This window comes from Chroicocephalus ridibundus, chromosome 1 (genome assembly GCF_963924245.1).
Source record: "Chroicocephalus ridibundus chromosome 1, bChrRid1.1, whole genome shotgun sequence".
In the NCBI taxonomy this organism is placed as follows: Eukaryota; Metazoa; Chordata; class Aves; order Charadriiformes; family Laridae; genus Chroicocephalus; species Chroicocephalus ridibundus.
In genome coordinates this window covers 43,013,885-43,158,063 of record NC_086284.1, presented here as the reverse complement: position 1 = coordinate 43,158,063, position 144,179 = coordinate 43,013,885, and positions in this window count along the sequence as shown.

Sequence of the window (144,179 nt, the reverse complement as noted above, 5' to 3'; positions counted from 1 at the left end):
ACCTGTCAAATGCGACACAAGAACTACAGGAGACTTGCAGACTTCTGGACCAGCAGATGGATGTCAATGGGGTTACCTACATCGTGGAAAATAGCACTAGATGTCTGTGCTTCAGCAGCTGATTCCTGTCCCTAATTGTTAAAGTCAGTGGAGTCTAGAAAGCTACTTATCTTAATCAACACTGGATCACCACATGCACCTTACATACATATAACTTCTTTGTGAAGACCTAAATACAGGCAAACTGGATTCCACTCCTATTACCCTGTCATTTGGTCCTCAAATTGAGTACAGAATGACAAAGGTCATCTGGTTCAACTCCCCTGACCAAGCAAAGCCACCTAAAGCCAGTTGCCTAGGACCATGTCCAGACAGCTTTTAAGTATCTCCAAGGAGGGAGATTCCACAACATACCTGGGCAACTTGTGCCAGTGCTTGGTCACCCTCAGAGTAAAAACATATTTCCTGATGTTCAGATGAAACCTCCCTTTTTTCAGGTTGTACCCATTATGTCTTATTCTGTCACTGGGCACCACTGGAAAGAGCCTGGCCCCATCCTCTTTACACCCTCCCTTCAGGTATTTCTCTATATTAATAAGATCCTCGATGAGCCTTCTCTTCTCCAGGCTGAACAGTCACAGGTCTCGCAGCCTTTCTTTGTAGAAGAGATCTTCCAGTCCCTTCATCACCCTTGTGGCCCTTTGCTGGACTCTCCAGTATACCCATGTTTCTCTTGTGCTGAGTAGCCCAGAACTGGACACAGTACTCCAGGTCTGACCACACCAAGGCTGAGTAGAGAGGAAGGATCACCTCCTTTGACCTGCTGGCAATGCGTTGCCTAATGCTGCCCAGGACATCATTAACCTCCTTTGCAGCAAGGGCTCATGGCTGGTCCCTGTTCAAATTGGTGTCCACCACAACCCCCAGGTCTTTCTCTGCCAAGCTGTTTTCCAGCTTGGTGGCCCTCAGCATATACTGGTGCCTGGAGTTGTTCCTCTTATGGTGCAGGACTTTGCATTGCTCCCTGTTGAATTTCATGAGGTTTCCATCAACCCATTTTTCCAGACTGTTGGGATCACTCTGGATGGTTGCATGACCCCCTGGTGTATCAGTGGATCCTCCCAGTTTGGTGGCCTTAGCAAAATTGCTGAGGGTGAACTCTGCCCCGTCATCCAGATCATTAAAGATGTTAAAAAGGACTGGACCCAGTATTTACCCCTGGGGGCACACCACTAATCGCTGGCACTAGTCACTGCCTGGTTGGCCTTGCAACTAAGCTTTTATTTGATATGAAGTTGAGAGTTTGAAGTCCATCAGTATTTCTCTGGAATTGCCAAATTGTTTGGCATAAATCCTTCCAGAGCCAGCAGATGATATAACACATTTTGGACATTATTAATCTGAGCTAGACTTGAAACAATGACCTAGAGGTAAAAGTGCCTGTATGCTATTTCCAGTCCCCTGCTTGAAATAGCTCCTGTAGGGTTCATACTTAGCAATAACAACAGTCATACTGCACAGACAAACTGTAGAAGCTTTTCATTTGCTTCTGTCTCTTCAGTAGTTCTGTTGCAGCCTGCTTTCATATTCCCATCTTACAGGCCTTTGGGTATTAGAGCTTGTGTCAGAAAAGCCATATTGAGCAAAACTAAGAATTTCATTTTTTTTTTACTTCATAATGAAGGGGCTTTTGATGATAAAAACAGGCATAACACCAAGGCTAAAAAGGTGTGTATGTCCACAATTATGAAGTAATTGTGAACAAAATGGGATGCTAACAGTTGAAAAACTGCAAAACTTGAAACTTTTATACTGTAAATCTCAATATGTTTTCCTTCCATAACAATTCACTCTAGAGGTCATTCTTCTATCCCATTAACATTTTATTTTAATCTAAAAGTGGGCAAAGCAGCTGTAAACAGCTGCAAACAATCTCTGTAGTGACTCTATTACTTAATAATATCTGCTTATGAATGGATGATGTTAAGCGAAGCGATGTTACCATGTGTTCTTTTAGACTACCTATGGGTGAATATTAAGAGAAACAAAGAATGGCATCCTTTGTAGTCAGAGCTGCTTGAATTCTGCAGAACAGTGACAATTTACATCAATGATGTGACCACCAAGCCTACACATAGATAAATACTTCGTAGACCATAAAAGCTTATGGTGTTTAAATACTTGAGAGTATACTCCAGTTGTTTAACACCATACAGGGGCACTCATACTATGAACCAAGGTGCCTGGGCTTTTATGTTTGAGCTCAGACGTCATAAAGGTTTACTAATGAAGATTAAATCCAACAGATATTCTTCAACAAAGGACTAGGTTGGCATGTGCCAGCGGGGAATGCAAGTGTAAGAAAACTCATAAGTATCACACACATCAGGGGCACTGAGACCTGAGTACCAAATTGGATATCCCCACATCTAGCAATATGCAGCAGTATACACTTGGCCTGCTTCTTCTGTTAGTTTTAATACATGTAGAAAAAACATACTAGTTAAGCCAATGAATTTCAATATTCATTTTATATTTATGTATATTTTTCAATTTTATTTTATCTCTTTCTTTCCTGTACTTCTTTAAGTACCTAGGTGGATATTTATTGATAGCACAGGACATATTTGCATGCATATGTTTTAATAGATAATATTAATTTCATGGTTTTTCTATATATTTCTGACTAAGTGTCCTGGGGATATAATGCTTTAGAACAAACGTAGTGGAAAAAACAATTTTGTAAGACTGCAGATGAAAAAAAAAAGAGCAAAAACCTCAGCTATATTAAAGCTGATCATTAAAGGACGTTAACAGTCATTCTAAACTGGTATCTAGAAACTGCAGATGCTTTTACTGATATTACACAAATTTCATGGGCACATATAACTGCAAGGTTGTACTTAAGGTTCTCCTGTACAGTTTCTATTAGTCAGGGTTTTTTTTTCATTAATAGTCTGAGAAGAGATTAAAATAGGCAATTCAGCACTGCAGGTACAAATCAGAATACAGAAATTAAGGACATGATTGCCTAAACATAGGTTTGGTACTATTTGCTATGCTTAGGGTATTTCAGACATTTACTTGGGACAAACTTGAGACAGTATTTATGTAAATTCGTGCTTGCCTTTATGCTGCTAGAGAGGCTGACAGAAGACAGGTGAGAACCTCAGATCATCTAAAATGGTGCTAGTAACTAACTAGTTTAAGTGACTTAATTAGCCACTAATAAACATCAGAATTTATCTGCATGCAATTTTAACCAATAATGTTTAATCTTTCTTTTGAGTCTGGTATAAGTATGCAGAAATTAAGCATCTTTCTAGTTTGTGTGAGAAGTTTGTTTATACTTCACTGACATCTTCTTGCTGCAAAGCAAATATCCTGACTTTGGGATTTTTCCATATTTTGTCATTAACCAGTTTGACTATTTCTAATTATGTTTTCCTTGCTGTTTGTGTATGTCATTTTACAAACAAACACAAAGAAACCCCATGTAGTTTTGCATTCAGCTCACAGAGGTATAATCTGTTTCCTTTGCTGGGGGAAATCCTCAGTGATGTGCTGCCAATATTTTAACAAGAGACTCTCACAAATCATTCTTCCCTTAAGCCTATGTTAAATCTGTGCATCAGGAGTATGTGTGCTCCAGAGAGGAATGGCAACAGACTCATTTGTTTCCAATTTAATGTGAAGATGTGTTCTCATAAACATAACCAAGAAAGATGGGATCTTATTTGGCAAACAAACTGATATTAAGCTCCTGGAAATATCTAGACTACGTTCCTTAGCAAAAACAAACTGATGCAAAAAAAAAATGCACATGGATAAGTTTACTAGGATAGCACTGTGCTTTGAAACAGCATGTGAGCAATACTGTTACTAGTTATCTATTGAGATGTAATACATTGTGAGATGTTTGTTTTCCTCACTACAATATCTACCATTTGTTAAACTCCTAAGAGCTCCCAGATGCAAAATGTTGCAGATATTGTACACAAAACCAAAAGCCCCACTAAACAATAGTGATTATTCTGAAAATGCTTCTTCCATTTCAAATTACATTATTACACCCTTATAATACTCTGTATGTGTGAATGTTTCAGTATTTCCCAGGGCAATTACAAGGGCTTAGGAACGTGCCGTTGTATGAGGAATATCCGTAAGGGTTTTCAGAGAATGGGGCTAGCATAGTGTTATATTCCTGAGGATCTTAACACAAATAAATGGTTTGGAGAGAATGAGAACACTCTGTCCAGGCCTTGCTCTGACAACGGGTGAGGCCTTCTCAACAGTGCCATAACCTTTAGGCTTCAGTAAATTTTTGGAATTCTTTGCTGTTAGAGTTGTTTCACATTAGATAGATAAATAAAATATTTATTGTCTGAAAAAAGAGGGAAGCAACAGAAGCAAATATGACATACCCTATTCTAATACGTCCACTCACAACAGTATTGTGTGATTTAAAATTGGAGCACACAGGATTTTTGTTTTGGTTTGGTTTTTTAAGCCCTGAAGTGTATTATCTCTTCAATTTTAGTCTTCATCTAGTATTTTCACGAAATATTATACTAATTCTGCTTAATTCAGAATAAAAAGGTACTTAATAAAGTTACCCATATTCTAGTTCACAGAATAGTTCACAGCAATTTGACTTCAGCATTATGACCACTCTTTCTGTTCAATAGGTACATAAAGCATTTCATGCAGAGGGAATCACCTGTCAGGAGGAAGAAATGTAGGCGATTCATTTATTTATTTATTCCAAGATACTTGAAAGGTTGATTGTGAGTCTATCTCCTAGAAGATATCATTTCCTTAAGCAGAGTAGAAAATGAAATTTTTTTTCTTTTTCCTTTTTCTTTTTTCCCCCATTCACAACCTGAGAGGCTCTACTAGATGAATTAATAGTTCTCGACTGGCTAAAATGGTTCTTTACTGTCTTGCTGAGCAGGGCTTCATGGCTAAATTAGCTCCTTGAAGGACAACTGGCTGCAGCAATGAATGCCAGGTTTCTGTATCCGCATAGAGGTAGCCTCTATACTATCCGTTTCCCCTGAAAGTAGACCAAATTTTGGCCTACTTTGACATGGAAGTCAATGAAATCAGCATTTAATTGGTCTCCTATCCTCTCTCAGGATAGGACATTTGCTGTTCAGATTCTATATTAATCACATTGTTACATAAGATGTATCCTTCTTTCTTTAACTTTCATTCTTTCCTACCCATGGACTACCATGTGCGGTGGTGCGTATTTGGTTTCACTTAACTATAAGCAAATTGATTAGGATGCAAAGAAGGATAACAAAGTTGATTAAAGTTTTTCCAAAATTCACTTTTGGAGAAAAGCTTTAAAAACTAAATAAGTCTAGCTTGGTTAAGATATGATGGAAAGGTGATCTGATAATGTGCAGAAATATCTGATGCCTGTCAAAATTTCAGATGAAAAAGTAACAGAATGTTACAGGAAGAATTAGAAGGAATGGTATGAAAATACCCACGTGAAAACAACATTTTGAACATCATGGAATAAAATTCAGGCAGTGGATCTGATTAAAAACAGACTGAAAATGACAGAAAGCCTCAAATATTATGCCTCACTTCATCTTTTCATAACACTGTTAGAAGAAATAACAAGATGGCATTGTTTAGAGTGTAGAGCTCAGAATGGTGAATTCTAATTTGAGCTTTGTTACTGACTCATAAGAGAAAGTGAAGGGATTATTTCCTTCAAGGCAAGAATTTCCTAAGTGTAACATGGTGATGATAAAAGACAACTTACTTTTAGGAATATGAGGAAGAGAAAGTGGCTTTAACATGTGAAGTAAATTTATAAAAGTAAAATGGCATGTGCACCCTGTTTTTCTGACTGTTGCCTGAAGTAGTAATTTGATTTCTTAAAGGCATCATAGAATATAGATATTGCAGCACAACACTAAGGCTAAAAGGAAAGTTTTGAGTTTTTCTTTGGAGCTGATCAGAGTTCCAATGTCACTTTAAAAAAAATAATAGAATGAATATAAGGAAATTTTGACATTGAGATGTCTCAAAAGCGATCTATATGTAACATAAATTCTTTTGATATATGGTCAGAAATGTAAAAACAAGGGAGTGGAATTCTCTCTCTAGGGCTGTACAAAAGGTCCTCAGGTGATACATGCTTTGGCCTAGGTAAACATAAAAGTATGCAAAGACAATCTCAGAAAGTAAATCATTCAAAAACACTGAAGGTGCCTTCATATCTGAAAAGCTTGTAAAAAAATTACTCTGATCAATATATTTGGTACCATCAATCATGCAGATCAGATTGTGTTCATTTTGCCAGGTTACTTGCTCAGCAGCCCCAAAAGGGAAGTAGAATTGAAAAGGGGTGTTTAATATTTCAGAAAATTGTCTAACGTAGATTTGGTTTAATTAAATTAAATTAGAATCTCTTAGGTTGTTCCTTTCCATTTCTGAATTCTGAAAAAAATCAAATTATAAATAATAAAGCCTTCAAGGCCCTATGAATATGGCAAACCTTTAAAATTGATATAAACAATATCTATTGATTACAAGTAATAAAATAGGAGCTACCATTATCCATTTACATGAGAGAAAATGATTATTAAAATGCGTGTTGGTCAAATTATGTTTCAAATTACTTGTTATTGTGACTTCCTTAGAGTTTTAAAGGATTAATTACTACTAAGAAACTTAGTGTCTGTAGGTCTCTAAATAATTGTCTGCTTTAATTCAGATAACCATTTCAGAAGAGGACACAAGCTGATTTCTCCCAGTGGTCATCAAGAGTTTGGCTCAGTAAATCTGTGTGCGTGTATCCTCGCAATAGTGTTCCAAATTGTACAGCATCAGTGAAGCAGAAACAACGTTAACTAAGGTGAAAACAAGGATAGTAGTGAGTTTAATCTCATAAACCTGACTCTTAAACTGACTATCGAGTATATTTTCTTAAGTTCTCACATGTCCTAATCTATTCTATTGGCAAACGTAGTGCAGGGAAGCTTGTATGGCCAGCGTCTGTTTTCTTCTTCCCTTCTGGATGAACTGAAGATCACTGTCTGAAAAGATGTAGTTCTGTAAACATCAGAGAATCTAAATTAATTTAAAGAAGGTATGTACTTATGAAATGAAAGCTGTAAACAATGACATATTAAAGATGGAATATGGTGCAAAATATGTTGACTGTCCTGATGCTAAAACCAAGGAAAGCAATTTAAGCTATTTAAAATCAAAATCATTACAAAATTTATATCAGCTGAATTATAAATCCCTCCTGAGTGGGGAAATAGATTTTGTAAAGAAGCAACTAACAATTATCAAGGATTTTTTCCACAAGTGTTATTGTGAACTCCTTCTGAATATATTTCCATGAAGCCTACCAGAGAGAGTTTTAAGATCTAAACAGAATAAAAACAAAGTAAAATGGACCAAAAACATTCTGTGCTTCTGTTACAAAGTTTTTCATTTTAGCAGTGGATAATGGTCAGATAAAATCAGTTATCAGGTGAGATTACTGAAAGATGAAATCATTACATAAAAGGTTAACTAGGGCCATCTGATCAGCTTCTCTTTCCTGCTGTGTATAGATCACATTTCTGCATTTTATGCAGTCATCCCAAAATCAAGATTTCATCGAAGTCAATAACTGTGTCTGACTAAAAATGTATTGTATTTAACTGGACTGAAATAATCTTTTTCCAGTGGTTAATTACCCTCACTCCTTGATATTTGTGCCTTATGCCCAAATTGAATTTGCCTGGCTTCAGCTTCCATTGATTTTCGCTTAATTTTCCTTTCTCTGTTAAACTAAAGAGACCTTTATTAATTACTATTTTTCTTCTAAGGAATACATAAGCAGTAGTCCAGTAATTTCTCAGTCTTCTTTTCATATGCTGGGTAGGCCTACTTTTTAGCTATACTTCTCTGAAAAAGCTACTTCTCAGGTTGTAAAGAGCAAGGTATGCTTTTTTCCTTGCCCAGATCTATTCCACAAGATATGCACAATCATGCAATGTCTGATGTGCCAAATTTGGAGCACAGTGCTTGGCTGCACTTCTGGAGTTGCTTTCTGTAAGGAGCCTGGAGAAGAGAAGGCTCCGAGGAGACCTTATAGCAGCCTTCCAGTACTTAAAGGGGGCCTACAGGAACGATGGGGAGAGACTTTTCATCAGGAAGTGTAATGATAGGACATGGGGTAATGGCCTCAAACTGAAAGAGGGTAGATTTAGATTGGATATCAGAAAGAAATTGTTTACTGTGAGGGTGGTGAGGCACTGGAACAGGTTGCCCAGGGAAGTTGCCGATGCTCCATCCGTGGAAGTGTTCAAGGCCAGGCTGGATGAGGCTTTGAGCAGCCTGGTCTAGTGGGAGGTGTCCCTGCCCATGGCAGGGGGGTTGAAACTAGATGATCTTTAAGGTTCCTTCCAACCCGAACCTTTCTGTATTTCTGTGTAACAGTAAGCAGGATACCTTGAAAACGCAGTGCATATACTCACAGTATATTAGCAGTCCATATATGCATGGTATATGGCAAAAAAGTAAAAGCCCTTTCATAGAATCATAGAATCATAGAATTGTTGAGGTTGGAAGGGACCTTTAAGATCATCGAGTCCAACCTTTAGCCTACCCTGACAAGAGCCACTTCTAAACCATGTCCCTCAGTGCCCCATCTACCCTTTTTTTAAACACCTCCAGAGATGGTGAATCCACCACCTCCCTGGGCAGCCTATTCCAATGTTTAATAACCCTTTCAGTGAAAAAATGTCTCCTAATATCTAATCTAAACCTCCCCTGACGTAACTTGAACCCGTTTCCCCTCGTCCTATCACTTGTCACCAGGGAGAAGAGGTCAGCCCCCATCTCTCTACAACCTCCTTTCAGGTAGTTGTAGAGGGTGATAAGGTCTCCCCTCAGCCTCCTCTTCTCCAGGCTAAACAACCCCAGCTCCCTCAGTCGTTCCTCATAAGGTTTGTCCTCCAGGCCCCTCACCAGCTTTGTAGCCCTTCTCTGGACACGCTCCAACACCTCAATGTCCCTCCTGTAGCGAGGGGCCCAAAACTGAACGCAGTACTCGAGGTGGGGCCTCACCAGTGCCGAGTACAGGGGGATGATCACTTCCCTAGTCCGGCTCACCACACTATTCCTGATACAGGCTAGGATGCTGTTGGCCTTCTTGGCCACCTGGGCACACTGCTGGCTCATATTCAGCCGGCTGTCAACCAACACTCCCAAGTCCTTTTCTGTCGAGCTGCTTTCAAGCCATTCTGCCCCAATCCTGTAGCACTGCATGGGGTTGTTGTGACCCAAGTGCAGGACCCGGCACTTGGCCTTGTTGAACCTCATACCATTGGTCACAGCCCATCGGTCCAGCCTGTCCAGATCCCTCTGCAGAGCTAACCTACCCTCAAGCAGATCAACACGCCCGCCCAGTTTAGTGTCATCTGCGAACTTACTGAGGGTGCATTCAATCCCTTCATCCAGATCATTGATAAAGATATTAAAGAGAACCGGCCCCAGCACCGAACCCTGGGGGACACCACTTGTGACCGGACACCAACTGGATTTAACTCCATTTACCACCACTCTCTGGGCACGGCCATCCAGCCAGTTTTTTACCCAGCGAAGAGTACACCTGTCCAGGCCATGAGCAGCCAGTTTCTCCAGGAGAATGCTGTGGGAAACGGTGTCAAAAGCTTTGCAAAAATCCAGGTAGATAACATCCACAGCTTTTCCCTCATCCACTAAGTGGGTCACCTTATCATAGAAGGATATTAGGTTTGATAGGCATGACCTGCCCTTCACAAACCCATGCCGACTGGGCCTGATCACCCTGTTCTCCTGCATGTGCCGTGTAATGGCACTGAGGAGGATCTGTTCCATGACCTTCCCAGGCACCGAGGTCAGACTGACTGGCCTGTAGTTCCCCGGATCCTCCTTCCTCCTTCCTTCCTTTCCCCATTCCCAGATTCCTACTCCGTAGTCACTCATTTGATAATGCCAAGGTTTACAGCATATTTTTTTAACTACAGCATAGTTGCAGAATATTATACAGAGATGTACAGGTCTTTGGCCACTATGATCCTTAACACTTTCTCAGAGATACTGAGAAACAGGGTACTTTCTCCTGTTCTGTCAAGTTATGAAGTGTATAATTATGAGCTAGCAATACTGTTTCTACAGTGTGTTATTTAACAGCACACGGGTAAATTTGGCATCCAGATCCTTAGTAGAACTAACACATTGCGATCACTTTTTACTGACATTTGTGACATTTGAAAATGTTACTGACAGAGATTTTGTTTTTATATTCAGGCTACAGATTAAAATTTTAATCACAGTATATATTTATATGTATAGAACTTATTAAATATACTATATAAACATTAAATATTAATATATAAAATGTTAACCTAACATATATGACATGTATTATATTATATATTTCATTAGGTATATTAGTATATAATATTAATCACGGTATTAGTCTCAGAGGAATGCTATTAGAAACATTACCACATGAGAGTGATTTACATCGGTACTCACTTCTGATAACTCACTTATCCGTTTCCCAACTATTTTAATGTAGATGTTATCTGTATTCTATGATTTTATTTTTTGAAAGGGAATACTGTTTAGCATTTCTCAAATAAAAGAATGAAGTACCTTTATCATCCAATGTTCCGATCTACTTGAAGAATGAATTCAAGTCTTTTGGCAAGATCTAATTTCTGTTAAATCAAGTTGGCAGGGACTAATTATATTCTTTTAATTCCTTATCAGTTGAGTCATGTATTAGTCTTCCCCTAATGTGCCAATAATAGATGTCAGACTGTCCTAAAGTCGTCTGCCATTTTGTTAAAGAATACTTACTGTGCAATGCTAGTTTCCAAATGCCAAAGATTTAAGGTATTACCTATTTAATCAATAATTACAATTTAAGGATAGAGAAACGGAGTAAAAAGTATACATATATGTTATGGCAAATGTGCTGTTTACCCCTACAGAGCAGTGTACAGCAATAGAAGGCATCAAATAAAGGAAGAGCCTATGTTATCTAATAAAACATTCTTTATCATTAAATAAAGCTATGTTCCTCCAGATCTGAGTAATAATGTTTTGTAAGTAGTAAATAGAGTAAAATAGTCTCATCTCAAAATATTCCTCTATATATTTTCATGTAAAATTTCAGCAGAGAATGGGAAATTCTCGTCAAATTCTTTCCTTACGTATTTCCTCTTTCTAAGATAGACAACTTCAGGGAGACTTCACAAATCTGGCACCACCTCTGATCTTCACTCCCCTTGAATGAAGGTGAAGCAATCGTACATTAAGCTGAAAGAAAAATGAAGAAAGGATGTGCCAGTTCTTTCAGCTATGAATCCTTGTTACTCTAGAAGAGCTTTCGTTGTGCATATCACAAAGTAGCTGCAGAGTTTTTTTCTGGAATGATCATACTTTCAACCTCAGTAATAATTTAACAACGCTTTACAGCCTGTGTGCCCACATCCAGAAATAAACTGCAGACTGTGAATTTGTGAGCCTGTCTTTAAGACAATGCAGGGAGGAAGGGTATCTAGTTTCTACCTGGCAAGTGAACTCAAAAGGGAAATTTACCAATATTTCAGTTTCCAAACCCCTTACCTATTGTTAGTATAATCTTGAATCTTCTCCTCTGTTAGCAATGGGGAAATGGACAGAGAAACCATTTTATTCTCCTGGTGAAGAAGCGCACTTGTTTTTGCCATCAACAACAGAAAACAGCGTTTGGGAAGCAGCTCTGTTGTTGCCACTGAGCCTCTTTTGATTGAGCAGAAAGCCAAAGACACTGCTGGGACCCCTTTCTCTTCGACTCATGACTACAATTTTGCTGGCTTATCTGTCTGCCATACTCAATATTTTCCTGTTTTGGCTATTCAAAAGGTGGCCTTGTTGTCCTCTTTTTCCAGTGCAGCTGAGAAGCAGATTTGTTAAGAAATGAGAAGGATTGGGAAAGAATTTTCAGCTACGGTTCAAGTATATGTGTCAAGACTGCATAACTTTTGCCAAAGTAAGTAACTTGAATCCTTAACTATAGCAAAAAGACTCATCATTCTTTTGTATTTACTAGAGAGCAATTAGAATGGTACTGTATATAACATTGGGCTAATTCTTACATGCTATTCACCTGTAGTACATTCATCCACTTTGATATACCTAGAATGCATGGATGATTTCCTATCTGAGCCTTTGGGATTAGAAGATGTTTATTCATTAACTAGGAATAAATCATTCAACATCAGCAACTGAGATAATGGACCAAACAGGGGAATGTTAACCTCTATTAACTTCTATTTTACACTTCCTATACCTTGTCCAAATTGCTTTGATCTTTTGCTAATGTTTTATGACAGCCCTTTTGACAATAGGATTTTTCATATTAGGAAAAGGATAGTCATTTTTTTCCTTGTTTCATTTTCCTATGTAATGAAGTATAGATTGTATTTCACAAGCCAGAACCCAGAAGATATTGCTTGCAAATTCTGTAAGTATGTAATTACCATAAAGTAGTGAACTTTTTACAAGTTAAGCATTGTTATTATACAGTAACTGTAAGGAAAACAAAACTGAAATAGTTTTTAATAATTGTCCATCTGACTTATAATGAAGTATCACAGAATCAATCAGGCAAAAGTAAAATGGAAAGACTTTGTATTCTAAATTTCAGGCTTCAAAAAATCATAACCTATGATTCTGTGTAATTTTAGCCAGATGGCTGTCAATATGATTTAATAGTAAAATGTTGCATACAACTTCATATACATGCTCAAAAATTATTTTCATTTTTAGCAGCATGTTTAACATGATTGCCAATTATAATAATAGACAGCACTTACTGAGTCTACAAATAAATCCTCTAGTAAAGACAGACGGTGTGTCAGCCCTTCACTTTTCCCTTTATTTCTTTGTGTCCTACATTTGCTGCTTCTAATACACTCAGTAACAAGTAACTTATTTGTCTAGATGATAGAGCTTAGTGTACAAGGACAACCTCTTACATGATGTTCAACAAGCGGTCTGAATATCTGGGGGAAAAAAATTGTCATGATACTACTTTATCTCTGCCATTACAGTGATGAAAGGGATTTATATACTCCAGAGCTGAAAAAGTTAGTGAAAAAATGACATAGGAGATGTCAATACTGCTGAATGAGGACCCCATTCTGCAGTATTTCTAATTCCTATCTGGAGATGCCTGACCAAGCCACGTTCTGACTCTGTACAGGACTAAACCTGCATCTGAATCATCACTTTATCCCATTTCATAGTTTCAGAATAAAGGAGCTTTGGTGTTCATCTCTGTTGTAAGTTAACACCAGTAGGCAGCTAAGTCCCACATATCTTGCCCTCTTCCCTCAGTGGGATGAGGGAGAGAACTGGAAGAGCAGAAGTGAGAAAACTCATGGGTTGAGATAAAGGCAGTTTAATAAATAAAAGAAAACCAAAACAAAATAGAAAAGCAACAACAACAAAGAAACCCCAGGAAAATAAAGCAAAGAAAAACAAGTGCTGCAAACCCAATCTTTCTTCAGTCAACCCAATGACCAGCCAGTCCTCAAGCAAGGACAACCCCTAGCCAACCCCCCCAGTTTTATTTCTGAACATGACATTATAGTGTGGAATATCCTTTTGGTCAATTTGGGTCAACTGTTCCAGCTGCGTTCCCTCCTAGCCTCTTGTCCTCCCCGAGTGTACTCACTGGGCCCAGAGTGAGAAATGGAGAAAACACTGACGCTATCTAAACACTGCTCAAAAATAGCAAAAATATAGGTGTGTTATCAACACTGTTTTGGTCAGAAATGCAAAACACAGCAACATAAGGACTGCTGTGAAGAAAATTAACTCCATCCCATAAAAAAACAGTATGATTTCATACAGAAGCCACATGTGACTCAGTGAGGTATTAGATTTCATTCTTAGGAGACCAGGACCTAAAAACAAATCCATAGTTCACTTCAAAATTGAGTCTAGACACAGTTATCATTCCAGCCTCTCTTCCTGGATGTTAATCAGAGCAGCTACCCTGCCGGATGAAACTGCATGTGCTATTACATCTTGTTTGGGTGTTCTGTAGAGTGGAAGGGAGTGTTGCTCTCTGTGGATGTCTAAGCTGATTTCTTCAGGGTTTAAGATCTATCAGAATTTTCACTGGAAGGCATTTTACTTTCCTTTCAAAGTTCAGCATCTGTCTAAACACGTGTGCTCTTGAAAACAAGTGAAGTCTCTATTACTCTGCCTTCCTAGGGCAATTAATGAGCATAGAGGGAATATGCAAAGAGGGAAAATAAATTAAAGAAATATTTGTGTAATCCCAACAGTACATTGTAAGTCAACAAAATCATGCTGTTGGGATCTTGTTGAAGAGAGTCCCAAACTACTTTTTTGATGCACTTAGCAGATGTTTTTCCAAAAATACCTTGTCCCTCCAGTAAATATTGTCGGCACATTCCCTAACCTATCTCTTTCTTTGCCAAGTTGAGCTTTAACACGTTTGCTTTTGTGGTTTTCTTAATGTAAAAAAAAAAAGTAGTGTGTATTCATGTATCCAGATTGTATTCAAATATTTGCATTTGTTACAAAGCTCCTATTCATTTTAGAAACAGAAATAAAAAGCAAGCCAACAAACAAAAAACCTGAAGTTAACTGTTGTCATGTGTACTATATGGCATACTTTTTCAATAATTTCTGCATGAATCAATCTGCATAGCTGCAGGCCAATTAATTTTTAGTTTCATATTATTTTAATGTTTGATTTCATCTCTCTTTTCAGTTAATATTTTATCAATATTTTACTTAGGTCAGTATTTGTCACTTTACTAGCTTTTTTCCTAAAAATTTCTGTATTTATTAGATCTGTCTCACCAGTTCTGAAAAGACTAAATGGGTTGAATTCTGGGTCTGATAGCCAATATCTTTGTAAATCTGTGTGGTAAATTCACCCCAGTTAGCAGCCAAGAACCCACACAGCCACCTGTCATTGCCCCAGTGGGACAGAGGGAGAAAATAGGAAACAAAAAGAGTGAGAAAAATTGTGGGTTTAAATAAAGAAAGGGATATGACTTGACAAGCACTGTTGTGGGCAAAACAGATTCAGCTTGGGGAATTTAACTTCGTTTATTGTCAATTAGCAAAAGTATTTAATTACTGATTCAGATATTGGAAAATTGACACCCTTCCCCATAACCAACATCTACAGCATAGGCAGGATGCTGCCCAGATTATCCATCTATGGTGTGAGTGTCTGAAATCACACTACCACTGGTGAAGCTAAGGGGCGGCATGACTCTTACCCACATTCTAAAATCACTTACACCATTGCCTGTTGCTGCTAGATGACATGAACACCAAACGTCCCCAGCAGGCCAATGGAGCCGCGGCATCACTTATGATCCTGTGTTCGCTATCAGTGATTAGGTCAGTTGTCGTACGGGAACACTGTTACTTATCTTTATTACTGCCTCAATAAAACTTTGTTAATAAGTTGTTGTCAGACTCCATTACTTTCAGACCACAGAAAGAAAGACGGCAAACCTTAAAACACCTTTTCTCCCCATTTCCCAAGCCTAATTTCACTCCAAATTCCTCTCCTTCTCCCTCCTTTTTTTTTTTTTGTTTTTCTACTTCAGTATTTAATTTTGGATATTTGTTGTCCTGTCTTGTTATCACCGCAGGTTACACTCAGTCTCTTCAGGGTCAGTACATTATGGTTTATCTCTGCTACTCCTTGTTTCTCACCCTTTTCATATGCTCCAGCACATGTCCTCTAGGGCCGTAGTCCCTTCAGAAGTGTAGTTACTCTGCCATGGAGTATCTCCTCTGGCCTTGTTATTTCCTCATTTCCTCTGCTGTTCCCTCTGTGTGCCCTCTTCTTCTCTCTTTCCAATGTTTTTTGCCCTTTCTTAAATACGTTTTCACAGAGGCACCATCATCTTTTGCTTACGTGCTCAGCTGTGTTCTGTGGTGGGTCTGTTGGAGCCAGCTGGAACTGGTTGTGTCCAGCACAGGGCAGACCCTTATCTCTTCTCACAGAGGCCGCTCTGCAGTTCACTGTTACCAAAAATTGCCATTTACATGCAACGCAACTTTTCAAATTACAGGAGTAAACTACAATGATTATATTTAAAAACAGAATGAAAAATCAAACTGGACAACTACGGAACCACCAGTCTGACCTCAATGTGAGGCCACAGTCAGCGGAACAATTTATGAAGGAAGAGCTAATTAAATAAATTTAGGTGAATGGCAAATGGATAAATCGAAGCAGGGGATTAGCAAAGATGGATTGTGTCAGACTGTTATAATATTTTCTTTAATAAAATGACTACTTTTATAGACAAGAGGGTTGTGATAGATCTAATCTATCTTGACTTCTTTACAACGCTTGATATGGTACCCCATGGGAAATTTTTGCTTAAGATGGTGGTTAGTACAAGAATTGTAAGTTGAATAAAGAATTATTGTGTGATAAGAGATTACTAGTGGAGTATTCAGTGAATTCATTTTGTGTCTGATCTTTAATACCTTGCTTAATGACAGTGATATAGTTGATGCTAATGGATTTTTATGATGACAGAAAGTCTTGAAATGTACAAAGCCATAGGAGTACCCAAATGTCTCCTGGGAAGAATGATATGACCTTGAAAAAAGAAACAATAAAAACGATAGCATGAAGTGCAATCCACCTGAGGAATTAAAACCATACCTCTGCTAATAGGGAAAGAACCACCAGCTGGATGACAAAGCGGATGAAGGATTTTGTTACATTAATTGATGACAGGGCAATTGTAAGTCACCGATGTGAAATGAAAAAGCATTATCTTGAGGAGTATCAGGCAAAATATTTTGGGTAAAACCAATATCAAAACTACTGTAAAAGCATTCATAAAATCATCTCAGGAATTCTGTGTAGTCTTCTGGTGACATACATAGAATGTACAGAAGCAGTAATTCAAAGGTAAAGAATATGACTAATAAGAAAACTGAAGACAGAACCCACCTTATATAGACCCACATTATGCAAACACACATAAAACAAAGAAGTTGCTTATCTAGACAAAAAAGCTCATAGAATTATTATTTTTTTAATCTATAGAGACATTTAGAGTAAACACCAAAGACAATGACAATGGTTATGTAGGTTATAGCACCTTACCAACTGCAGAGAAAACATCAACATCTATAATTTGGTGAACTATTTATCCAGAAATGTATTTATAAGCTAGTGGGAATGATAAACACAGACAGACTGGAAAGAGAGTATCCAATTCATCATCTGATTAGACTGAGCTTCATTGTTCACATTCTTTGTTTAAAGCAACTTCCAAAAAAGATTTATATTATGAGAAAGACATAACTTGAATACTTTCATAACTGGGGTAAATAAGGTATACGGACTGAGGTCAATGAAGGTCGCTTATTACAGTTGCCCAGGATTCTTGGAGGCAGCTCTGTGGTTAAGAATAACTTCCTCAAACTGGATCTTGAAAAGTAAAAGGCACAAGTAGGAAAAGAAAATGCATTTATAATATCATATACTTTTGTTTTCTTACTCTTAAAATCATTATTACTAGAACTGTGTTGTGTGACAAGAAGGGGAACAGCTTACTGAGAAGTTGTAGATACTGATAAGCGTCTTGATAATACTACAAACAATAACAAATGCTTAGTTTGACAAAAAGCTTGAGATTCTATATTACTTCAGAACATGGAGACAATAGACTCAGTAGTTATGGAGTCAGTATCTTAACTACCTAGTTACTCTTTTGACAAGTTTACTTCTTCCTAGCAGGAACAATTCTCTACTACTATCCTTTTTATGTAGGATAATTATCTTATTTCTGTCTCTGTTAAAATCATCCTTATAATCCATCAGATTCCTAGTAGGCAGTCTGAGTTTAGACAATCAGTAGTCATTTTTCAAATTTTTTTACAAGTATAAATGTTGGAGAACTATAAGCAAGATAACCAAAAAGTTCACTTCTCATTCCTTTAAAAGCAGAGTCGGATGGAGGTATGGAACATGTCAATCACTTAGTCAAAGATCAGTTTCTGTCGATTAAGGCACGTGTGAAACTGAGAATATGTGTACTTACTATGAAGAAAGGAGGAGGAAGGAACTTGGTCACTTTCCTGAAAGAAACTGAATATGAACAGGTCGCTTTATGATGTAATAATGCCACATAAGAATGAAACATGGTTTCATCAATTAAAACAAAAGCTGTTGTAAAAACTTTGGACTCTGAAATAAGTGGATGGAAGCTGTGCGTGAATAGAACTTAGAGTGTGGGAAAAAGAGAGAAATGCAAAGGAAAACAGGCCAGTCTTAGAAAAGAAACTATATAATAACAGTGGTAACGTGAGCTTCCCTAAGAAACTTCATGGTTAAATCCTGACTCCAAAATAAAATACAGGAAATGGGAAAGAGAAACTATATGGTTTGATTACTTTTTGTTGAGGTAAAAGAAAACCATGTATACCTTGTAGGGAAAATTCCCGAAAGAGACCTCACTGCTTTATCAATTTCTCTCATTTAGAGGGACAAACAAGGCCATGAATTTTGATTGATCAGAGAGGTAAGAATATACCTGCAAATTAGATGGCTGTTGATAGGGGAAAAGACTAGAATGGTCATTAGGAATATTTTTTTTCTAATTATTTTGTGTAATGTTAATAGAAATATTGTAATAGTGTACAGGTATTCCGTGTATGGGCAATGATTCCTGTTAAACACAGTAGATGACAAATAAAAAGGACTCATATCTTAGGAGTTTTGAATCTAAGATTATTATTTCATGCTGGAAAACAATAAAAGCTAGGTGACTACATAACATCTAACTCAGCAAATAAACCGTGGTTTTGAGATTGACTAGTTCAGAGTGGCCCTTTTGCACAGATTTTTTTTTCTTTTTTCTCAGAACACTGAATCAGACTTCTCATCTGAAAACGTAGAAAGACAAGTTGATGACAGGAGATTGTTTACTTATCTCTATCTCTAAACATAAAGACATGTACAAACAGCAGAAGCACTCCTCAGTTTATTCTTCAGTTTTCTGTGAGCTGTTGTGCAATCTCATGAAAGAGCTGCACTGCTCCCTGCCTGCTCTTAAAACATGGTGAGAACAGGACATATCATCATACTCTTCGCAAAGTAGATGAGAGTGACGAGAACTGGAAGCAAGGCAGTTATGGGTGACACTGCTGCACACAAACTGAGGGCCACTGGTACTCACCAACTGGGACAGCAGATTAAGGAAACTTTTGATCCATCCTCCAAATGGTTCTTAAAAGACGTGTGCAAGGAAATTCCTTTGATGAAAGCAAGGAGGTATTTTGACTTAGTACATTACTTTACAGGATGTATAGATTTACACACTATGCCACCAGTCACACAGTGTGTGGCCTAAAGGATATGTCAAATTAACTTAGCATCTACAACAAATAAGCAGAACCATGGTTCAGTGAGATTTGATCAGACCTTAGGAGGCACCATAGGGCAGTGTGGGCTCTTGTTTTGCATCTCACTTTATGGTGTTGTTACTTCATATTATATTTTACCTTTATTTTGTTAGATATGGAATTTTCTTCTGCTTTTTTCTTCTCCTTTCTTCTTTCATTTTATAGGCATCCAGGTGCTGTAGAAAATTAGTTTCTTCCATTCCTAGTCTTTGTTATGCCTTCCCTAATCAGTAACCCTTCAGTTCACATTTCTTCTCAATTGCTATAATCTTCAAACCAACTGCATACAGTTTATGTTATCACTGAGTTAGGTTGTAGGCAAGCATTGAATTCTCTGTTACAAGTTCATCTTTTTCACAATACCTTCCAAGGCAAATGTCAAGCCAGGTAATTTTGGGATCTACAGTGTTACATGAATAATAATTCTTCACTGATTATTAAATAAAAACACTTCCAATGTGTAGAATACTGCAAAAACTTTTAGGACTCCTCATTTATAATTAAGTTCCATAGTCACATGGGTTTTTTTGACTGTCAGATATGTGAAGAAAAACTACAGTAGCCTCTTAAAGTTTACTATTTACTAACAGCTTTTTTTTTATTTACAGTTACCCTTACTTATTTCTGTTTTGCTGTTGTTGTTCTAATTTACATTTTTAAAAGTCATAGAGGCCTAGACACTGTGCACTGTGCAATTCTTTTGTATGAAGCTGTTAATTTTTCTCACTTCTTTTTTCTTTAGAGCAGGGTTAATGTAATGTATACCTCATTTATAAAGTTGTTACAAAAAACGTGATGTAAGTGCCAAATAATGTAATCTATAAATATGCCAGTATGTAATTTATCATAAACTACAAATCTGGTTAAACTGTTTTTTATATAGAAAAAGAAACAGATTTTGTCCAAGATTCATGCCTCCTAGTTTTAAACAATCAACAGTTTCTCTCAATTTTATTAAACGTTGTGGAGCAATAGTATGAAGTTTGAAGATAGAACAAGTTATACAAAGGACCTGATATCTATGTTACACAGGTTTCTTGGGTTTTACTTGTGTAGGTCTTGTCTTGTCTGAAGAGCTAAATGCCTGTTTCTGGTTGAGAATCATTAGGTAAACTTTTGTAGCATGTACTGCTTCTGAAAGGATTCCAGGCCATGGCTTTTCAAGAAAGATCTACAATAGAAACTGAAGCATCTCAAATAGAGACAATCATATTTGTTTCAGAACTGTTTTCCTGATCCAAACTGAAAAAGTAATTTAAGTGCCCCTTTATGTGTAAAAATGAGAAATTGTTTGCCTTACATGTTTTCTAGTGTCAAAAGAAAGAAAACTCCAGAGATAATTTTAGCCTTGGTAATCACTCTTTAGAGGTGACATTTTATCTACATGGCTACAGTGAGACCTTAATGTAGTTTTGATCATAGACACTTCAGTTAGCTATTGAATTTGGAAACAACTAAGATACTATCATAGAATTCTTTCAAAGTAAAAAGATTATATACTGTCTTCATGTGTGCTCATCATAGGTCATGTAATTGAGTCTTATTGTTCTGGAAGATGCTCAGAAAAGTGTCTACTTCAAGGAGGCACAGAACTTTATTCTTGGAGGCAAGAGCATAAACTCTTCCACACATTAAAGAAACATCCTGAGAAAAGCAATGAAGGAGTTGAAGACAGGAAAATGAAGTAATTCCCTAACAGAATATATTAGAGAGCTTAGGTACACCGACACATACGATTTTTTTGTACTTAAAAAGAAAGGATTGGTAGAAATCTTCCAACTTGTGCCAAATATATCAAGTTGATCATATGAAAGCCAGTGGGCTTTAAATTCCTAATGATTTGTCCCATAGGAGACATTAGGTTTCTCAGTATTCACTACTGGAAAGTCTGAGTTCTAGATACCATCAAAGTTGAGAGCGGAGCTCCTCCAGCTGAAAGTATTTTAATTTAATTGACAAGAAGAGGAAGACCTTTTTAACCATATGCTTACTCTGAACATTTACCTTAGGATGAGACAAATTTCTTTCTAGGAATGTCTGATTTTGTTAATGCTGAGAAAGAAATAGCCCAGATCTTCCTTGAACATAAATATGAACCTTGATTATATCTACATTTTTTTTCAGTTATATTCTACTCTTGTTTCTAGTTGAATCCATAGCTGCAGTTAGACACTCATGTTGACATGAAAATGAGGCATATCTTTTGCGGAAGGGTACAAGAAAGAAATAAATAAAAAGACGCATCATTCCCTACCTACTGACATTGAAGGAAACATCTGCTACACTCCTAGAAGAACAGTTTAGTTTTATTTCAGAACTCTCAAAAAGACTTAGTCAAAGGGTATATTTTATACTTTTCCTCTTGAACAGACCTTCTCAACTACATCTTACTTTAACTCGCAGGACAGTGATTTGAACACTTGCATGTTTACTGGAACAGTGCATTTAGCAAAAGGTCTTAAATTCAAAATATCCTGCTTAGGTTTGGATAGATTCAACTCCTTATTGTGTCATTTGATATTAGTGGTTTCATGATCTGAATAAGCTTAGCTGTTTCTGGAATGTGAAGGCCTTAATACCACATAGTTTCATTATGCCTGGGGGTTTTAGGTCAAACCAGCTTTTGAGCGGAAAATGAGAAACTGAGCTGTAAGGTTATTAGAACTGATTCTGAGGATGATTTTTCAGTTTAGCATATTTCTTCTATTATATGTAGAAGAATTTATATTTGTGTGTATATATAATAGAATAAATTTATTATCAAGTTTCTAAAATTATGCTACAAATAGGATGCTCTATAAGTTAATATGGTGAAATTACAGTCTTAAATTAGTAGTAATATTCTCATAGAAATAAATAATTACATGCAAGCATACATACATCTTCAGAAAGAGATCCACTTCAGACAGGATGTTTGCATATCAAGTGTAAAACATTTAACTGAAGAAATCTCAAAGTGAAAGGCTAGCCAACTCATCCCACAGCCTGTCATTGTCATAATGAGCAAATAAGTTCCAGTTGATTTGAAATAAAGAACAGGACCAAGAACATTTTTCTAAAATTAAAATCAATTGCCCAGAGAATATTTTCAATATTTGAATTAGACAGTGGTGAAGATAGTGATTTATGATATATCATGTATATTTTTCATTTGAGAAACAGATGATAATTCACAATTTAGATAGATGATCTCAAAAAGTTTTGAAGGACTTAGAAATCACCTTGATATATTAAGTGTCCTAACATTGCAGGCCTTCAAATTTCAGATAAACATTCAATACTCACATCTTAATTTCAGTCTGCATTGTGAATCTTTTTAAAATTCAATAATGAGGAGGAGAATGAAAGGTGAGTTATGAAAGAAAAATTGAAAGGTGAAGAAGCATTGTGAGGAGATGAGGGTGAAATGGCTGTAATTAAGAGTCTGGCATTGGTAGGAAATGCAGGTGAAATGTCTATAATTAAGAGTCCAACTGTCAGGCCTTCCCTGCTGTATCAGTTAAGCACTAGTAAAATATTAATACAGTCAAGTGAACTACCTGTATGGTGTACCTATGAAATTCTATAAAAAGCTAAGAAAAGACCAAAAATTTAAAAATATATGTGAAAGAAATGAAACTTAAAGGGACAAGCAAAGACATAAACCATGTTTGAATAGGGGGTGTGAAACATAATGGTGTGTGAAATAAATTAAGAAATGTGAAAGTGTTATCTCATTTGTTTCATCTATTTTTCTTTTAGTGAATGAGCTATAAAACAAGTATAAATGAGCCCATGTAAGCTCTCTTCTTTTCGAATGAATAAATCAAATTATTTTAACATCTTTAACTTGTACTAAATTAAATCAGATGACAAACAATGAGTTTGTAATCAGTATCTCATGTGAAAATGTATTTATGATACATTATTTGAAGAGCTGTTTTATAGCTGATGACAGAGAATGAAACAGGAAGAATTTTATTGAAAATTATCTAATTAGCCAATAAGAAGTCTCTACAATCAATTAGTCACACTGTGACTAAATAATTTTGTAGCACTCAGAAAGGTAACCATCCAATTATTCATTTTGTTTATAATTGGTGGAAAAAAAACATATTTTGCTTACCTTCTGTAGCGGTATCATGAATTATGTTTAAACAGGTAGTTTGACTTAAACATTAACTCCAGAATGTGTTTATACAGACATAGTTATTAAATCTTTTTGCAACGGAAGCTTTTTTCCCCTCTTTTTCTTCTTTTCACATCTTCATCCTTAAAACTCTTAGAAAAGACAAAGTCACTTTCTTAAGGGAAATTAGAATGTACTATCTTTGTATAGCAGAGTTTAAACTTTTTTATCAATGAAATGGCATTCTAGAAATAACTTGTTCAAGTAGTACATCTACCGCATAAACAGAAGGAGGCCTCTCAGGTAAATGTATAATAATTTGCTACAATAACATCTGTTCTTGCACGTAAAGCTTGCTTTTAAACCACCATTCGAGAATGAAAGAGTTAAATTAAAACTTCAATTTTAGTCTAGCTTTGCATTGACACTTTGTGATGAAGCCATGACAGGAAGTTTCATAAGTAATTATGCTTGGTTTGAAGTGCTGTTATAGCTTTGTATGTAATATTTTAACTGGGAGTGATGTGACTGCTTTTTACGTGTCTGAACAATGTCTAATGACATTAAATTCCCCAGCATATTTGGCCCAGCCTCCAGCTGGCTTTCCAGGAGATTGTAGGATTTGTGCCATGTCATCCAGCCCCTTGCAGATGTCTCACATACCTTATGACATCTCAATTGAGAACAGGTCTTTATTATTTAGACAAGTGAATGCTATCCATGATGTCTTTCAAGGCTTTTGGCTTAGTCTTACATCTGTTCTGAGAGCAACCACAGATCAAGGTATAGAGCAAGGGTACATTGTAGGGAGTTTAAATGAAATATAACTGGGTTGAATACAGTAAGAATCAGTCTTTTTGTGCAAACACTCTGTGTGAGCAGCAAGTCTGAATATTTTGACTTATGAAAGTGTACATTGCATATGAATACCTGTTGTGTAGTCCCTTTCAAGCTGCAGGCCCTAGACATGTATTATAGCGGCTTATGCCTCAGATGATTGCCTTGCTCTTTCTGAAGAAACCTCTTTAATTGTAGAGTAAACACTTCAGATGTCAACGTCCTACTGTTAAAAATCCTACAACGCTGAAATAGGAAATTACAAATTCTTTTTGGGTGATCATGATTAATTCTGTGTGGTTATTCTTTTCAGATCTATGCATGTGACTGAGGTGGAAATATTGCAAGTGAAATTCACAGTAAGGACCTTTGTTTGTTTTTCCTATATGAAATTACATGTTCTTTGTTCAAATATATTTTAGGTTTTCCAGAAAGGATGAGGTTTTTATCTTCCATCTTGCTTGGAGATGATAATCAAAATCAAACCATCTGATTAAAATGTTACAATATTTGTTTTATCAGTATGGCACTTTTGTATGCAGCCAATTATATTATATGGACTTCGTCCTGTTCACGACGTTTCCCTTTTCAATCTGGATTTTTTATTTTGTAACTCCTCTACATTCACAGGATGTCTGTGTGTGGATGCAAATCTTTAACGCAGAGCTTCAATAGCTTTTTGATGTGATTTTTTTTTCTGTTTGGCAGTCCATTTGGCCCAGGAGGATCTCATAAAACAGCTTGATTTATGGCATCTTTAAAAAATGTTGGGCCTGTATTCATGTGTTAGAAAGCAAAGAACTAATTATAAAAATATGTTTCCCTAAAAAAGGACAGTGAATGAAAGTACCAAATCCTGTAATGATAAGCAGAGACATGAAACAATAGTAAACAAGAATTTACTCCAAATATGCAGCAACAACAATTTAAAAGAAGGTAGTTCTACAGTGGAATATTAATGGTTATTCATTGACAGTTAAAATTTTTATTCAAACATAAGTTTGATTAGAATAATCAATAATATTTGCCAGAATAATTATAATTTTGTTCCAAGAGAAAAAACATTGAGCAGAGTGCCAACCAACAGTTTGTCTGAGCTTACAAAGCACAAACCCTGCCTTTGACTCATGTATCCTTTATATTACAGAGGAATGATTCTTTTGGTCTGTTTGTGATATGTAGAAAGTGAAAAATATTGTTATGATAAGTCAAAAACTAAATGAAAATAGTTTCATTTTTTCTTCAATTTTTTTGCCATTTGAAAATCCTCTATTCTATAATATAGTAATGTGGAATGATCAAACATCACCAAGAAAAATATACTTGTATTTTGGATTTTTTTTCCTTACAGCCTATGTCCTTGAACAAAGAAAAATAAAGCAGAAATGTCATAGGAACACTTCTGTAAGTGGATGCCTTGTGACAGAACACTATTGGGAAATGTCTGATCAACATAAGAAGATGGCAAGGCTGTCTTAGAATTTCCTATGCAGGTAACAAAAAAAAGAGAGCTTTTGATTAGATGGGTGTATGGAGTGAGAAACTAATTTGACCTTTGATTAAATGATCTCACTTTCCTGGCACCATCACCTATATCTCAATTATATTCTGCTAAGAGAAAAAATAAATTTAGCCATTATTTTAACTGACATGAAAGGGCAGAATAGAAGGGTTTCAGCTTTCACTAGTTCCCGCAGACAACGAAATGGGAAAATGAGTGGCCCCTAGAATTTACAGCCTCTTACTTATTACAGGCTGTGACTGCTGCAAGCACAGAGGGGATAATCAGCTTGTCAAGAGCTTGCCACTGAGAATGCCAGCATATAATCACTTGTATTGCTTCAGAAGACTTCTTAGGAAACGGTGGCACTGCATTTGCATTTAAAAAGCCATGTTGTACAATTGTAAAGAGAGTTTATTTCAAAAAATACTGTAAAATAGTCCTTAAAATGATTAATTCATTCTTTCACATGAATACTGTATAAAGAGACATAAAAGCTGATATTGTTGTATTGAAACATTAGGTCAAAATCATTAGACTGGTAGATATTTGCAGGAGATAAAAATCCATTCATTGGTGAGTGTTGTTTCTTGCACAGAGGATGGTCAGTGCTATATTTACAGAATAATAAAACACAAATGAATCAAAACTTGTGTATGTCAAATTTTCAGAACTTCAGAACGTATAGCACTGTAGCAATTTTTAGTAGCTCAAAATTGTACTTAGGCTTTCTGGTACCAACGAAAGCCCTTATCTCCTAGCGAGCTCTGTTTCACAGAGCCGTGTGCTAAATAGCAGTTGCCTACAAAGTAGAAACCTTGTAAGCCACTGAAAAGAAAAATAAAGGCAAAAGGAATGTTAGCAGATCCTAAGGTCTACAAAGAGATAGATGAAAGGTTTTAGTAAAAAGGTCCAATAGCAACAAATTGTAAGGAAATAAGAGGCAGCTTTGCAAGTCACTGAAGCTCCACAGAATTGAACCCAGGACAATATTGTAATTCAATACAAGTATGAAGTTAGTTAAAATACTGTGGACAAGTGAAAAATAGTGTTAGAGCTCAATTAAGTAGGAGCCATATACAAACTACAGAAATCTTCTGGAGCCATCTGGAAAGGGTACACATAGGCAAAGAAGACCATTTAGGGGTTAAAAGATATATGAAGGGAATTAGATTTCTGAAATAGAATGCTAATCTGTTTTAGATTCAGCTGCTACGTCAAGATTAGAAAAGGGGATAAAAAGCCTTAAGAAGGACAAATATTGTCAAAACTAAAGGGTGCGATCAAATATTAAACCATGCACCATTAACATGCCTGACCTAAACCATTCAAATATGAAAGGTAGGAGTAAGGGAATTATAAAGAAATTATCAAAGGAAAGGCCAGATGTTATATTTCTTGAAGAAATCTATTATACCAGAATATAAACTGGCAAGCAATTAGTTTGTGCAGGTATTATATTTCAGTGATTAAATTAAAGAAAAAAAAAAAAGAAAGAGAAGGGGTAATTTAATATCAAAGAAACTGACACTTATTAAAAGAAGAGATTAAATCAGATGCAGAGGAAAGCTTTATAGTAATAAGGAATAAAATAACTGGGTCAACCTAGTCCCCTCATTTCAGGTAGGGATTTTTTTAGATTAATTTTAATTTAACATTACAAATTTTGCAATAGGGAAAAATCCTACATGGAAGAGATATCAACAAAAAATGACAATCCCTACAGGGGATGGATTTAGAAATACATATATTTAGAATTAGGCTGAAAAGGATACCATAATTTCATAGACTTAAAGTTCCTGGCAAAAATAAATTAGGTTTAAGAATATCTGAAGTCACTGTGATCTAGTCAAAGATATTACTCTTCTTTTCTAGCCATATAAATGTATGTATCAAGTTCTGTTACATCTTGATTTTCTTAACTTCAGAACTATTTTAAACTTAGGGTAAATTTCAGAGTATCTAAATAGGTATCCTAAAGATGATGTTGTAGTGCAGAGAAATAAGTAACTGCTTATCTTCTGAGGAGACTGAGAAGTTTCTGACAGACCCAGTTCACCATGCTTAGATTCACTCAGGAATAGAAAAGCAATCAAGGCTAGAAATCAAAGAACATTACAATGGAAGTAAATACTGGAAGTAGAAAAGGTATCTGAAGTAAAGGCAAAACATATTGGCTTAAGCACTATGTGATGCCGCACAACTATGTGGCTTTCAGATACAACTACCTTGTGTGTGTCTACAGCCATTTGTGGGCATGGCTGTAGAGCATCGGAGGCAAATAGGTTTTCTATAATAGTTGGAACTGTATAACTCCAAAAGCAATACAAGCCAGTGCCCTTAAAAGGGAATTTCTGAAGCTAGGCAACACCTGGTATAGCAGAATGGCTCATTTTCCACTACCATAAGGACCTCCAGCACTTGAACAAAGGCTTAAGTGTGTTCGTCCTCTCAGGATCCAGGGCAGAGTCCCCTGTGAGGTTAAGGGTTTGGTTGAGTAGCCTTGAGGATCTTTCAGATAAGCCTAAAGATAATTTTTGTGACAGTCTATTGCTGAAACAGATCCTGCATAGAGAGACACGCACAAGCATTATTTTTCTCCTTTAAATGGTTCCAAACTTACACTTCACTCAAGACTTTCTTAACAATCAGTAGAATTATCTTAGGATCTATCTGATTTCTTCTGTTTAATCTGAGCTATTATGAATTCAGGAATGAAAGGGCAGAGAAAGGATAAGAAACAAGAACTCTGTTCACGCTAGCCAATTAGAAGCATCGATTGTTCTGATTTCAGCTTCTAGGACTGTTTTGAATTACACGTTGAATAAGAAACAGGGATCAGGGACTCAAACCCAGGCCTCTGTCTTCTCAGATGAAGGTACTAGCCATTGCTCAATATAAGCTCTTTACTACTAGCTCACTGTTGCTTTAATCCTTTGGTACAAATAACTCAGTACTCATTGTGTTTGCATTCCTACACACATGATTTCATTGTCTTGGTTGGAAGGAAAGTCTTGGTAGGAAGGAATGCTGCACCTTTCTCCACTGTAGATGAGATAGAACTAAGACTTCTAAATATTTAAGCAAGGTGTGAGGAAAAAAGAACAAAATGGAGTAAAATTCATAGTCTCCTAGCCTCTACATTAAGAAGAGGGAAAAAAACAAAAACAAAAACAAAAAAACACAGGAAATAAGACAATAAAATGCTATGAAGGAAATAAAATGTAATAAAAAAATAGTTTCTGTTATTAAAATTATTCAGGCACAATTATGTAATGAGTCTCACATGCCCACGTTAATACAAGAATGGCTTATGGGATGTGAGAGGCAGATATTTTGACACAGGCATCTGTCATGAATGGAAATATTTGACACGGTTATGATTTAGCAGTGATTCAAAATTTATTAATGATGTTAGGTACATCAAGCAGTTGAAATTTTAGCAGCACTTAATCATTAACCAGTTTAGAGGTCTACAAAGTGAGCAAACAAAATAAATAGATTTAAAGATGGTAAGATTCAGACTAACTTCTTATAAGGTATTCCAAATCAATACCTATACGTGTGGTCAAAAGCACAGATCTCAAACAAATACATATACACATGAGCAAAACATATAAGTGTGTGTGCACACACACTCATAGGTCTCTGATTGCAAGAATCGGGAATTTATTAACAGCGGGTGACTCTAAAGAGCCGACAGGTACCGCTTTAGAGTCCTACACGTGCACAGACAGATGGAAGAACATCCACATCCATAAAGCTAATGTCTATATCACAAACGTATAAGTGGAAAGGTGGATGGAAGAGAGACTAGCCTACAGTCAAAATTTCCCTTTCTTGTATTTGGGATAAATAAGATGCATCGTCATTCCTCAGTGGGCAGTAGTTGGGGCTTGGGAAGGATTCTCTTGCCCTGGCCTTGAGGTGTCAGCCTGAGTAGCATCTCAACTCAGGGGAGATACTGGCCACAGCCCGCTGTGATCCAGAAGAGCTGAAAGGGTCTTTACTAGAATCACCAGTATAGAATCCAAGATAATTGACTTTTGGCTCAGATTGGACAATGGAATATTCCAGTACTTTCCACTGGTTATACAACCCCAGAACTTGCTAGATCCTGGGGTCCTGGTATCCCCCCTGCCCTCTGTGGCCACAATCCATAAGCTGTCTGGAGTGATCATTTATAGTTATTATCTTCAAACGGTAGGAGCCATGAGGACTAGGCACACTACTGTATTCTGGTCTGTTTCTCTCCACTTTTTCTTTCTTTCATGTTAGACCATTATGTTATGTTCTGGTCCATTGTATCATTATGTGGCCCAGGTTGGGAGGAAATCACACCAAGTACTGAGTGGCATGAAAGTAGTGGTGGGGGTTGTGGCACCACCACAGCATCTTGTGCATTTATTGGCTCCTTTAGGGTATCCAAGCTATCCCCATGAGGCTGGCTGCTATGACACAGAACCTACATGATACTTTGAACGTTCTAACATTTAGTTATTTAAAAGCAGTTCTTTAAAAAGAAGGAAAACAGAACGGGAACAAAATTTCATTTCTGTCAGGGAGAGAGAAATCACCAGTAGAATTCCCACAGGAATCCATACTCTGTGTTATTCAATGTGCCTATAAGTGGTCTGAAAAAGGTATGAAGAATAATGTAATAAAGCTTGTTGACCTTACTAAGTTATTAAAAGTAGTAAAGACAAAAAATGACTGAAAAGAGCTGCAAAACCACAATATTTTGCTGAATGTCTGAGGGAATAGATTTGGAGATGAAACAATGAAAATAGACATAGTGATTTATATGGGACAAAACCACTAAATCTTATTTTCGAACACCATGGTGTTTCAAACACCCTATTGGTTTCTGGGCTAATAGAATCATAGAGTCAGAATAGAATCAAAGAATGGTTCAGGTTGGAAGGGACCTTAAAGATCACCTAGTTCCAACTCTGCTGCCATGGGCAGGGACACCTCCCACTAGACCAGGTTGCTCAAAGCCTCATCCAGCCTGGCCTTGAACACCTCCAGGGATGGGGCATCCACAGCCTCCCTGGGCAACCTGTTCCATTCACCACTGTCGTGGTTTAGCCTCAGATGGCAACAAAGAACCACGTGCCGCTCGCACGTGCCTTCCTAATAGAGGAAGGATCGTAAGAAAAGGCAAGACTCTTGGGTTGGGACAAAGGCAGTTTAACAGAACAGCAAAGGGAACAGGCAAACAACAACAACAACACGGGTAGGGGAATATACAAACGCGATTACGGAACCGCCGCTCCCCGCCGCTCGCCGACCGGCCGGCCCCGGGACGCCCCAGCCCGCTTTTAAGCAGCAACTTCCTGTCCCCTCCCCCGGCAGCTCAGGGTGGGCGTGGCTCACATGGCATGGAATACCAGGGAAAATTAACCCTATCCCCACCGGAACCAGGACATTATCCACCCCTTATTCCATACCATCTATGCCATGCCCAGCAGGTTCCAATGAATTGCCACCACTTTCCCCTGTTATATATATATATATATATATATATATATATATATATATATATATATATACACATATAATGCCCTTAGTTTATGGGTCATCCCTCCAAAGTGTCCGTTGAGTTCTTTTAATCCACGGCTTTGGGCTCCATCTGTTAGAACAGTCTCTCAGGGCAGGTGAGATGCTGGGTGGTGCTGGTCTGTTGCATGCTGTATTTTTTCGGAGCTTGTGACTGGTGCACCTGGTGTGGCTCATGCACGCGGTCCGTGGGCTGAAGATGTAGATCTTGAGGAAACTGCTGGGCGCCAGCTGTTGAGATCAGTTCTTGTCCCATCATCCCTGTGCCTTACTTGTAGTACAACTGATAGTAATTATAGCAATGAGGACATACAATGACAATGTTACTTAGCAATTAACAGCACACAATCTGATTCATTGGCTATTCTCGCCCAAAATCAGATCCCCATAAGGTACACATCGGACTTCCCCATTCTGCCGCATCACCCACCAAGTGCACCCAGGTCCTTGGGCAAAAGCAATCCCACGGATGGGTTTGCCTTTGCCTGAGGCAGGACTAACCCAGACTGTCTTCCCTAGCATATTCTTCATGTGCACTACGGGGACTTTATCCCCTTCTACAGGACGTGGAAGTTTTGATTGGGCAGGGCCAGCCCGATTGTTAGATCCCCTGGTGTTAACTAGCCAGGTAGCTTTTGCTAAATGTGTATCCCAGTGTTTGAAAGTCCCACCACCCATTGCTCTCAGTGTAGTTTTTAACAATCCATTGTATCGTTCTATCTTCCCAGAGGCTGGTGCGTGATAGGGGATGTGATACACCCACTCGATACCATGCTCTTTGGCCCAGGTGTCTATGAGGCTGTTTCAGAAATGAGTCCCGTTGTCCGACTCAATTCTCTCTGGGGTACCATGTCGCCACAGGACTTGCTTTTCAAGGCCCAAGATAGTGTTCCGGGCAGTGGCATGGGGCACAGGGTATGTTTCCAGCCATCCAGTGGTTGCTTCCACCATTGTGAGCACATAGCGCTTGCCTTGACGGGTTTGTGGCAGTGTGATATAATCAATCTGCCAGGCCTCCCCATATTTGTATTTCAGCCATCGCCCTCCATACCAAAGAGGCTTCAAACGCTTGGCTTGTTTGATCGCAGCGCATGTCTCACATTCATGGATGACCTGTGCAATAGTGTCCATGGTCAAGTCCACCCCTCGGTCACGAGCCCATCTATATGTCGCATCTCTCCCTTGATGGCCTGAGGAGTCATGGGCCCACCGAGCTATGAATAGTTCACCCTTACGTTGCCAGTCCAGATCCACCTGAGCCACTTCAATCCTGGCGGCCCGATCCACCTGCTGGTTGTTCTGATGTTCCTCCGTGGCCCGATTCTTCGGTACATGGCGTACTTTCACAACTAGATTCTCTATCCGGGCAGCAATATCTTGCCATAGGTCAGCAGCCCAGATGGGTTTGCCTCTGCGCTGCCAGTTGCCCTGCTTCCACTGCTGTAACCACCCCCACAGAGCATTTGCCACCATCCATGAGTCAGTGTAGAGATACAGTACTGGCCATTTTTCTCGCTCAGCAATGTCCAAAGCCAGCTGAATAGCCTTCACCTCTGCAAACTGGCTCGATTCACCCTGTCCCTCACTGGCTTCTGCAACCCGTCGTGTAGGACTCCACACAGCAGCCTTCCACTTTCGATGCTTTCCCACAATCCGGCAGGACCCATCAGTGAACAGGGCATATTTCTTCTCATTTTCTGGCAGTTTATTATATGGTGGGGCCTCTTCTGCACGCGTCACCTCCTCCTCTGGTGACATTCCGAAATCCTTGCCTTCTGGCCAGTCCATGATCACTTCCAGAATTCCTGGGCGACTGGGGTTTCCCATTCGAGTTCGCTGCGTGATCAGTGCAATCCACTTACTCCATGTAGCATCGGTTGCATGATGTGTGGTGGGGACCCTTTCTTTGAACATCCAACCCAGCACCGGCAGTCGAGGTGCTAAGAGGAGCTGTGCTTCTGTGCCAACCACTTCCGAAGCAGCTCGAACCCCTTCATATGCTGCCAATATCTCTTTTTCTGTTGGAGTGTAGCGGGCTTCGGATCCTCTATATCCACGACTCCAAAACCCTAGGGGTCGACCTCGAGTCTCCCCTGGTGCTTTCTGCCAGAGGCTCCAGGTAGGGCCGTTCTCCCCGGCTGCGGTATAGAGCACATTTTTAACATCTTGTCCTGCCCGGACTGGCCCCAGGGCCACTGCATGGACTATTTCCTGTTTGATTTGTTCAAAAGCTTGTCGTTGCTCAGGACCCCATTTAAAATCATTCTTCTTCCGGGTTACTTGATACAGAGGGCTTACAATTTGACTGTAATCTGGGATATGCATTCTCCAAAAACCCACAATACCTAAGAAAGCCTGTGTTTCCTTTTTACTAGTTGGTGGAGACATAGCTGCTATTTTGTTGATCACATCCATTGGAATCTGACGGCGTCCATCTTGCCATTTTATTCCTAAAAACTGGATCTCCTGCGCAGGTCCCTTGACCTTACTTCGCTTTATAGCAAAACCAGCGTTCAGAAGGATTTGGACTATTTTACTCCCTTTCTCAAAAACTTCTTCTGCTGTGTTTCCCCATACAATGATGTCATCAATGTACTGCAGATGTTCTGGAGCTTCACCCTGTTCCAGTGCAGTCTGGATCAGTCCATGGCAAATGGTGGGACTGTGTTTCCACCCCTGGGGCAGTCGATTCCAGGTGTATTGGACGCCCCTCCAAGTGAAAGCAAACTGTGGCCTGCACTCTGCTGCCAAAGGGATTGAGAAGAATGCATTCGCTATATCAATCGTGGCATACCATTTGGCTGCCTTGGACTCCAGTTCGTACTGCAGTTCTAGCATGTCCGGCACGGCAGCACTCAGCGGTGGCGTGACTTCATTCAGACCACGATAGTCTACAGTTAGCCTCCACTCTCCATTAGATTTTCGCACCGGCCATATGGGACTGTTAAAGGGGGAGCGAGTCTTGCTGATCACTCCTTGAACCTCTAGTTGACGAATCAGCTCATGGATGGGAATCAGAGAGTCTTGGTTAGTGCGATACTGTCGCCGATGCACCGTTGTGGTAGCAATCGGCACCTGTTGTTCTTTGACCCTCAATAACCCCACAACAGAAGAATCCTCCGAGAGACCAGGCAAGGCAGACAACTGTTTAACTTCCTCTGTCTCCAAAGCAGCTATGCCAAAGGCCCAGCGGTACCCTTTTGGGTCCTTAAAATACCCTCTCCTGAGGTAATCTATACCAAGGATGCATGGAGCCTCTGGGCCAGTCACAATGGGATGCTTTTGCCACTCATTCCCAGTTAGGCTCACTTCTGCCTCCAGTACAGTCAACTCTTGGGATCCCCCTGTCACCCCAGAAATACAAATGGGTTCTGCCCCTCTATAGCTTGATGGTATTAAAGTACACTGCGCACCCGTGTCCACTAGAGCCTTATACTCCTGTGGGTCTGATGTGCCAGGCCATCGAATCCACACCGTCCAATAAACCCGGTTGTCCCTTTCCTCCACCTGGCTGGAGGCAGGGCCCCCCTAATACTCGTCATAGTATCCATTACTCACTTCTTGCATAAATGACTTGGAAGTTCCTTCAAGAGGATCAGAAGCAAGATCAGGCCTTCTGCTTTGTCTGGGGAACGGCCCACTGGAAACTGGGGCGGCACTTTTCCTGGAGGGATCCCCTTTTGTGGTTGTCCTTCCTTGCAACTCCTGTACCCGTGTCCGCAGGATCGAAGTAGGTCGTCCATCCCACTTCCTCATGTCCTCTCCGTGGTCCTGCAGGTAGAACCACAGGGTGCCTCGTGGTGTGTACCCTCTGTACTCTCTCTCTTGAGTGGGGAAATGCCTGCTTCTAATAGCTGAGATGCTGGCCCGTGCAGGTGGGGAATAGAACATATTCTCTTCAAGTTGCTGGACCTTCCGCGACAATTTCTCCACAGCTGAGACAAGGGGGGAAGAGAGACTTTCTTCATATCGCCGGAGCCGGCCAGCTACCTCATCCACTGTTGGTCCCTCTTCACCTTTCCATTCCATTACTGCCAGGGAGTTGGCATATGACGATGGTGCGCTCCGTACAAACTTCCGCCACATGGGCCTTGTGCATCGCACCTCATCAGGGTCTGTGGGTAAGTCGGCATTGTCCAAGTCATAATAAATCATCTCCCGCACGGCTAATTCTCTCAGGTACTGGATACCTCTTTCCATGGTAGTCCACTTGCTTGGCTGACATACAACATCCTCACTGAAGGGGTACCTCTTCCTCACGCCTGACAGGAGTCGTTTCCAGAGGCTGAGGGCTTGGGTCTTTTTCCCAATCGCCTTGTCAATGCCGCCTTCCCTAGACAGGGATCCCAGCTGCCTGGCCTCCCTACCCTCTAATTCCAGGCTACTGGCCCCATTATCCCAGCACCGGAGCAGCCAGGTGACAATGTGCTCGCCTGAAAGTCGGCTGAAATCTTTTCGCATATCCCGCAGCTCACTCAAGGATAGGGATCGAGTAATTATCTCTGGTTCTGCCTCTTCCTCCTGCTCTCGTGATGGCCCTGGTTCATCATCGTCTCTTACTAAGCGAACTGATTTCTTTGTGTACTTCTTCTTCTGTATGGGGGCAACTGATACCGGCACGGGTTGGTTTCCTGGTTCAGTGGCAGTGGCTACCACGGGGGTTGCAGTAGCCGCAGTGTCCGCCGCAGGGGTTGCAGTAGCCGCAGTGTCCGCCGCAGGGGTTGCAGTAGCCGCAGTGTCCGCCGCAGGGGCTGCAGTAGCCGCAGTGTCCGCCGCAGGGGCTGCAGTAGCCGCAGTGTCCGCCGCAGCCGCAGGGGCTGCCAGTCTGGTTTCCATCTCTTCCCCTTGAGGGTGCTGCATAATTCTGAGCAGTGCCTGGTAGATACTGGCCAGGGCCCAGCACAGCGCGGTGAGTTGTGCCTCTCTAGAATAGCCACAGCATTTTCCCTTCAAATATTCTACCACTTTATCAGGGTCCTGTAATTGTTCAGGGGTGAAGTCCCAGACCATTGGAGGTGAGTAGTTCTCTAGGTACCTGCCCATGCTCTCCCACATGCCATGCCACCCCTGACTATCCAGCCTCGGAGCAGATCTCCGGGTGGTAGTCTTAAATAGTTGCTTAACCCTAAACAAGACCTGGAACGTATTCAGGAGACATAACACTAGGAACACGCTGGTTTGAGTATCCCAAGGATATTCAAGATTCTCAAAAGCTGTCATACCTGACCCGAAGGAGAAAAGGGAGGCAAAAGGGCTGGGGAAACTATTAACAAATTCTGAGAGACAGTGTCCAATGTATGGACAGGACAACAAAACCACATAAACACCCCAAAATAGCCGTCTGAACAGTGATGTTATCATATCATAAACAGATATCGCACAGGACAGCAGAATGATAATCCTCATCCCTCTTCCAGACATGGTAAACAGCATCGCAGGGAGTACATAAGCCATATAGGAATTTATGTAACACAGCCATGAGAACAAACCAAGCAACATGATGACCAGTGACTATTTACCTAATAAAATAAATGCATACAAGAAGGAAAAAAAACCCAAAACCATTTTTTCCACGTTCTAGTTGGATTCTGTCGTTATCTCAACCCTTCGTGCCCCACGTTGGGCGCCAAAAAGGACTGTCGTGGTTTAGCCTCAGATGGCAACAAAGAACCACGTGCCGCTCGCACGTGCCTTCCTAATAGAGGAAGGATCGTAAGAAAAGGCAAGACTCTTGGGTTGGGACAAAGGCAGTTTAACAGAACAGCAAAGGGAACAGGCAAACAACAACAACAACACGGATAGGGGAATATACAAACGCGATTACGGAACCACCGCTCCCCGCCGCTCGCCGACCGGCCGGCCCCGGGACGCCCCAGCCCGCTTTTAAGCAGCAACTTCCTGTCCCCTCCCCCGGCAGCTCAGGGTGGGCGTGGCTCACATGGCATGGAATACCAGGGAAAATTAACCCTATCCCCACCGGAACCAGGACAACCACCCTCACAGTAAAGAATTTCTTCCAATACTGCAAAGAAAGAACATTCAGTTGTAGTAGTTTATTCCTTATGTGAAATCATCTGTTCAATGCTTTTGAATGGTCAAGAAAGCCCCAAATCAGACTATTAAGAATTATTAGGAAAAATAAAAAGAGAAAAACTAAACAAACAAAAATAAAAAGCCCCCCCAACAACCAGAAAGAGAATATACTGCTGAATAAGCCCATGGTACACTCACAACTTTAATATTATGTGAAGTTCTTATCCTACTATCTATAAAAGTATTTGTGAAGAAAGTGTATAGACAGTACATTTCAGTAAATATGACTTTACCTTTACTAGTGGAAGGACAAAGGTTTTGTACTGACACAACCCTTCAGGATCTCAAGATTTGTTTCCATTTGGCTTGAGCTTAGCTGGTTCTAGCTTTCTGTAACAGTTGCATGCTGGTCAACGTGCCGTGCAACTTTCAAGCTCCAGTTTGGCTTACATAAAAAGGAACAAGACTGTGATAAGAACACATACTGTGGTGGGTTGACCTTGGCTGGATGCCAGGTGTCCACCAAGCTGCTCTATTACTCCCTCTCCTCAGCTGGACAGGGAAAGGAAATTATAACTGAAGGCTCATAGATTGAACTAAGGACAGGGAGATATCATTCACCAGTTACCATCATGGGCAAAACGGACTTGACTAGGGGAAATTAGTGTAATTTTTTACCAATCAAATCAGAGTAGGGTAATAAAACCAAATCTTAAAATACCTTCCCTCCACTCCTCTTTTCTTTCTGGGCTCAACTGCACTCTTGATTTCTCTACCTCCTCCCAAGTAGTGAAGGTCCCACTGGATGGCATCCTTTCCCTACAACACGTCAATCACACCACACAGCTTGCTGAGGGCGCACTCAATCCCACTGTCCATGTTGCTAACAAAGATGTTAAACAGCACTGGTCCCAGTACTGACCCCTGGGGAATGCCAGTTGTCACTGGAGCGACACAGTTCATCACACATTGTCTCTACTGCTTCTTCCTCCTCGCACTCTTCCCCTGCTCCAGCATGGGGTCCCTCCCATGGGAGACAGTCCTCCATGAGCTTCCACAACCAGAGTCCTTCCCACGGGCTGCAGTTCTTTATGATCTGCTCGAGCGTGGGTCCTTTCCACAGGGTGCAGTCCTTCAAGAACAGACTGCTCCAGGGTGGGTCCTCTATGGGGTCACAAGTCCTGCCAGCAAACTTGCTGCAGTGCTCCTCTCTCCACAGGTTCTTATGGAATTCTCATGTAATAAGAATGAGTGAGTGAGAATATCGTGGAAATGTACAGAGAAAAGAGTCGTACTGGAAGCAAAGACACATTATGTCTTCCCTTTCCTAATACTGGGAAGAGAAGTAATCAGATAAAAAACGTAGGTGCCAGTTTAAAAAGAAACAGTCACGTACTTATTTAGTGAGACATATTGCCACATGATGCTCTGGATTCTCAAAGTTTACATAGTTTCATGGAACAGACAAACTTAGGGAAGAAAAACTCTCTAGGACTTTAAATTTTGTTTGAATTTAAATGCTATTTATTCTACAGGAATTCCAGAGCTACAAAATGTTGGAGACTGAAAGTATATTCTGGGGAATTCTAATGCTGCATTTTCTGTTTGAGTACTCCTCCTGGTGAAAAGCTGATACTCTTTGACACTTTTGATATGACAGTTATCAATAAATCTATAAAATGATATAACTCGGCATAAACATACCGCTTGGGTATTTTGTGTTTCTATATATTTGAGAGTAAGGAAATACTGCATACACTGAAAATGGTTGTAATATTGTAATACTGAGTACAAAAGAATGGCTTATTTTGTTTGTATAAACTAATCTCACCTCTAAATTTAGATCTGAACACTTTTAAATGTTACTTATCAGAAGAACAGAATCAGTTTTTCCTTAGACAATATGTATTAATTAAAAGCTTTCATATATGAAATGAATGCATATGTAATTCACCGCTCTCTTTACTGCTTGTAAATATACATGTGTAATCTGGAAGACATGAGAAGGCTTAACAATATATCAGCTTTTAAGCTTACTTTCACTAAAGTTGCAGTATTTCTACAAAGTACTGAGCGCAGAATTGGCACTACCACATTTACTAAAATAGTTCTCAATAACTGAGGACGCTTTTGGGATAGTACCATGATCACCCTAATGTTGCACAGAAATTACATTAAGTTTAAATATAAATTTGATGTTGTTATTTTTTTACTCAGAAGATTTTAATCAATAGAAGAATATTCAGGTCTTATAATGTTTCAGATCTGAAATTTAATAAAAAGAAGGAATATTTTCTTCCCTTATTCCCAACACCCATCAGAAATGATTCAGAATTTCATCTGGGGTTATCTAATCCAATATGCCATGTGTGGGAAGGGAGAAGGTATGTGATCACCAGATAGCTTTTATAAAATTATGAGAATTAGTACTATCAGAGAACATATGGGACTATTAATATACCAGTTTGGGTTTAATTGCAAGGAAAGCATTGTAACAAATCTACGTAGGAAGTGTAAGTTTCACGAGCGTTAACTCTAATTATGAGAAAGACTGTCTCAAAGGGCCTGCTGTTTATGTAATATAACCAACTTTAACTGTTACATCTAGAAGATAAGGTTGCCTTTACAGAAATGTTATGGACCATCTTATGGAGCAGTTTGTTTGGGCATCTTCAGCTGAGTGCAAAGGTACTCTATAAGTAGGACGCACATAATTTAAAGGTACAAAGTGATTGTTTATTAGTTAGTACCCCCCAAAAAAAAAAAAAAAGATATCTGGGATTTAATGAGTTATTAGGCTAAGCATTAGCGTGGTCATCACTCCTTATAATGCAGCTGAAGTGTCTCTGCTGTCCAGAAAAGTATCAGTCAGGAGGGGCAGGGACCGCATGGGTCCTGAGTGCTGCTGATTTGCCAGGTACCACCAGCTTTATCAGTGGTGACACTGATGGCTTGACTATAAGAGCCTACAGTTACTGTTTATGCTGAGTAGCTCGTTTTCCTTTAGGGTTTTATATCTTTAGCTGTTGGCAATTCCTCTCGTGAATCATTGATGCACTAGGAGTCCTGCTTCTCTCTGCAGTTTTTACCTTCCTAATGTTTTTTTTTAACTGACTTACTGGCAGTTTTTCTGAGCAGTCCAAACCAGACCTATGGCAGTCATCCTTGTAGACAGTTACACAGTTTAACTGTCTGCACTTACATTGGTGAACGGCTTACAGCAAAGGTTAGAGAGAAGGGGTTACAAAGAAAATAACTGAAAGAAATGCTCTGTTGGAGCAATGGGGAAGATATTCTGAGAAAGCTTGCTGCCTTTTTTTTTTTTTTAATTAAAGGAAATATTGGTATAAAACTCTTCACATTTATACATATAGAGAGACAATCTCCAGGGTAATAGTACTAAGAAAAAAGATTTTAAGAAGTGATTGTTCTAGAACAATTCACTTCCTCAACTTAACTAATGCTTTTAAACTAAAGGTTTAACTGTCATATGATCACTATAGATTTTCTATAAAGCAAAAAATAGCTGCCATTAATAGGTATATTTCCCACCTAAATAATCCTATGAACAGAACCATCTGCCCTAGCCTACACATTTAAGTCAGACATGCTGAAGGACCAATCATATGACATTTCAATTATACCCAACAAGAGAACCAAGTACCTGCATTACATAGTTATCTGAGCTCTCGGATACCTAAAGATAAGAAAAATAATTCTCTTATAACAAATTATATCTCCCTTGACACTAGAGAGATGTGTGGGTGAATAACTCAGAGGTAAAGGTTTAAATTTTTATCTCTACTTCAGATGAATTAAATCCAAATCTATTTCCTCCTGGCTATAACTAAATTATGTAGTAAATTCTTGTCCAAATTCAGACTGAAAAAGACCACAGCTTTCTTTTGCCCAGTGAATTCATGTTTTCTTCCCATGAAAAGGAAGAAGGCCAAAGCAGAAGATGCATGAAACTGGGTTTTAGCCCAACCTGGATTCAGGCCATGGTCAGAGAATTTATCAGGAGTGTGGCAAGTGCTCATGGGTCTTAAAAGTTCCATAGAGCCTCTGTTGACTGGACAGACAGAGACTTAGATACCTTGGTTGGAAGCTAAAATAGGTCGGAATGACACTGAGCTTTATTTGCTTCGCTTAGGAAACAGTGTAAACTAAACATTTTCAATAAGGGTAAAATGCTCACATCCAATGTGTAATGCTCTTTAACTAATCCATTGTATAAGGTCGTTCAGAAAATTTTCCGAAGATCCTGTGTAGAGAAAGCCAGATCACATGGCAGATCTAGGTTTGAAAACAAACTTATCTTGCTGATACTGCACAGAAAAGAAATAAATTCACCACACTTCTCATCTATGTTGGCTATGCTGTGTCCATCAGAAAGCAAAATAATTTAATAAATAAAATTTACAACGTTTATTTTAGTTTCTTTCATGTAAAACATTATTTAAAACTGGTAGTAATAGAAATAGTTCTTCATATTCTTTTTGCAGATTCTTTCAAGTCATTTTTTATCTCGGAATACTATCTTTTTAGGCTTTTGCAGGTAAATACATTTTAAATATTATTTTAGGCACTGCAGCACAGAGTTAGAAATATTCTAACATTGATGTTATTTTTTATATCTGACTAGTACATGTCAAAAGTAGGTCCACTGAAACAAATGCATATAAATAATTGAAAAATGAAAGAGATCTCTACTCCCTGTCTGAATTCTCCAAATACATTGGAAGAGAAAAATGTTATCTGTCATTCCATTACAATTTTGTTGCAGTAATTTTATGATATTATTACTTTTTAAAGCTATTACTAAAACATAATGAAAGAACACTTTATTTTATATTTTATTTTATTTTATTTTATTTTATTTTATTTTATTTTATTTTATTTTATTTTATTTTATTTTATTTTATTTTATTTTATTTTATTTTAAAATAAATTGAGGGCCACACAGATGATCAGAGGGCTGGAGCACCTCTCCTATGAGGACAGGCTGAGAGAGTTGGGGTTGTTCATCCTGGAGAACAGAAGGCTCTCAGGAGACCTTATAGCAGTGTTCCAGTACCTAAAGGGGGCCTACAGAAAAAATGGGGAGGGACTCTTTACCAGGGAGCGTAATGATAGGACACAGGGTAATGGTTTCAAACTGAAAGAGGGTAGATTTAGATTGGATATTAGGAAGAAATTCTTTACTGTGAGGGTGGTGAGGCACTGGAACAGGTTTCCCAGAGAAGCTGTCGATGCCCCATCCCTGGAAGTGTTCAAGGCCAGGCTGGATGAGGCTTTGAGCAGCCTGGTCTAGTGGGAGGTGTTCCTGCCCATGGCAGCGGGGTTGGAACTAGATGATCTTTAAGGTCCCTTCCAACCCGAACCATTCTGTGATTCTATGATTCTGTAAATCGTTCTTATTCAGGAACTTAAATGTATACCTGTCACAGTGAGAGGAATATCAAGTCAGAGAGTTCCACTCTACTTTGTCACTAAATAATATAGCAAAATTTCAAACCAAATGTAATACATTTCAATGCAAAAGTAATTGGTTATATTTTATTAGTTTCTTTCCTGAGTTTAAAATAATTGGACTACATTAATCCTTGCTATAACTTCACTGATCTTTTGTGTTTCAAAACACATGAATTTAGTTGTGTCTTGATGTGTGACATGGAGGTATCAGCACAGAAAAGGGAGATGTAATCTCCCAAATAGTACTGCCTGTGTCCTCTGATGTCTGCATCTTTTCTCCCTAATTATCGGGACTACTTTGGCATTACATAAGCACTCTTAAAAGTAATTGCTGGCTTGTAGTATTGAACTGTTCATTTTTTCTAATTTGGGGTATCAAATAGATTAAGCAAATTACTAAAATATCTATAATATTTTACATCTTTTTTACTATCTAGTTATCAAAAAATCTCATGTGCAGTATTTTGAATGGACAAAGGTGAGGGTATAGTTAGAGGAGATTGGTTAAATTCTTCTGACAACATTTTCTCATCCTGAATTGCTGAATGAAAAAGAATGAGCTGATTAATTCTCAATTTTTCTTTCAGATGCATGATCGCTCATCTCCGTGCACTTCTTTCCCCTGTATTTCTCCATCTCCTGCATTTGGTGAACTTCCTCCTCGTGCAAACAGGCTACGTCTGTTTTCGTTCTCCTGTAACCCCTTCACAAACCTTGTTACATAGATTTCTTTGGTATTGTAAGCCAAATAAAGCAGACAACCTGATGGACATTTAATTTTAAAAATACTTAAAAAATAGATAGAAAAAGCAATTTTTTTTTTCTGTCTGTCTGCCTGCCTGTCTATCTATCTATCTATCTAACGATTGGTTGATTTTGGTTTGTTTTTTTTTTACTTCTTTCCAAAATATGAGAATTATTTCATGGGAAGAAAATTTAAATTTTCACCCTACTTCATGCTATAAAATTAATTTTGCAGTAAAGAAGATTCTGTGTGAGGAGGTTTTTTAGGAAGAAGGAAGAGGGAATTTTCCAATTCAAGAAGACTACTAAAAGGAAGAAAAAAGTAGGGATCTTTTTAAAGGGTTTCATTTGGAATGAAGAATGTATTGAACTGCTACAGCTTGATTTATAATTCACAAATGTTTCATGAGAAAAATAGACCCAGAGGAGAAAGAAGCTGATTAAGATGTTTGTAAATAAATATATAACCATATTTAAAATACTGATTTTCAAAGAAAAAATAAGGCTTTAAGAAACTTTTCTGAAGGGATGTTTCTATGAGTCTATAGTCTAGTCTCTATATATGTCTTCATTTCTTTTAAAATGACCTGAGGCAAAAATTTGAGATTTTAAAAAATTATATCAGAAAATATACAAAAATATTGATTTTAAAGTGCTTAATCTTTTTGGCATTATAGAAACTGCAGAGTTAGGTTGATGATTGGACTAGATGATCTGAAAGGTCCCTTCCAACTTAGGCGATTCTATGATTGTATGAAATTTCAATTTATCCAAATGATCCAAAATGATATTGGGGGGAGACAGTGTGTGATTTTTCTTTTAAGCATTTGGCTACAATTTTCATATTTAGTACCTTGCCTCTTAGGAACTGTAACTTAGAAGCCTCATGTTCAGTGCTGATTAAATTGAAATTGATGGGCACTGGAGAAAGTGAAATTGCCTAGGGAACTGTGCCCACAGACCATGAAAGCCCTAGCCATTAAACAATATGGAAAAGGAAAATTCTATGTGAAGATTATTAAATGACTGCAACAAAAGGCAATATTAAAATCTGAATATCCATAAATATTTCTTTTTAATTTGCTTTTGTTAAAAAGGTTTCTAAGGAACAACGATATTGACATTTTTCTAAGACATCATTCCTATGAAAAAACACAATAAATTATGTGTATAAAAATGTGAAACTTACTTTTAAAATAACTTAATTAAACATAAAAGGAAAAAAAAATCATTTTTTTTTAGGTTTTACTAAGGTTTTCTCCTTTAAATGTTGGACCTATCATAAATAAATAAATAAATAAATGGAGAACAGTAATTGCCTAGTAAAAACATATAACTATAATAAATGATACTGAACAAAAATTGCATCATTTAATATAATTTTTCTGGGCTTCAGCTATATAGTAGTATTGAAATTAGCTCAGTAGGATATTTCAATCTAAAACCTATCAAATGTGTTTGCTCTTGGACGCACATTTGGGCTAATTTTACTTTTTCTTTAAATCAATAACATTCTGTTATAAAACAGTTATTTTGAGGTAATAGTTAGGCATAGGGTATGGTTCTTGAAAGTGATGGATCATTGAACCTTTACAGTTCGATAACACCTCAGCTGCAGGTTCATAGAACTTTGTGAACTTATGCAAGTCCTTGGTCTATCTCGCTGATTTGCATCTCTCAGGAGATTATGGTTATTACTAGACCTTGTAACATACTTTTCCTCTGCAAACAGCAAGTGGGGGTGAAAGAGGAGCCTGAAGCTGCTTGAGACTGTTTTAATGAGTGAAGCCTCCTTGAAATGACTTTCAGAAAAGACATTAATTGCAGAAAGGTCTCATAATAATTATAGTGTCTTGAAACATGTAAGTTATCTTGGCTATAAAATGGGGCCTACACAATCAAATTATTACAGGCACAATATTAAACTGCCTCCTTTTTGTGGTTTGCTCCTACTATTAGCATGTTCTCATTAGCCAAGTTAAAGTATTTCATTTCTGCAGATTTTATAGTAGATGGGTTTTATATTGTACTTCAGGGGCTACAGGACTAATAATACATCTCTTCAAAACGTGCAGTGAAGCAGCAGTGCTTTAAGTACCCCATGCATTCATTCCTGCATTTTGAGAATACCCTAAAATCAACAGACCTCTAAAGATTTAATAAAGTTTCAGGGCTTCCCATCACACAAAGAAAAACTTCTGTAGTATTAGATGTATCCTTTGTTCTTTCTTTTTTTGTTGTTTTTCATTTTTCCTTTTTTTTTGTTTTTTTGTTTTTGTCCTCAAGAGAAAGGGAGAAAATTGTATCTTAACTGATAGACTGGCATAAGTGGATAATATGAATACTCTGTAATAGCATAGAACTATCATGAGCTTCTTGAGCAAAATCTCATGTTGAGGTGAAGACTTAGCATAATAATGTCTAGGATAACATACAGGAGATTTATGGCCAGGTCAGACCAGTACTGTAAATTTATCCTGGTTATTTCCACGTGGGAACCAGACAAAGGTATTTTTTGGTGAAAAGACATTTTTTTGTTGAAAAGACATTTTTTCCCAAAATACCTGCCATACATAAAAAGCACTTTAAACTATTTTTTTCTCCCCAGAAGGTAGTAGTGAAAGCAGAACAAGATTTTAGCTAAGTGAAAATGTGAAACAATTCAGCCAATTTTACCATCAACTGCAATTTCTTCCATTGTTCCTTTGTGCTTTTTCTCCCAGGATAGCTGCTTATGTTACACTGAGTTCTACTCTTTCCCAGCTCTACATCACTTATGCTTACTCATTCTGCCTCTATCAGAACATTTAAATGTCCAGAAGATATTGAAAATAGCTTTTTCCTTCAAGTTGAGTCTCAAAAATCACGTTCTTTTCTGTAACCACAAATAAATTTTGCCTGTAAAACCCCTTCTGCTGTGGCAAAGAGTTGCAAAACTACAGTAATAAGAAATTTTTATACATTCTTTGGTGCTGTCATTATTTCTTTAAAGGCCTATTTAATGCAAAATTTCAGAGAAAAGCCATTACCTTTTAAATAAGCTCTAAATTACAATGTAAGAATGTTTGAAATATCTCTCTGTAAAGGTAACTGTCATTTGTTCAATCTCCTATCAATTCTGAGTGAAATATTTTGATTTACAGACTTGTAAAAAAAGTTAATATACTAAAAATGGTCAATATTATGCCTAATGTAATCTACTATTAATTACCATTTCTGCTTAACCAAATTTATTTCTTTAGAGTTCTTCTCTTACAAACTACTGAATAAAATGGCCATCTGTTTTTACTACTAAAAAAAATATAATACATACCTTTAAGGACATTATTTCTGTTGAGTTCAGTTTTGATATGACAGAACTAAGAACAAAACATTTAAATTCAATTGTAGGTATAGTATTTAGATGACATTCTTTCCAAACTGAGAAACCCATTACTACTATTAGAGTTCCTGTCACTTCTTTTCAACTACAGGTTCTAACAACAGCTGTTCACGTATGAAGCTCAAGTATATCTATAACTCCAGTGGTATCAGGAATTTTTGTATCAATATTTGACATACATAACTTTGACTTAATCACATTCCTATTTCAAGGAATAAGCTGCTTTTTCTACAGATTACTCTCTGAAACTATCATAAAAACCAAATGTATAAGGTGCAATTTATCAGTCTCTTGTTATCAGCTGATTTGTTTTTTCTCAAGCTGAGAATTTATGGGTGAAGATCATGGGAGAGACTGACATGTATAACATCATGGTGGGCATATTCTCTTATTATGTAGTCAAGAAAGGAAGGTAAGAGTAAGCCATCGTCAGACAACTGTAAGGAATCTCATGATCACAGTTCCCGGTTACCATGGGCAACTTTCCATTGGAAGGGTGGTACAGCTGGCTGCAAGTACTCCAGGAGAATTTTGGAATGTGTTTAGGAGAATTTCTTAATGTAGGTGACCAATAACTAGAAGCAGTCTGCTGGACCCGATGCTTAATATTAAGGAAGAATTGGACAAAGATATGAAGCTTTTTCGTATTATTTTCTTCCCCCATCCTGTTGAGAAGGAACAGTAAGGGAGTGGCTGGGTGGGGTCTGGCAGCCAGCCAAAGTGAGCCTATCACACAAACATCTAAAGATGCTGAGGGAGCTAGTTGATATCATTTTGAGGTCAGCCTTTATCAATTTTGACATGGTGATCATGGTGATCAGGGAAAATTTCTACTAACCTGAAAGTCAAACGTAGCATCCATTTTCAAGGAAGAGAAAATGGTTTGGAGAATAACAGCCTGTTTCACATAACCCCAGCTTCAAGGAAGGTTATGAAGAAAAAAATTCCTAAAAATCATTTTCAAGCACATGACGAACAAGAAGGTGGATAACAGTGTGGATTTACCAAGCATAAAGTATGCCTGACTAACTGGCTAGCTTTCTGTGGTGAAATTATTTGCTTGGTAGATGAGGTGAGATCAGTGATGTTGTTTGCCTTGACTTTAACAAGGCCTTTGACACTGTCTTCCATGGTATCCTTATAGATAAACTGATGAGGTATGGTTTGGACAGGTGAGTTATAAGATGAGAGAATTGGATGTTAGGCTCAAAGTGTGGTAATCAGAGTACAAAATTCAGATGGAGGCAAATAATGATTGATATTCCTCAAAGGTATCCATAATCCTTCTTGACACTGGGAATAGTAAGTTTAGAGTCTTCATCTAGATAATGTGAAGGAAAACTCCCTTGGGGGAATTCGTGGATAGTATCAAAAGGGAGGAAGAGTAATTGATGCACTAGAAGGAAGGGCTGTTGTTCCGATAGTCCTTGACAGAATAGAGAAACGGCCTATCAGGAACTTCATGAAGTCCAACGAAGTAAAATGCAGCTGAGACAGAAACACTCCACACAACAATATAAACGGAATACTTCCTAAACAAGCAGCGTCAGTGTTGAGGTTAGAGCAAGTTACTCAGGGTCTAATCCTGCCAGGAACAGAACCTGACAGGAATGGAGACTACGTAACCTCACTCTGCAACCTGCTCTACTACTTGACTGTCCTCGCAGTGAGAAAGTTTTTTTTTTATATCCACTCTGACATTGTCTTGTTTCAACTTATGCCCCCCATCTCTTTTCCTCTCACTATACACTCTTGTGAAAAGCCTCATTCCTTCTTCTTGGTAACCTCCAGATAAGTGTGGGGAGCTGCCGTTAGATGCTCACAAAACCATCTCTTTTCTAGACTCACTAAGCACCATTCCTTTGTTCTCATAGCACAAGTACTCCAAACACTAACTATCTCAGTGGCCTACCGCTGACCTCGCTCCAGCTTGTGGAGAACTTTTTTGTACTGGGGCTGTGTGAAGCATTCCGGAAGTAGTAAGTGTGAGGTGATAATCACTTCTTTCAGTCTACTGGCTCTGCTTATGTTGATGTCACACGTAAAATTATTGTCTATGTCTTTGCAAGGGCTTATTCCTTCCCAGATGTAGAACTTTACATTTGTCCTTGTTGGATTTCATAAAGTTCCTATTGGCCCATTCCTCCATAAAGACTAGGCCTTTCTGAATGACAGATGGACCAACTTCAATATCCACTTCCACAGTTTAGTGCCATCTGCAAACTTGACGATATGGCAGTGTGTCTTTTTTCATTGATGGAGATAGTAAGCAGAACATGTCCCAAGATATGCCTATATACTACTCCATTTGTTACTGTCCTCTAAATATGGAATGTAAGTTATTAAACGCTACTACCACCTGAGCCCTGACTATTATGTCCTACTTTGGATACAAGAATACTGTGGGGAGACAGTTTCAAAGGTCTAGCTAAAGTCCAAGTAAATATCATCCACTCTTCTCCAGCTCTCCACAGATCCAATCTTTTTATCACATGAGGCAATCAAGTTGGTCAGGTATGACTCACTTTTAGTAAATCCATGCTGTTTTCAATCACCTCCTTCTTTTTCATGTGCCCAGAAATGGATTCTAAGAGATCTCAGTCAGCAATTTACCCACGGAACACAGTGAGACTGATTAGCATGTAGTTCCCTAGGTTGACCTTTTTGTCTTTTATGATGATGGGTGCAACATTTGCTTTCGTGCAGTTGTTAGGGACTTTACCCAGTCTCCACAACTTGTCAAAGATGCCCTTACAAGGACATTAGACAGTTTTCCCAGCATGCTTGGACGTAAACTGTCAGGTCCCATGGACTTGGGAGAGATGAGTTCTCTCAAGTAATCCTTGATGTGATCACTATCCACTGCTGTTGTTTCTCTTCCCTGAACACTTTCACTAAGCACAGAGGCCTGGGAAACCTTGCTTGTGAAAGCTGATGCAATTCAAAAAGCACTAAAATAACAGATAGACTGTTACTGAGTGTGCACAGTAAAAGGGCAAGCAGTAGTGAGTATGTGTTAACACAAGTTCCAGGTAGATCCTAGGAAATATTGTGTACCGTGAAGGTGGTCTAGTAGAGAGACAGCGGATGGGCTATTCTTGGAAACACTCAAATCTTAATTGGATAAGGACCTGAGCAGTATGATCTGCTTTGGTTGGACCAGATGACCTCCCCTCCAATCTCAATAATTCTATGATTTGTGGAGGTGAAAGTGAACCAAGACACTCCTGTCTCAGCTTTTGTTGAGTTCAGTCACTTGGAGTTTGAGCTTCTCTTTTGTACTTACATTACTAGAGATACAAACCCTTAGAAAAGAAGAGCAAATTTATCAGGCAGGTGCCCTTTCCTTTCCCTATTTTAAGAGCCAGCTAACTGTACTGTAGTGGTTATATCCTGACAGAACTGCCGTTCAAGAACTTCTTATCAGGTGAAAAAAAAAAACATCTCTAGCGCTCTCATTTTTGTGTAGATAATTCAATGGGAGTTTTGAGGAAAAGCACAAAACTGGTTGTTATATACAAGACAAATGTAACCATATTAGAGACTGAATTCTAGCAGAGGATACACATTAAGAAATTCACATCCATCTATGCATAAATCCACATTAAGTAGTGCTTTAGATCATTCCAAAGCGCCTACCGACATCATTTTAGAATAAATTATTTTATCTTAAAGACAGAAAAAAGTGCACCATTCTTTGGCTCCTGGCTTGTTAATTCAGAAGTCAAGCTTGTACTTGTTCAAAGTCAGCCAAATGTTTAGGATGATCCTTACCAGAATGTGAATACAGGGATAATGTGGATTAGATTCCTGTTCGATCTCCTGAGAATCTGTTAATTGTTGTACGATACTGTTTGAGCATAGATATTTTATGTATTTGAAAACACAAATCATTTGCAAATGAAAGGTTTAAATGACGCGGCAATAATACAAAAAATAATTTATTATAGTTACAAGCCAAAAGTTGTGCATTAAAATTCAAGGAAAGATTTCTTTTTATTTAGTGTGCCTTGCAATGCTGAATGAACTCATGTCTGAACTTAGAGACAATCTAGAACCAGTTCATTCAAACTCTATTGGCTGGATTGCAGCTGCTAATGAACTGTAAAAGGAAAGTCAATTTACCCCTTGATAGAGATTACTGTACCAAATGTAGCAAAAAGCTATGTGAAATGTGAAACATTTGGTGTTCAACGGGGAAATGTACTATTAGTGTGTCCAGTTTCTTTGTTGGGACAAAGAAAATAGGTCTCTCTTCTTCTGTTAATTTTTAAATCACAGACACACAAAATAATATGTAGTTTTGTTTTTCAGATGTTTACTAATGCAAATATTTTTATATATGAATATATTATTATATGTACACAATTTCACAGTTCCTTTCAGCTGTTTACGACCCCTTAGATCAGTAAACTATTTAAATTATGAAAAATTGTAACTGCCATGGTCAGAATACTATCAGGCTAAATAATTTTTTAAAGTACCATTGATATTCCCACACACCTTGATTGGTTTGCGTTGTATTTGTAACTTTTTTTCACATCTGCTAAGGATGCAGTGATTCTTAGCATTAGAAAGTCTTGAATTTTTCACTGAAGTTAATTAATGAAAAATATATTCCATGTTTCTCTATTTTCACATTATTTGCACACAGATTTTAATTGTCATTTGTTGTTTGTTATGAGGAAATCTTGTATTGGCCAGAGTTGTGAGGCAGATGTGCTTACAATATTTTCTTCCCGAGACCACCATAAAATATACTGAAAGAATTTTGAATGTTTAAAGCTAAGTTTTTTTTGAACACAAGAAATAAATAAACTCAGAGCAAAAGGATAACAACAGACATTGTTTAGAAAGAGTTTCATCTCTGGTTTACCATACTGTTCTTGGCAGGATAAAGCATATTTTTCAGTCCTGTTCTCAGCCCAGTAATTCTTAATGACTTCCTGGGTTGTGGTAAACTCCACACAGTTCCTTTAGAGTGTGTAAAAAATAGGTTTTCTTTCTTTTTATATAATTTTCTCTTTGCTTTCTCTCTTTCCATTATTTCTGCATATTGACTGTGCATTACTGTCTCAGTATTTCCCTCCTTCATTACTGTCTCATTCTCTCCTTCCCCATTTTGAACTTCGGAAGCTTTTGCCAGCTTCACACACTTTTTGCTCTTCACACTCATTTACTCTCAAGGAAGGTTAAATTTACTTGTGCAGAGTGCAGCAGTCAAAGTATGCCTTTCTCTCCCCCTTCCTCTCTGCTGCTGAGCCAAATTTTTATAGAATACAACATATATTTCACAGTAAACTGTATGTTTACATATGTAAGCATATGTAAAACACAGTAGGTAAATAAATAAAACTTTTATTATCTAATGCATCTGTAATTTCTGGAGTTTGGACTTCTTTTATATATGCTTGTGGTGGGGTGGAAAATGTGTTTCTTCAGATAGACACTGAGGTAATGACAGAGTCACTACTGTGCAATTTAATGCAACAGCTTAATATATATATAAAATTACTGATTAATAAGGGTGATCAGTCTACAATACCCAGAGGTTTGCTACAGTCATGTATCAATGACGCTAGATACTCCAAGTTATTCCTTATCTCAGTTACTCTATGCCATTTAACACACTGAAGGAAACTGAAGTCGAAGTCACAGCCCAATTTCTCCATGACACCTGAACTGGAAATTTTATTTTATGGAGACAGAGTCACATGGACTCCCTGACGCAAAGGAGCAAACTTCCTCACCAGCCCAGGCAGTGATGAAGACCAGTGTCTACTTGTGCCTGGGGCAGAGGTGACTTTAAAATGTTCTGTAGATTTTAACAACAACAACAACAAACCCAAAAAACCAAAGCCAAAACCAAAAAAAAATGCAGAAACAAGCAAAGGTGATGTATATGACATGGAATTAGAGCAGTGTAAAGTGTCTAAGATTCCTCATAGTTACAAGAAATGAGATGTTAACTATGAAGTTGATACCAAACACAAATTGCTGCTGTAGTCTCCATCATATATCTTCTACAATATTGTTACCTGTGGAATACTGAAGGTTGGTTTAACTAGTTTAAGGGTTCTTTGTAGTGGGCTGACCTTGGCTGGATGCCAGGTGCCCAGTGCAGTCAGTTCATCACCTGTTGTCTCTGCTTCCTCATGCTCTCCCCCTGCTCCAGGGTGGGATCCCACCCACAGGAGACAGTCCTCCATGAACTTCTCCGACATGGGTCTTTCCCATGGGCTACAGTTCATGAACTGCTACACTGTGGGTCCCTTCCATAGGGTGCAGTCCTTCAGGAAGAGACTACTGCAGTGTGGGTCCCCCACGGGGTCACAAGTCCTGGCAGAAGATCTGATCCAGCATGGGCTCCTCTCCACAAGACCACAGGTGCTTCCTGGAGCCTGCTCCAGTGTTCGCTCTCCATGGCGTCACAGCCTCTTTCAGGCACATCCACCTGCTGTGCTATGGGGTCCTTAACAGGCTACAAGTGTATAACTGCTTCACCGTGGTCTTCCATTGGTTGCAGGGGGACAATCAGCTTCACCACTGTTTTCACCACAGGCTGTTCCAACACTTGGAGTGTATCCCCCTCCTTCTTCACTGACCTTGGTGTCTGCAGAGTTGTTTCTTTCACATATTCTCAATCCTCTCTCCTGGCTGCTGTTGTACATCAGTTTTTTCCCTGCCTTAAATATGTTATCACAGAGGTGCTGCCACCATCAATGACTGACTCAGGTTTGGCCAGCAGTGGGTCTATCTCACAGCTGACTGGCACTGGCTCTGTTGGACATGAGGGAAGCTTCTGGTATCTTCTCACAGAAGCCACTCCTGTAAACCCCCGACTACCAAACCCTTCCTACATAAATCCAATACATTTTTCCTTTTTATCTTTACTCCTTAGGTTTTCAGGGAACAGTTGGCTACTACTATTTTTGACAGCAATTTATGTTTCTGTATAATGGAGGATAACAATGACATTTCCACACAGCAAAATATTTACGCACACGCATAGCTTCCATAAGTGCTTTGTTTACCTTATGAAGGAAGAGCTGTAGTAAATTAATTATATAATTTAGATGCAAGAAATGTTTCTACATATGATATCTGGAGGTCTGTCAAAATATATATGGAAAATATCGTGAAGTATGAAGGTTATATTGTTTTATATTTGAAATGTCTTTATTTCTCAGTAATGATGAAATCTCAAATAAATGATGAGTGACTGACAAAAAATATACACTACATTATCCTGAAATCTACCTAAGTCACAGAAAGCTTATTGTTAAATGGTTTGGATATTACTAAATAATAATTAGGAACCTTTTAAATTTCCCTTGCTTTGGAAGAACAGTTTTCCCATAGATGCCATTCCTACAGTACATTGCTCATATAGACATGTAATTCCTACTAAAAATGTTCTGGAGTAGCTTTTATAAGCATTAAATCATTACATCTGAAAAGTTTGTTATCTTCAACTTCTCCAACACTAAAAATGAATAACCACATCAGAACCACCATGAATAACTATCATAGAAAACAAGGCATTTGACCTTTGATGGGATTAAGTTCCTTTTTCAAACTCCATAGAAGCTTTAAAAAATTTTGGGTGGAATCCTGCTCTCACAGAAATACACGTTCCAGCTTCAACAGCAGATTTTGGTGCCAGAGAAGGTCATATGCAAGACATGCAAGAAGTCTTATCTAGAAGATCTCATCTAAGTTTATGTTCTGCACTAGGAAGTAGGGGTGGGTGCAGGGTTCTTTCTGGATCTCAGTAAGAAAGGCAAAACAGCACATGGCGTAATAAAACACTTAAATGGTAATAACACAATAGATATAGGAAGAGAAATATAGATAGTGAGTAAATCTTGCACTCCTTCAGATGCTGGAACTCCACTTCGACAGATTGCTAGTGGACAGCCACGACAGACTACTCATATCCCATCTGTGGGGAGGTTCACTCTTAGTAGCATGGCTCCTTTTATCTAGCGTAGCAAGCAAAACTATACAACTTGTTTTGACATGCAGGATTACCATCTCTTTCTTAATGCCCATCACTAGCTACCCATACCTAGGAACTGTAGCAAGCAGCAGTACATACCCAGAGCCTTCCAGCTTGTTCCTCCTTACGGTTTTATTGCTGGAGTTACACAGTGGTCACTCATGCAAACCTATGGGTATGTCAACCTTAAGCACAAGGCAAAATATAGCTGTAAGGACTTACTCAAGATCATTAACTCATTGAATATAATGCCTTCTGCAACGCACCAGACACAGTCTATCTGAGATTCTGTCCTCTATTACTCATACTTTTGCCTATGCAGGACAGTATTCTTGTTCACTGTCTTAAAGCAGGCTTTCTCATGGTTCGTTTCCTTGCTGGATCTCTAATTACTCCTGTTATTAGTCAGGACTGTAGGAGGGACTAGTTTCAAACAGGAAGAAAAAAAAGAAAAAGTATTAAACTGTTGTATAAGCTTTTCATTCTAACCTGCTGACATCCAAGAGATTGTGTGATAAATAATAAAGGTAGAAATTACTACGTTATATAATTTGCAGCTTTAGCAGGTTTTTTGAGTCTGCAGACTCAAAAAAGTCTACCTAGACTTTCTAGCTACAGCTTTTGTGCACGGCAATTTGTGGGGAACAGTTTGCTTCCACATTTCACAACTTAGTTCATTTTCTCTTTTGTATGGAGGGGAGGGTGAGGCTTGCAGTTTCTCTTCTGAGTATGCCCCCTTAGCAAAACTAGTGACTTTCTGACTGATGCTGTTTTACAATCCATCAGTGGTTATAGCTTAGGTAGACCATAGAAGAACATTTTTGGATAATTTGGGTAAATATGTTGATTTTATATACTAAGATTCTGTATTTTATTAGATTTCCTTCTACTAACTACTGATCATAACATAACCGGCACATCATTTCTCCATTTCAGTTTTGGAAATTTTAGGTATAGGAAAAATTATGCAGAGAACTGCATCTAGGACATTTGGACACAGGCCAATGTAATTATCAGTAACAATGAAAAAAGAGCTACTACTTATTACATGGTTTTCTGGTTATTACTCACAAATGCAATATATATACATATGGATATTAATGACCATTTTGTAAGTACAATCTTGGAAACAATGCTTGCTTACATGCTATTTAAATGAGACAACTTCTGTTGGAATTGGTATCAGCTGGATCAGTTTTGCAAGTTCTCTAAATTTGTTTTAAAACAAGATCAGAAATAAGCTGACATGCAGAGAATATTGAACAATGGTACAATATCATGATAGTCAAAAGTCCAAAGTAAGCCCTTCAAAGTTACTGGAAGTTTTTCTCCTAATCAAATAAAATGTTCCATTTGTTTTTTACTAAGATCAACCTTCTTGCTTTAAAAAAACAACCCAGAAGACATAAAATCAAGTCTAAAAGTTTAAAGAAAATTTGAAAATATGCAGTTTTGATTCTAAATGATATTTTTGTATCTAAAATGTAAAACTGACTTTTCTCTGAAAATGCTAAAACAGTCTTCTCTAGAATCTCTGACAGTCTTAACCTCATCACCAGGGTCAAATGCCAGTGTGTCAGGGAGCTGCAGGAGGAGACTGGTCCAAGAGGGGAGACAGCTCCAGCACAGGCCATGCCCTCACTGACACAACACAGTCCTGCAGCATCTAAGCAGGGCAGGCAGAGCACAAGTGGTGATGACAGCGTTCATCAACAGACCCAGCATGGCTTGCCTTCACAGAATCACAGAATGGTAGTGGTTAGAAGGGACCTCTGGTGATCATCTAGTTCACCAGCCCTGGCAGAGCAGGGTCACCTAGAGCAGGTTGCACAGGAACGCATCCAGGCGGGTTTGGAGTGTCTCCAGAGACGGTGACTCCACCACCTCTCTGGGCAGCCTGTGCCAGTGCTCTGCCACCCTCAAAGTAAAGAAGTTCCTTCTCATGTTTTGGTGGAACTTCCTATGCTCACGTTTGTGCCCATTACCTCTTGTCCTGTCCCTGGGCATCACTGAAAAGAGCCTGGCCCCATCCTCCTGACACCCACCCTTTACATATTTATAAGCATTGATAAGGTCCCCCCTCAGCTATCTTTTTTCCAGACTGAAGAGACCCAAATCCCTCAGCCTTTCTTCATAAGAGAGGTGTTCCACTCCCCTAATCATCTTGGTAGCCCTTCCCTCCTTCCTTCCTTCCTTCCTTCCTTCCTTCCTTCCTTCCTTCCTTCCTTCCTTCCTTCCTTCCTTCCTTCCTTCCTTCCTTCCTTCCTTCCTTCCTTCCTTCCTTCCTTCCTTCCTTCCTTCCTTCCTTCCTTCCTTCCTTCCTTCCTTCCTTCCTTCCTTCCTTCCTTCCTTCCTTCCTTCCTTCCTTCCTCCTGGACTCCAGGGAATCACAGAGGAGTCTTGTGGGCCTTAAATGTTATGAGAACTCCAGGATTCAGAAGTACATAATCTTAGCACTACGCTACTACTAGCTACTGTGACTATATATTGCTACATTTATTTTTTTTACTACCATAACCATAGTTGTCTTATGTGTATCTCACAGCTAAATACTGCTTTGGCAAAACTGTATCTGCTTCATTGTTTGAGTTATATGATGTTGTCTGTATAAGCTATTAATCTATATAAGTTATTAAAAATCATTATAAATATATACCTCTCATAGTGGGTATCCTTTCTCTCTGGTAGCTCCACTGTGTGCTCCTATCTGCCTACTAGCAGTTTTGCCATGGAACAGGCTGATTCTTGATCTTTTTTGAGTTGCTGTCTTCCTTTTTGCTTCTTATCTTACAGTTTCTATAACTTCTTGTGTTGTTGCCTGTTTTAACTTTTCGGTGACTTCAGTTCTTTATCTTTAATTGGTTCTAAACAGTAAGAAATCTGTAATCTCACTATAATGCACCCTCTCTCCCCCTCTCTCCTCTCCCCTGCCCTCCCTTCCTTCCTTCCCTCCCTTCCTCCCTTCCTTTTCCCCTTTCTCCCTCCCTTTTTCCCTCTCCTTCCTCCTTCCCTTTGTTTTATCTGTCTTCCTTTCTCTTCTTTTTTGTTTACAAACAATAGTGATAGCTGTGGCTTATCATTAGCTTATTTCAGGAGAACTGATTGCTGAGTCATATTACAACACTAGAGAGAAAATATTACAAGATTCATAGACCTGCACTGTGTCGAGCTCTGTACCTTAGCGAGTACTTGGTTGCTGTGAGAGCCCTGAAATATTGTGTCTGCTTTTGGAACAGTTTAGGCACTTTATATAACAAATATGTAATGTCAAGCTACTGTACATGAATAGAACTACTGAAAAATACCCCTTCTATATGTATAATCTTATGAATAAAATGTGTATGTTTCAGCTCCTCTCCTCTTTCAAAATAAATTAAAGTTGGGATATGTTTCCCATGTAATATACTGTCAAAAATTAAACCTGCCAGCACCGTACATTGGAAGCAATCTTATATTTTCTCAACCCTCATTGCCATTTTTTACATCAATAGAAATGTTCCTGCAATAGCTTTATTCTGACCTTCTTCTGAAATAAGGAAACAACTCAGTGACAGACTACGATATTTCAATTCCTTTCCCTTTAAAATTGTCTTGGTTTACTGACTCTAACTTTAGAATATCTTCAACATTATTTTAATGATCTAATTAATTTGCCATGATGATATAGCCTAGACCATTTATTGGCTCTACTGCAATTAATTAACAAGTTTATGTTTGTTTGGTGCTTTAAGTATGAACTATTCTTATCAAGTACTGAGTATTTTTATTATTATTCAAAAAAGAGGCTGCTAATTTATTATCAATCCATGGCCATGAGTGAGTAGATATATCTCTTTCCAAATATGTCCCTGCTTTGAATTAAAACCTCATGCCACAAAAGTTGCACTGTTTTCATCAAATTATGCTCATTACTATCAAATTGTTATGACTATTTCATCTAAGGAAGCTGAAAGCACACAAGTCTATGGGACCTGAAGAAATTTATCCGTGGGTCCTGAGGGAACTTGCTAAGCCACTATCCATCATATTTGAGAAGTTGTGGCAGCCCGCTGAAGCTCCCACTGACTGGAAAAGGGGAAACATAACCCCATTTTTAAAAAGTGAAAAAAGGAAGACCCAGAAAACTACCGGCTGGTCAGTTCCACCCCTCTACCTGGCAAGATCATGGGGCAGATCCTCCTGGAAACTCTGATAAGGCACATGGAAAATAAGGAGGTGATTGGTGACAGATAACATAGCTTCAGTAATGGCAAATAATGCCTGACAAATTTGGTGGCCTTCTACTATGAGATTACAGCATTGGTGGATAAGGGAAGAGCAATTGACAACATCTACCTGGACCTTTGGGAAGTGTCTGTCATTGTTCCACACTACATCCTTGTCTCTAAATTGGAGAGACGTGGATTCGATTGATGGACCATTCAGTGGATAATGAATTGGCTGTATAGTCACACTCAAAGAGTTGCGGTCAGTGGCTTGATATCCGACTGAAGATCAGTGACAAGTGGTGTTCCTCATGGGTCAGTACTAGGACATGCGTTGTTTAGCATCTTTGTCGGCGACATGGATAGTGTGATTGAGTGCCCCCTCAACAAGTTTGCTGACAACACCGAGCTGCGTTGTGCAGTCAACAAGCTGTAGGGAAGGGATGCCATCCAGAGGGACCTTGAGAGGCTTGAGAGGTGGCCCTGTGTAAACCTTGTGAAGTTCAAGAAGGCCAAGTGCAAGGTCCTGCAAATAGGTTGGGGAGATCCCAAGCACAAATAAAGACTGGGTGGAGAATGGATTGAGAACAGCCCCGAGGAGGAGGACTTGGAGGTGTTGGTTGATGAGAAGCTCAACATGAACCATCAATGTGCACTTGCAGCCCAGAAAGCCAACTTTATCTTGGGCTGCATCAAAAGAAGCATGGCCAGCAGACTGAGGTGATTCTATCCCTCTACTCTGCTTTCCTGAGACCTGAAGTACTGCATCCAACTCTGGAGCCCCCAAGATAAAAAGGACATGGACCTGTTGCAGTGGGTCCAGAGGAGGGCCACGAAGATGACCAGAGGGCTAGAGTACCTCTCTATGAAGACAGGCTGAGAGAGTTGGGGTTGTTCAGCCTGGAGAATAGAAGGCACTGGGGAGACACTATAGCAACCTTCCAGTACCTAAAGGGGGCCTATAGGAATGATGGGGAAGGACTCTTTATCAAGGCGTGTAGTGATAGGATGAGGGGCAATGATTTTAAAGTGAAAGAGGGTAGAGTTAGATTAAATATTAGGAAAACATTCTTTACTATGAGGGTGGTGAGGCAGTGGAACAGGTTGCCCAGAGAAGTTGTGGCTGCCTCCTCGCTGGACGTGTTCAAAGTCACGTTGGATGGGGCTTTGAGCAGCCTGGTCTAGTGGAAAGTGTCCCTGCCCATGGCAGGAGTTTGAAATAAGATAATCTTTAAGGTCCTTTCCAATTCTAACTGTTCTATGACTCCATGATTCAATGAATCTTTGACTAGAGTACCTATTGACGGAACAAGTGAAGAACCCAGGAACTGGTTCACCACAGCTAAAAATCTGAGTATAGTAGTAATGACTGCCTGAGGAACAAGGCAATGCTTAGTCAAAGTTTTCATATCTGCTTTTTTAGAGACTGAAGGCCAAAATAAAAATATTTTTAAAATATTTTAATAATCAGAATGAAAAATTCCTCCTTCACATTCAGTTGAATATTCAATGTTGCACACTTACTCTTAGATCCCCAGATCTGGGAACTCAGAATTCTGAAATGCCTGAAGTGTGTTTCTGTACTACAGGAACGCCAACCCATTTCTTTGGGTACCAATATAAAAATAAAGTGGAGTACAGAGTGAGGAAGGGGGCAGGGTGGAGAAAAATTCAACTACTGAGAATGCCTAAGCTGAAAATTAGCATGTCAGGAAGCTTCAATGTGGAGGCGGAAAGAAGCCGATAAAATCCAGGCCTTTTATTCGTATTCACCCATATAAGCTAAGGAAAGAGGAAACATTTGCCTCCTCCTGGGAAAGTCTTCAAACTTTAAAAAATACAACTGTCCACCCCCATTTTAGAATAAAACAGAACATGGTGAATGAATAAAGATTCTACAATCAGTAGAATGACTTAAGCAGTAGGCTGTCAACTCATGTTTCATTTTGCTTGATTTTCTGTAGATCACTTCCTGACATAAAGCTCAGATTACTAGACAATGTTAGGAACATCATCTTCTCTAACTTTGTTTTGACAAATCCTCTCAGCATGAGGTGTTCTTTTAAGATGTCTAGAAAATTAAGCCTTTCAAAAGATGTAGAAATTGGGACCCTCAGAATAAAATTCAACTTGCTTAACATCTTATGTGTAGGTTTTAGACATCTCACTTAAGCTAGTCAATGCAAATAAATAAGCATTTCCAATACATTGTTCATGTGACTTTTGGGGTTTCTTTTTGAGTAGATAACTAGCTTGAGTGTTGGCATCTACCTTGTACACCTCTAAAACTGGGTAAGACGAATGACATCATGTTTCTAGTTCTCAACAGCTGTAGTTGGAAATAGTTTAGATGATTAGCACCTCTGCTTCAGGACATCTGTACCTGTGTGACTACAGGCTTTTGTTCACATAAGCTTTGTAGGGACATTAGTTTTTAGACTGCTCTTCTGAACATAGACACTAAGTTCTGTGTTTTAACAATAGTTTCTTTGATTCATCTTCTGGAAATAAGTATGTAAGCAAGTTATTTTTCTGTAAAAAAAAGGCTATACTAAAAATATGATCACATCCTTGTATCCTAGCTACAATAACCTTGTGAGCAGAGAACTTAAAAATGATTGAGGAAACAATGGGAATAGAGCACTTTAAAAATATATTGTTTTCTGAAATGTCTGAGGATTTCATTCCATTTTGAATAAAATAGACATATATTCATTGGGATATTTCTCCCCTCTAGCTGGGATCTCACTCTGGATCTATGTATATTTAATTACTGCATGCGAAATGGAAATTCTTGAGAGAAAACTCTGTCCCAGATTAGTCGAAAGTCATGGGACCGCTACATCTTCCTGAAATGTAGAAATTGTGTACTATAGTCACCTTAGCAGAGGTGGGATTTTTAACCTATTTCTCCAGCATCTCATGAATTGCTCCTTCTAAAATAGCTAAAATGGCACCACTTTCATGCCCTAGCTTTGTGTTCTGAAATAGCTTGTTAAACATGCTTTAATAACATGATCTAATAACCTCTCTCAGGTATGGTAGACAGAGGAATGTTTGTTTGGTGAATATTACCTGTTTATTCTTGTGACTGAGGTGGTAAACTTCTTGACATTATTATTACTACTTGTCCAGTTCTGGAGATGTGCAGACTACCTGTGTTGACACTTCAGAAATTTTAGTTTTTATTGGTTGGTTTTAGTTGTTTTGTGTTTTTGTTTGTTTGTTTGTTTGTTTGTTTTTTAATTTCAATGCATTTTATGGATAGTTCTTTCTCTTTTTTTTTTTTTTTGTGTGTGTGTGTGTGTATTGTGTAACTACAGTGAATTGTAACGGATAAGGATAACTTGGTAACAAGGAAGTTACTTCTCACCTACAAAATCTGTGTAGTAGGAAAATAGATTAAGTAAATGGGAAAATACTTTGCAGTCTTTGCTCCTAAAAATGCAAAGTTTCACTTCAGGATTAATGAACTTTTTCCTTATTTAATGTATTTGTTAGTTTGATAAAACAATCATACTCTCTCATATAAGCGCTACAAGAATCTGGTGTCAGTATAGATATTTCTTCTAGAAAAAAAAAATATATATACATATATATATAAAATTAAATGGTTGATGCTTACCTGTTACTATTAAACTGTAATATTTAACCCAGCAACATGCGTTAAATATTTCAACTTCAGAAAAAGAGTCTGCATAGGAGACTGAAATTATATTCTACAGAACCTTATGTAACTGGGAAATTATGTACTAGATAAATAACAATATCCTTTAATGCATCAAAGAAGAAGAGCGTTATCTAGGTAGAGCATACCTGCAATTTACCTTTTTTGTTTATTCCTTGAAGAAATTCAATGCAATGTACATTGAATTTACTTTAACTGATAACTGAAGTAGTGGGATTAACCTGAAACAACACCACAAAACTAAATGTAAATCTACATCTTAACTTGTGAAATATGAAACAGAGGTTACCTTTATATTATAGCTAGAACGCAAAAGACAAGAATTCTAGCCATAGGATAAGTGATATCTCTCTGAACCCATGACATTACACAGCATGGGAAGTTCCAAAGTAATAACAGATTCCTGGTTCTCCAACTAAGGTCTATGCAGGAAAATTAATAAGAAAATGCCTTCATTTCATCATGATGGCATTTGGGAGTTTTAGAACCCTCTAGTCCATTAGTCAGTTTTGTTAATGACTATGCTTATCCTTTTAATCATGTGAAACACATTGACTGAGCTTCATTTAGTTCAAAGTGCCTTTCAGAAGCCTGAACAGAATCCGAGTGATGTGAAACTTTACCTTTTCTCACTGCAACGTATATTTAGCTAAGTTAATTTGTGATTTATATGAAGATAAAACACATTCATAGTTTGTAGGAAAAAACCCACCCATTTTAAAGTATGAAAAATTGAAATTTGGGTGCCTAACTTGTTGCCAAATTGTCTGTTTTACTCTTTAGTATTTCTAACCTGTCTTCCTAGTAATAATTATGAAAAACTTATTGATACCTGCACATTTTTTGCATTATTCTTGCACAAATATTGTATGTACAAAATTATTTCAACTCCATGAGCAACTCTTTTTGACTGCATATCAAGAATTTACAACATCAGTTCTCAACAAGAGTATTGGTAGACTGTTTTTTTTTATTTCAGAATGACTGCTTTATAATCACCCAAATTAACAGGTTTTGAACCATTGCCTGCGTGAATTTGAATAACTAGGTTATGAGGATATCAAATCCTTGTACAAAACACATAAATGTTTCTACTGAATATATATTATTATTAATATGTCATATATCTGTTCATTATGCCAACACATTGTGATATATTACAAGTTTAAACCCTGTGTATGGAAGCAAAATAAAACAATAATACCTAGTATAAGCAGAATTGTGGCATCTAACTTAAAAAAAATACGATCCTGAAAATCACTGTTTGTACCTGGTAGTGGAAATATTTAAGCTGTGTACTTTCAAGTACTCCTTCGTTGCCTGAGATTTTTGTATTTGTAAATGTCAACCATCTTTTAAGGGTTTAGCCAAAATTCAGTGCTGTCTGGATTTAAGAAATAAGATTCTTCTTCTTTGTTTTTGGATATGTTATATTCATAACGCATTCAAACAGGCCTGACACATACTAATGGTACTGGACTCCCTCATTAAGCAGTAATCAGTGATATTTCCTTTTTAGTTTGAACAAAGGAAAAAATAAAGTATCATCCTTTCAACAAACTTGTTATAGAACTAGCCCCAAAACCAGAACACCAGGAAGGAATTCTTATTTTACTCTGAGAGTGTTCAAAATGAACATGGCTCAGAAGTGCTCTACCTGCCAAGTAAAATAAGTTTTTTGTAGGTATAGGAAAGCTCCCGTGATTCCAGCATTTCACTCATGGGTAAAACAAACAAACAGGAAAGAATTAAAGAGATTTTGGGGAGAGAAACAGTCCCAAATGGTTGCAGATTTTTTCCATAACTTTTTTTTTGTTTAAAGTGAAAAATGTAATCTTTTTTTTTTTCCTCACACACATGCTGTATTTTTAAATTCATTCTGAAAACATATATTTTCAATATAGTAGTATCATAAGTAAATTAGGTTGATGAGTTTTGGTTAAAGATATTATAAGAACGGTTTTATTTTATTTATTTTTAGTAGGAGTTGTGATATGTTTTTAACATTGAATTCTCAGTATACAAATTAAATACAGTAAAATGTTAGTGAGACTTTTAAGTGTTCTGTACTTGTGATATGTACAGAATTTCAACAGTCTCTGAAACACAAAAGTACAAAGTCCATCTGCTCCTCTTCATTATACTTGTCTGAATTCTTGAAAATCAACCCATGCTGATAACAGAGGTAATATATTTTTTTTACCAAACATAAAGTAGTTTTGGCTAAAACTACACAAAACTGCTTTCTCATCAGGCAGAAGATGATTATAATTATTTTAACTTATTTTCAATAAGAATATTTGGCTTCATGTGGTATCATTCCTTAAGGACAAAAATAGATAGTAGTTTAAAAATATTATGGCAATAAGAAACAATAATGAGTTAACATTTTTGCTAAAACTTCACAAACTTTTTATTTTACTATGCTCTTGTGTAGCTACTAGATGAATTTTAGGCCTTTTAAACCTGCAAATGGGAAAATTCCCATGTATTTCACCCTTGTGAGGATTTTCTTCCTTTAAAGGGCTTCTTCAATCATTAACTACTTGGCAATGACCTACTTTGTGTTCATAGAGTAATTAGTCCAGTTCCAATTCAGTCCACATTTAGGTAAATTACTTCAGAGAGTGCTGGGTCAAGCTGTTCTGTTTCCTTGCAATGTTTGATGTGATTGTTCTCACGCATTCACAGAAAAACATAAAAAATGAAAGTCTTTGTCCCCTAGTGGGAAATTTACAATAATAATCATAATATTATTTTTCACATAAAATTGTCAGCAGCATCTCATTCAAATCAGCCTGTCTCTAACTTCTGGGGCTATTTTACAGTGATCACTTCAGCACAGGTTACTTTCTTAAACATGGTTCTGTCATCTTGTCTCAAATTTTGTATATCAAAGAATTATCCTGATTTTAAAGACCAAGTCATATCACACATCTGCACAGCAATGCACACATCTTTGGTGTTTGTTCGTATCTTCTGCAGATATGCACATTTTTAAAATCTTACTAAATTTAAAATCTACTGTTCTGTCTGGTGGGTACCAGAAGTTGGATTTCCTTTGTCTAATCTAAGACATGAGAAACGTAGATATTTACATTTTAGTTTAAACATAAATTACGCTGGGATTCAGTTGCATGATCATAGACCTATGAAGCCTTCTTAGAAGTCATAGGAAATCACATGTAGACTGAAACTGCTGTTTTACAATTGGATGCCTCTTCCACTGAGTCTACTTCATGTCTCCTAGCCACGTGTAGGTATTTCAGAAATCTTAGGTCATATAAGGCACTGTAAACATACATTTAGGCAACTGAATACCACACACATAGTCTCTTTTTAGTCAGTGAGAAAAATAGAGTGAGATTCATGTAGGCTATTTTTCATTCTAAGTCTAGCCTAGAATGAGAAGATTCATGTCACAGAAATGTATATTTGTCAAGGATACAAAGAGCTGTTTTCTATATACACTAGATGCAGCTAACCTGCTCTGGAGGCAGTTAGTGTTCAATAGTGTAAATGTGAGCATGACACTTCTCTTCAGGTCAGAATTCAGGGACCTTGTAACTCTCATTCACTGGGTTACTTTTATTTAGATATCTCTTCCTATTCTACAAGAAAACAGAGACAACTTAGAATCACACAATGATTGTTTGCTGAATAGTATGTACAGAAGGTATCTATGATCAGGATGTTACAAGGCTAAGCACAAGCTAACCACTTGAATCTTTTTTGGGCAGCTGGTCGTCAACCGTGAGAAGGATTACCTTCCCCTTATCCTTGTATATGCTAATCTTCAGTGTTGTTGGGATGCCATTTTCTGATTCTCTACTTTTTTCAAAGGGATTTATACCTTTTCTTGTCTGTATTTTCTCTCTTGAATTCTTGACCTGCGAACTATTACCATCTCAATAATGTGTTTAAACTTTTCATATGGTGCATTGCCTGAACTTTCTCACAGATCACAAACAATTTCCTAATCAAAACTGAGCCAAAGTCACTTGGTAGTGCTACATTGAAACATTCAAGCCTGTGAAACTATTTTAGTTCCAAAAGGTTTTGGATATCTCCTACTATGCATACAGATGTCCACAGCATGAATGAACTTCCAAGATATAGAGATTCAACTTCCTCATGTAAAACTTTTAAACAGTACCACAATATTCCAGTTTGATTACTTGAATGCCTATGCGTATGAATAATTCCTTTCTATTGACTGTCAGGTGGTTCAGTAATCAGAAGTAATAGATAATATTATCCTGTTGTACACCAAACCTATATATTTTTAAATACTTCATATATAAATCTTGTTTACATGTTATTTGTGTCATAGACTTCTGAAGTTCTGTTTTGTAGAATGTATTGTGGCAAAGTTAGCTAATTAAGCCCGCTTATTATATATCAATAGTATCTCTAAAGATCTTTTAATCTGTTTGGTCTGTTTACTGTAAAGTAAACTTCTGAACTCATAAAGGTATTAGTTCCACAAAGGTATTGGAAATGCAAAGAAACAATTTATTTCACACATTGAACTTATAAAGCTGAAAGGTGCTGTAGATAATCTTCAGAAAAAGCCTGTATGGCATTACACATATTGTCCTATTTTTATTATATCACTATCCCGATAGCTGGTAAATGAAATTTAGAAGAAATATTTTTTATAAGGAGATGGAAATCATAGAGTCACTCCACAATTTAATTTTGCCTAATTTCTAATTCTGAATATATTCTAGTATTTTAGCTCTTCAGCCCTGACCAACAGATATCTTGGTCCACAAAGTATTTTCAGCACCTGATATAGTATATCTTCAAGGAACAAGATATAATTTACTGGAACATCAGGACTTCTATGAAAGCTAGAGTGGCCCACTACAGAAGGTACAGAAGCTACAAAAGAAAGTGACAGAGAGAAAATTACATGAGGGAATATTGCACCATATCTAATACTTCTTAGTGTTTTTCTTCTGCAAATTTACCGGGTCAATTTTCCAAGCAGGTGCTTTTATTGCAAAGAAGGGCAGCAAGATATGGCCTTTACTGATTATAAGCCCTCCAAAATGAATTCACAGAGTGTTTTATAGCAAATTATAGTCATGAACTTTGGTTAATTTTCCAGGGAATAGTTCTCCTTGAACACTGTTGAAAAGCATTTTTCATCCTAAGTATAGAATAAGCAAAGGATGACAACCTTAATCCATCTCTCATTTGTCTAACAGAGACAAAGTCTAAGGCATTTCTCTAAGGAATCTGATTTTAGTTCACAGCGATAAAATATGAGAAATTTGGATCCAGATGGTCTCTCTTACTCTTATTGGACTTGATTAATTAATTTTTTTTTAGCCAGAAGTTAATACATAAAATGCACCAAATATGAGATTTAAGAAGTTCTTTCAGGCACTCCACTCCATTCCCCACCATCACCAGGCTGATATAAGTTTCTGTGTTTAGACTTGTGATGTAGGCGTGGGTATTTCAGTCTTCAAAGATATGTACAAATACATTACCATGTGTGGCTTGTATTGTCATCATAAACAGATAGTTGTGGCTCAAAGGTTGTAAGAAGCCTGCAACCCATATCACAGAAGCTGCTGGACTGCCACAGCAGTGATAAATACAGATGAATTTTCTGCTTTGAGAAAAAGCAGCAGTCTAGATGATTAAAGTCCTATGGGTAGAGATGACACAAGGAGTTTTTTAGTTCTGAGTCAAAATTTACAGATGTGTGTAACTGCAATTTTAAGTTAAGTGGTTAAATCTACTTAAGAGTCTCCATAAATACTCCTCTATGACATTTTTATAGGGTATTATTAAGTAGTCTGGTTCCTGTGAACCACAGTCTAAATGTGTAACCACTGTCTAAGTGTACAAATGTTCACACCTTAACATTTAGAGAACTGAGGCAGCATGTGCAGCAATAGGAACAATTCTTCTGAAGCTGAGATTTAGCTTTTGGGCAGTGTATTGCTAAACTGATCAAAAACTGTTCATTGAATCTGTCTCTAAGGAAAAGATCAAGTTGTTCCCATTTGTCTTCCTATGGTCTCTGAGTACAACAAATTAAATTCAGTGTAAAGCAACAGGGATGACTTAATCTTTATGCAAACTTTATGTCTCTGTAATTCTCATGGCTACTGTAGACAGTGTATCTTTTTTTAAGAAGTTAAAACTTTCTAAGGGATATCAATTTGATTACAGGGGGAAAAAGAAAACCAAAAAACAGCAAGAAGAAACCAGCAGTCTTTTTCCCAGTCCTGTGTAGTCAACATGCGATATACCAGAGATGTGTATTTGGAAAGGTACTGATACTAGCTTTAAGTAATCTGAAATTATTTGATGCATGACTATAAAATGTAACATTTTAATAGGAAAAAATAATTTAAAAGTGTTATGAGTAAAAGAGAAGGGAAGAATGTTCACCATTGCTACTTTATGCCTTGAAATTCTTTAGATTTTCTTGCTTGTGTATTTTCACAGAGACAGTGTTCTGTCTCTCTGATCATTCCCTGTTTGCGTCTTCTTCAGTATATCCAAAGTACTTGTCTGTCGCCTGACCTACAGGTCTGTTAATGTCTGTCTGTTCTCCTGTTGAAATTACTGACTGTTTTCTAAAACTATTCATATCAGTGCTACCTGAATGAAACTGAAAAATGGCAAAAAAGGAATGCTAGAGAGGAGAGGAGGGGAAACAAAGGCAGGTAATGTTATCTGAAAGGAGTGAACACACAAGCAATCTTTCACAAAGATTTAAGAGTCATTGTCCTTAGTTTCTACAGTAGTAATATAAGTTTTTTGTTTCTACAGGAATATGTGGTTATCCAGAATTACTTCTTGACACCTCTATGCTGTTTTATTAAGTAACAGATGGTTCTACCAGCTTATCATGTCTGTCCTTCATCAGCTGTAACAGCAAGCACTCATGGATTTTACGATAAATTTAAAAAAAAACAAAAAACAACACAACAAAATACCAAAAAAACCCAAATACCTAAAAGGCTTTAGGTAAATATTTTCTGTCTCCTATTTTACAGGTATACATTCTTCAACATGTCAGTGGTTTTTTGTTTCTTTTTTTTAAGCGGTTTTATATATTAATCTGGACATAAAGGTTTTCTTCCCAAAAATAAGACAAACAATGACATTCAAACTTGCTTTCAAATACTGTGTGTAACATTAAGTAGGAAACAATTGTAAAGACATTATGAATATTTATCATATGGTGGTGTAGTGTTTACTTGATGAAGACTCCACCTGTTCAGTCTAGTGTTATACACCCCAATCAACCCCCAGCCAACATGTTTCAAAAAAGTTGGTATCTTTATTATGTAATTGCCCATTCTACTACACCTGCTTTTAAAAGTCTCACTTTTTTTTTTTTTTGGCAGCATTCCCAAGAATCTTATGTATAACTATTTCATTTGTAACTTATTGCAAAATATGACAGAGAATGTCCATTTTCAAAACTCAACAGTATGCTAGTTTGTAGGTGTCCATTAATATATAAATACTTGTGGTCATCTGAAAGGTACGTAAGATAGATATTCATGCAACAACACGAAAGCTATTTTGTTGCTTATTTCTGATAAGAACACTCTATCTATCTGGAGATATTTTACTATTTTTTTTTACATACTTCCTAAAATAAAGGGATATAGCTACTCACTTAAAGCTACACTCATCTTTAACACCCAGAATAGTTGATGCCATCAGAATCAAAAAACTCTGCAAGCCAGATGGTGTTAATATATATCTAAGAAGAGAAATAAATTGTTGGCAATTATTTCAGTTATGAAGAATTCAATTTTCAAGTGTCAATCATATTTTATTTATAGATAGGAACTAGATAGATCAACGAGCTGCTAGCTAGCTAGCTAAAAGTATGATTTTCATCTCTATTACCGTTTATATCTAAATCTTTATATTTTCACATGCTTTATAGATATTGAAGCCCAATCACATTTTGTGACACAAATCTGGGTACTATTGAAAGGCATTTAAAGAATAATGTCAACACAGGTTCACAAAAAGAAAGTCCTAACTAATTTATTACCCTTCTATGATACTGTCACGCACCTAATGGATGAAGGGAAGGCAGTGGATGTAGTTGTTCTGGACTTTAATAAGGCTTTTGATACTGTCCCTCACAGCACCATTCTGAACAAGTTGTCCAATGCTGGGATGGGTGGGTTCATGGTGGACTAGGTGAAAAAATGGCTGAATGTCAGAGTTCAAAGGGTAGTAGTGAAGGGGGCTACATCTGGCTGGTCACCTATCATCAGTGGCGTTGCTCAGGGTTCAATTCTAGGGCCAATTCTAGTAACATATTTATCAACAATCTGCATGCAAGAGTTGGATGCACAATTAACAAGTTTGCTGATGATACCAAACTGAGAGGTGCTTTTGACTCTCTTGAGGGACAAGAGGCCTTGCAGAGGGACCTAAATAGATTGGAGCATTGGGCAGTGACTAATGGGATGAAATTTAACTAGTCCAAATGCCAGAATCTGAACCTGGGATGGAGTAATGCTGAGGAAAAGTATAAACTGGGGGAGAAGTAGCTGGAGAGCAGCCCTGCAGAAAGGGATCTGGGGGTGCTGGTCGAGTCAGCAGTGTGCTGTGACGGCCAAGAGGGCAAACTGCATCCTGAGGTGCATCAAACACACAGTAACCATCTAGTCAAAAGAGGAGATTATTCCACTGTAAATGTTGGTGAGGCTTACAGTGGGCCCACAATTTAAGAAGGATGTGAAGGTACCCTAATGCATCCAGAGGAGGGCAACAAAGCTGGTGAAAGGGCTGGAAGGCATGTCCTATGAGGAGCAGCTAAGGACTTTGGGTTTGTGTAGTTTGGAGAAAAGGAGGCTGGGGGGCGACCTCGTTGCTCTCTACAGCTTCCTGAGGAGGGGAAGTGGAGAAGAAGATGCTGATCTCTTCTCCCTGGTATCCAGTGACAGAATACATGGGAATGGCTCAAAGTTTCACTAGGGAAGGTTTAGACTAGACATTAGGAAGCTTTTCTTTACCAAGAGGGTGGTCAAACATCGGAACAGGCTTCCTAGAGAGGTGGTTGATGCCCAAAGCCTGTCAGTGTTTTAGAGGCATTTGGACAATGCCCTTAATAGCATGCTTTAACTTTTGGTCAGCCCTGAATTGGTCAGGCAGCTGGACTAGATGATTGTTGTAGGTTCCTTCCAAGAAATTCTGTTCTACTCTATTCTATTTTATTCTATTCTATTCTCCTCCAAGAATTAAGCCAATGTTCATAGAAGAATGTGTGATTTTGTCTGATTGAGTGTTTAATCAATCTAACTGATCAAATGGGTTTGACTACATATATTTCCATGGCAAGAAGACAAAACCATAATTTTATAACTCTTTCGAGAATACAATACCACAGGCAGCTCTCTGTATGGAATTCCACTCTGAGGACTACACAAGAGGTATATGGTGTGGCTAATTGGGCGTTTATTTAAGTTTTGTATAAATCGTCTCTATCTAACAAATACTGAATGGGTAATTTGGTAGTGATTCGGTTGCCAGCATGCAACTGAGTGCATGGTACCTATCTAGTGCCATTTAGAATATCTTCACAAATCTAGGACAGCCACCCTGGCAGATGTAACACAGGATCGAAGAGAGATACCTGTACTTTTGGAGAAGCAACTGGAGGCCAAGGGGGAAGCTGTAGGGCAACTCAGGTTGTGCTAGTCCCCTACATTTAGGTGACTGAATGTCCCTTTCATTTATTTTTCCTTTTGAAAAATATTTGCAACATATTCCACAATTCCACACCTCCAGAATATAGGAGAAGGTCTCTTCTTGAGTTAGGATTAAACCTCAGTAAGAGTTACAGTAATTGTTCAATAGCAACTCCACAGTTATTTTAGATTGTCATAGTTACTTTATCACCTCATCATTTATATAAGACAAGGAAGTGGAGAAAAAGTGACTGACTACCCAAATGGAATTTGAATGGAATATTGAAAGTATCTGTTTATTTTTGGTAATGAACTTCTTACAATTCCATATGCAGAGTAATGATGTGAGTTACTTTATAGTTCAAAAATATTTATGGCAACACAAAAGACAGCAGGAGGGTTCTGACATAAACTTTTATTTGCTTGGGTGCATATTTCTGCATCTGTTCTCTTGTGTCAACAGACTATTTGATTCTGTATGTATATGTTCTCAGTGACTTCACAACTTCTCTAGAGAACTATATATCATTCACATCCAGGCCACAAAATCTTTAGAGTCAGACTGAAGAATGAAATAGAAACCAGAACTCAAAAGCAGTAACTAAGAGAGGTTTAAGAAGGAATAGGCAGGAGGCAGGCAGGTATTAAGCAAGTTTTAGAAGAATGACATGAAAAAAAATGTTTAATGCAAAGAGATGTGGGAAATAGAAAGCAAATTATGCTAGTTTAGCAAGTAGTCTGGGACATACCTTTTGGAAGGGAACAGCAATTAGGATCTCTGATTATGAATGAAAAATTGGAAAATAGAAATAACCTTCAGTGTAAAGTGCAGAGGGATAGACTGAGAAGAAAAACAGTGGTCAGAAACAAAAGGCATGAAAGGGGGTCAGAATAGCAAGGACTGAAGCAGGAGCAAGCTTGTGAGGTGGTTTGCAACTGTCATCAGTTCTTTTTTTAGTTCAAGAAGCAGAGGTCTTTGAGGTGGATCCAAAGACTTGGCCTTGCTGACAAATCGTGTGGGTATTAGCATGATTCAAATTCCTGTGCAAAATTATTTCTCTAGGTCTAGCATTATGTGTATATTTCAGTACCAGTAGCAGCTTTTCATAGATTGCATAGAGAATGATTAGCTAATATAAACTCAGCAATGTATAGATTCTATATGATTTATTCTGCAGATGCCTCATTAAAGTAATAAAAATATCTCACTGCAAAGACTCCCAGTCCTGGTGAAAGCAAGACTTCTTCATACATGTTAAATTATCCTAATTTTAGAAAAGGTGGTTTTGTGGGAATTTTTTTTGTTGAATTTGTTTTAGGTCTTTTGTTTGTTTGTTTTTTTTTGTTTGGTTTCCTCACTATCCATCCACCCCCGACCCAGTAACATTTACTCTACAAATAGTGGCAAGGGATGCAGCACTATAATAACTTAAAATTTCATGTAACGTTTCCAGGGTATAAGGGTATATGTTGGAAAAAAATTTATGTGAACAGGTGGTAATTTCATACATCCAAACCAACATTGCGTTGGCTACATTTATTATTTGTTATTCTACTTCAGATTCCCATTTTCTCAGGTGTTCTTTGATGAGTTTGCTGTTTGACTGTTTGACAATTAAACAGATCATGATCTTCTGTGATTAACACATCCAAAACAGAAAAGATATGCCCTGTATTGCCCAAGATAATTCCCTATAACATCAGGTGAAATAGGGATATTTAGACTTAGATTCTGCAGATATTCAAATATCACTGATTTTTTCCTCTTACTTTACACAGAATTCTGGTAATTATATTGCTCAGGCTTAAATGGAAGCTTGAAACTTCGGACAATTCATACATAGATCCCTTGGATGCTAAACTGGCTACTTCTTGCTTTGTTTTTCTGCTTATTTAGCCCTTTGTCAGATCCAGTCCATCAATTCGTATTGAGATCTTGTTTAGCTTTTAAATCTTCAAGATGTCCTTAGTGTTGTTTTGGATGTTTCTGATTATCAGCATGTTTCAGGATTCTTTTTTGACTCACTAAAATAAACTCTCTAAGTCTTTTATACAGCTTAGTTTTTCTTTTTTTTTTTTTTTTCTCCTTCTTTCCCAATGATAAGTATTGTTATCTTTGTTACTCTATAATCATTTGGGAACTCAAACTACAATACATAAAGGGTCAGAATTTGAGCAGGAGCTTTAGGGCCATAGGTTTACACTTTCACGGAATCACGGAATCACGGAATCTTCAGAGTTGGAAGGGACCTCTAGAGATCATCTAGTCCAACTCCCCTGCTAGAGCAGGATTGCCTAAAGCACATCCCTCAGGGCTGCATCCAGGCGGGTCTTGAAAATCTCCAGAGAAGGGGACTCCACAACCTCCCTGGGCAGCCTGTTCCAGTGCTCTGTCACCCTCACCGTAAAGAAGTTTTTCCGTGTATTTGAACGGAACTTCCTATGTTCTAGCTTGTGCCCATTGCCCCTTCGCTGGGAACCATTGAAAAGAGCCTGGCTCCGTCCTCCTTAAACCCACCCTTTAGATACTTGTAAACATTAATCAGGTCCCCCCTCAACCTTCTCTTCTCCAGGCTAAAGAGTCCCAGCTCTTTCAGCCTTTCCTCATAAGGGAGGTGCTCCAGTCCCATAATCATCTTGGTTGCCCTACGCTGGACTCGCTCCAGTAGTTCCCTGTCCCAGGGAACAACTTTAAAATAGTGTATCCTATTATTTTTACACCATTCAAGGAATTAAAAAATAATTCATTAATTCTTTTTTGATAGACTGTTAGAGATATGTCACAGATGGGAAATTTTTCTTATCTAAATCAAATAAATATCAGTTAGAGTATTACAGTGATTTTGATAGATGTGGGACACAGCCACCCACATTACAGCTAAAGCTGTACCTATTATCATTTGTCCACAAGTTCAAAATTTAAAGTAGGCTCCAAGGTTTCTTAAAACTATGTTAGTCTGAAAGAACAATATTGCCATGTTTTGCTGTCTTTCAGATTGGTCCAAAATTCCCAGTAAAGTGATTTCAATTCTTTTATGATTTGTTATCAAGGCACATCATTCTAAGTATGAGCAATGAGTGTGTTAGATCATTTACAGTTTTTTCATGTACAGCTTTATGAATTACTCTCATTAGATATGAGTGATTACTGTATGTTTTACTAGATTTCAGAAATAGGTAGGCAAATGTGATAATTAAAGGTTACAGGATATGTTACAATACTGGTGAGAAAATGTGTTTGGTACACTGCATTAATTGGCTTAACAATGAGTGAGATCACTGGATTAAATTCATATGTTTTCAGTATCCCATGAAGGTGTTTGGAGAAGGCATAGTATAGATATTCAACTTAGGAAGCAAACAACAATCAGTATTTGTAAAACTGAAAAATTACCTTTTTTATTCTTTAGGATTCTGGAACACATCTTCACATTAAAGTAAAAGAACTTTTTCACTACTTTATTATGTTTAGTGCCCTCTCGCTATGAATTGAACTGTATTTGATAAACTGTTCATATCTCAAAAGTGATGCCAGTCAAGACACAATGTTTTAATGAAAATCTATGTTGGTATGTTTTCAAGAGATCCACTATAAAATCTTGTCAGGCTGCTGGCTAGCTGTAACAAGCAGCATGGGAGCAAACATATTCTTCTCTGTTTTAAAGGAACAAAAGGCTGCGAGTTTTTATTTAGGCTTTTCACACCTTCCATTTCACCTATTCCAATACTTTATCAAGCTACTATTTATATTTTTCCTGCTACTATGTTTCATAGTGCTTCAAAAAGTAGCAGGGGTATAGACAGGGACAATTCTGGAGACAGAATTTCAACTTTTACTGGAAAGTAAAATTCCCACAGATGTCCATAATTGAGGGTCATTTCTTCCTGACAGCAGAAGAACCAACAGATGACAGAAAGTAATGAATATATCATCTTCTAAGTTGTGGTTATTCTGTATGTCAAATCATTTTTCTCTGCCCTTAAGACTTGCCTGGTTTCCTTGCATACTAGTTGACTCTGTTGATGCTGAAGTTGTGGGAGAAGAAATGAAAATAAGAGCATAAATGAAAGGGAAATAAGATTTTGTCTCCAAACACCAATGCAAGGAAATGGAATGAGGTAATCAAGAGCAAATTGCATTTGCTAAAATATTGCTACGGAGATGAGTTCAGAGCCAATTGTTTAACTCCTTTCCCAGAATACTTTGATTGAATTATTTTATCAGCCAGTTACAAATGTCAAAAAACAAAGTTACTTCAGGACTTGGCATACTATGAAGGTTTTTTCATTCTTGGGGTGCACATTCAAATTAAAAAGAGGGAAGAAATATTGTGTTTTGTTTGAATGTATTGCTGTTTTGATACTGTTATTTTAAGACAGGAAAAAGTAAGTTGTTTTTTTTTAATATATTTTGAGATACAACAGTAGCTTCCCTCTCTCCCTAGACTTCTATCCCAGCAGAGCAGCATGAGAACTACGACATAAACAACTAATGTTTCCACTGTTTGAGCAAACAGTTTTGGTGAAGACACCTCCATCCCCATGCATACCTTCTAATAATAACCTGATGGTTAGGAAATTCTATAAAGAGATAAAACTGTTCATAAATTTTAATCTTTCACTGATCTCACATTTCCTTTCTGTGTGTTCAGTGGGTGAGATGTTGTATAGTATGAAACCAGAACCTTCTTAGCTAATTCCTTTAATTACAATACCCCATTGTTTCAGATTAAATATGTAATTTTCTTGATTGGGTTCCGGTTAGGTTCCCCAAACAAATATCTCTGAACACCTCAAAATAAGCACTTTCCTCAGTATTTCTTGTTCAAGTTATAACCGAGCTTAGTGGCTTTGTGAGATTCTCTGCTAATTTACTGAATCATGCCCATAACTATATAGGGAGAATGCATACAGAAAAGGGCCAAGAGACAAAAGAATGTAAATAACACAATGTTAGTGGATTAAAAGCTCCTTTAAATTTTACCTTGGACACTGTAATTTAGCAAGTTCTAGACTTGTTTGAAAAACTTTAGGAGGTGTTGCTAGCAAAGATTTAGTTATGTAGTGAATTAGTGACATATGACTAGGAGTTTTTTAAATCTCTGTTTGAAGTGTAAGGACTTCGTAAACTAAACCACAAATCCTGAGGGAGATCTAGCCCTCAGTCATTTTTTTTTTTTTTTGATACTGATTCAGTTGACGTGTTATTATCATAATGTATAATTACATCTGCTAAATACCAATTTGGGGTACGAACTATTTTTGCTGGAGAAATTTGAAGCTACAGTTCTTTGTGAAGGACATTTTTTTTTTCCCCTCATTTGGTGTATTGGCTGTTTGAATTAATGTTACTTGTATGTGGGTACTTAGTGCTACTCTGTGGTCGTCATTAGGACTGAAAGTTTAATTGGTTTTAGAACACCTAAATTTTTTTTAATTACTTTCTTATTGCCACATAAATCAAAATAATAGTAATAGTAATAATAATTTTATTAACAATAATGTATAGAAAGTCTGGTTTTATGTGTCTACCTTCTTCTAACTTCAAACTAACTTTCCAGTACTTCAATATTCTGTTTAATAACGACTATTCTTTGGAAAATAATAAAAATTCACTGTTTTTTTCTTGATAACAGAGTAGAGAAAAAAACGAAATAAAAGATGTGGTGACTACATGCCTTCAAAACAAAATGTTATTGGAAGGCCAATACAGTGTTAATTATCATATGTTTCTAACTTTTTTTTTTATTGTATTTTTCAGAAACAATATTTTTTAAAAGATACAAAAGACAATTGAAGGGGGCTTTTTTGTTTGTGTGAGACTTTTTTTTTTTCAAATATATTATGAAAGCAGTACTGAACAATGATAAAACACAACTTTTTTGCCAAGTAAATGAAACATCACATTAATAGAGCCCTTTCTTTTTGTCAAATTATAAATCCCATTGAATTCTAGGAGCAAGGAGAAAACTGCTTTATAACTGAGTTTGAACTCACATGTAAGGTATTCAATATTTCAAAAAATCATACTATATATTTTCTTCTAATGCAATATCATAGATCAATATTTTAAAATACATGTATATTGTATAGTATTTTCTTTGCTACTTGTCTTTTACTGAGGTTGTTTAAATGACAAAAGTATGAAAGGGGAAAAGCTATTTTTATTTTAAAAGCTACAGAGTTAATTTTCACTAATTGTTCCTCTAGTGTTTAAATTACACGTAACAGAGTAGTTTGAAGTGAATACTTGTTTGATACATTTTATCTCTTGAATTCCACCTGAAAATCATACAATTATTGTAGAATAATTTTGAAAGTGTGTGATGCACAATATTATTAAATAATTTCTGGTCTAAGAATAAGCCTCAACACTTATGCTGTTTAGTTATGGACATATTATATGCATAAATAAAGGTTTTTTTTATAATCACAAATCATTCATAATCAGACTCCATATCAAAATGAAAAAATGAGGCAATAATTAGCTTAAGGTTAACTACATTGATATCAGCTGGGATTTTGGCTTGGTCACTCTTTTTAAAAGAATTTTTTAAAACAAAAACCTAGTTTTCAGAACAAATTTCTGCATATGCATTAGAAGCAATGACCAGTATTCACTGTTTAGTCATGTTCTTCTTTCTTTTTTAAGTGTTAAACTTTTAAGTGTTAAGTGTTAAACTGCTATACTTTCCAGAATACATACAAATATGGCCCATATTAACCACAGGTCTGACTTTGCATGACCCTAATGAAAAACATTTCTCAGATCTCATGCAGTCTTTGTCCTCACTTTGTAGCAGAATTGCTCGAGCGTTTTCAGTGGGATACTGTACCCTGAGTGGCAGCTCTCCCTCTGCCATTCATGGTTCTTGCTTTAAATATATATATACCTTTTCAGTTCTTAGTCCTCCTCTTCCCCTCGGAGCAATGACACATAACAAATTAACAGGCTGTCTTTCTAAGGAAAAGATTCATTTTTTACCAAACAAAAAGCATCAGTTTAAAGGAAAAATATATTTAAAATAAATTACAGGGCACAGATATCAGTCTAGTTTCCATCAGCTTTCTGCCGGACGTTCTCAACGTGTCCATAGCTTGCTTGTAAGGCTGTAATGTACTATAGCTTCTTTAACTCTCTCATGCTTTCCCACACAGAAAGCCACCTTTAAATTCTAATTTTTCATTCAAAATTCAGGTTCTCAGTCCTTTTTTGAATGTAGTATATAGATCTTGCATTTTCTCCATTGCTTTCCATACTGAATCTGACTGTGATGGAATTAACTTTCTTCAATAACAGCTCATAATGTGTTGTGCTTTGCATTTGTGGCTAAAACAGAGTTGGTAGAACACTAGTGTTTTGGCTATTGCTAAACAATGCATGCTCGGTATCAACGGTCTCCCTTCCCCCCTGCCCAGTGAGTGGGCTGGGGAAGAAGTTGGGAGGGACATAACTGAGACAATTGACCCCAACTGACCAAAGGAATATTCCATACCATATGACATCATGCTCAGCAATAAAAGCTCTGGGAAAGGAGGAGGAAGGCAGGACATTCATAGTTATGCTGTTTCTTTTCTCAAGCAAACATTACAAGTGTCGAGGTTCTGCTTTCCAGGAAGTGGCTAAGTCTCTGCCTGCCGATGGGACATAGTGAATGAATGCCTTGTTTTTCTTTGCACATGCAGCTTTTGATTTTCCTATTTTACTGTCATCTCAATACACAACTTTTCTCTCCATCCTTCTATTTTCTCCCTGTCTAGAGAGAGAGGGGAGTGATTGAGAGGCTGGGTAGGTGTTTAGCTGTTTGCCAGGGTCAACTCATCATACCTTGTGACTTTTCATCAGTGTTTCAGAGAATGCTGATCTGGTACTAGTAGTGCTGGCTTTTTATTTTATTTTGTTTTTCTTCCCCACAGGCTTTTATCAAGCTAATTTTTTTTTAATTTATAATTTAAGTCCTACATCAAATACAAAAATAGCTTTAGTGTACTGTCCAGATCACATATTTAGTTCATAAAATTATTGCATATCTGCATTCTCAAACAGATATAGACTAGAAAGATATGAATATAAATTTTCCTGAATTTTGAATGAAAAAAGCCTTGTATATGATTTTTTTTGTTAAGTTTATTGTGTAGAAGTTAGAACTATACAAAAAAATACAGTTCAATTGGTTTGCTCTTATTTTTATAAGGTAATTTATGTGATGGTACCACAACTTTGACAAGCATTCTGGCAAAAACTGAAAATTTCACACCCTTACAGACTTTCCTGTCAGCATGCTTAAGTTTCAAAGCATCTGACAGTATCAAGCATTAGTTCATAAATACATAGTAATTGAGAATGTTTAATATTGATTAGAAGGGTAAAGTGACATTCATCCACCAAGATGCTGTCTGAAACTTAGGCACAGAATGCAAGCAATTTATCTAGATGTCCTTTACAGTCAATGGAAAGGGGCATCTTGCAAAAAGTAACATTTACTCTAAACACAAGTAATGAAGAGAGGATGGTTGAATCACTTCCTGCAGGTGCTTCGGTAGGTAATTGAATGACTAGTATGCGCTGCCAGTGTAGCTTCTATATAGCTACAAATAGGTAAGATTAATCTCACTCTTAATTACAATTTATTTCCTCAGTACATACATTAAAGATGAATACTGCAAAAAGTTTGACTCAACAGACCAAAGTATCTTTCCAGATATATATTTCCACATCTTTTTCTCAAAATTAAGTTTTTCATAAACACTTCTGCTGATAAATCCGACTGTTGTCCAGAATATTTAAGGATATTATACAAACAAGTGATGCACCTGTACTCAAAAGTGAAATATTGTGCATAACACATAATAAAATGCAAGGTATCTCAATGCTAAAGAAAAGGCAATGCATTTACATAAAAGGAACATGTAGAATTACTGTAAAGAAATTAAAAAAAAATAATATTAGGTCTGCAAACTTTCATGTCTCTGGTAATGAACCAATTACAAATCTTACAGATTCAGGAATAAATTTTCCCAAATTTAGCTTTTATTTCTTCCCTTTTTTTTTTTTCCTTTCCTGTTATATTATGGCATCTTTGCTCCTTGCATATTATCTTGGATCTTCCTCTGTAACACCTGCCATAGGTAACCAACGCTCAAAGATAGTGATGTGGTTTTTCTTTGTCTGTATTTTCGTTCCCATGCATCGGGACACACCCTGATCAATGATGCGTGTTATTAAAAAGTTCTCAAGGATGTCATGTAACATTTACAACAAAAATAACTACATAACTGCATTCAATGATTAATAAATCATATTAAAATTCCATTGATATGTTCTACTTTGGTAACGGTTTGCATTTTATTTGCATGTAATTGATTACTATTATTGTTTATTGAATTTTTGTCAAACAGATCCATTATCAGAACTGAACTCTTGATGCCTAGTTTTAATTGCCCAGAGAGCAATCAAATATTGTGATTCTTAAGGAACGTTCAAAATTCTTAAATCTAGCAGAGTGTTACAGATAAATTGGTCTTTCAGTCTCAATAGAAATACAAAGACCAGAAAATATAGAATATATTTATCTTTTTCCTCACTAAGCTACACTCATATTGTTTGAGGTATCAGTTCTAAAGAAACTAAGACCTGTAAAGTACATATTTTGTGCAGTATTCAAAATTTACTTCTTCACACTCACACAAATACTTTGCAAAAAATTTATACACGAATCAAGCACCAGAATTCGCAAGTAAAGACCCTTTTGCCTATGTTGTGTCCCACTGGTAGGAATTATAACCAGATACAGGGATTGCTCTGAGGGATTAAAAAGAAAAGTGCAAAATAAGGACTTAATGTGAACAAAACGAAATCATGTACTTGTCAGGGTCATTTTCATACAACTTGCATCAGGCATTATTGAAACATTCAGTCCAAACAGTGTGGGTCAAGCAAAGTTTCAAGTTGAAAATAAATATCTCTAACTTCCAAAGAGAAATACATTTATGGATTTTAGGGTAAAGTATGCAGTTTACAAATATTTACACATTATATTTTAAATTCATATTGTACTGTATTTTTGTCTATAACACTAGCTACCCAAACATAAACTGAAAGGAAATATAAGTAACACATTGATAAAAGAAAAACCTAAACCAAAAACAAACCCCGAAATACTCTCTGCAATGCAATATGACTGTTAAATTGTTACTTAGAAAAATGACATGATTGTCTGAGTGGCCAAAATCTCTTAGTACTTAGCAGACGTTATTCAAGTGGTTTTAGTAAAACTATCTTTGTCCAGATTTATTAATGAAACTGGATATAAAAGGCATGTTATTGACAGTTTCCATTGCAAAGATTCAGCTATTACTTGGGCTTCACCTAATAGTTATCCTCCCTGGCTTTAGATAATAGGCAGTAAATGTAAAATATGTTATCCCTGATCATCGTCCCCTGTAATTTTCCCTGGATGAGTCATCTTCCCTCAGATGGATAAGTAGCTCATTTTTTTTTTCTTTTCGCCAGCAATGTCTGCTAAGGGTTGAGACCAAGAAACATCTAACCGGCGTTCAACACTGTTTTCAGAGAAGCCACTTAGAAAAGGCAACAAGACAGCAGTGTCGTGAAAGAAAGAGACGAAGTCAGGACATCTGTCTGATTTCTCATGCAATAGACTCTGCCTAGGATGGATCATCTCACTGGTGTACTACATGTGAAAGGAACAACATGTATTACTCTGAAGGTAGATTATGAACTGTTGCTTCTCTACAGGACAGCAATAACTGAGCTTCTGTCCTTGGTGGTGCTGTAGTTTAGATTAGTTCTTTGAGTTTTCATTGATACTGTACTCAAAACAGTTGGTTTCTTTTCCACAGCATTCTAAATAAGTCTAACAGAAACTGTCCGTGGGGCCATACTATTTATGATGAAAGTGCTAGAAATCATTGGAGGGTGGAGAGTTCTCACTCTCCGGATGGAAACTGATAGTTTTCTGAGGCTTGTAGAAATTTACAAATTCTTCTTTTGAAGGAATGATCATTTTCAAATTTGGAAAATGTCAAATCTGTATCCTTATCCCACAAAAAGCCAAAGTGCATGCAATCAGGAATGTAGAATCATAGAATCATTTAGGTCGGAAAAGACCCTTGGGATCATCGAGTCCAACCATCAACCCCACTCTACAAAGTTATCCCCTACACCATATCCCTTAACACCACATCTAAACGAATCTTAAACACATTCAGGGATGGTGACTCAACCACCTCCGGACAGCCCATTCCAGTATCTGACCACTTTTTCTGTGAAGAATTTTTTCCTAATGTCCAGTCTAAACCTACCCTGTTGCAGCTTAAAGCCGTTCCCTTTTGTTCAATGTCTTTCTTATGTTATAGAGAACACAGCCCCTATTCCATGCCTCTATCTAGGAGGATTAATTTGCAGATATAGGAATATTTATGGTACTAATGGACTTCAGAAAGGAAAGAAAGTTAATTGAACTTCCGGTGTGCAACCTACATCATACAGCATGCAGCTAACATCCTGATTAGGAACTGCAGAAGCTGTCTTTAAACCAATGGTTTACTTGGATGCTTACCATTTTTTTGCCACTGTTATCTCAAAAATAAATCAGAATATGCAAACAAAAGTTATGAGATGTTTGAGACTCCCTTTCCGAATTTTCAGTCATGCTGAGTTTTATAGGAGAGAGGGTTTTTTTTCATGTATTGCACAAAATGTTAATAGAAGTTGTTATCTCTCCTAACAAACTCTGTCTCACATAGTACCTGGAGCTAGTGGTCCAAAGAGGTGCTATACTCAGTTTCTAGACCTAATTCTTATACAAATGAAGTCACTTTGAGTTGTGTTCTGCATTTCCTTGGCTAACATACTAGTAATGTGTTAAACATACTCACTTTTTTTCCTCACCCCTCACTGCCTGCACAGAATTTTTACCCTTTCTTAACTACCTTTTCCCCAAAGCACCACCATCTTGGCTGAGCTGTGCTCTGCAGTGCATCTGTTGGATGATGATAGGTCTGTCCATGATGATAATGAGCTTCTTGTGTTAAAGACTGTAATTTTACAGAACCCAGTTTTCTATTTTAAGCCAAGTTTTTATCATACTAGGTGGAAAACTGTTTATCAGGGCTCTGCTGTTTTCTAAGTTTATTTCACCCGTATTTGTTTCAGAATTCTCACAAAATATTTATTTCCCTTTGTTATCCTTTTTGGGCTGCAGTAAGCCATAGTTTTTACCTTATAAATAATTACAGACTTTTAAAAATCAATATTGAAACAATTGCCATTTGACTTTTTTACAACTTCATCCCCAACCATGAATAAAACATTAAAATATGTTATGAAAATAAACCCATGGCTTCCCAGACATTCTGAATGGGGAGACAACAGTTAAAATATCAACCTGGTTATATTGTAGAACTATGACTGAAGCTGCTTGATGTTGAAAATTACTTTGAAATGTTACATTTTCAGACATTTATTTTGAAAACGCTGAAGTTCAGTTTAGGTAGGCATACATAAAAATCAAATACCTTTGAAGATATAATTTACTGTGCACTTTAATTTCTGAAATCAGCAGGCATTCAATTTGTACTTGTGCACATATCCTCACAGAATTTAATGACTTTAAACACAGAGAAGAAAGTGTATAAATATTATTGTGCAGTTACTTGATATGGTATTTTGAATGTATAAAGCCATAACCTGGACAGCCAAATATCAGTATAAAATGTACACATAGTTTTTTATCTAAAAACAGCACCACAAATGTATATGTAGAAAATCACTTATGAAATATAACTGGCAGAGAAACCAGAACAAATTTAAGATAGATGAATTCAGGAACATTAAAGAAGACAATAAAAGGAAATACTATATTTTATTAACATACTAGGTTACTATACACTAATTAAAAAAATGAGTAGTGAAATTAGATGTATATACTTTATAACATACATTATTTTAACTAGTTTCTGATTTTTCTATTCCTTTAGCAGATTAATATCTAAATCTCCTTATTGGAGATTGTGGAAAACATCTAAAATGTGGGTAATTAATCCTTATATACATGGTAATGTGTTTTCGGTATCACATACTAATATAATCCCAAGTAAGATTCTATTTTGCTTTAAGAAAAAAAAAAAAACAAAACGTTTAGTTCCCATATTTTAAAACACCGTTTTACAGCATATTTTAATTTCCATGATGAAAGGTAGATTAACATTAATAACAGCTATTCTTAGTCATACCTTTGAAGTACAGAAATGAAAGAGACCACAGAGATGAAAGATGACTTTTTTTTCTGTTCACTGACCCACAGAGTGATATTCTAAATACATCTAAAATTAGAAAAAATAGGCTATATTGTTTTGTATTAATAGACTTATCAATAATTAATTTACTCAATTTGTCATTTCTCAGAATAAGCATTCCAGGTTGTGAATCTTAAATTTGCAAGTTATAACAAATATTTTTGTTTCAGCATAAACACTTTGTACAATAACTACTCACAGTCTAGTTGTACTTTAAAATAGTTACTTTAGACTACTTTGCTGCTGGGATGGAATTTAATCTGTGTGTTTGCCAGAGATCTTAATGAATATATAATTATATAAGATTTCTTAGAACAGGAACAAAGAGTTTTATTTAGCTGTCTGAAAAGATGGTTTTTTTTCTTGCTTACATCAAAATATTTTCTGAAAGAAATCAGAGAATGTCCAGCAAAATACTTTTAATTGGAACACAGCACGTTAGAAACTGTAGATATATACACTGAATGTCACTGTCATATGTACATCAAACATGGTTTTAAAACTTCCGTAGTCCACTGATTTTAACTGATTTATACAAACCTTGTTTTTAATAGGGCAGAGTAAGGTCCAGTATTACGAATAAGTGAAAAATAAAAGTAGAAGAAAAGATTATTTGTATGAGTGCAAAGAAGCAAATACCTTATAAGGAAACAGCTGCTGTTTAAACTAATGTTGATACAGAATTTGCATTACATTCATGTATTGGACGGTTTGGACTAGGCCTGGTTCATCATTGAAGCTCAGGTGGCAAGGAACAAATTCTGCATGTCCCTTCACAACATACTGAAAAAGTTACCTGAATGAAACAGGTCATACCTGTACAGTTAAAAATCATGTATTTCCATTAGTGTCACATAATGCAGATTTTTTTTCTTCTGATTAATCTTTTTATTATTTCTACTAATTATCTCTGATTTTTCTCTTTATTTTGCAAGTGTCTTTTCTAAACTCTTCCCCCTACTATACTCAAAATCATGTTATGAACAAATAAGAAACACACCTTATATGTAAAACTGAGAATTTGTTGTTAGTTGGATTAAAATTTTTAACTGTGCAATAAACATGCAGCAAAAATTTATACTGTTAGTCCAGGTAGAGCAAATTAGGACTGGCAGTCCAAAATTACCTAATTTTGATACAAACAAACATAACATATAACTAGCAATACTGCAGTTAAAATTGTTGTGCAAGAAAGTCTTTGCTCTGGTGTTATGTTCACACCCTCACTATTCCTCTAAATCCTGAAGTTGGTAGGTTTAGCTACATTGGGGAGAATATCAGGTCGGCATCATCCTGAGCTCTTCCCCAAAAGGAGTGTGATGTTAATGATGGGGTGGTCTACATTCTTTTTGCCAACAGAAGCACCGTGTCAACATTGTGGGTCTTTCTGGTTGGTTGGTTTCTTGTTTTTGTTTTTTTTTAATCTTCAGGCTGAGTTTACTTGAGGTCATTTTTGTGTCTTTTCTAAATTTCTTTACACTTTGCTCTTTCTTTGTCAGTCTGCAACTTTGTTTTACATCTTACTTTACTATATATGCTAGAAATATTAGATGTTTTATATTTGCGCTTTTCATAATCCCTGAAATGAGTTTTCACCCATTTCCTAAACTTGTGTTACTGCCACTAACTGAGCACTGTAGAGTCATTGACAGCCCTTGGACTTCCCATATCATCCTACACCCAGATGTTTGAAGCCTCTGCTAACATCCCATACCTCTGCTCCTTTACTCAGCTTCATTATTCTAGGGTTATGGTCCACAAAGACTAACTACGTGGTTTTTAGCATTTATATCAAAATTACTAACAAGAGGTGTTAGGGCACCCAATTATAGAAAGCTAAGCAAAAACGAGGCAATTTATGATTTAGCCACCTGGTCATTAGACAGTTGTTACAACTAAGCAAGCTAAAACAAACCTCAAACAAGCCAACACAAATTCAGACAGAGCTTGGCAAATCCAGAACTCTAGCTTATATTAATAAAAAAAACTGTCAAATGCTACTAGTAGTGACAGTATTGTACTTATCAGACTATAGGGTTTCACTCTGTACTCATTCCTTGTGCTCTCTGACAACCTCTTCCATCATATGCCTGATGCAGTAGCTTACGAATTAAAGTTGCATCTAGTATACAGCATTATACTTTGGGGGTTTATACTATCTATTATAGAGAAATGGATGTTGTATTTTTGCATATCAACTTTTAGAGCAATAATGTTAGAAATGATTTCAAATAATGCTTCAAAAATAATTCATTATATTGGGCAGGATGCTAATCTTCATTGCTGGAAGACAGGTCCCATAGACTTCTGTACATACAGGTTCCTCAGGTGGTCACAAACTTGATCTTCTTTTACAGTGGGAGGGATTTTGCTCCTCCAGTCCCTGCCTTGTGTTCCATCCACTTGAGAAATGTGGGGAAAGAGGTTGCCGGTGAAGATAAAGGCAAAAAAGTTTTTGTGTACCTCAGCCTTCTCCTCATCCGTCATTAACAGTTAGCCAGTCTTGCTCATCGGAGGAATATGCTTTCTTTGACCTTCCTTTTCTGGCTGATGTACCCGTAGAAGCCCTTATTCTTATTCTTTGTGTCCCTGGCCAAATTCAGGTCCATCTGCACCTTGGCCTTCCTAACCCCATCCCTACACAATTGGGCAGTGTCCCCATACTATTCCCAGAATACCTGTCCCTGCTTCCACTGCCTCTGCATTTCCTTCTTGCGCTTTAGTTTGACCAGCAGGTCTTGGCTCATCCATATCATTCTCTTGCCTTCGTTTCCTGATTTCTTTCTGGGGATTGAGAGCTCTTGTGCCCTGTGGAAGGCATCCTTAAAGCTCTTCTAGCTCTGTTCTGCTCCCTTGTCCTGAGGGAAGTTTCCCAGGGAGACCTATTGACTAACTCCTAAAATTCAGAGTCCTAACTTTACTCTTCCCCTGACCCATATCCCTCAGGACTGTGAACTCCACTAGTGCATGATCACTGCAGCCCAGGCTCCCTCCAATCTTGATGTCACCATTTAGCTCACTTGCGTTGGTGACCAACTGGTCCAGTATCACGTCCCCTCTGTTAGGCCTGTCTATTACCTGGCTTAAGAAGTTATCCTCAATGCATTCCAGGCATCTCCTCGATTGCCTGCAGCTCGCTGTGCTACTTTTCCAGCAGATGTCAGGGTGCCTAAAGCCCCCAGCAGAATGAGAGCCTGCAAATGTTTTGCCTCCAATAGGCTCCCCTTGATTGGGCAGCCCGTGGATCATTGGATCATTATATATCCAAACATTTGGATCTTTAGCCCATGCCAGCTCTATTTTTCCAAAGATATATTTATCATTATGCTATCTGGTAGTTTCTACAGTATCTCTTTTTCTGCCATCTTCCATCCCTTCTAGATTCAACTCTGTAAAAAGAGATACAAGGCAGAGATGTTCTCACACTTTTTTGACCTTTAGATTATTCATGAGATACTTAAAGTGATACATATTTATATAGATACATATATGCTGCCTAAAGTAAAGTATATAGATACTTATAAGAGATACTTATAAAAAAATACGAGAGAGAAAGAGAGAGAATATAAGAAGTAGAGGTGAAGAAAAAAAAATCCCAAGGATGATAAAATCACAATAAAATTAAACTCAGTATATGGTTCTCTCCTGAGTCTAGCTGAAATTTGCTTACCTAGTGGATATATTTTAATTGTTGTTACTGAATCTATTCTTTCTGACCCAAGATGTCACATCACTAGGTGGCTGAAGCTATGCTTGCTAAGTTATTCTGGCATTAATCACATTTATTGTTTGCAGGACCACAATTCTCTTATTTATGGGCACTACCCTTGGGAATGCAGGTCACTGTTATCTAACAGCAGAATCTACAGCTGCTCTTGCTGACTTCAATTTGATTCTTACTTCCTCGACAGAGGTCATATAGAAGCAATTGAAGTTAATTTTATGAGACATCTGTTATATTTGTGGTTATACTCATTCTTCAAGATTGCCCTCTAAAGCTGCGGTTGCTAAAAGAAAACCAGGCACCTTAAGATAGAAGGAAAACAAACAAATGAAAGAAAATATCAGCAGTTATCTTATGATTACTGTTTAACGTCACAAAGTAGAAAATTATTTTAAATGAAGAAACCCATAATTTGGGTACTGAAATATAGAGCAAAATGTGAAAAGCACAACTCCAAAACATTTTATACATTTTAAATCTGGAAGAATTCACTGACTGTTAATGTGTTGCAATACTGAAATACAGATATTGCCAAATACCTAAAAGATATATCTACAACCACTTTTTTTCCCCCTAAATTTCTATATCATTTCAGAGGATTGTAAATTTGTGTCTGGAAAATAAGAGAAATAAAATTCTGAATATTTAGAAAGGTTTTTTTTACATGGCTTTTTGGTCAATATGATGACTTTTTCTTCACAGTAATTGCTACAAATAAAGAAAGAAGCGGGAAAAAAAATGTATATGTTCATTATAAAGGAAATTGTACTTCTGAATCTAAGCATCTAGACACACAGTGGTTGTTTTTTTTTTTCTCCTAAATTATAGGTGTCTGCTTTTAGTTTGTAAGCCTAAACAGTCTGTATACAGTCTGTATATTTGCATTTCTCAGTGCAAATTTATGTCACCCTAAAGTACCATCTTTATTTATTAAAATAGCTCATTCACCAGAATTGCCTGCTTCTGTTGAGCACAAATGCCTAAGATGAGAATCCCAGTCAAATTCTTATCAATTTCAGCAATGTAAAAAATATCAATCTGACATTTTGATCATGGAGTTGTAGTTTAGGAATAATATGGTCCCAGAAGACACATAGACAGACAATTGGGTGTAGTGCAGTACTGTCTCACGATAAGGATTTCAAGAATTAGTTCCCTCATTTTTTTTAAGATTTTTTTCCTTAGGGTTTTTCACTCAATACTTCTTAAGCTGTTTAATTTTGTTGTGTCTGTTTTTTCTATTACACATTATTCCTGTTAGATTTTTCTGCTTTAACAGGGCTGCACTCCAAGATTTCTTAATATTTCTATTTAGAACCTTCTTCCATTCACCTTCTCCACACCATTTTTTTCCTTGTATTCTTTGTATACTACAGTCTATACACTAAAATATTTTTTTATTTTCCTATGGAATACTTCAGAGGCTGAACAAAACCCATAAGACTGTCTGAGGAAACAGCCTCCTAGGAGGTATATGGATGTTTTTTCCAAAGGTACCTGTAGAAATACCATTAAGCTTAAGAAACATGATTTGCCATTTCCACAAAGTTTTCTCTGCTGGTAAGTAGTGACAGATATTAACTTTTTAATATATTTGATTATTTAGGTTTCTTCATAAACAGAGAGTCTCGTAGTTTTTCTTAAAACTCCCATATGGACCAGACCAACTGGAAAATAAGCCTACCAATCCCCTTTTTTCAGCCTTATTTATCACACAATTAGAATTTCCCTGCGAGTATAAACTGAAAAAAAATCTGGATTAAACCAGCCTCAATCCAATGTCAGATCCCCACTATCGCCCAGATTGCTTTTGCAACCCTTACCCCTTTCGCACATAACTTCCTACCTACCTCCAAATATTGTGCCCTTGTCAATACGCCGAGATTATGTTGTGTTCTTAATTCTAGTGGGTATCTTTTTTTTTTTTAATTCAGTACTTTTCACAACAATGTATTATTTTTTTTTTCTGTTTTGAGATACATCCATACATTTATACAAGATGCACTGTTCTAAACTTATATAATCATGGGTGCACCTTTTATGGCTCCTTTTTGCTAATATCTTTATTTATAGAATGACAGAAAGCACTTATATCCTGTTTAAACCTAATTCACACCCTATTTCCTTTCAGGAAGATTGTCCAAATATTTTAGGACATTTTAGTAATGTATTTTATGGAGAAATACGTTGAGGCAGGGAATCTGCCTCTATTTTTCTGTTGCTGCTATTTGTAGCTTTTTGATGCTAATGCAGTGATGTGACTTGTTACATTTCTTGGAGCTTTTTCTGTATGTTGCACATTCTCTCAGACTCTGTTGATGTTTTTTGGTTTAGTTTGGTTTGATTTGGCTGTATTACATATTGCATGCAGCTCTGTGATTGTTTTTACCGGACTCTGACTGTGACATCTGCATGCATTTCTGCTTCTTTTTGTATAGAATTTTGGATTCTCTGTGATACTCAAAGTGCCAAAATATTCTCACTCTCTCATAAATTTCAACCTGTGCCAGGTTGTATATTTGCCTGGCAGGTAATTTCCATTTTAGATTTTTGTCAAAGACTGCTGTTACAAGTTGATGCTTTTATAAAGGTTTTAATGAGTTTCCCAAATATTTAATTACTGGCTTTTAAGGCTCTGATCAGTCCAAATCTATAGTTTTATCTGTTCTGTATCTAACACTTTAAAAAAAATAGTTAAAATCTGACATGTATTCCTTTTCCATACAATGCAATTATAATATGGTTTCTTAATTAGTATATTAGACCAACTGTAACCTGTCAAAATCTTAAGTAATTCTAGAGCAGTTATTTCCAACACCGGTGTGTCAGAAATAAAGGAAACAGCCAAGCTTTCTTTTGTAGGTACCATAGTTTTGAGCCAGAGACAAAAGTCCTGTTTAGTCTAAATTTAATTGTGCTGTTATAGTTCTTCTCATTTCTTTTAACATTTAACACTCGCTGAGCTTCAAATGGCTCATTGTTCCTATGGTAAAATTCCTAGATAACATTACTTCTGTTTTCACATCTTGCTTAGGCATCATTCTAAATTCCATATTTGCAAAGCAATGCTGCTAACAAGGAGCATTTTGAACTAACATGTGGGGTTTGTTCTCCAGAGCCACATGTTTTGTTTTGGTTTTTTGGGTTTTGGGTTGTTTGGGGTTTTTTTGGTTCAGACTTCTGAAATTCAAAGTGAGGCTGTTCCAGATTGAAACTATCAGCTATAGTGCACCGAGTAATTATTCAGTTACCTGATCAACATCTCTATTTCAGATAATCCAAAGTTTTAGACACCGCCACTAAGAAACATATGATTTGAGAATACAGTAACTGCCTTTCATATCTCATTTGTATATTTATCCAGCATTACATATGGAACAATTCTAGTCAAAATGTTTCTACATCCTGAGGATGCATCTGCATGTCCCACTTGCATCCACTTCTCCCCTTTGCCAAGAAAGTACTTTAACTACCAGGAGATTCTGTGTTCCCAATTAAATGTTTTTGCATTATTCATACAGTTAAGTTTATATCACCCTTCTTGTTGTGACCAAAATAAATTTAGAAATATATATATTGTACAAGCAGAAGATGATAATGTATGACTATGACTATGTTTCTGGGACTTCCTGCATGAAGAAAAAGTTGTGTTCTTATTTTAGGTTGTCTGGAGTTTAACATTACACAATGATACACTTCTTGGCTACTGTGACAAAGAGCAGAAGACAATCTGTTCTGAGTCCAAAGGCCTATTTAGCCCATATGCTACAGGGTATTTTGGGAAGGATGTAAGAAAGGGGCAAGGATGAAAGATACTTCCTCTAACCGTTTATGAATATTGTGTTAAAGCTAAGTTACATAATTACTGTATAATTACTGCATAATTACTAAACTAACTGTGCTTACGATAAGATAGCCCAATTCCTTGTTTCATAGGAAGAGTAATCGGTGAGTGATCAAATCTGGGTGTCATACCTATCTGGAAGAGGGAGATAGATGTGTCGTAAATACAGAATGCTCTGAATTTCAGAGGGGAAATTAAATTCAAATTGTTTTCCATTCAAGTCTCATTCAGACTCCACAACACAAGTTCTCCTACTTTATCACTGCTAGTTATGAGCACGTCTAAGAACTGTGCAGTCTTTATTTATATTTTTCTTTTCTGTTTTATGGTGTGGGTAAATCCTTGGACTAACATAGACTCATCATTTTCTCTGCTCTTTATTATCATCTCCTCTTTCCATGACTTTCCACATTTGTCAAACTTCTAATATAAAGGAATAAAGAAAACTATTATCTCTTTTCTCACATACATAAGGAATGGTAATCTCAGTCATCCACATGAAAAGATCATTGTTGTTCCTGCATTCAATCCAGTTTATCTCTACTTTGTCTCACTTATAATCTGCAGATAGTGTTTTATAGATCTCTATGAGGCTTCTTTAATGTGTGCTTTTTGACTTTCTCTTTTTTCCTTCATTAGCAATCTACTCTGATTATATTCTCCCATCTGCACTTACCATTACAGGTATTAGAAGCCTTGTAGCTACTGTCATTTGGAACAACCTTTCTCTCCCGATCTGCTTCATCAGCTTGCCATCTCATTTTACATTTCAAACATATCTTTTCTACCTTGACTGTTCTTCTTATTTTTTATCTCTCTCTAAAATTACTCTTCTCTTTAGATATATTAATCGGCTCTGAAAAGCTGAATATTGTGTGTATGAAGAGAGTCATATTATTATGACCTGGTAAATATTCAGAAGGATTTGTAACACTATCAGAGGTTTTGTGGATTTTGTTTGTTTGTTGGTTTGTTTGTTTGTTTGTTTGTTTTTAATTAAATGCATAATTTTAATTTGCTAAAATAAAATGCAACTGAAGAAAAGCAATACAGACATTATGGTCTCAGTTCAGTTGCCCATGTATTTCCTACCAAATGTCATTTGAGAAGTCCTAAAGTATCCCACCTGGCTTCCAGCTGCCACTTCAGAAAGGTTCCTGTCTCCCACAGTCATATCTGCCAACTGTCTCTGAACCTTTCAGATAACCTAAAATGGCTCAAAAATACTGTGTTCAGGCAGCTGAACTTCTAACTGTCCAATAAGACTGAGCTGAATTGCTCCATAGATATCCTTCACTGTACTGAAAAGGTCCACAGTGTCTAAAATAAGAATTAAAACCCCACTTCATGTGAAGACTTCCAGAAGTAAGCTTCTAACTACAGGTGAATCTGGAACTGAGACCCATAACACACTTTGTATGCTTAAGGATTATTCACCATTTTGTGAAAGGAAATTCAGAAAAATATAGAAACTGCATGAATTCACTCTATAGTTACAAGATTGCTTTCATTCATTTTCCCATACTTATTTACCTAGTGACTTTTCTGATGTTGTTGCTATGGCCCAACCTCCAGCTGTTGCAGTGCCAGAACACAGATCTCTCCTATGTTCTCATCTGTCTGACATACAGATGTCTTGGGCTAAGAAGCTTCAAATACTTCCAGATGCCTATCTGTATTTGTAAACCAATTGTGACTACTTGTAAGCATTTAATTTAGATGTCAAAGACTGGAGAATAACCTTCTTTGGCTCACTTATAAGCAGTAGAGAGAGATATTTTATACTATTTTATTTAATACTAGTCTTGTTTCTGCCCGAGCCATGAAGCGTTGGAATTTAGGAGAGTGCTGGGGTAGAAGTATCACTAAAAATATGCCCTGTTCAGTAGTTTTAAAAATAGAAAATGTGGGTAGCAGGAAAGGTAACCTTTGCATTTTCAAATTGAGACATTAATGGTAGAGGGAGACATTGGAATGGCTGGTAGAGTGGTGGACCATAGGAAGCTGAGAATAACTGTGTGACAGACTATGGGAATTTCTATAGTTAGGTCTTTACCTAAAATGCAAATTTTTCTCCATCTATTGCTATTTTTTTCTTTCTAATTGCTACAGGTCTTCTCTTCGTATTTGGACTCTGTGATAAACAGAAAAAAAATAATATTTGTGCACAAATTCAAGTTTTTTTTCATGTCCACCTATTCATCAAGAAAAGATGATATTAAGATCTGACTACAGGAGAACTTTGCAGCCGTTGGAATTTGACAGATTTCTTTGAGGCTTTAGGCATGCATGGAGCTGAGAGGTATTTTCAGGGAAAAGAGACAAAACCCTCTTCATTCCTTATTTGTAAAATCAGATACATTTTGTTGTGTGGGGACAGGGACCTCAGCTGTGTTTTATAAAATACTGTCATTTCTTTCTTAGGAAAATTGTCAGATGTATATATAAAGCACTATCTTGCTTTAAGCTTTAAGAAATAATTTACATACAGGGACATATACCGTACTTCTGAAACAAAATGTTCTTGTGCTACAGCAAAGTAATATTCTAAACATTTTACATGTTCACTCCTAATTCCTTTATCAGTATTTCTTCTCTTACTCCCTCTTTAGGTAAACTGTACATTTAGCAGTAAACAGAGTAGAAAATATGATAGTGATGCAAAAGCTGTTGCTAATGACATGATTTGCACTCAGTCTCATTATTTTTTTAATAATAATGACAGCTAATTTAAACTTAATACACAGGCAATTTCATGGAATATCCATGCCAACAGTACCAGAAATACAATGATGCCAAGGCTAAGTTAAGAAAGTGAAGAACAATTTAGCAGATTTTCAGCCCACTGAGCAAAAATTAAAAAAATCCTTCGTAAGATGTTGCAGTGCTGTAAATGAAAAATTATTCATTATTCACCAAACATACAAACACTTCGAGGACTCACTGTAATTCTACAATCTTGTTCTATTAAAAGTACTTACGCCTGAATATCTATAACATTGGTAAAACAGTGGGTTTTTGCGTACTTGAATTGTCAACAATTGTGTAAAATCTATATTTGGATAAAGCCATCATTTGTCTTGTAATAAAAAAAAAGAAAAAAAGAAAATCAGGAAGCATGAAGACTATATTGAAAAGAGAAATCAATTATTAAATGATCATGTACTACCCTAAATTGAGCTTGTTATAGAAAATAGAACAGTATTTTAAAATTTTGCTCTGTGATATACTTAGTTCTTATTGTTTCAATAGTGAGCTCCTAAGATTAACTGTTGGACATTCTGAATCTTGTCTTCCTTAACATAAGTCAGGAGTAGTATTATTGAGCTCAATAAAATTAGAATTTCAAAACAAGGGTAATTGAGAAGCATATGTAGCAAATCAACAGAGGAAACCCCTTTTTTTTCCATCAACTTTTGCTGTTAAGTTTATCTAAAGTATCACTATGAAAACTAGGGCTAAATATTCTGTTGTTTCATTCACAGCTGTCTATAGCTGCAAAAAAAATAGAAGATATTAAAATTACCTCATGATTTGCTGATGAGGAGCACGGTGATCAGGGCCAGCAAGCAGGGACTTCGCAGCTAGGATGAAGGAAGAAATTATTTACTATGAGGGTGCTGAGACACTAGAAAAAATTACCCAGAGAAGTTGTGGATACGCCATCCATGGAAACATTCAAGATCAGGTTGGACTAGGCTTTGAGAACCTCATGTTGTGGAAGATGTCCCTGCCCCCGGCAGGTGCATTGGAACCAGATAATCTTTAAAAGTCCCTTCCAACCCAAGCCATTCTATGATTATTCTGTGATTTTATGAAAGTTATTTGAATCTTGAAAACAAAGCCAGGTTTCTGCTTCTGCTGATTCCTCCAGCTTCACCTGTTACTTGATTAGGCAATGTGAGGCTCTTACTCAACAACCGTAAGGGAGTGCTCGTTTAGTTATTGATGTGGAGTGACAATAAATGTGGCGACCAGGATGAGGCAACAAAGCTTTGACAGTAAATGCATGAAAAGGTATGGAAGAGATTCTAGAGTAGGGGCTCAGACAGCATGGGACTGCTAGAGACAGTACAATCAAAGAAATTACTTGCAGCAGAGTACAGTTCCTAGCACCAACTGGGCAGTATATCTCTGCAAATTAGAGACCTCAACCCAAATGAGGGACCTAAGGGAGGACTTTACCAGTTCAAGTCTCTGACTGCCGAAATGCCTCGTGCTTCTCTTTGTGTCTGTGGACAACAGCTCCCAAACAGAAACAGACACCTTTCAGAGGCAAACAGACACACGGTAAGGAATAAAGGACAAATTATCATGAAGGAAATTCTGATTAGACATTAGGAACAAAAAATAAAAATCACTGAGACTCATCAAATATTGCAAAACGTTAACTACAGAGGCTATAGGATATCCATCTTTGTAAATATTCAAAACTCAGCTGGGCAAAGTCAGGAACAATCTTATCTACCTTCAGAGCTGGCCCTACCAAAGCTGGAGCTGGACAAAATGAGCTTCAGAGGTCCCCTCAAACCTAAGTGATGCTACAATTCTGTGATGATGGAAAAAAGTTCTCCTACAGAATTATAAGAGGACCTCAAAAACAGGGTGCTTTTTTTTTCTGTTTCAGATAAATTTCTGCTAAAAGTCTATATAATAATCCTAATCAGCCAGTTCTGCTGTTTTTTAATTTATTTTCATTCTTATTAATTATATTACTTATGCCAGTGAAATAACCTTAAGCAATTTGATGCATTCACATAGTAAATCATAACAGACTGAATAGTTATATACTGTCTTATAAGCAACCCCTTCAGCTCTTACATCTGAGATTCATATGATTAGTGAACTGCGGACCAGCAACCATGTATATATATCTCAAGGGCCTAAAATAGAAAAAGACCAGAATATTAATCATTTAGTGATAGAACTATGACTTAGGAGGATCTTTTCTGGAAGCAAAGAAAGGAGAATGCAGGTTATCTTGCACTCTAATTTGTAAGTTACAACATAATTTTCTTTCATGACCAAAACTGCAGTGTGATATAGGTAGAAAATAATTATATTTGGTCTAAAATCAGCACCTGAAGGTAAATTGAAAGCCAGTAAAAAAAATTAACCATATGAAATTGATTTTCATTTCTTGATTTCTGTCTTTAAAAAATTTCCACAAGCTATAATTTTCACTATTCCACTAAGTAAAAACATTCCAAAGTAAAGTGTAAAAAACCAATACAATGGCAAATAAAAAATACGTTGATAGCTGTCTCTGAAGGAAATCTGTATTGTTTTCTTTCTAGCCAAAGATGACTGGAAGTATTTCTGGTCACTTCACCCTTCAGGAAATCTATTGATCAAATAATAATAATTTGATCCCGTAATTCAAAACCCTTCAATATTGCACTGTTGTTGTTCTCCTGAATAAACTCTTTGATACAGGAAAAAATAACAACTTATGGCAATATTTTATAATAGTTCATTTTCTCAGTAGCCAGTTGTAAGATAATTTCTACTTACAGAAAACCGTCTTCTTGCTCTTTACTAAAAAGTAGGTTTATGGTGAAATCACATTGCTAAGGTTTGCTAAAATGGAAATGTAAAGCTGTATACTGATGGAGGATTGTTATCAAAATCAGAAATTGTGTCAGAAATTGAGCTGATAGTCTCAACCAGGGATGACATGAAGATCAAGGAGTTTCCTTCTGCATCTAGAAAAGTCAACATAAATAAATAGTTAAGTGAAAAAGGCATGCAGTGAATGTAAAGCAGTTGTGCTAAAGAATAAGTAACATAAACCTGATTATTAATATAATGACAAATACCAGATGCATAACTCGATGATCTCAAGGGTCCTTTCCAACCATGGAGATTCTATGATTCTATAATTTTTTTTTTATGTTGGTCTCAAAATATTTTGCAAGGATGACCTAAGCATGTGTCTCATATTGCAGCTGACAATAAAGGTATTTATTTACAATAAAAAAGAAAAAACAATTGTCCAGTACCATTCAAAACTATCAACATGCCAAACTGGGTTACTGGGTTATTTCTGATCATAAGATCATGATGAGAGAACTATGAATAATATAATATTTTTTAATATATAAAATGAATAATAGAATCTCAGAGTATGATACTTGCATATGTGATAAGGTGTCTCTGGATTCAAAATATTTTTATGGAGGCACTTCTACACTTTTCAAAAGAATAAATTGTCACTGACAAAATTCAGGACACAAAATACAATACTGGTAAAATTATTAAAAGTATACTATATTTCAGCATGTGTATAAGAAAATTAGTTGGGTTTTGTAGGTCTTCCGAAGTTCTACAAAACCTCTAAGATTTGAAACAGACTTTCAAGACCAACAGAAATCAAACCTCAGTTTATACATAGAGAAAAAAAAAATGATGAATATAAGAAAGAGAACTTTACGAGTTTCTGAGATATACTAGTTCAAGAAGATGGAAGGCAGTTATTAAAATACTTTTTTTTTAATTATTAGTTTAATATTATAAATATGTGAAGGAGCAACTTTTTTGCTGAACTTCCTTTGATTCAACAGCTGTATGAGCAATCAAGATGAAGAAAAATACTGAAGAATAACACATTGCTGCAGTTGCTGCAGTTGTGATAGGAAAGGCTGCCAATGTGATCTTAAATTTATGCAGGTTGGAAGTACCAGTTCTGCAAACACTCCAGTTCATTTTCACATGTGGTCTGTATATGTGTTTGTGTGTGTTTATTTATCTATAACTTTTTATTACGGTGATTTTTAAGTGAGCGTGGTCTGTCTCCTCTTCTTAATACTGTATGAAAATCATAGAATCATAGAATCATAGAATGGTTAGAGTTGGAAGGGACCTTAAAGATCATCTAGTTCCAACCTCCTGCCATGGGCAGGGACACCTCCCACTAGACCAGGCTGCTCAAAGCCCCATTCAACACTTCCAGGGAGGAGACATCCACAGCTCCTCTGGCAACCTGTTTCAGTTTCTCACCACCCCCAGAGTAAAGAATTTCTTCCTAATATAAAATTTAAATCTACCCTCTTTCACTTAAAAACCATTACCCCTCATACTATCCCTACACTCCCTCATAAAAAGTCCCTCCCCATCTTTCCTGCAGGCCCCTTTTAGGTACTGGAAGGCTGCTACAAGGTCTCCCTGAAGCTTTCCCTTCTCCAGTCTGAACAATCCCAACTGTCATGGTCTGTCTTCATAGGAGAGATGCTTCAGCCCTCTGATCACCTGCATGGCCCTCCTCTGCACTCACTCCAACATGTCCATGTCCTTTTTATGTTGGGGCTCCAGAGCTGGAAGCAGTACTCTGGGTGGGGTCTCATGAGAGCAGAGAAAGGGACAGAATCACCGCCCTCAACCTGCTGGCCACACTTCTTTTGATGCAGCCTGGGATACAATTGGCTTTCTGAACTGTGAGCGCAGATTGACAGCTCATGTTAGTACGCATTACATATAAGGTTCATTTTTGTGCTGTCTGTACCTCCAAGAAAAAAATGAAAAAGAAAAACAAAAGGAAAAAAGTGGTTCGTGACCACTTCTTGTCAATAAATATAGCAACTGAACCAGATAAAAAGAAAAAAAAAACCTCCCTGGCTTGCTGTTATGGGCCTTCTGATCTTGTAACCAGTCACAAATAGGTGTTTCTTGCTGATCTCTAAGGGAATAAAATAAAAAGACTCTTACAGCTAACTACCTGAGACAGATTTCTGGAACTGAAGGTCAGGACTATTGGTTAGCTACCCATGTTCCTGAAATGTATGTCTACTCGGCATTAGAGATTCATTAGAAGAGTATCTTTTCATACACCATAACGGAACTCCTGCCTGGATCTAGTCCAGATAAACAGTTGAGTGATGGTGAAGAAAACACACTGTGGTAAGAAAATATAAAACTAAATCCAGATGTGCCTAAGGCTGATGAGAAAGAAACTATTGCCATGAGCCCGGCAAACAACTCAGAGTGGTGACAACTCAATGTATTCATGCCCTCTTCTTCTAGAGGAAGCCTGCATTGGTCACTCTTAGGTGGGACCCAGACAGACATTGAGAAAGTGAGCATAACTCCAGAGAAAAGGAATTGATAATTGAGAGACATTTTGTAGGGGGTGAAAAAACAACAACAACAACAAAATGAAAAAAACCCAAAAAAACCCAACCAAACAAAAACCAAACCAGAAAAAACTCCCACAACTGTCTAAATAATGTTAATGAGACTTTTCTGAATGAATTATGCAATGTGGATTATTAGACATTTAAATCATTAATTAGAAAGAAAATAAATTCTGTGTTCCATGTATATGATATATTCTGTTTTGCCATAAGATCTCTGAGTGGAATAGCAGGAATGCCAAGAAGAAGTTAAACTCCAAATTTAGCATTTAATTTTATTCCTCACACAGCAGATGAATTTTTATAGAGTATTATTTAATTGACAGAAAAGGTATATTCTTTACTAAGATGAGTTAGACGGCATTCAGGTCTGTGCCTTATTTCAAGCTCATCATTTTGTTTGCGGAGGGAGAAAGGAAAAAAACCAAAAAGCAACTCCAGATTTATCTAGCTTTAATATATGCATATTATTTGTCTTCCTGCTACATAAATGTTGAATTATTTAAAAAAAAATATTTACACTTACCATGCTTGCAACTTCTCAAGCCTGTCCAGGTCCCTCTGGATGGCATCCCTTCCCTCCAGCATGTGGACCACACCACACAGCTTGCTGTCATCAGCAAACACGCTGAGGGTGCAATCAATCCCACTGTCCATGTCACCAACAGAGATGTTAAACATTGCTGATCCCAATACCGACTTCCGAGGAGATCCACTCGTCGCCAGTCTCCACTTGGACATTGAGCCATTGAAGACAACTCTTTTGCAGGCAGGTCGGCCACCTATCCCTGCCCCAGAAGAAAGGTCTAGGCACCTCCTGCAGTCTGAGGTCTGCACTGCAGATGATGAATACTAACAATATATGGATGAGGAAGGAGTAATATTTGAACTTGAATGTTCTAATAATACTGCTTTGAATACTGGGATTAGAATTGTTTTCACAGCTTTACAAATGTCAGTATCTGTAACTAATATGTCATTCCTAATGAACTTACATGAAATAATCATTGGTTTATGATACTATATTTGAAATCTAAATTACAGGTAGTAAATAGTAGTACTCTCACTGTAATTAAATAGGAATTAACCTGTGGTATTGTAATGAACTCTGGCAAAGAAAGAATTATTTTGTTACATTCATAGTTACCCAATTAAAACCACAAGCAGTATATTTTTATTTTTGTTATTGCTTATTGTTGCTGTTATTATTATTGTTATTATTATTATTTTATCTTTGAGATACTGTTGAGTTAATTTCAGTGGAAGTTACTCACAAATATCTCTGAAAATCCCACAATAAATTGTATTCAGTCCCTGTACTCTGGCACATAAAGAGATTTCTGAGGGATGACATAAGTGATACTGGTTTCTGGTCTGTTTTCCTTGTATTGTACATATATTTGTCATTAGAAATTCATTAGACAAAATGCATGCTTAATAATACCAACTGTGGTAAGAACTGCATCATACCCTATTTCTCACAGTAATGAACTCATTGGTGTAATAGAAAATCGAATCACAGTGTGTTTTTCCCCTCTGTGATCTTAGATTCATTTCTGCACAGGAGGTAATTTTCAGTAAGTGAGAAGGAGAGCACTTAGACTGTGACTCAAAACGTGACATGAGCTGATGACTAGTATATTGCTCTGGAACATTCACATAACCATTTTAAACCTTATATATATGTACATACGGCATAAGACATAAACTGTATTTCTTCAAGAAGTACATTAAATATTTGGAAACCTTATAAAGAAGTGATGCTTCTGAGTGCATCAGGTGAAGAGCTTAAGTTCAGCAGGCCAGCTGTTTTGTCAGAACATACTGTCTGACATTTCCTACAAGCTCTCTGTAGGTGTCACCTTGAGTAGAACATAGGAACATCAAATAATTCTTCTAAGTCACGTGGAAATATGTAAAGGGAGGTATCTGCTTTGTTTAACCATTCTACCATGCTTTGAATATCTTAGGGGCAATTAGCATAGACACATGAATCACTATATAAGGAAAAAAGGATGGAGAAAGATAAGATGGAGAAAACAACATGAAGGAGTGATGCCGTGAAATGCCAAAGTTAAGACTCAACAGCCTTGGTGACTATTAAGCAGGTATTTTTTATTGCAGCGCTGGGTGCACAGGGGATTGCTCCACCTAATGTGCGCACCGACTGATTTAGATGTACAATTTAAATACATACTATGTATGCATATTCACTAGTTTTCCAAGAAATTATTACCTATTTATTAACTCATTATTACAGGTTAATGCCCACTCCCACACGCGCACTAGAGTCTCTCAGTGGTCCGCAGAGACATCTGGTGGCCATTTACTTCCTCCACTCCTCTTCATCATTGTGACTTCTGGGTGAACTGCAGGCCTCTGCTCTACTTCTTTATTCTTGCTGGCGCATCAGAAGTGTTAGTTTTGACTAGTGTCTGCATTCCTCAGTAACCCTGGGCCCCTTGTTTCAAGAGATAAGCTTCTACTACAAGGTTATATTGTCCTAAAGCATTCTTTCTTAAAAAATAGGAGATAAGTTCTGACATTTAGTACTACAACTGTTGCATCTGCTCTTTGTACGGCCTTAAGGCACCCAGTCTCTTAAATTAAGCTCCTACTCTAATTTACAGTTCTAATATATTAAGCACCTACTTCAATTAGTTTACAGCTTTAATATATCAAACCCTACTTCAGGAGAACACCGGCACATGTAGAGTAATATGTCATATGATACACAAAAAATACACATATTACTTAATTCTGACACATAAAATAGCTCTACAGCTGATTCTATCATGGGATATGATAGTAGAACAACTTTAAAGAGACTCTGACACCATCTCTATAAAGACTTTAGTGCAGTATACCAAGAAGGTGCCTGTTGCCTTTGTTGTAGTTGGTGGTAGGAAGGTATGTTTTAGTGTCTCTTTACACCTTGATACTTTTTATAATGTGTCTTTATACATCTTTATTCTGTTGAATGATAACGATGCCATACTGCTGTTGGGGTAAGTGTTTACAGGAACAGTACTGATGTTATCAACAAAGCCATTAGTAGAAAAAGATGCCATCTACAGCATTCCAGAAAAACTGTCATGTTCTATAGGTCTATTTTTTGGATATATTATAGGGGTTTTTCCCCCCAAATAAACTGGAGACAGTTAGGAACTATTACATAAACCCCTTCATACTTCACAAATTATGTTATTTAATAATTTAATAATTCTGTAGAGTGATTGTGGTAATTGATTATGATCCCATGAAAATTTTGAACATTTTATTGATGTTTTTGATTATTTATTTATTTATGTTTATGAACAAAGCTGTGTGTTAGTCTCTACCTAATTCTTATATGGAGAGTACTTAACAGCGTAAGTTATCAAGAGTTTTCACATCAACTATTTAGAAATCTGAGCAATTTGTTACAACTGAATTTGCTTTTCAATTATTCATTAACAGTTATTTTTTTCCTTATTTAGACCAGTCTCCGAAACTTCACCGCCACCTGTAATAATGTGAAAAATTCTAAAGAGGAATCTAACTTGGGTATATCCATACAGTGCTGGTTTGGTTTTTTTTGTTGTTTTGTTTTGGTTTTGGGTTTTTTTGTTGTTTTGTTTTGGTTTTGTTTTTTTTTTTTTCACAAGAAGTAACTGATGAAAACAATACTGTGAAAACATAAAAAGAAAATTAAAGAAAAACATTTAAAAGGGAGAGTGTTATACTTTGGGAGAAATTTAAGACTTTTAAATTAAAGAGAATTTTATTCTGCATTAGGTTAAAATGAGCTATTTTGGTTAAATATTCAAAGGTCATTATTTTTGAGAAACTGTACTATTTGGTAGACTTAGCACATCATCAAAATAATAGAGGTAGACTTCCAGTATTCACATATAGAATTATATATTAATGTTAAACTATTTCTTCCAACAGTATGTGTGGAATGTTACCATCATAGTTAAGGACTATGGAAAGGACTAAGAAACATGTTACTTGGTTCTTATGTACTTAATTGCTTTTACAAGTGAATTCTAAGAAGTTGTTTTAATGTAGTGGTTTGAATGCACGTATCTCTGAGGAAACGCTTTCCCTCTACTGTTTTCATAAACATCTCAGCCTTTTTTTCTCTTTTTTTAGCATCTACTTTATTAATAAAAATGATACAGATGAAAAGTGTTAGCCTTAAAACAGTAAAAAACAGTAACAAGCAAATTCAAGATAAGAGTGTCTAGAAGTGAGGTGCCAAGACATATCATTACGTGGATGCTTGACACTGCAGAGGAATCATTGATCTGAGTTGGATGCATGGGCTTAATTAAGTGCACAAGTTTTTATATTCGATGCATAGGAAGAGATGTGCACTTCAAGAAGAAACAGCTTCACTTCATTGTACTCTTTACTTTCAGAGTACTATCCTGACAAAAATATCGTGCTAATAAAGCTATCAGGTAGAAGACTAGGTTGGATCATGTCTTACCAACAGGGGATAGACACTGAGTGAAACTGCCCATGTTTCCTCTAAAATGCTACCCAAAGCATCTGCAATTCATAAAGCATGTCTGTCTATCTTGTGCCATAGTTCATACTAAATATGAAGAAACACACTGAGGATGATTCCTCATTCAAAAAGAATTTACTGGACCAAAAAAAGAGTATTTCCTACTGGTACAGAAAGAGAAGGAGAGGGTTTGGGTGAAAGTAAGGATAGAAGTTTATTCATACCTATTCCAGAGACTTTTAGTTTAGTATGCCAGGTGTATATATAGGAAGACCTAGCAGGAGGCGACTGAAAACCAGGTTTTCTTTACACCACATAATTCCCTAACAAATAGGCTATTGAATAACATACACTAACTGTTTCTGGGGACTTATAAAACTTCTACACAATGCCATAGCCTCAGTAAAACAGGTGGAAGCACTCCCAGTTCCTGTGAACTGCCTCCAGTCTGGAGAGTTAAACCTTCAGCGACAGAGGAAAGAACTGAATGAAGACTTTCTGTTTGCTCACTGAGCTCTGATCACCATATCTGCCATATATACACGCTTTTTAAGTGACAGCCTTCTCCATATTTCACAGGGGTCTTGATAAGGCCCCTCACAGTACTCAGGTAGAAGTATAATTGTTTAATAGATTTGAATAGAGCTTAGCATTAAGATCCTTAGGCCTGTTAAAACTGCACGTAGGCCAAATAAGAATAACAGACAGTGGCTGAAATGAAACAAAGAACTGAAGTTTGAGATACACAAATAAATGGTGCTTAAGTTTCACTTCAAGTACCTCTGTTCTGATCGGATGCTGCCCCATGGCATATCATTACCTATTCCCTGGTGTCAAAGTTTCCATTCATGTTTCTGCAATTCTACTTTCCATTTGCTTTAATTGCTTTAAATGCGGCGAAACCACTTTAGGCATGAAAGTAAAATAATGCATATGAAATCAATTGGCATAACACATGGAAATGATGACACAGTCCTCAGAGTGGCTGAAGGTTAAGAGCTAAATTAAACTTTTTTCTCTTGTTGTGGTAACAGGGGGCAGAAAAGGCCTTGCCAACAACTGGATCAGAATCAATAGCAGCATCTGTTACTGAAAGAGCCAGAATCTTCCCTAGTTGTTTTTTTTGTTTGGGTTTTTTTTATTCAATAAGACAAGCAGACATCTATACTGTCAGCTGTGGGAGAATCAAAATATTCTCAGTGCTCTGATATAACATCATGATTATGACTGACAATTAATTCTTTGTCTATGATAGATAAAATCTTGCTGAAATAAAATTAGACAAGGAAAGAGACTTTTATTTATTGCAATAATAAAGGAGACAACCCTTACCCATACATCCTCTGGGTTCCAGTTTGTGTTCCTGTACTGGTTTTGACTGGGATAGAGTTAATATTCTTCCTAGCAGCCTATATAGTGCTATGTTTTGGAGTTGTGACCAAAACAGTGTTGATAACACACCAATGTTTTATCTATTGCTAAGCAGTGCTTACGCAGTATCAAGGCCTTTTCTGTTTCTCACACTGCCCCACCAGCAAGTAGGCTGGTGTGGCGGATGGAGCGATGCACTTCACTTGCAGAGAGAAGCGGCAATGCACTTATTGATATGAAACAGATTTAACAAAGTTTCATGGTAAATGTGACAGTGTTTTAACAAGATTCAAGATGGTGAGGTGCACTAGGTTATTTACCGCACAGAGGACAGGGTCAGACAGAGCTGTCAGGGAGATCCTTCAGTTGTGTCACAAGGTTCAGAAAGGACCCCTTTGCTTTCTGAACTCCTTCTCAGAGAGGAGTCTAGGTGTGACTGGATCCAATCCTAGTCCCAGACTTGGTCAATGGTTTATGTTATAAGGATCATCTATGCACAATCAATCCTTTATATCTCTTAGCTAAAATTTACAAATTTAACATGCTATTAGTCACTTACTGAGAATCTGTTGTGCCAAGGAATCTCTCAATCTCAAGATGTAAACGTAACCTTGAGCAGGTGTTCTTGCTCAAGGGGAGATCCTGGCATACGTCCTGCTGCCGTTTAGGAGATCTCAAAGGGCTCTTGGGCTGTTCACTATTTATGGAGGTAAAATGATTGATCTATAGTCATATTTGCATACTGACCACATGTGGAATAATTACTAAATTGGCCAAGAATACAAAAATACAGCATTGTTCACGCATTAAGGAAAGTCATAAAATCAAGAGGCTTCTGAGGTAGAATACAGCCGCAGCTAGCACACGAAGAATGCAGCATCTGTGATTCCCTGTACAAGGTTGTTTGCGAAACTACACGAGGGATGGAACGGAACACGCTTGTTCCGTGGCCTTCCCTTGTGACGAATAGCAGATATGGGGACGAGATGGTACTACGGAACTGATAAGCGGCCTACACGCTACCCGAGCCAACATTTCATCAAATGTTGATGAAATGCTGTCCTTTTGTGCGAACTTTGCTCACCACAATGTACCAAAACACACCTCCATCCCGGAGGCTATCCGCCCCCGAGGTGTGAACACTCCTCCTTGAATACATTAATCATAATAAAAGTACGTATGACTAAAGTCACTCAAACTCCACTTTGAAGATAAAAAAATAATATAAAAATAGCCCAAGAGAGAGGGGATGTCAGGGAAGACACCATCACGAAGAATTCCACCGCTGATTTCTGGGATCAGTCGACGGGCTGAGCCTCTCTTCCCCCCCATAGGGACGCCTTTGGGTAAGACTTCGATTACACCGAGCGCTTTCTCGGGGACTTAGAAATTTCTCTAGAGAATCTCTACCCTACATTTATAGCCAGGCTGTATCGTTTATAATTTTGTCGCGCGTTTGTATACTTAGCAATATCTTTATTTGCACGTGCTTTGCAGACAGTGTATTTATCACCGGCAATCCAAAAGAACCTGTATATCTGTTGTTTAAATAAACTGCACTGTTTAAGTAGCTAGCCGTTTCGCTTTCTCACTGAACGCGACCAAAACTTGAGAGAGGCCGTGCTAGTTCAGGAGTACGACTAGACTGAAGGTGCAGTCCACTATTAGTGTATCCAAATCGTAATAGTTTAATACACATTAAACGCGATTGGACTGATAGTGCTGAATTGGGCATCACTCAGAATTTAAACCTAGCCGCACCTAGCCTCCCACCTCGGTGAGGAGTGTTAGAACGCAAGGGGGTTTATCTTCTGCCAAAACCGCTTGGCCCCGTTTCACGCGACGCCACACTACCAATATTGCTCAAGTTAGCCCTTGTCTATTGTGTTGTTATCTGTTTCACCGAAACCACATTGAGCCTGATGCAGCCATCACGACTACATGCACCCCTTGTGACCACCATGGGTGGTTATTGCTTGGGCAGAGTTACAGGAGATAAAGATCAGGTTGGTGTCTGGGAAGGGGGAGTGCATCTCAACAGCTAGGGGGTGCACAAGGAGTTGTGAGGGGACACAGCAGGGACAGATGACCCCAACTGACAAATGGATATTCTGTACCATATCACATCATGCTCAGCATATAAAGCTGTGGGAAGAAAAGGGAAGGGGGTTGACGTTTGAAGTTGTGGTGTTTTGTATTCCCAAGTCACCTTTACACGTGAGGGAGCCCTGATTCCCTGGAGATGGCTGAACATCTGCTTGCCGATAGGAAGTACTGAATGAATTTCTTATTTTGTTTTGCTTGTGTGTGCAGCTTTTGCTTTACCTATTAAACGGCCTTTATCTTAACCTTCCCTAGAATGAGTGAGTGGCTCTGTGGTGCTGAGCTGCCAGTTGGGATTAAACCACAACAGACCCTCAACTGTTGCGATGTCTGCAGTACAGCAATGTCTATGAAATACAGCAGTGAACCTATAACCTGTTCCATGCAGGACCTTGGAACATTGTCTTCGGCTCGCACAGAACAGTCGCATGTTCCAAAATCTCTATTCCTTGCAGACAAAACTACAGTTTTTGCCAAAAACTGTTGGAAATGGCAAATACTATTTATCCATTGATTTAAAAATAAATAAAAATTTAAAAAAATACAGTTTTGAGTTGTTCTGATATATCATATTTAATCTGTGAAAACAGTTTTGTACTTATATACTGGAAAATTGGCCAAAGCTGTTGAATGAAACACATTTTATCATTTGTAAGTACAAGAAGAATAAATTAAAATAATTATATATGTTTTTAGTGTAACTGAGGCAGAGTCCTGCAGACTTTGTAAATTAAAAGTGTATGTGTTTCATGGTTGTATTCACTGCCAGTATCACGCATGTGCAATGATGACAACTAACTGCATATTAGGCCACTTTCACAAGGACATAGTAAGCCAATATATCAAGGGAGGTGGTTATTCCCTTTTTTCTGGTTCTTATGAGGCTGGAATACTGCAACGTGTTTGGAAAACTGTCCCATTTTTGGTGCCATAGTATAAGACATCATAAGATACTGGCAAACTAGAGACAGTGCAATGAAAGGCCTAAGGGAACTGTGTCTGATCGGGCTACAAGATAAAAGAGTTTCTCCTGTGAGGTAAGTAACAGCAGGACAACAAGCAACACAATGCAATAAGGGAAACTGTGGCTGACTCTGAGGAGAAAATTCTTCACAGTGAAGAGGTTGAGCATTGGAGGAGGTTGCCCATAAGCGTTGTGAAATCTCCACCCTTGGAGGTTTTCATAATTCAGCTAGACAAGGCACTGGGCAACACGATCTGACTTTGAAATTAGCCCTGATTTGAGCAAAAGGTTGGATTAGGTAGCCTTCAGCCATACCTTCCAATTTTAATCTGTCAATAATTCTCTGATTCTAAACAAAAATTTTTTCACTTTCTGATGGTGATCTTCCATTTATAGGCAGTGTAGACAGCTAAGCTTCTTATATGCTGTCTGTAAGAAAATCATGCTTTCAGTTGCTTGTAATTTTTCCAATTTTAAGCTATTCAGACTTAAAATTCCTATCCTAGGTATTTGCCTCATGATACATCAGTGAGTGCGACTTTTCCTTAGAATGGAGTTTAAGGAAAAGATCTTGTTCTTCATATTGGAAATATAGTCATGCTTGTTGCTTTATTAGACCTAGTTCAAACTTTAAGATAAAGGCTAAAAATATGTCTTAAATTTGGTCTCTAAACATTTGCCATTCATTTGTGCTCAGTAGAAATTTTTTAACGTCTGTTTGGTAGCTGAAATATATATTTATTTAAAAAAAAATATTCTTACTAAATGGTAGAGAGTTATGAACAGGAGTTGGAGGGCAAGTGCAACAGAAGGAGATGTATGGGCCAATGTGGTAGGTAAGATCAGGAAAAAAGACCCAAGGACAGGAACAGAGAGGGTAAATGTCGAAGTTTAGTAGAGAGAGGAGTCGATTGTGGAAGAGGATGCTCAAATACAGCAATGAATGAGACATGCAGGCACCAAATTAGTCATAGGCAGGAGACAGTAAATACGTAATAGAACCCAGGAAGTAGATGGGCCAATTATGACATTGTGGGAATAGCAGTAGAAAAGAAAAACAGGAATGAGCACTGAGAATAGAAAGGTAGTATCAGAAGAAAGACAGACGACAGTAATAAGGAGGGTGGCAGTCTAACACATCAGGCAAAGTTCTCTCCAGACCTTAAGTTGGAAAATATTCCTGAATTCAATGTTCCTTTTTAATACCAAAAAAAAATCTGCAACAGCTACTTACAACTCTGAGTGTCTCCATCCTTCTGTAATGCTAGGCTAACAGAGAAGCTATCAACCACCTTACTGTTATATTTTACTCAGTTAGTTCATATGATAAGGGAACTGAAATTCTTATAGAGATCTCAAGCCTGTTGATGACTTCAGGGGCAGACTACTATTTTTCTATGCTATTATTTTATTTCTCTACCTTTTATGCATAAAAATGATACATTAGTGATATTAAAGTTACAAAGCAATCAAAAAGTAAGGAAAAACAGAATTAAAGGCTGCCTGTCCTATAGGAAAAAATAGCTTCTAATGGTATTATTATGCCACATTCCATGATGTTTATCTGCCTGGGGGCTGAATTATATTTGCAGGTGTAACCTTTATTCTCACATTTCCTAGAGAGCTTAATGATTCATTTTTCAACTTTTGTATTCTTTTAACTACATACCTATATGGACATACCCTTAATATACACATATAAAAAACCTAATTAATTCAGCTTTAGGCTATTTCCCATTTCCCATTACAATTACTCATCAGTACACCGAATTGTTAAGGTTTAGAATATTATCACAATCAAGAAAAGTAGTATTAGCATATCCTGAGTATAGGTAGATAGTTATACAGTCATAGGTTATCAGAACTTTTCAAAAAGACACTTAAAATCTGTTCCATATTCTCTGAAAGTCTCTATTTATTTCTAAAGATGTTGTTTCTTCAATATATGGGGGTTTTTTTGTTTGTTTTTATTTATGAGTGGTTTATTAATTTATTACAAATAATATTAATTGCCATAGTCTGAGAATGGCATATATAAATGCTTTCAGTGGGAAAAAATAAAATTATCTCAAAATGTTGTTGATATTTTTCATCACAAAAATAGTAAACGCTGTTTGCATGGCAGCTAATGAACAAAGAAAAAATGCAATTAAGTACAATAGTCTTTTGTGACTATACTTTCTTCTTTTTTAATTGCAAAGTCTGTATCCATTTAGAACTTTTTGCCTCATTCTTGGGGAAAAGTTATAATTTAGTAGGAAAATACTTTGAATACATATTGTTCTCCATACTGGTGATAAAGCTGCGAAAGTTCATATCACTTCCCCTTGACAATGTTAAAGCTGAATTAGCTATTTTTTGCATAATCTATTGTTTCCTCTCTAAAACACGACTTCATGCAACTCATCTAATTTCCTGAGCAAATTAAAAACTTCTCATTTACACTAACTGTAAAGATTTGAGGGATTAAGATTACCTCAGAGAGAAATACATGTCTTTTCTAACATAAAGGAGAAGGCAGCAAATATAAACAGGTATAGCAGCATAATACTGTCAGCTGCTGAAAAATACGTAGTTGTAAATTATATATAACCTTGCTCGAAGACTTATTTTTATCTTCATCAATAATGAGTAATTATCTGAAAAAGTTCTCATATCAAATGAACACATTTTATAAAATAGAAAGAACAAATGTCAATCTAAAGAAGTTTTTAATACAGTTTTCCATTATATAGTTAGATGTCAGTGAACGAAACCATGATTTTCCTGGGATTTCCTTCCCCACCTCCCCCCAAGGTATCTTATGCTTATGCTACTCTGTTGCTATTTAACAGGGAGAGCTATCTAATTGTGAATGTATTTATGCTGTTCAAACTTTCGTTTTTTTGTGAAACCATACAGAATAAAATCTACATTTCTTCAGCCCAGTACATTTTTTCTTTCACCAGCTTACTTGTTTCTCATATAACAAGAAAGTAGGTGTCACAAGGGAAAACTTTCCTCATTCAAATGGTTGGTCTTCCAGAGCTTTGAGACAGAGGAACGTGCATGTAGGCTTTTCAATCTGGGAAGTCTATTATATATTAAATTTGTCAGGCCACTGTAAAACTATGATAACTGTAACGCAGATTTTCAAATATTTTTACTTAATCTGTTCCCAGCTAATTTATCCCTAATCAAAATTTAACCTTTTATTCATATGAGCACATAACGAGAACCATTAAAGTTATAGCTATTTTACTAGTCATAGCTTTTTTATTAAAAAGATGCTTAAGAGATCATAGAATCATAGAATATTTTGGGTTGTAAGGGTTGTAAAGGCCACCTAGTACAACTACCCTGCAATAAGCAGGGACATCTTCAACTAGATCAAGTTGCTCAGAGCCCTGTCCAACATGACCTTGAATGTTTCCAGGGATGGGGCACCTATCACCTCTCTGGACAACCTCTTCCAATGTTTCACCACCCTCATTGTAAAAACTCTTCCTTACATCTAGTCTACGTCTACCCTCTTTTAGTTTAAAACCATTACCCCTTGTAATAGACTTCTCCGTCATTAGAGAGAGAAGCAGCCTCATTCAAGGGCTATTCAAAAGTTAAATTTTAGATGTTCTGTATGCCTCTCTGGAACAACTTACTTCTCTCCACTCACTGCAGAGAAATTTGAAGGCATCAAGCCTCTCTAGTCAAGTTTTGTGAATACCCCTCTTGTCTCCCCAAGGTACAAGTAAGGATCTAAGGCTAGATCTGAAGACAATTTCAGCATTTCAGTACTAACCATTGTAGTGCCCAAATTTCAGTCACCTTCCTACTAAGATCCACAGTATCAAGGCTGGCATCTGTACCGGTCATGCAGCTATCTATAAAGATTTTCTGATGGTTAACATGAGCCCTCCAACTTGACTCTATTAATGTCCTTTGCCTATTGAAAATGATCTAGCTTCAGCCCAATGTGTATACAGTCATCTTTGTGTAGAACTTTACAAAGAGTGGAATCTTCTTGGAGAGTCAGAAAAGGTGAAACGTAATGTTGTGTTTATATGAACTGAAAGTAGTTCATAGCTGATTCATAGAGGAATCCATCCAACCTCATTTATATCCATCCAACCTCGTATATTTTATTTTTTAGACATTTTTTAATGTAGAACCCATGCCACAAAAACAAGTATTTGTTGATAAGTGACATTTTTTTCTTCAAGTGGTGCTAAGGTACATAAGCAAACAGGAAAACCAAAGTTAAATGGGATTAGTTTAATGGCATGAGAAACAGCTCAACATTAGAGAGAGAGAGAGAAAGAAAGAAAGCTAAAAGTGGCTGGGTAACTCTGAACTAAGGCTAAATTTATAATGCAACAACAGGAGTAACTATTGGGCATTACAGATATTGAAAGGGAGACATTGTGAATTCCTTTTGTGTGAAGGGCATCAAAAGATAGTGAAAAGATAATGCTGTCTTAGTGGAGCTGCTGCTGATGGCAAAAATAACCAGGTTTTGAGCTTTTCCAGGTATCTGCTGGGCAGCTGTGCACTAGATCACTGATACCTGGAGCAGGACAATAAACTTTTTGTTCTGACCACACCAAGTGATTGTACTAAAGATTCCCAGAGTGGTTTCAAGCAAGCTGAAAGAGAGAGTTTAAACAAAAATAAGTAAAACCATAGAAGAAAGACGACAAGGAGAGAATAACTAGAGATATCTGTGATGGAAGTGTTTAGAAGACTGACAAGTCAGGTTGATTTTAATTTATTAAACAAAATTTCCCTGAATTAATTTCTTAACACTTCACATCTATAGTTGTTTCTTCCTTATCCTTACATATTCTCTTTGTACACACAGCTTCAACAGTGATATATAATGTATTCAGTTGGATGGTCTGCGTGCTTGTAGTCATTTATGATTACCTTGTTTGTAATTAATCCTCCAAATTTTTTACCTTTGTTAATATGTTTTTCCATGACGCTTGCATGCAACTACACACATCTATCTTTGTCCTCTTTGTTGGGAGCATTCCCCATTTATGTAAAATGCTTATATGTTGAATTTAGCTATACTGTTACAGAGTTTCATGATACTTGTTTACTGTTACCAACCTGATCTCTTTCTATGACCGTGTGACCCGCCTTCTGGATGCGGGGAAGGCTGTGGGAAATGTCTATCTGGGCTTTGGTAAGGCCTTTGACACTGTCCCCCACAGCATTCTCCTGGAGAAGATGACAAATCATGGCATAGACAAGTGTACTCTTCCCTGGGTTAAAAACTGGCTGAATGGCCGTGCCCAGAGAGTTGTGATTAATGGGGTGAAATCCTCTTGGCGGCCAGTCACCAGTGGTGTCCCTCAGGGCTCAGTTTTGGGGCCGGTTTTGTTTAATGTCTTTAACAATGATCTGGATGAGGGGATTGAGTGCACCCTCAGTAAGTTTGCAGACGACACCAAACTAGGTGGGAGTGTTGATCTGCTTGAGGGTAGGAAGGCTCTAGAGAGGGACCTGGACAGGCTGGATCGATGGGCCAAGGCCAACTGTATGAGGTTTAATAAGGCCAAGTGCTGGGTCCTGCATTTCAGTTACAACAACCCCAAGCAACGCTACAGGCTTGGGGAAGAGTGGCTGGAAAGCTGCCCAGCAGAAAAGGACCTGGGGGTGCTGGTGGACGGCCAGCTTAAGATGAGCCAGCAGTGTGCCCAGGTGGCCAAGAGGGCCAACAGCATTCTGGCTTGTATCAGGAATAGCGTGGCCAGCAGGAGCAGGGAAGTGATGGTGCCTCTGTACTCGGCACTGGTGAGGCCTCACCTCGAGTACGGTGTTCAGTTCTGGGCCCCTCTGTACAAGAGGGACATTGAAGTGCTGGAGCGTGTCCAAAGGAGAGCTACCAGGCTGGTGAGGGGCCTGGAGACCAGGTCATATGAGGAGAGGCTGAGGGAGCTGGGCATGTTTAGCTTGGAGAAGAGGAGGCTGAGGGGAGACCTCATTGCCCTCTACAACTACCTGAAAGGAGGTTGGAGAGAGGTGGGGGTTGGCCTCTTCTCCCAGGTGAATAATGACAGGACCAGAGGAAATGGTCTGAAGTTGCAGCAGGGGAGGTTTAGATTAGATATTAGGAAGAATTACTTTAGTGAAAGAGTGGTCAGGCAGTGGAACAGCCTGCCCAGGGAGGTGGTTGAGTCACCATCCCTAGGGGTATTTAAGAAATGTGTAGATGTGGCATTTCAGGGCATGCTCTAGTGGCAGAGATTGTAGGTTGTTTGGTTGGACCCGATGATCTTAAGGGTCCTTTCCAACCATGAAGATTCTGTGATTCTGTGAAATCCCTCTGATCCACAAAGATAGTTTAACAGCATCTGAAATGTCTTCACTGTTACATGTTAGTTTGGACTCAACAGTCCAAGACAGTGGAGATACTGTTTCCAGTCCTGTGTATTTTCTTGAGTCTTGGACACTAGCTTATGCTCTGAATTCATGATGTAGTGAGAAGATAGAGTATACCTATGAACTTATTTTCTTGTCATGCCAATAAATCTCAGTTTCTTTTCTGACCTTGAAAGAGACACCCTAGAGTCAACCCAAAATAATTTTTTTTTTTTTCAGGTCACTAAATTTTTGTTGTCACAAATTCTGGAGTTTTCTTGTCAGGTTTGGCCTGAAAAAAAAATACTTTTTGCTTTCTGTGATCATTTGCTCTAACTAAATTCTAATAAAACATTCTTTTCTTCTTCCCTTTATTTCCTGATTTTTCTTTTGTTTATTTCTACTTTTCAATTCCAACAACCGGGTCCATTTCTATTCAGGATTTGGGGGAAAGTAGTATTGTTTTTGAGGGGAGGGGTCTGTTTTGGTTTGGTTGGTTGTTCTTTGGTGATGCGTGGGGTTCTTAACCTCTTTTAATCACACAGTTAATCTGCAAAGCAGATATTCTAGGCAAAAAATATTGGAAACTGATGGTAATATATTTTTTTCTCCTAGGAATACTCAAACACACGCAATATGATGCCATTCAAATAGAGAGAAAGAAACTATGAAAGACTTTATGGTAAGGAGCCTACATAGTTTCCAAATCCAGCTGGCACAGGCAGCTGGTAGTCCCTCAGATTTCTAGGCATCCAGATTGTTTTTATTCTATAGTTTGACAAGATCTTTCTGGTCATTGCTAATTTTGTTTCCCCCCTTTGCCGTCCTTTCTTATAACACTTATCTGACAAACTAGATTTATCTATTTTTTTCCCCTTCAATTTCTCTCTTAATTTTTCTTTCAAGTGAGCTCATCTTGCTTAGTCTCCAGTCTTCACATCTATATTTTCATTCATGAAAGTCACATGTTGGTAATACCTTTTTTCCTCGTTCATCTGTCTACTAGAGCATACACATAACAAGCTGCTAAATTATAAGTCTCCCAGTCCAATCACTTCACCTTTGGAATCCCTCTGAGAACTGTAATCCAGCTCATCCAAAGGCATTCCTCCCTCCCCCCCTTCCCAGCTAGTTTTGCTTCAGTGATTCCTTTCATGTTTAGATCTGGAACGTGTACCAGTTTGGGTTCAGCCTTCCTGTAAATATTCCTGGAAAGAGGTCAGACAAGAGCAATAAAAAGATCCAAGTATTGTAAGGGGTGATTTACAAGGAAAGATTGAAAAAGAAAAATATGTACTGATTGACTAACTGACCACTAAGTCAGGTTATCATAGATCTAGAAATATTTGAAGGCCAGGATAGAGAGAAATTATTGTACCTGTAGAGCATTTATGTATGTGCACATTATCAAGTAACCTTTTAAATTCTCATAAAAAACAATTATATCTCTCACTGTGATTTTGAGTCCATTGTTTAAGCCTCTTTTCTGTCTATATGGTTTTGTGAAGGTTTAAAATTCCTGCTTAAAATCTCAGCCACTGGTTTTCCTTCTTACACTGGCAGTTCTTATTTCTCCCTAGCTGATTTTTTGTCCTTCCTGGGCTTTTAAAAGTGTCTTATAAAATCTCTTATATTTATAAGACCATTAATGTATCTTATTCTCCTGACAACATGCAATTTACTTTTGTTTAACATCAGCTCTTCTGGAGACATTTGTTCGAACTGTCATTAGAACAGAATATAATTATTTTTTATTTCTTCCTTGAGAATCTTTGGGCATTTCTGCACTGTACTATGGGTAGTAATATACTCATTGGAGCTGTAACTAAAGCTCGGGTCTCACCTTAGCAGGTAACTGCCGTAAAAAACAAACTGCAGAATCAGACTTATATTCTCACCCCATTAATTGCTTCCTACAAGATGCAACACTTTCAGAGGATGGAGAGAACAGTCATATGTGAAATATGTCTCTCAGGAGAGAACTGAATCTGGGATACTGAACTAAATACTCTAGCCACTGAACTAAAACACAAAAGAGGTCTGAAAGTGAATGTATATATTTTATTAAGGGTTGTTAAGGGGTCTTGAGGCTATACTGGTGAAGTTTAGAGACAGTAAACAACTTCAGAGTTACGTGACTCTTGAACAGATATTTAAGGACCTAAATTTTTGTTTACTGTCGTATGTGGCAACAGTTTATGTCAGATAAAATCACATAAATCATTTTATAAATCCCTATCTTAATTATTCATGCAATGAGGTGTGCACAGTAAGGAAGTACTATCTGTGTCCATGATTTTATTTCTACATTGTATTGTTTTGGTAAAAAACATGTAATTTCCCTATTCATAAACAATCCATGCTACCCTTCTTTGTGTGGGATTGTTCTGAATTTAAACGGCCAAGATCTTTTCCAAATGTAGAACAATCAGTACAATGGGCACTGGTATTCAGTGTCCTTATTTGGTGAAGGAAAACTCAAAAAGTATTTATTTATGTAGGTTTATATTTCTAATCAATTGGTTTGATAATACATGTTTCTCAGAGCAGGAGGAATGAAACTGTCTCCCTGAGTTAAGCCCTATGGTCTACAGACAAATATAAACCTTTGTAATTACTCCATTGTGTTTGACTGCATTGAAGTACATCAGAGTTAATGCTGAAGTTACCAAAGCTATTCACAGTGAAAGAGTTTCTAAAGATCATTCTCCATGGGTGGCAGCTGAATGTACTTGATTTTGGTGGTAGTATGAAGAAAGATGAGGAAATGCAGAGATGCAGAACTGTAAGGAGATAGAAACTTGATTTATTTTGTGAGCTAAGACAGTTTTTATTAGGAAAATTTGTGAACAGTGGCTTTTCACAATATGTTTCTCCACACTAAAGCAAATAATACGTGCTGTGTGTATAAGGAAGTTACAAAATGTCAGCAAAATAGCTTTTCTCTCGTCTTTCCCTCTCAATAGTCAGAAATTCTAAACTGTAATAGATAGACTATGGACAAGATAATTTTTGGACCAGATCATTTCTAGATTTGGCAATCTTAGCTCCTGGGCCAGATCAGTTCCAGATATGGGAATCTTCTCCCAAGGTCATCCTTTGAGTGTTGCCTTTTGTTCCATTCCCTCATGCATATTCTCCTACTCTTTAGTCATAGTTTTTACTTTACTGCTCATATCCCTTGACAGCTTTTGCTTGAAAATAACCATGAAGAAATTTCATCCAAAATTTCACCTAAAATCTATCTTTGACAGTTACAGATTTTTCTTTCACTTTCAGGAAGGCATCATGCACAAACATGAAGTACTGGTTGATTATAGCTATCTTTCAGTCTCAATAATTGGTCTATTATCTTCTCATAGGTGGGCTGCTCCTCTGTTTTTCCTCTCCTTCCCTTGAAGATTTCTGGTTGTGATAAAGCTATCAGGCTTTATTATCAGGCTTATAAAGCTCATCTGACTCCTTCTCTAGAGTCAACCTGTATTCCTACCACCAGCTTTAGATACCTTAGGTTCAAGTGTCATTACCTTAAGCTTCCTGTATGGAGACAGAAGACTCCAATAAGTCATAAAAGTCATAGGTGGTCTCTGTCACGTATTGATAATACTGCAGTATTTAACTGACAAGAAACACAGAATTACAGAATGGTTGAGGTTGAAAGGGACCTCTGGAGGTCATCCCATCCAACCAACTTGCTCAAGCAGGGACACCTAGAGCTGGTTGCCCAGGACCATGTCCAGACAACTTTTAAATATCCCCGTGGAATAAGACTGAATGACCTCCCTAGGCAACCTGTGCCACTGCTCAGTCACCCTCAAAGTGAAAAAGTGTTTCCTGAAGTTAAAATGGAACCTCCCGTGTTTCATTTTGTGCTCATTGCCTCTGGTGCTGTCACTGGGCATCACTGAAAAGGGTCTGGCTCCATCCTCTTTGCACTCTTCCATCAGGTGTTTATACATATTAACAAGATTTCCACCCATCCTGACGCCAAGCCTTCTCTTCTCCAGGCTACATGGTCCCAGCTCTCAACCTTTCCTCATAGGAGGAATGCTCCAGACGCTCAATCATCTTTGTGATACTTCTTTGGACTCTCTCCAGTATGTTGGTATCTCTCTTGTACTGAGGAGCCCAGAACTGGACAGAGTACTCCAGCTATGGCCTCACCAGGGCTGAGTAGAGGGTAAAAGTAGAAAGGACTTAAAAAACCACCATGTTCTTTTCAGAGGTAATTGAACAGCCTGAAGTTACCATGGAATGAATTTTAGCTTGGGAACCTAAATACCTTGTTGTCTCCATTCCTACTGCTATGAAATCCTGTACTGAATACAGATCTATGATGCCTAATATTTCTCTGAAGCAGAATTCAAATGCTAAACTAAGTAAATCTATCTGAAAGTTTTCATTTTAGCTTTAAAAGTCTAAAAGGCATGTGGAAGCTAATGTTTTCAACTGTTAAATTCTTCAGGTGCCCAGAAAACTACTTACTAGAACAATGAAAATGGCTTGTCTTGTCAGAAAATTAAAAAAAAAAAAAAAAAAAAAAAAAAAAAGAGCAGAGATTTACCAGTGAAGAAAATGCAGAATACTCAAATGAAATATCCTGTTGCTAGAACTTCTGGAGTAAGCAAGCTCAGTAGACGGTCTCAGATGTGTCTAGCACACAACAGCATTTACTTTAGCAGAATGAAAAAAAAAAATAATAAATAAAATGGAGAGTAATGTACTCCCTTGTTCAATGATTAGATCACACATTCAGAGAGCAGAAAAAGATAGATTAGGTCTATTCTAAGTATACAGAGATTCAAAGTCACATTTTCAGAAACTGCCTGAAATATGAGTGAGGATCTCTGTTACTGCCCACTGAAATTTTGTGATTTTCCTACAGGAAGTTCAAAGTTAACCATGTCACAGATGAGGGTAATTTGTATATTAGTGCTCTAGCTGTGCATGGAGAATCATGGGGATAGTGCCATCATTTTCAGATCATAGTTAACTAGATAAAAGGACTATTATGCAAATTTTCTATGGTTTTACTCTAAGTGAAACACTTTAGTTTCATCCAGATGTAAGAAACATAGATATAGTCAGGGCAATTCATCAAATATTAAAATAAGTGTTTAAAACAGACAAAAGGAATCAAACTCTGGATGAAGACTCATGCAACAGAGAGTTCAGAAGACTATTTTATACCAGATATTTCACTAAAATGGCTGAATCCAGATGAGATGAGGTCTAAATGCAGCTAGTTTTTTTACAGTAAATACAGAGAAATAAGCAGTTCTGTGTCACAATTTGACTCATCCAGAAACAAATGATTAAACTGTGTGAGACAAACAATGTCACAACAGTACCTATCTCCATAGCCTGAGAGAACTGAGAAGGGAGTCAAGGTAAATTAACTCAGATGTAGATAGTTATTCCATAGACATCTCCATATTTTTTTTTGTGATTTATTCTGCCGTACAAGACTTGTGATTTAGCAAGAGCTTGGGTTTTAATCTGGCAGAGTTTAGGATGTTAATGATAATATTTATGTAAATGCTACCGAACGTTATATAGTTTTGGAAGGTTTACTACACCTGTTGAATAGCATGATGTTAATTGAATCTCTTTAATTTCTGTCTGTGAAGTTGATTATTTTGTGAAATTACATGCAAACCTGACATTTGTGCTGATCATCTCCTCTAAAGACATTATTTATGTCGATATTTTGAATGAATAGTGATCCCCGTACAGCATGATGGGTCTAGAGCCTTATTTGTAGTTCTCGGTAATGACAGGATGAAGCATGATGAGTTCATTAATTGCGCATTTATTCAACCTGTTGCTACTGACAAGAAATATATTAAACTCTTTATTATAATGCTTTCATTTTCTCATCTCATAGATACTGGCTTGTATGACCATCTAATTTACTTTTACTGGTACATTTTGCTGATAACTTTTGCTTCTCAGTCTACCTTTGTTTGTTTCTTTCTGAAAATAACAGTAAATATATAAAAAGATTTAAATATTAGACTGAGCAGCACCACAACAGGTGAAAGAAATATTGAGAAGAGTTTCACAGAGACCTTGCAGAGATGAGGTCCTGAACCCCTAACTGCGTATAAAAGGGGGAGACCAGATTAGGATAGAGATTCCTGAGATGGAGGAAATCTAGAAGATTATGACTTCTGTCAACAGATAATTCAGCTCCATAGGTTCTGTGACCTGGTAGCAAAGGAGGGGGAAGAAACTATGTCTGAGCAGGTAAAAAAGTCAGATGAGAACTGGTAATTGAAATTAGCTAGAGAAAACCCTATCTGCCAACCTGACTTTCTTCTCTAGAGGTTTGCTGATTTTCTCAGGTGCTCAGAATGGGGATGTTGCAGAGAAGCTGCTAAGGTTCATCTGGCCTTCATATTATCAGCCGCTGCAGCTTATCCATGTAGGCACCAATAATAATGCCAGGACAGACTTCTGGTGTAACCAAAGCAACTATTTAGCTCTGGGAATAAAAGTGAAAGAGAACATGGTGGTCCAGGTAGTTTCTTCTCCATCCTGATGGTGAAAGGGAAAGACCTGGGGAGGAGCAGATGGATCTTACAGGTCAATGTTTGGCTGCACTTCCCATGTTGTCAATGGGGATTTAGTGTTTGTGATCCTGGACCCTATTTGAGGATGAAGGAGTGCTGGAGAGAGGATCCACCTGATTCATACTCCTGAAATAGCAGTTCAAATTACTGAGGTCTTCTGTGGAATTAACAACCAGCTGTTTGACAGTTTGTGGATCTCAGAATCAGAGGAGAGGTAAGTAAAAGTGACATCATAGTGGGCATGTTTTATGGATCACTTGATTAGAGTACAGAAGTGTATTAAGTCTTTAAAGAGCCTAATGAAATCTTGCCTACATGTAAAGGTAATGTTAGAGAAAACAAAGCCCACTTACAACTAAAATATGCAATGGTAAGAGGAGCTTATAGAGCTCCATTATTTAGTAACGGACCAAATAAGGAAAATGTTGGAGTTGGAGACTGATCTAGTGGCAGCAGACTCAGGAAAGGCTAAGCTCACAGTTTCTTTGCTCATTTTTTTTTTTTTGCACAAAGAAGTTCTCCCAGGACTCCGTGCTTAATGGCAGGGATCCAAGTGGAGAAGACTACTAGCACTAGATGAGGATCAAGTCAGGGATTATTAAAGAGCACCTGACTCACACAAGTCCTTCAGACCCCTTGGACTGTATTTAAGAATGCTGAGAGAACTGGCTGATATCATGGCAATATATCTTAAAATATCTTCAAATGATCATGGAGATTGGGATAAAGGTAAATGATGCACTTACCTTCAAGAAAGGTCAAAAACATAATCTGGGGAGCCACAGGCCAGTCAGTCTTCTCCCTTTTGTTCTTGGGAAAATGGTGGAATTAGTCCTCTTGGAGCACACTTTCTGCAGCTGTGAAGGAGTAAATCCTTGCAAAGCTACAGGTTGGGACTGACAGGCTGGGAAGCAGCTCTGTGGAAAGGTTCTGAGGTTCTTGGTAGACAGCAAATTGAATACAAGTGAGCAGTGTGCCCTTACAGCAGAAAGGACCAAGAGCATCCTGGGCTGTATGAACAAGAGCCTGGCCAGTAGGTTGAGAAACCTCTACGCAACACTCATTATACTGCATCAAGATACCCAGTTCACTTCTTGGCCTCTCGATAAAAGACACACATCAACTGTAGTGAGTTCATCAGAGGGCCACCAGGCAGTCAGGGCTGGAGCATTTTCTCCAGAATTATTCAGATTTTTTTTTTTTCCTATGCTTGCTTGAAGTTTTACATACAGTTTATATTCATTGCACTGATGTACCAGACATTTATTGCAACAGTAAATTTCAGAGGGGATGACAGCCTGGAAACTACTTTTTGGGTAATTTGTATTTTGTGACCATACTGTAGAACATTTAAGAAAAAAATACTATGCCATTGAAACTAAGAGACCTCAGTTACAAATCCTATCATTAGTAGACACAAAGCTGCACAAAATAACTGCTAACCAACTTTCAACAAATACTCTCTCTAGAGTTTCTATTAAAATCACTTTGTAAACTAATCTCAGATTATGTAAGAATTAATTAAGCAAGATCTGCTTCGTAGAAACATCATGTAAAGGCAGTATGCTGTATGCTGTTTCCAACAGTGCTGATTAAGACCAAGGCTACTTTCCTTATCAGAGTTATTGCAAGAAATGTAACAGTATTAATATGTTGGAGACTCTTCTGGGAATTCGAGCATGAATTTTACCCTGCTGAGGTTTATTGACAGCATGTAGTCTGTTCGTTCTACAGACTTTGTTTCTTCTCTCCTTCTCTCCCTTCCTCAACTCCCTCTTGCCCTTCTCTCACCTTTTCCACTGTGTGATATCAGTCTTTCGGGTGGGGGGAGGGGGGGAATAAATTTGAAAGGAGGATATCAGACAAACCTGATGGCAAAGATTCCTGCCACAGTCAGCTGAATACTTCAATTTCATTGACTGAAAGCAAGAATTACTTGCTTTCTTCCTAGCTAGACATGTGACATCTTATTATAGAAACAACACAGGTATATAACAAAAGTCTCAAAGAGTGAATCCCAACCTGATGGAGGGGCAAAGAAAACCATGCTGTTAAATAATTAGTATTTCTCTAAGCACAAAATACAGCCCATAAAAAACATCAGTAATAATAACAAATGGTTAATAAATGATTGAATCATGATCTTTAAATCAAATATGATTACTCTCCTTTGTTTCTGAAAGCTGAAAACCTGAATTCTTTAGAACTACTGACACAGTTCTCTGACGTGAGCCCTGTTTTAGAAGACTGTTACTGAAAGTTAAGTTACTGAAAGCTTAGCAACTTAGTTTTCGTATTTACCCATGTGGAAACCTTTACAGTAAGGTGCTTTTTTCTGCATTTCAGTCTTCCTCCAAGAACAATTTGCCTAACATACAGTTTCATCTCAGGTGTCTGATGGCATATGAGATATCCACATGGGACTAACAGAAATGATGCAGAGTACATTTGTGTTCTCCTAGAAAGGCAATTGATGGTCATGTGGGAATCTGAAATAGTACTAATTGGCTATATTTAGCTAATTGTCTCCCATTCCATACTTCTTACTGCGTTTATATCTGTTCATAGATTTTTAATATAGTGGTTCCTTTTTTCACGACATGATTACACCTTGACTAATGACCTCCTTGATCCTTCTGCAGTTCATAAAAATCCATATGTAATAATTTGGGTTTTTAAAAGCCACATTTATTTCATTTTTATCAGAAATACTGTTCTCTTGAAAATTTTTCAGCTGTTAACTCATTACTAACTCATTGATACAGGAACAAAGAATAATTATTCACCATTAATTTGCAATGTTTGGATGCTTCTGTTAACGGATGCCTTCAAATTTTCCGGTAAAATATGCACACAGAACTAAATGTGTAAATGTATTTATATAGTATCTATGTATTTCTTAGCATATTGCCTGTGCACATCACATATCTACAAAATGAAAAACCTTTATTTTGCCAAACACGGAGTTTAAGAAATTGATACAAAAATAGGAAGTATTCAAGAGATGGGGAATAAAAAAGGAATAAAATATTTCATGAGTAGCTCAGTCTTCAAAAAAATGGTTTAGAGGACAGTACTGCATGAAGAGTTAAATTCTATGTCAGATTCTGTAACTGTGAAAATGCATAATGCTCTGATTGTGGTCGTTCAGAGCTGACTGTATGCAACGTACCACAGAGACCTGATTTTCAAATATTCTTTAAAGAGCTGTATTACAGGGATTCACACAAGCCTTATGAGTACAACGAGGCCCTACACACACAGCAGTTGTTATACATGACCACAAGAATTTAAAATGACTGCATTTACTCTATGATATACTTCAACACATTTTTTTCAATTAAAATTCACGTGAAAACATTCTAAGTTTATAAAAAATGTGAAAAATTAAGAGCTTTCAATATGAGCTTGCTCCAGCCAAAAGTTAATTGCTCTAAATTTTATTGGCCTGTAGGGCACAAAATGTCCAAGTAGCAAGCAGCGACAAATGGTTTTCCTCATGTGTTAGTACTGGGACTGGTGCTGTTTAACATCTTTGTCGGCAACATGGACAGTGGGATTGAGTGCCCACTCAGCAAGTTTGCCAATGACATCAAGCTCCGTGGAGGGGTTGACACATTGGAGGAAAGGGATGCCATTCAGAGGGACCTGGACACGCTGGAGAGGTGGGCCTAGGCAAACCTCATGAAGTTCAACCAATGTCCTGCACATGGGGCACAGCAATCCCAAGTACAAAAACAGGCTCGGTGGAGAACGGATTGAGAGCAGCCTTGAGGAGAGGGAATTGGGGGTGCTGGTGGATGAGAAGCTCAACAGGAGCCAGCAATGTGAACTAACAGCCCAGAAAGCCAGCTGTATCATGGGCTGCATCAAAAGAAGTGTGGCCAGCAGGTTGAGGGAGGTGATTCTGTCCCTCTACTCTGCTCTCGCAAGACCCCACCTGGAATACTGCATCCAGCTCTGGAGTCCCCAACATAAGAAGGACATGGACCTGTTGGAGCCAATCCAGAGGGGGGCCACACAGGTGATCAGAGGGCTGGAACACCTCTCCTACGAAGACAGGCTGAGAGAGTTGGGGTTGTTCAGCCTGAAGAAGAGAAGGCTCTGGTGAGACTTTATAGCAGCTTTCCAGTATCTGAAGGGGGCCTACAAGAAAGCTGGAGAGGGACTTTTTACAAGGGCATGTAGTGATAGAATGAGGGGTAATGGCTTCAAACTGAAAGAGAGTAGATTTAGAGTAAATATCAGGAAGAAATAGTGAGGCACTGGAACAGGTTGTCCAGGGAAGTTGTTGAGGTCCCATCCCTGGAAGTGTTCAAGACCAGGCTGGATGGGACTTTGAGCAACCTGGTCTAGTGGAAGGTGTCTTTGCCCATGGCAGAGGGGTTGGAACTAGATGATCTTTAAGGTCCCTTCCAAGCTAAATCATTCTATGATTCTATAAAAATAAGACTGATGACACCTGATTTCATACTTAATTGTATTTTACCATTTCCAGCTAACCCAGGAATTATGTTTATGACTGACTGGTATGTTATTGAACCATGTGACTGATAAAATGAATAAAACCAGAGAAACAGCTCTAAACACAGATTTATCTTTTTTAGTTTCTTAGGCAGGTCCACTGCTCATTTTCTTATGAAATGGAAAACAAAGAGGGGAGGGGAAAAAAAAAAGAAAAAAAAGCTAACCCCAAAAACCTAGACCCAAACTCAACAGAAAACAAATTTCCACTATTTTTTCAGAAGATAATATGATTGTCAATTTAAATGGTTGGGAGATTAAGGCTTGATGAGATAAAAATATATATACTTTGTATGTATCTTGATAACTGGTTTCTGACGGAAATACCTAAGGCTTAGAAAAATTATTTCTCCAAGGCCAGAAAGGTTTCCAAGGCCTTTTTTGAGGTAAACCTAGCCCTTAACTATTTCTAGAGCTGGAGATCCCAAACTTACTAAGCCTAACAGATCTGATCAAAACCATGTAAACTCTTGCATACATCTGTCAGATGTATGATCTTTCTTAAGTCTTGCTAATTAGTGTTGAGTTTCAAGACGCCATATCTGAACTTTAGGTATAGCTACTACTAGGTTAATTATCAAAGTCTTCCCTTTGACCAAGAATCAAGTAACAATAAATGATAATAAAATAGGAAAATATATAACTGATATACATCTATCACTTAGGGAATTAAAGATCACTGTGATGTCTTTACTAGACTGATAAATTAAGCCAGTTTCAACCTCTAAACCAAAACTTTACTAGACCTTCATTAGCAGAATTTATGTTAACAGTTACTTCTTACAGGTCATGTTTCCTATTCCATGTCACTACTTACTCAAAGCAGTGAATCTTAAGGACTTTTAATTTAGACTAGTTGTGAGCATACAATATAATGGAGTTGATGCCCTAAAGATAGTGTCAACAACCATGGCCCTTGGTTGTTCTTAGTCGCTGAAGTGACCAGGCCCAAGAACTCTTGGTGCAAGGAAGCTGTAACCAAAGTCAGCATCTTCTTTCTTCTTTCTTCTCCTACCCCAAACTCAAGATATCTTTTTATAAGATGTTTGAATCTCTACAGCTCCTAGCCTTTGTCTCTGTCCCATGATTACACGCTGTGCAGTGGTGGAGGTGTTACTTTCCCAGGCCAACAGGTGCCACAGCCTGCTACTCCAATTGCTTAGCTACTTCTTTTCTTACACCAAAAGCAATCTTTTCCCAGTTCTTGAGCTTCTGTTTCTTCAGTGACCAATAAAAGCTCATCAGTTTTGTTTACGATTCCAGGGACTCTGTTCTCAACCTATGTCGCATTTTCAAGGCCTTTGCTTAACCCTTATGCTTAAACTAAACCCTATGTTTAAACTGCATGGCTTAGCTTCTATGACATAATAGCCATATGTGCTAAACAGTGGGCCAGGGCTATTTTTTAGCACAGGGCCATTGGTCTCATAAATGTTTATCCAGTTATGTTTTATTGGTATGCTTATGCTTGGGTTCAAAAGAAATATGTACCTTTCATATTTCTCTCTCCTGCATCTGTTGTCTTTCTTTGTTGGCAGAATAGCAAGTATTTATAACATGGATTAAGACTATTTATCCTAAGTAATATCTCAAAAATCTCTATGACACTAAACCATTAGTTTACTAGTTTAAAATAATCCTCAAGGAATTGCATGTAATTTTGCATCTGACTTATAGAAATATATACTCACTGGCATTTACCACTGAAATATTTAGATTATCATAGCTTTATCATAACTAAAGTAAGATATGAGTAGATACGAGTAGATATGAGTATAAAATATATGAGTAGATATGAGTATAAAGTATGATATGAGTAGAGTCTGTGAGAGAGTCTAGCTTTACTTCACAAAATATTCAGTATCCTCAGTTTCCATTGTTTTCTGTGGAATTAATGGTGCGTATCTTTACTTTGCAGAAAGTCACCTTATCACAAGAATTTTCTGCTTTTTGTACTTTCATTTTTTCCTCTTCTGTCAGAATGCTAGTCATTGTAGTACTTCACTTTAAGTTCCCTCCACTTTGTTATCTGAGAAGTAAATACATAGTTACTGTGACCCTCACAATGTGAACAATTTATATAACTTGCACACTACTTGTTATGTATTGGCCTTTGGAACATGTTGCATTTCAAAAGATCTTGCCTACAAATCTTCCAAAAAGAGCAACTCGTTTTGATTATTTAATTATAGAAATCAGTGTTAATAGTAGATATGTAAGCTTATGTTAACCTTGCTGATTAAATTTTCAATATCAGTTTGCATATGGACAGCAAATGACGCAGATAAACCTAATATATTTCTTCAAAAAAAAATAAGATTAGAATAATGAAAAATATTAGATAACATTCAGAAAGGTGATATAATTATATTTTACATTGTTCTCAATCTCATTTGCAGTAAGCTTATACACTAGTTTCTTGGATGGGGTATTTAGTATTATCCTTTTATATCTGCTGTCATTCATACAACAAAAATAGAAGTAACTTCCTTATCCCAATCAATTTGCATGAACAATCCATTTTGCATGAACAATCAGATTTACTGATTCAGTAGATAGCTCATTAGTGTTCTTTAGAGCAAAGATGCTCACTAGGGATGCCAAAGACCCACAGATCTGTTCTCGTACATGCACAGGAAATAAATGCTATTGAAGGAACATATATCATAAGAACTGTGCATAGTTGAATACACACAAAGGAATGATAAATCTATAATCTTGCCTCACAGCAGTTCTTTTTTCAGAATTCCATGTATTATAGAAATAGCAGAATACAGTACCAACCTGTAATTACCAATACTTTCTCCCCAAATTTAACAATTTTTAAAATTACTTAAATTTAGTTAACATCAATATCCTATAATAGATGTTCTCTGTGAAATTTCATTAGGAAAGTTCCTCTGTTCTTCTTTGCCTTATAGAAGCTTATGTTTCCATTGATCTCTGTTGTTTTTGACTGAATAATAGATGTACATGTTAGAAGTTTCCAGTTAGAAATTCTGTTTCTGTGTAGGTTCCATTGAAATCAGCTGCGAAAACTCCCACTGTTTTTCAGTAAGAGAAAAGAAATATCCTTCCTAGTGTCACAGGTAGCAACAACATGATGGATCAAATATCACATAAGTCTATTTTGCCAGAATTCAGAAAAGAACAGCAAAGCCTGTTTTATCTGCCTAGGAGTCAGCTGTAGCAAAGAAAAGATAATGTTAATGTCAATGAGACATGCTTACTTTCTGAACACTTAGTATTTTAAGACAAAAATATTAATTACATTCAGTGAGTGTAATAACATGTAAATAGTTATAAACAGAAGAACTGTCACTTAAAGTATACATTTAAGGAATGTCTTCACTTAATGATATAGTCTGCTTGAAAATACATTCTATAATATTCCAGAAAGGAAGAATACATATGAAACATAATAGATTTTTGACTTAATAATCTCCACCAGTCTACCAATTAGAATAGAATACGTCTACATAGTAAAAGTATTAGGATCTATAGGAGCTCCTACTCTGAAATATTCCTGAGCACAAATTTTGCTTTGCGTAAATGTGTTCTGCTTTGAGGTAAAATAGAACCAACTTTCTGTTCAGTAATTTTACTTAGCTAGGGCTCTTCTAACTCTCTGAAATTAACAGCATACTGTGCAGAAAACTGTTCGTTCTCAGAGTGATGAAACCAATGTTTATAGTTCATGCCAAGGAATGGTATGCAAAGAGGTTCTTGCTTATACTTATAGTTAAGAATCAAGGTCAGCTAACTTTGTTGTTTGCCCTGTTGGAGGGTTGGAAATGGAAAAGCGTAGAGAGGTCACACCTGTGTGGAGGAGTGGACAGGACAGGTGACCCAAAACTGACCAACAGGGTATTCCATCCCATATGCTTCATGCTCAGTATAAAAGCTGAGCCCTCTTTTCTACAACGGCTGACATCTGAGGAGGACCCTGTCTGTTCATCTGCCTTTGATCCCAATCCGTGGGTTCCTGACTCCAGCTCTGGAATCCAGTTCACACCCGTTGCTGAGTCCACTGGGTCCACTCAATCCTGTCTGGGACTTCCCCAGTGCCTGCTGGTGATGTCATCCTGGGAGCTTAATACAGTTTTGCATATACTGTATCTATTTCATTATTTCCTTTTTATTTTATTATTAATATTTCATTAAAGTAGTTTAGTTCCTTCTAAATTTGTAAATCTCTCTATCTCTCCTCCTCCTCTCTGTGTGCGAGTGGTGGGGGGAGAGCATCTGTCACCGGCCATTGGACAATTTGTCCAAAACCACGACAATATGCATTTCCCCTGACTTCAATTAATTCTAAGAGAAAGGATAATTATATTTTTTTTAATATATATTATTAATTGTATTCTACATATATCAATAGACCTAGGCAAAAGCGGTTGGATTAAGAATCCCTTAAGGGAAGTGGTTTCTAAGTCATTGTTATGTCTTCACTTTGAAGGATAGTAGAGAAAAAAGGCATTGAAAGGATCATGGATAAAAAGTTTCCCATAACTAATTTGCTTAATTACTATCTGGACTAACATATCCTCTTAATTTTGTCTGTCATGAAAACAAAAACAAAAAACAAGCAAACAAAAAAAAACCCACACCAGATTCTAATTATTATTTTCACTTTTTTTTTTTCTCCTCATATGTTCACATCTTAGCATTCATTTAATCTTTTAACTCTTGTAAATTACTGTGAATGGATACCATATATTTGGATGCAACTAATTTAATATAATTTGTGTAAGAATAAAGAATAACTACGAAAAGCTCTAGAGATTCCTACATTTAATTGTCTGAGGTAATTCTACTACTGTGAACTGTGACTGAAACAGGGACTAAGGACAGAAGGAATACATTATTGGAGTAACGTCATATTGCCTGTCTTTCTGATGCTTGAGGAATAATTTCTGAACTATTGATGCACAGTTCTGAAGATTTTATTTTATTTTATTTTATTTTATTTTATTTTATTTTATTTTATTTTATTTTATTTTATTTTATTTTATTTTATTTTATTTTATTTTATTTTATTTTATTTTATTTTATTTTATTATTTTTTAAGGGGAAGTTGAAAGAAGACCTGTCTCAGTGTTCCAGAAGAAAAGATCAGTAGCAAATGTGTTTTATTTAGAAACTGAAGGAGCTTAATTCATTCAGACCACCAAACAAAAATTTAAGGGGTGATTAGATCATAGTCTACTGTTAGCTAGACAAGAAATGGAATTTCTCATAATCATAGAATCATAGAATCATAGAATCATAGAATCTTCATGGTTGGAAAGGACCTTTGAGATCATCGAGTCCAACCAAACAACCTACAATTTCTGCCACTAGAGCATGCCCTGAAGTGCCACATCTAGACGTTTCTTAAACACCTCTAGGGATGGTGACTCAACCACCTCCCTGGGCAGGCTCTTCCAGTGCCTGACCACTCTTTCACTAAAGTAATTCTTCCTAATATCTAACTAAACCTCCCCTGCTGCAACTTCAGACCATTTCCTCTGGTCCTGTCATTATTCACTTGGGAGAAGAGGCCAACCCCCACCTCTCTCCAGCCTCCTTTCAGGTAGTTGTAGAGGGCAATGAGGTCTCCCCTCAGCCTCCTCTTCTCCAAGCTAAACATGCCCAGCTCCCTCAGCCTCTCCTCATATGACCTGGTCTCCAGACCCCTCACCAGCCTGGTAGCTCTCCTCTGGACACGTGCCAGCACTTCAATGTCGCTCTTGTACAGTGGGGCCCAGAACTGAACACAGTACTCAAGGTGAGGCCTCACCAGTGCCGAGTACAGAGGCACCATCACTTCCCTACTCCTGCTGGCCACGCTATTCCTGATACAAGCCAGAATGCTGTTGGCCCTCTTGGCCACCTGGGCACACTGCTGGCTCATGTTAGGCTGGCCATCCACCAGCACCCCCAGGTCCTTTTCTGCCGGGCAGCTTTCCAGCACTCTTCCCCAAGCCTGTAGCGTTGCTTGGGGTTGTTGTAACTGAAATGCAGGACCCAGCACTTGGCCTTATTAAACCTCATACAGTTGGCCTTGGCCCATCGATCCAGCCTGTCCAGGTCCCTCTCTAGAGCCTTCCTACTCTCAAGCAGATCAACAATCCCACCTAGTTTGGTGTCATCTGCAAACTTACTGAGGGTGCACTCAGTCCCCTCATCCAGATCGTTGATAAAGATATTAAACAAAACTGGCCCCAAAAGTGAGCCCTGAGGGACACCACTGGTGACCGGCCACCAAGAGGATTTCACCCCATTAATCACAACTCACTGGGCACGGCCATTCAGCCAGTTTTTAACCCAGGGAAGAGTACACTTGTCTATGCCATGATTTGTCATCTTCTCCAGGAGAATGCTGTGGGGGACGGTGTCAAAGGCCTTACCAAAGTCCAGATAGACAACGTCCACAGCCTTCCCCGCATCCAGAAGGCGGGTCACACGGTCATAGAAAGAGATCAGGTTGGTGAAGCAGGACCTCCCTTTCCTAAACCCATGCTGGCTGGCCCCAATCCCTTGGCCGCCCTGCACTTGCCGTGAGAGCTCACTCAAGATGATCCTCTCCATGATCTTTCCTGGTACCGAGGTCAGGCTGACAGGCCTGTAGTTCTCTGGATCCTCCTTCTGACCCTTCTGGTAGATGGGCATCACGTTAGCCATAATATAGACCTCGTCAATCTAATAGATACAGCTGTAAGTGTAAGTCATTAAAAGTGCATAAACTGAGAACAGAGAGCAGAAATAGGAAAAATTTTGATTGTAAGAGAAATTAATCTCATTGTTTACCACATTTAAATTTTGAATTAGAGTTTTCATCTCAAATTTGGATGTTCTAGGATTCCTGTCATAGTTAAAACTTGAATACAAGGAAATCATATGACTTATCGCAGAAGCACAGAATCGGAGAATGCTAGGGGTTGGAAGGGACCTCTGGACATCTTCTAGTCCAACCCCCATGCCAAAGCTGCTTCACCCAGAGTAGGTTGCACAGGATTATGTTCAGGTCGGTTTTGCATATCTCCAGAGGAGACTCTATGACCTCTCTGGGCAGCCTATTCCAGTGCTTTGCCACCCTCAAAGTAAAGAAGCTTTTCCCTCATGTTCAAATGGAATTTCCTTTGTTCCAGTCTGGCCCTGTTCTCTTGATACCTGCCCTTTAGATATTTACAAGCGTTGATGAGATCCTCTTAATCTTCTCTTTTCCAGCCTAAACAGACCCAGGTTTCTCAGCCTTTCCCCATAAGAGACATGCTCTAGTCCCGTGATCATCTTCGTAGCCCTCAACTGGACTCTCTCCAGTAGTTCCTTGTTTTTCTTAAACCAGGGAGCCAGAACTGGAATTACTGTATCTGAGATGGTAACTGCCTTCCATGCTAAGCTTCCATGCTTAGTATTGCTAGTAACCTATAGTAACACAATAATAGAAATCTTAAAAACAAGGTTACAATGAAAATGTATATAGAATGTTGGTATTTTAGCAACTGCCCTGAAATATTTGCCAGGAATTGTAGCTCCAAAGTGAATTCAGGACTGACTGAACATAACGTTATAACCAAAAAAATCAGAGTTTTCAAATTTGAATGTTAGATATTTAAGCTGCAGTCATCTGTCCTTCCTTAGGCATCTAGGTCTGCTTAAAGCATTTTAGTTATAATACTAAGACCGAAAGAATCATCATCATCAGATTTCTTTTATGTTCATTAATATACGATAACCAAAAGGCAAAGACGTAATGTTATTTTTTTTCTCCAGTATTCTAAATATTTTAATACAGCTTTACTTTTGCTGTATAGGCACTTATGCATTTTCAGCTTAGAATTTTACATATTGCACTCCATGCGTAATCTCTTTTAACTTTCCATTTGAAATCTCAGTTCTAAGTATTCATGGCTAAAATCATCAGCACTTCACTCTGATATCCACTCCGTTGCTTTTGATAGGTAAAAACACTCTCTCCAGCAGTATGACTGTAAAATCTGCTGCCTCAGAGGTGTAGTTCCTGCATACAGTCAAGCAGCACCCTTGGGGAATGTTTAGTTGCCATGAGCAAATCATGTCCTTTAAGATATCCCTACTGATTGAGAGCAGTACTCACTGATCTTTCCTACTGGGATGTTTCTAGATTTTTTATTTTTCCTTAGCAGTCTAGTGTTGTAATGCATAGGCAGTAAAAGGAGACAGAAAATAAAAGTCCCTGTGAAAGGAACAAAAAAATTTGTAGTCCTACTGTGGTGAAAGGATAAAAGATCCTCTAGTACAAAGAGACAAGTGGTGAACCCCCGTCACTCATCCAGCTACCGTCTCATTTTAGTCTCCCCCAGACACTTTTAAAAAATATTTTTGGGGATTCAGTTGTAAACCAGAATTTATCTTGTGGAACAATGTGTCCATATGTTTTATTAAACAGCAAAAGCAAGACAAATCAGAATGTGAAAATTCAGTCAACCAGAATTTCAAAGGGGGCTAAAAGCCAACCTCCAATGTTTGCATGCACAATTTTATGATGAGAAGTCACTTGAGCACACATGATACTTAAATTGATGCACTTACATTAAAGCTTCATGAATTTATACTGGGGTAGAAGAATGGCTACGTTTTTAGTATTTCAGCCAATTTATAGATATATTTTTGCAGCATTTGGTAAGCATTTTGCCCGACTCAACATATAGAATATTTTAGTTTGCTAAAGTTAGGAATTCTATGCATAGAATCCAGAATAAACTCATGATCTCAGCAACCCTTTTCCTTGTTAATAGCCTCTTAAGACTGCATTGAATAGTTCATGTACTAATTCATACTAATTCTCATTAACGCATCACCTTCCTTAGCACATTAATTACGCCTTTCACCATATAACCTGATGTAAAAGACACTATGAAAGGGAAATGAGTGAGTAAACCCAAGATGCAAACTTATCTGGAAGAGTGAGATTTTGAGGAATATGAACACCATGGGGAACCAAATTAGGCTCCAGACTGTAGACATGCCAATTTAAACCTAACACAGGTTTAACAGGCAAGCCAAGCGTCTAAGGCCCTACTATACTATAGTGTATATATAAAGTGGGATTTGATTGCCTAAATATACTGCTATTTCACCTTTCAAGTGGTATTTCAGCTTTCTAAGTGCTTGAGATATCCACATAAGCTTGGCAGGTATGATACAGGATTAACAGCAGACGTGCACTCTTCTGGTCAAGCACCTAGGGCCAAATGGGATATACCAAGCCGCACAATGTTGCAACCATGCCTATGCTTAAGGAACTGAATCCACATCTAGACTTTCATTGAATATAATGGAAATTTAGTGGCCTCTTTCACATACTAGCTTTTAAATTTAGATGCCAAAATTTATATGTCTGTAGTCTGGATTTGAATCCAGACTGGATCTTGGTTGCACATACATTAGTTTCTAAAGTAATTTCAAGTGATCAGTGGTATTTCACCCAGCTTTCAGGCAATACTACAGAAAGGGCAAGGTATCTTTTAAATCTTCAGTCATATCTGTCATTTCTGTGTGCCTGACTTGAATACCCTAGAATCTCAAACTAGGGAGCTATGTTCTTGGAACTGCATTATATGGTGTACCCCAGGGATCAATACTAGATACGATCTTGTTTAACATCTTCATTAATGATCTGTATTATGGGGCAGAGTTCACCCTCAGCAGGTTGCTGATGACAGAAAATTGTCAGGAGTTGCCGATACTACCATCCAGAGGGACCTCGGCAAGCTGGAGAAATAGGCTGATAGGAACCTCATGAAGTTCAACAAGGGGAAGTGCAAGTCTTGCACCTGGTGAGGAACAACTCGAGCACCAGTATATGCTGGGGACTGTCTTGCTTTTCAGAGCAAGCTTGGCAGAAAAAGTGGACAATAAGTTGAACATGTGGCAACCATGCGCCCTTGTCACAAAGAAGGTTAATGGGCTGCATTAGCAGGAGTGTTGCCAGCAGGTTGAGGCAGGTGATCCTTCCCCTCTACTCAACCCTGAAGAAGCCACACATGGACTGCTGTGTCCAGTTCTGGGCTCCCCAGTACAAGAGAAACATGAAAGGGTCACAAGGATGATGAAGGGACTGAAGCATCTCTTCTATGAGGAAAGGCTGAGAGAGCTGAGACTGTTCGGCCTAGAGAGAAGGCTCAGGGGGAATATTATCAATGTATATAAGTACCTGAAGAAAGGGTTGATAGAGGACAGAGCCAGGGTCTTTTCAGTGGTGACCAGTGACAGGACAAGAGACAATGAGCACAACCTGAAACACAGAAGGTTCTGTCTGAACATCAGGAAACACTTTTTCAGTGTGAGGGTGACTAAGCATAGGTTGCCTCGGTATCTTGTGGAATGTCATTCTATGGAGATATTTAAAAGTTGTCTGGATGTGGTCCTGGGCAACCGGCTCTAGGTGCCCCTGCTTGAGCAAGGTGATTGGACCAGGTGACCTGCAGAGGTGCCTTACAATCTCAGTCATTCTGTGATTTTGAGAATTGTGTCCAAAATATATTTTCAGCTTTGTATTGTATATCCATTTGCTAACTCTACTTTTACATGCCCAGGTTTGATTTGCCACTAATTGAAAATTAACAGAAGAGTGACTACATTCCTCATTTCAGATGCACAACAGTTCAAACAAGAAAGAACTATGTGATTCCAATCAAGAAGTAGGAGTCTCATGCCCTTATTTATCTTTTGCCATTGATCTCAGAGGTGTAACATGTAGGATATGCCCCAAATCCAGCAAGGACATAGGCATCTAGAATCTAGGAATTACAGATCAAACCATAAAGTATAAATCTTACCTAATTTTCAAGCATAGAAACTGATTCCTAGAAGTACATTTGACATTTCATGCTGATTTTCTAACATTTTTTTTTCTCTGAAAACACTGTTGTGCTTGACCTTAAAGAAAAAATTGATTAAACTTTACAAAAAAATGCAATATATGGTTAGAATTTTTTTTTTTTTAAGAATGAGAGTCATTAATATATATGTAATACTGATAAAAATAAATAATTTTACTTTACAGGAGGAAGTTAAACAGCGTATTATATGATCAGTATCCAAATTTTACAGTGAATGTTTTTCTGACCTTGAGAAATAACATCGTTTGTTACTATTAAGCTGCTGGCAGAAATATTTACATGGCAGCTTGCATTTTGCAGTTCCAGAAGAATGATTTGGAGCTCAGTATATATGTTCTTTTTCTACTTCACTGACAATTATTAGGTTAAAAAAGCTCGGACCTTATTTGGAAACCTAATTTATTAAATGCTATCACAGTAATCTTCCAGACATATGTAGGGTGAAAATGTGTTTCAAGTTCTGCTTAGATTTTCCTGTGAAACAACATATTGGAAGATTCCTTTTTCTTATATCACAAATGAACTAATTAATTTAATAACAACACCCATTCATGCACATTATTGATATAGTAAGAGAAATATTATGCTACTAATAGTAATATAAACTCTTTGGTATGTGTTTTCTTTTTTTCTTGGATGTTTCATGAATTCTTAACTACTTTATTTATTATTTCAGAAGTACCCCACTAATTACTTCTGTTCCTGGTGAAAGTCCTTAAGAATGACTGTATTTTGTGAAAAACTAAATTTTCATCTTTTTGATATGAATTTCACTGTGGATATGTGTTCATCTGACAGAATCCAGGACTACAAATAGGACTACGCCTGGGAGGCAAACCCATCACAATTACAAATCAAAACAATTCAATATTAATGCATCTTGAAATGTACCTTCTTTTAATATTTTGGGAGTGGGAGTTAACTTTTAATTAGTTCTTAACATCTCCTTACATGTCAATCCTAAGTTTGCTACAAATTAAAGTCTTATTGACATAAGACTCCTGCTACTTTGTGAGCAATATCTTTACCTGTTTTTCTATATAAATTTAAGTTGTATGTGTTGATTATGCAGATATGTGCTAGTTAGTACTTTATTTGTGCAGTAGTTTAAATACCAAGCCTAAACATGATTATATTATGAACGGAAAGGTAAGGGCTAAATAAATGATCAGTTTTGCATTCTCTTCTATATTTTTCCTTCCCTTCCCTTCCCTTCCCTTCCCTTCCCTTCTCTCCTCTCTTCTCTTCCCTTCTCTCCTCTCTTCTCTTCTCTTCTCTTCTCTTCTCTTCTCTTCTCTTCTCTTCTCTTCTCTTCTCTTCTCTTCTCTTCTCTTCTCTTCTCTTCTCTTCTCTTCTCTTCTCTTCTCTTCTCTTCTCTTCTCTTCTCTTCTCTTCTCTTCTTTCTGGTATGTGATTAATTTGGAGGACCTAGAAATGTCAAGACAAATCTAATCTACTCTCATGTGCAGAAAAGTTGAACATACAGATTAACACCACTGTTCAAAATCTCTCTTCTATACAGATCAGACATTAGTCACATATCCCTCCTCATGCTTTCTTCCACACTTGCCTTGATCTGTTCCTCAGGGTCTAAGAAAAAACTGACAAACATTGATTTGCTTTTTGGAGGTCCCCCAGATCAGTTCATAGATTTTAAAAGCAATGTTGCTAAGGCTGACACTGATAACCCTAGTGTTACAGCCAAGTCCAACTGAGCTCTGTGCCTTTCTGAAAATATCTACTGGCATCTAAATAACATATGAACAGCATGATTTATTAGATTACACAAAGCAAATTTCTGTGCTCAAGCCATATCTCTGGTGCTCTGTCCTTTATTGCCAAGTTATTAACTTTTCTCCCTTAGTTTCCCGTGAAGTTGAGATAAAATACTAAGTACTTAACATCTGTGAAGTACAATATAAATGACAACAGGTGCCAAAACCACACATTGCCTGCAGCGTAGCTGGTAGCCTAAGGATTTGATTCACTCTTCTCTCTGTCTCAGAAAACGTTTTTCATTGAAGACATGTTTCATTGTCTTGGAAATTTTACAAAGTGCAAGCCAGGTATAAGTATGTGCCTTATTGCCTTGTTCACACGGAATCTAGCAGAACTGGAAGTTGTATTCATGATATTATTTTTGTAAAAGAAACGCAATATTCTAATAGGACTTGCCAGGTCTGAACAAATCAGTGAATCCCTTCCACTGTCAGACTGGCAAAACACACACTGGTGTGAATGTAAAGACAGAAATTTGACAATGGCAGTGAACAATTATTCTTCTGTTCTTCTACAGTGTTTTCTAACAAATTGGTATAGCTGTTTGCTTAACTATTTGACCCTGTGTATATAGCAGAATATCTTTTATGGGAGCTATTATGTTTCAGCTTCAGCTTCTACAATGGCAGCAACTTTGATCTTGATGGAGTGACTCCTAATCTTTATCTGGCTAAATCAGAAGATGATAAGTGCCAATATACATTGACCTGTTATGATTAAAATGTAGAATGCTAGATATTATCTAGGGAAACAAACAAACAAACAAATTAAAAAAAAAAGTCTGACATATAAACTTGGGATTTTTGTTTGGTTTTGATTTTAATTTTGGAAACTCAACATGAACACTAGCCAGCTATGTTTAATATCCTCTGACATACTTTTGCCTTGGGATTTGATTTCAAAAAGCCTTAAGTCTACGTCCTTAAAGGAATACATGCTCAAGAAACCTCAGTCCATTCATTGTTATACCTATGAGAGTTAGCAACAACTAAAAGAAATCTGCCTTTTCTATTCACAGAAAATGTATTTATTTTTTTTTTTGGTCCAAAGAAAACAATCGTGTTCATAAAGATGTCAAAAACTAAGAAGGTTATGCTTTGGCTTCTAGCTATAACACTGTTAAGATACAGACTCAGCATATCACAGTCAAAAAAGAGAAGTGATGAGATCCTGTATTTGAATTATTGAAGAAAAGTCAGTTTAAAAACCTTGAGAATGTTGGTGCAATGCAGAGAAATTGGAGTATTTGCTCTCTTACACTGAGCTTTTTACCATAAATAAAATATGATAATCTCTTCTACAAAAGGATCATTGCACAGGACTCAACATACAGAAAAATGTAGTGAGTTTTCTTGAATACCCAGTATGGTGTGAATTTGTCCTCACCTGCATCAGCTGGAGGTTATGAGTTAAGTTGCTTGGTATAATTTGTTAAATGGTAAATTTGTTAATTGTATCTGACTGTTTTCAGGACTGACCAAGTAGCATCTACAGAATACATTTTCTTGTAATAATGACATTACCAAAATTCCTCAAATAATATTTCTTCTTTTTACAATTCTTGTTTTGGTGCAACAATTCCATTATCTCTTCACAGTGTATTACAAAAAGGATAACTATAAGTCACCCATGAATTAGTATAGTCTACATCTTAGACGTATAGAATCCCAAACATGAACTCTTAATATTCAATAATTGACATGAAGAAAACTATGACATGCACAAATTCTCAATTTTCTGTATAAGTAAGTAATTCCTCCCATATAAGTGGAAACATAGAAAAAGAAGTTTAAAAAATCTTGTTTCCACTCCTTTTTTATTAAGTATTGGAGACAGCAAGAGTAAAATAGACATACCTGAAGTTCATAGAATAATAGAATACTTGAGGTTAGGAGACATGTTTAGAGATTGCCCAGTCCAAAAATCCTGCTTAGACCAGGGTCAGCAAAATCAGGTTGCCCAGGGCAGTGTTCGGTCAGGCTTCCAATATATCCAGGGATGCAGACTCCACAAAAACTCCAGGTAACCTCCAGCATGCAATTGTCTTCACTGTAAAAAGGACGTTCCATATGTTTAAACTGAGTTATTCGTGTTTCAGCTTGTGCTCATTACTTCTTGTTTTCACCAGACACCACTGAGAAGATTCTGGCTTGAAAACAACTTTAAAACTTCTTTTTTTCTTGAAAGTAGTTTGTTCTTTATAATATTATAGAATTTATGAGTAATATTCAAAAATTTCATTTTTAAGCACTTCTTTGTGAAATTGGTAGTGTCTGTGTTTAACTGGGTTCCATCACTTAAAGAGACTACTAAGCCACATACTAAATCTTAAAAGTACAATATTCTGTTGTAGGTTTAAGGATTTTTGTTTATAACCTAGCTCATTGTCGTTTTCAAACTCTATACTTTAATATGAAACTAATTTTTTCTTTTCAGAAACTTCCCAGGTTACTTCATCTGAACTAAGTAACATTTGATAACTTATCTGTTATCAACACTATTTTTGTCACAAATCCAAAGCATAGCACCATACTGCTGCTATGAAGAAACGGTACAGACACAAATTCAGGATGAATTTTGCCACTCTCAGAACATATTTTAACTTTGCAGAGGTTTTTTATAAAAGTAAATATTTTTTATACAAAACTAGAACATTTCTTTGTCCAAGTTTAAGAAAAAGATTTGTTTTACTCTTCATTGAACTGTATGATATCCATAAGCTGTTGCAGAAAAAAAGTTTCATGGCAAAATTGTTGCCTTTGTGTCGGGATGTGATTGTTGTTGTTCCAAACCTCCAAACTAATTTTAGTTATCAACATTGGGGTTCATAACAGTCAGTCTGCAGATGCTTACAAGAGACTTTTGTAGTTACAAGGTAAGATGGTTTTCTAATGACTCCAGGATATCCCAGGTTCTCCAGGTAATTATTTCTTTCAGAACACCGACAATATTCATTATGATTTGCAAATTCTCTGTTCACAAAACTGTGGTAACTGAAACAAAAAAAATAAAAATTGGGCTTTGCAGAAATGTTCAAAATAGGCAATGCTTCCTTTGAGAGAATAATTTTCTAGGCTTTCCTAGATAACTATAAAAAAGATAAAATGTACCAATACAATCTTCCTTGCTTGTCTTCTCATTTCTGCTAAGTGTTCTTTGTAATAGTGTTACAGATCTGTAGCTTGTCCAGTGCTTCCTGAGGCTTCACCTTACCTTATGCGTATCCAAACATGAATAATCTTTTTCCTTGCTTGTCACCTTTTAAGAGCTTCCTTCTTTTCTGATCCTTCTGGCCACTTTATTATTAAACAATAAATAGTAGATGTTACTCTCTTTTAGCCTTATCAACTAATACGACCTGAAAAGTATTATATGTCATTGTGTACTTGAAACTGTTTCTCACACATTT